The 127,165-nt window shown below is 40.0% G+C and overlaps 1 protein-coding gene across 1 annotated transcript; it reads left to right on the forward strand.

Moving 5' to 3' along the window:
- The first annotated feature begins 18,909 nt into the window (after positions 1-18,909).
- Positions 18,910-109,325, forward strand: GABRB1 (gamma-aminobutyric acid type A receptor subunit beta1). The gene is made up of 9 exons (XM_087724647.1): positions 18,910-19,004; positions 19,223-19,314; positions 20,012-20,079; positions 59,210-59,430; positions 64,001-64,083; positions 86,825-86,962; positions 87,055-87,207; positions 93,913-94,154; positions 108,174-109,325. The coding sequence occupies exons 1-9, from the start codon at positions 18,925-18,927 to the stop codon at positions 108,519-108,521; spliced, it is 1,425 nt and encodes a 474-aa protein (XP_087580773.1). The 5' UTR covers positions 18,910-18,924; the 3' UTR covers positions 108,522-109,325.
- The last annotated feature ends 17,840 nt before the right edge of the window (positions 109,326-127,165 follow it).

The following is a 127,165-nucleotide window of genomic DNA, read 5'->3' on the forward strand; positions in this document are numbered from 1 at the left end:
GCTGGACAAGAAGCAATGGATGGAAACTAATCAAGGAGAGAAGCAACCTAGAACTAAGGATAAATTTCCTGACAGTGAGAACAATTAACCAATGGACCAACTTGCCTCCAGAAGTTGGGAATGCTCCAACACTGGAAGTTTTAAAGAAGATTTTGGATAACCGTTTGTCTTAAGTAGTGTAGGGTTTCCTGCCTAGGCAGGGGGTTGGACTAGAAGACCTCCAAGGTCCCTTCCAATTCTATTTCTATTGTATTCTCTATATTCTATTCTTTCTCTGTTCTATTCTAATCTCTTCTGAACTAAATGTTTATCTAGAACTCAAATAAATAGCTGCTTTTTGGTTTTATTTTTTTTAATATTTATCAGTCTCTCTTTTATTCCATACTTCTGGTTGAAAGACTATTCTATGTCATGCTAAACAAATGCATATTCTAGTGGCGGCGGGAGCTCGTTGGCATCTTCAGCAGCAGCCCTGCCTCCTGTGAAAAAACCGAAGATGGAGCAGATCCACGCAGATGACGTTGCTGCAACATGACTGGAGGAGGAATTCTGGGAGTTGAAGTCCACAAGGCTTAAAGCTGTCAGGTTTGAAGACCCCTGGGGTTTTTTTCCTAAAGGGTTAGGGGTGCGAGGGTCTTGTAACTTGACAGCTTTAAGACTTGCACGCTTCAATGCCAGAGTTTCTGAGCCAACATTTTGGTTGCTAAGCAGGACCGTTGTTAAGTGATACTGATATTATATAACACTTTTAATTAAGCGGGTACCTTGAATAAACATAACTTTGAGTTTCAAATAATACTGATTTCGTTGTTGTCTTAGGTGACATCTGTGAAAAAAATTCAGGTGCTCAGGCATGAAAATGTGCCGCTCAAACACTATACTTTTCCGCTCACACTGAAAAAAAATTAGAGGGAACATTGGTGGGGAAGTGAAGTGGCAGAGGGGGAAATGAACCGCATGTCTGACGGTAACTTTTATTGTTTAAACAGCCATAGGTAAAATACTGTATATCCCTGATGGAATCAAGACAGAAGCGTTCAGCATATACAGCTGCTTTCAAGTTAAAAGTTGTAGAATATGCCAAGCAACATGGGAATAGGGCTGCAGCAAGGCATTTTGGAGAGCCACCAACAGAATGCACAATACGAGAGTGGCGAAAAAATGTCGAAAAAATCAAGATGTTACCAAAATCAAAATGTGCTTTGCGCAGTGGCATAACGAAATGGCCACAACTAGAAAGTAAAGTGAAGGAATTCGTCCTGAACCAAAGAAAAGCAGGCATTGCTTTATCAACAAAAATGCTGACTTTTGAAGCTGTGAAAATCAGCAAAGAGCTGCAAATCCAGGATTTTAAAGGGACAACGTCATGGTGCCAAAGATTTATGAAGAGGCATGACCTTCGGATGCGAACAAGAACAAGGATTGCCCAGCGTATGCCAGATGATTATGAGGAAAAGATAATACATTTTCATAGATTTATTATTTCATAAAATATTTTATTCAATTTTCACATTCCATTTGCAATCATTTATATACAGGGTATTTACTATATAAAAAAAAAGAAAAAAAAAAGAAAAACAGAGAAAAAGGGAATAAAACGAACAAGTAAAGAGAAAACACAACTCATCATTCACAACCCCACCCTTGCATCCTCCATACACCCCATCTACCCCCTCCAACTTTCCTTTCTCCCTCTAACACTCCCCTCCTACTTCCCTTTCCCCTCAATCCTTCCTTCTCCCCTTACTCCCCGGACACCCTCCTTACCTTCCCCTTACTCCTTCCTTACTCCTCCCTCTTCTTTCCCTCTACCTCCCTCCTTGGTGTATGCCTTTATTCGAGTGTTGTTTGATCTGATAAAAGTAAAATGAACCAAGGAAAAAATAATAATAATAATGATTAAAAAAAAAGAACCACCGTATATAAATACATTCTTGTTCTTATTAAAACTATGTTAACACCCCCCCACCCCACCCCCCACAATCCCCATCCCTAATCCTCCCGACTTCCCAGGGCCCACACCTGGCACTACCTTCTGTCTAAAATATCTTGTATACATATGAATTAAAAAATAAAAGTATATATCAAAAGAAAAGAAAAGCAGAGAAAAAAAAAAAAAAGGAAAAAAAGAAAAGAGAAAAGAAAAAAAAGAAAAAAAAAGAAACCACTCTTGTATTGATCTCAGCCCCCCATCTTTATCTATGCTTAAATAGTATAAATCATTCTATCTATATTTTATTCTCGTCTCTTACTTCTTTGCTATTTACCCCAACCTTCTGTAGACTCTCCCGTTCCCTTCCTAAACCTCATGATCCCTTCCAATAAAATTTAAGCAGCGTGGTTCATGCCATATATTCAAATATAACTTTACAGACAAGTAATCAAACTTTCCCTTCTAGTAAAATTTAAACAACGTAAATAATCTTTCTTTACCCCTTTTTCAAACAGTAATTCAAAATAATAAATAACTTAGTTCATTCCACATTCATTTTACCTTCATCCCTCACTTGTCTGATATTTACCACTATCAAATTTATACTAGCATTTGTTTAAAATATAACTCAGAGTGAATTGTAGCATGAATCATTCCACATATTCCAATAATACTTTCAGCAAGAGTCAGTTAACCTTCTATTTTAAGGTAGTCCCTTCTAACAGAGTTTAAACAACATAAGTCATTCTGCATTCTTTTTACAGTTATCTTCCCAGGCGGCTTCCTGTTCTAATAAGCTTTAAACAACGTAGATTTTGCCCTCTTCCCTTGCTTGTCTGATATTTACCACAAATAACGTAGTTCATTCCACATGCATTTTACCCTCATCTCTTGCTTGTCTGATACATAGATTTATTATCAATGCAAGAAAAAGACAAAATTTTGAAATGGGTCAAATCGGCAACATGGACGAAGTTCCCCTCACTTTCGATGTTCCTTCAAATAAAACTGTGGATTCAAAAGGTACTAAAACAGTAACAATTAAAACTTCAGGGCATGAAAAAAAAATCGTTACACTCTTGTTCTTGCCTGCACTGCAGATGGAAATAAGCTGCCTCCATTGGTAATTTTTAAAAGAAAAACGTTACCAAAGGAGAGAATTCCTAGTGGCGTACAAGTGCATGTTCATCCAAACGGATGGATAGATGAAGAAGGCATGAAGCTTTGGATTAAAAATGTGTGGGGGAAGCGCCCAGGTGCTTTGTTAAAGAAGCCATGCTTAATGGTATTGGACGCATTTAGATCTCATCTTACAGAAAGAACAAAGGCGGAGTTTCAAAAGTTCAAAACTCATATAGCAGTTATTCCAGGCGGACTGACCTCACAATTACAGCCATTAGATGTTTGCATTAACAAGCCCTTCAAAGCTTTTATGCGTGAAGAGTGGAATAAATACATGTGTGATGAAACTCAACATGAATTTACAAATTCTGGGCGAATGAAAAGACCTAGCATTTCAAAAGTGTGTCAGTGGGTGAAAACATCATGGGACGCAGTCAAAGAAGATATTGTTATCAACTCTTTTAAGAAATGTGGCATAAGCAATGCTTTGGATGGGGAAGAAGACGAACTGATCTATGAAGACAGTGAAAGCAGTGAAAGCAGTGCTCAGTTTGATTTTGAGGATACAAGTGAAGATGAGGAAGAGTTTTTTGGTTTTCCAAAAAGCAGTGATTCTGATTAAGTTTTTTTGCTCAAAGAGGTTCATATTTGCCTTTTAAGAGGAGTTAATGTTATAATTCATGTTCTAATGTTATAAATTTTAATCCAACATTAAGTTCCGAGCTTCCAAGTCATTTATTTTTAATGAAAAAAATTTTTACTCAAATTTTTGTGTTAAAATGGGGGATGCGTGTTATACGCCGGTGCGTGTTATACGCCGATAAATACGGTAGTTAAAATGTAATGGTAACTATCAGCAGTCAATTCTTGCTCATAAAGTGAAACCCTTTAGCAGAGAGGTCATTTCAGCTCTCCAGAAATTGGGAGGGCATATCTGGGGTACAAAATGCCAAACTAAAGAGACAAATTAACTAAGTATATAGGGGACTGAGGTTCAAGTTTCTGCCCTCCCAAGCCCCTAATACCAGCAAAAAAGAAAAAAAAACTCAGGAGAAGCAACAGAAAGTCTGGGCTACTGCCAAGAACTATTAGCGGTTACAATGTAATAAGGCAGTTTCTGTAAGCAGGGCAATAAAGAGAAGGATTATGCTAGAAACAACACCAGAATGTTTCCTTCCTGCCTTCCTGACAATAGTCCTGTAAAGTGGAAAAAAATAAAAGACTATTGAAAGATTTCTTCCAACAACAGGTTCTGCTCAGAAAGTTAACAAATGGTTCTCCCAAATAGGTGCGAACCAGCTAAATCCCACCACTTCCCCCCAGCGGGCAGGGCTGCCACTGGGCTACATGCTACTTTGGGATGATTGGAAGCCCCTACCTCTAAAAGCTGGGTTTGACAGGTGGCCAGAGAAACTAGCTTACTTCCTGAATCAGGAATGGAATTATCTGGAGCGGTATGGGGCAATGTACCCAGACAAAGCTGCCCATGTGAAAACCATCACTTCAAATCTAGAGGACAAGGCAGCAGAGTGGATGATGTACCTCCATGATGAATGAGCCCCTGAGCTGGGGATACGAATGTCCTTCTTGAGGAACATTTTTTTAATTGAAATCCTGCATATCAGGATAGGGAGCAGAGGTGGCGCAGTGGTTAAATGAAGCACTGCAGGCTACTTCAGCTGACTGCAGTTCTGCAGTTCAGCTGTTCAAATCTCACCAGCTCAGGGTTGACTCAGCCTTCCATCCTTCCAAGGTGGGTAAAATGAGGACCTGGATTGTTGTTGGGGGCAATATGCTGACTCTGTAAACCACTTAGAGAGGGCTGAAAGCCCTATGAAGCGGTATATAAGTGTAACTGCTATTGCTATAGGATAACAATTACAAATAAAGCAAAGCCAAAGAAAAAAATCAATAGTAAATCTTAACATACAAGCTAATAACTATAACAGTACTATATTAACAGTAATTACAGTAATACAACCAAAAGAAAAAGACAAGAACTAAAAGACTAAATTTCTACTTACTTTAATTTATTTACAATTTTCCATATTATATCCATAGTTTTATAAATCTTTGTTTTCAAAACTAACAAGTATTGACATTCGTAAACTTCCCTCACATTTCTACCTCTTGTCTCTATCCATTCAAAAAATTTACTTCATGTCCTATAATATTTCAAGTCTTTTTCATCCTTAATTTTTAAGATTAATCTATCCATTTCAGCACAATCCCAAATTTTCCTAATTACATTGTCATATGATGGGGTGTTCACATTTTTCCAATATTTAGCATATGTAATTCTTGCTGCCATCAATATATGTAACACTAAGTATATGGTTGCTTTGTCATAACTTTACGACAGTATACATAAAAGGCATGTTTCTGGTTTGAACTCAATATGTTGCTCAGTTTCTGACCAATTATGAATTTTCTTCCAGTAATTCCTTGCTTTCTTACATGTCCACCACATGAGGTAGTATATTCCTGGAATCTGGTTACATTTTCAGCATTTGGCGGAAGAGTTCTTATACATTTTGGCCAATCTTGTAGGTGGCACATGCCACCTATAAAACATTTTGTAGAGGTTTTCTTTATAGACCACAGCCAACATCAGTTTGTAGTTTCTCTCCCAAATTTTTAACTATTTTTCTAATTCTACTGTATATTGTATCCGAAATTCTTTGCCCATGCAATCATTGTTTCTTAAGCTATCTCTTCCTCTATAGTTCAATAAATAATTATATATATATTTAATCAATTTTTCATCTGTCCCCATTAAAATTTTATCCAATGCTGTTTGTTCTTTATTTACATCCCACAATTTAATATCTTTTTCATTCCTTGATTGGATCTGAAAATACGGCTACCAAAATAAGTCCATCACCTAACTCTGCAATTATTGTCTGGATTTAAGATCACCTCTTTCATCTAAAATAGCCTTGTAACATACAATTTTCCCCAATTTATAAGGAGGGTGGAAGGGAGAGAAAGAGAAGGAGAGTGGGTAGGAAGGGGAAGAGAGAGAGCAGGAGTAGGGAAGAGGTAAGGGAAGAAGGAAGGAGAAGGAGAGGAGGAAGGAAGTAGAGAAGGGAGGGAAGAAGGAAGGGAAAGGAGAGGAGGGTGGAAGGGAGACAAAGAGAAGGAGAGATAGTAGGAAGGGAAGAGGGAGGGTGGAGGAGAGGCAAGGGAAAAAGAAAGAGGTAAGGAGAGGTGGGTGGAAGGGAGAGAAAGAGGAGAGGAGGGTGGAAGGGAGAGAAAGAGAAGGAGAGAGGGCAGGAAGGGAAAGAGAGAGGGTAGGAGTAGGGGAGAGATAAGGGAAGAAGGAAGGAGAAGGAGAGCAGGAAGGAAGGAAGTAGAGAAGGAAGGGAGGGAGAAAAGAAAGGGAAAATAAGGTGGTGTTACAACAGGCACTAGGGATGGTAAACAAAGCAACCCAAACTTTATATTATAACCCTTTAAATGGAATAACAAAAGTATAAGAATGGCAAAGAAAAAGAATAACTATGTGAATGTATACCTATAATTGTATGTAAGAGAATAAATGATAGTAAGAATATAAAGCATAATATAGGTAAACAATATTTTGTTATAAATAGCTAAGTATAAATAAATATAGAATAGTACATAAAAATGGATAACGAATAAGGGGACCATGAATGCAAGATAGAAATGTATAGAAGGGAAAACACTAACTGTAAAGAAACCGATACGGAACTGCTGTATGATATATGATGGAACTTCTTGTTCCTATGTTGTTTTAAGTCATGTGTTTGTTTTTGTTGTGTTTATGTGTTTAAAATAAAAATAAAAAAATAAAAAATAAGATTTGAATATATTATTGCTTCCATTGGAGAGAGCCAGAATGGAACTTACCTATAATATTGTAATTTATTTTTTTCCCAAATGTTAAGCAACACACTCCTCACATAATGCCTCTGGAAATATTTGTGCGCCATATTTCTGCCATACCAAAGGAAGGCATGCCAGCCTAATTGTAAGTCATGTCCTTCTAGTAATAATAGTCTTCTGTTATTCAAATTTACCCACTCTTTTAACCAAGTGAGAGCTGTGGCCTGATAATATAGTTCCCAGTCTGGGAGCCCAAAACCACAATTTTCCTAGCGTCCTGTAATAATTTCAATTTTATTCTCGAATTTTTTCCTTGCCAAAAAATACTTCAGTGTCATTTTATTTAGTTCATCAAAAAAAATTCTTTTCTAATTTTACTGGTATGGTTTGGAATAAAAAAAGTAGTTTTGGTAATACGTTCATTTTCACCATCGCAATTCTCCCTATCATCAATATCTGTACATTCTTCCACCTTTCCAGACCTATTTTAATTTGTTATATCAGCTTTGTATAATTGTCCTCTTTGATTGTCCCACACCTTGCTGTTAAAAAAATACCAATGTATTTAACTTTTTTTCTATCTGTAGAACAATGTTCTCTGTCAATTCCTTTTTCTGTTGGTGAGATTTTTGACTAATACCTTCTAATACCAGTTTCTATGGGTTCTTCTAATATAAATACTAAATCATCAGCGAATGCTTGGAGCTTATACTTTTCATTTCTAATTTCCATTCCTTTTATCTCCGTGTCTTGTCTTATATTCCTGGTCAATGCTTCTAATGTTAAAATAAATAGTAATGGAGAGAGGGGACAATCTTGCCTTGTTCCTTTTTGTATACTAAAGCTTTCTGTCACATCTCCATTAACCAATACTTTTGTATTTTGTTGAGTGTAAATTGCTTCAATTGTATTCCTAAATTTCCCACCAAATTCCATAAAATTTAATTGTTGCAACATAAATGACCAATTTATATTATCAAATGCTTTTTGCATGTCCAGAAATATTAATGCTAGTTATTTTTCATTATGTATTTCATAATATTCTAGTACATCCATAATTATTCTGACTTTATTTCTAATTTGTCTTTTAGGTAAAAACCCATTTTGATCTGTATGGAAGAATTCATTTTAAAAACTTTTTAATCTTTCAGCAATTATTGATGTGAAAATGTTATAGTCTGCGTTTAGTAACAAAATCGGTCTATAATTTTTTACATGGGTTATATCCAAATCTTTTGGGATCAGAGTGTTCAGAATTTTAGCTTCTGTTAACACTTCATTGTACATATCTAGCATTGACAGACTGAAGGTATCTTCTAATTATTTATATATTTCTACTGGTAGACCATCTGGTCTAGGAGTTTTATTATTTTTTTGCTTTTTAATTGCATTTGTTAGCTCTGCCATTGATATTCTTTCCTCCAGCCTATTCTTTACCATTTCTGGGATTTTAGGTAAATTGGCTTCCTCCAAATATTGTATTAATTTTCCCTCTTTTATTTTGTTAGATTCATATAATCTCTCATAAAAATCATTAACACTTTTCTCTTCAAGTTGGCTATGTAGTGTGCCTTCCTCATCCTGTAGTTTTATTATCCAATTCTTCTTTTCTTTCTTCAATCTATAAGCTAACCACCTTCCTCGTTGGTTAGCGTTTTCAAAGAAATTTTGCTTTGTTCTTTTTATTTATTGTGCCAATTCATCCTCTCCTATAAGATTTAATTTGTGTTTCTCTTTCTTTTTTCTTTTTTAAAAACTCATTTCTCTTTCCATCACCTGTATGAATTCGTTATCGATTGGTTTAAAGTCCATCTTGCTTTCTTCCTTTGTCCCTTCCAACTAATTTTTATTAGGTTGTGGTCTGCCCATAAATTTGGTTCAATTTCAATGTCTTGTATAATTCCACTTAATTCCAAATTCATCCAAATCATATCTATTCTGGACCAGGATTTATGCATATTAGAATAGAATGTATTTTTCTCCAGGATTCATTTCTCTCCATGTATCCAGAATAGATAATTCTTCTATCATTTTAATAAGGGTTCCTGGTAGAGTCCTTCTACTTTTATTATTAAATTTACTACTTCTATAGTCCAGTTCATAATTAACAATTGTATTAAAGTCTCCCAAGATACAGATATTTTCTTATTTTATTTCTAGAATCTTTTAATGAAATTTATTATAAAACTTCTCTTGTTCAGTATTTGGTGCATAAATAACAACTATAAGAGTCCATTTCTGATTCAAAGTCATCTCCAACATCAAAATTCTCTCTTCTTCATCATTAAAAACTTGCTTGGCATTTATTGTTTCTTTCACATAAAGTGCCACCACTTTTTTTTTTTTGCTGTGGAATAGCAAAAAAAGTAGAATAGTTTCCCCAATTTAGAAAATTCCAATAATTTATATTGTTATATCTTAATGTGCATTTATTGAAGTGCTATTACATCCAATTTTAGTTTCAATAGTTTAGAAAAAGTCTTCTTCCTTTTTATTGGTGAATTCAGCCCATTAATATTGACTGATAACAAGGGAGTGCCCCATCAAGAATGGCTGGGGAAATAGCGAGCTCTGCCAAGCTATGTGAAAACCCAGCTGGCAAGCTGTCATCGAGAGATCCTTTGTGGATTGGAACCATCCTGAAGGGAAGGGGCACAAGGAGAGGCATTTTGGATGCCTGCAAGGGGTGAGGCAAGCTCCCCAGCAGGTCTGATTCAAAGCTCTCTAGAGATTGGTGGCAGGGGTGGCAGCCATTTTTGTATGACTGCTCTGGAGATGGGGCATCTGGAACAAGATTTGGGCAGGTGTGGATAAGCGGATGGAGTGTTTAATCCGAAGTAAGCTTGTCTGATGTAAGAATAAGAGAAACAAATTTTGGAGCTTAAAATTTTTCTGGAGCTAAGCTAGCGGCTAAACATCACTCAGAATACAGAGGACGGAAAGAAAAGAGGCGAAAGCTATCGGTGAGAGAGTGCTGAGACCAAGAAGAACTTTGTTAATAAATTTGGAATTGGAAAGACCTAAAGCTAAAGGGGGGGGGAGCAGAGATCAGGAAAATTGGAATATGGACTTTGAACTTTTGGTTCGACTACTGACAAGATTGGACAAATGAGTGATCTGATTACATAAAGGAACAATAAAAACCACCTACTGGCGAGAGGAGACATAATATCATCTTGAAACAAAGGAATAGAAGAAGGGTGTGGTCCATCTTTTTGCTTGACTTTATTTTGTTTACACTGGAAGAAAATATAGAACTTTTGAACTTTGGAAAAGGATTGAATTATCTTGGGATCTGATAGCAAAGAAAAGAACTAAGAAGAAGGATTAGAGCCAAGGTGGCGCAGTGGTTAAATGCAGCACTGCAGGCTACTTCAGCTGTTCAAATCTCACCGGCTCAGGGTTGACTCAGCCTTCCATCCTTCCGAGGTGGGTAAAATGAGGACCCGGATTGTTGTTGGGGGCAATATGCTGACTCTGTAAACTGCTTAGAGAGGCTGAAAGCCCTATGAAGTGGTATATAAGTCTAACTGCTATTGCTATTGTTATTGCTATTAAATTAATTGTGGTAAATTAATTGGATTATGGAGGGTGGGATGTTAGAGGAGTTGTTGGAAATGTTAAAAAGTGCACGAGCAACATTAAAAGGTAACAGAGATAGAAAACAAACCAGAAAAATTGTTGAAAGTAGAAACAGGAAGGGAACAGACAATCAATGTAAATGAACAAGGAAATAACAAGGTAGAAATGGAAAATAAAACTCAATGGGGTAAAGCACAAAGAGAGCAGAGAAGAAAAAAGGTCATGCAAAAAAGAAATTAGTCAAAAATAGAGAGAGAAATAAAGGGAGATGGGAAAGAGAAACTTGGGGGAGAGATATTCAAAAAATCTATCGAAAAGTGAGAGGGAAGATACAGAAGAAAAGATATAAGGCACATAGAAAGAAGAAAAAGACGAAAGAAAATTTAGAAATAGTAGAATGATATGATCCAGTAGAAAGAGAGATTGTTAACAACGTAAAAGTTTTCATTAGAATATGTGGGAATTATATTAAGAACCTTAAAGCTGATAAATAATTATGTTATGTTGATTATATAAAACTTGAAATTTGAAACTTGAAGATTCATATTGTTAATGGAAAACAGATGGAAAAGAAATGATAAATTGTTTATATATAAAGAGAAAGAAAAGCTATATTGTTTGTACATGTTAAAAACAAGAAATTGCAAAATAGGAGAAGAAATGTAATACGGCTAAAATTGTAAATAATGCAAATATAATGTAAAACGGATTATGTCTTTTGGTGAGAATGTTAAAGGGGGAATTTGGACAACACTCTGTTCACAAAAGAATGTTTATTATGTAACAAAAATAAATAAAAAATTAATTAAAATTATTGACTGATACCTTTATTTCTTCTTGCATTAAAATATTTATATCTAGGCTTTATAATCCTAGTTGCTCTTACTTCTTTTTTTAAAAACTTTTTATTTTGTTTATACAAACATAACATCCTTGCAACACATTTCACTTCTTTTACATAACTTGTGTTTCTTTTATCTGTACATGTAATTCTTATATAACTATAACTAAACTATAACTATAACTCTCTCTCTCTCTCTCTCATATATATATATACATATATACATACATACATACATACATACATACATACATACATACATACACACACACACACAGACAGACAGACAGACAGACAGACAGACAGAAATACCAGGGGTGGGTTTCGACCGGTTCGCACTGGTCCCTGCGATCCGGTTGGTCGCCGAACCCGGAAGTAAGTAACTTCCGGGAACGGCGAAGCCCCCCCCCCCGCGCCCGCGCGCGCCCGCACACCCGCGCCCGCTCCTTACCCGGTTTTTACGAATTCTGCGCTTTTACACATGCGCAGAACGCATACAGCGCCTGCGCGATCCTCCAGGAGCAGCTAGAGCATCGCGCAGACGCTAGTACGCATGCGCACGCCACGTGCGTGCACGAGGACGCCGCATGCGTGCGCGAGGACGCCGCCGGCCTCGTTCCAACCGAACCGGTTGGAACGGGGCGAGAAACTCACCCCTGATACATACATACATACATACATACATACATACATACATACATACATACATATATATATATATATATATATATATATATATATATATATATGTTGTATTTGTGCTGATAAATAAATAAAGGGAGACTAGATGTCTTAACCATTAAGCCACAGGTCCTCCTCCTAATCAGCTGAAGCCAGGGAGGTAGGTATATATTTAGTGTCAGTGTTACATATGCTTCTTCCAGTGGTGGGTTGCAGATGCTACACCCCGGTATGGGCGTACCGGAGCCAGCCTGGAGCACCGGATACCATTCTGGTACGGTGCTACAGAGGGCCCACCCGCCCGCTCAAGCTCCTTACCTGTCTTTTAAGGCTTCTGCGCAAGCGCATGGCGCATACAGTGCCTGTGCGACACTCTGCAGAGCAGCTGGAGCATCACAGAGGCTTGGAGAGGTGCTAAGATGCATGCGCGCATGCTGCACGGTTCCATGTGGACACCTCAGGGCCCGTTCCAACTGTACCGATTGGAACGGGATCCGGAACCCACCACTGGCTTCCTCCATGATTTTGGTATTTTCGCTTCTGTAAGCGCTTCATTAAATAAATCTAAGATCACTGTTTCTATTGCCTCTGTTTTTATAAAATTCTACAGATATACTGTCTGGGCCCGGCGTTTTATTGGCTTTTTGTCTCTTCACTGCTTCTGTTAATTCCATCATTGTGATTTTCCTGTTTAGTATTTCTCTTCTCTCTTCCTCAATTTCCTGCAGATTTTTTTTTAAAATATTGTTCAATATTGTCCTGTAGTATGTTTTCTTTATTATATAGTTTTTCAAAGAAATTCTGTACTTTATATATTTTTATCCTCTTTCCAATATTGCATATTTTCTTTTTCATTTTGTAGCTGGTGTATTATTATTTTTCTTTTTCTTTTTTCAGCTTATATGCTAACCATCTCCTTGGTTTATTCAAGTTTTCAAAGAAATTTTGTTTTGCAAATTTAATTTTTTGAGCCATCTCTTCTTGTGCCATCAAATTTAACTTATGTTTTATCAGTTCTTTCTTTTCCTTTCTTTTTATTTCTTGTGGGTCTTCTTGCAGATCTATTTCCAATTTTTTAAGCCATTTCTCTAGTATTTCTTATTTTTGCCTCTTTTCCTTATTTTTCCTTGCCAAGTATACTATTGTGAGTCCCTAATAAAAGCTTTTGTAGTGTCCCATAGATTTTGTAGCAATGTCTCTTCTTTCTTATTTACTTTGTAAAAAAAGTTTCAATTCTTTTTCTATCATTTTGTGTATTTTTATTTTTCAATATTTTTTGGTTCATTGTCCATCTTTTTTTCTTTCTTTTTTGTCCTTTAGGTCTTTCCTAAAAATGTCCCTATCATTTTTATTGGATTGTGGTCTTCCCAGATGTTTGTCATTATTTTGATCTCTTCTATATCTCTTCTCAAACCCTGGATCATCCAAGCCATATCGATCCTTGACCATGATCTATGTGGATTGAATAGAATGTGTATTGTGTCAGGCCTGCAGTCATATTCCTTTCTGGATATTTGGCCTGTCACATTCTCTCTTATTTTACTATGCTGTTTCATTAGTGGGGAATTGGGAGGGGAAATAGTAAGGAGTAGAATGTGTTGTTGTCAAAATAAAAAAATCCTTTCTAGAAAGCCAAGGTCATTCTTTGTCTCTGCACCTGACCGGAATTGGATGGGTGGAACTGCCAGCGTGGCAGTAAAAGATTGGACCATGTGATGGACTTGTGGGTATGGGGGAAAGATCAGGAACTTTCAACTGGGTGGGAACACTGGGAAGCTTTCAGATTTGGGTTTCCACAGATGTGCCAACATATGTCTCTTAATAAATTGGAACTTAGAGCAATGCTTTGCCTTGGACTCTCATTTACTTTTGGATAATATTTGGAATGCTGACATATTGTTTGTTTCCTATATTTCTTTCTCGCCACACGTCTTGTAAACTCAGTTCCTACACCATTTCAAAAAAGGTAGTTGTCAGATCCCTAAAAGTGATACTGCCATTCATTTGGGAGGAGGGGAGCCTCAGAGTTAAATCATTAGCTACATCTGAAACAACTGAGTTTTACAACTTTACAACTGGTTTCCTGTCACTGGGAGACTGAAGGTCCCAACATCTCTGGAGGGATGTTTATGATAGCCATGTGGGATATATAACTTTGACGTCTAACTAGATATAGCCACGGGAACGTGTGCTTTATTGACTCCCAGGGCAGAAGAGTTAAGGAAGCATCTTCACACTTGTGTATTGATCAGAATCTGCATTCGGACAAAGGGGAGGGGTCATTATCATCTTAATCCCATTTGCATGGCCTAAAGGTTTTCAGATGCTGCTTTGCTTCTAATGGTTTCCATCCTGCTTGATTAAAGGTTCCTTTCGAAATAATCCGTTTCAAGAGTCTTTACTTTCTCAAGTTATGAGAGGAGCCATTACATAAAGCAGCATCTCTCTACAAAGTGGTCAACCAGGAGAGAAACATTTTTACTGTACCGAGGGGACCCAGCAAACCATGTCTGAGCATAACAGTGAACAAGGGGAAACTGACTGCTGGAGGGAGATGGAAACCCCTCCACAACCAGAGACCTGGTCCTTGTATCCTGGCGGAGAGAACGGAGTGAGCTTGGAAGGCCCCAAAAAGCCCCGTTGGTCAATCGGAATCGGGACAAAAGATGGCTGGGAAGGGAAGACCAGGGAGTCACTCTTACCCGAGGTAGCTGAAAACCAGTGTGGAAATTGGAATTAGAAGCCCCCTCTGACCAGGAGGAGCTAAATGAAGCCATGCTAAGAGGATCCTCTGAAGAGGGATGTAACCCAGTTGGTGATGGAAATTTTGGAAAATCTCAACATCCGGGGGGGGGGGGCAGACTGGCAATCGAGAAGCATTGGAAGGGCGGCAAACGGGGGTGATGCCAGGGGAACTAACCCCCCCTCTGGTCCCTGCTGATCAAGCTGACGGCACAGTAGCAACAGCTAGGAACCCAGAAAACACTCCCCCCCAGTTGGCACATGGGTTGGGGGCCACTCTGAACCAACCCCGAAACCTGCAGTTAGAAAGGAAAACTCCTTCGCTGGGGGTAAAATTTGATGGGAACCCGAAAAAATTGGGATTCTTTGTGGCACACATGCTCACCTACATGCAAGAATATGGTTGTCATTTTCGGACCCAAGGAGCCCAAGTGCAAGTGGTCACCATAGCCTTGGAAGGAGCCGCTGCAAGATGGATGGTGACTTTACATGATGCTGATGCACCAGAACTGCGGAACTTTGATCGGTTCAGCCAGCCCAGATTTGAGAGCCGAGGTGGCGCAGTGGTTAGGGTGCAGTATTGCCACTTCAGCTGACTGTTATCTGCAGTTCAGCGGTTCTAATCTCACCGGCTCAAGGTTGACTCAGCCTTCCATCCTTCCGAGGTGGGTGAAATGAGGACCCGGATTGTTGTTGGGGGCGATATGCTGACTCTGTAAACTGCTTAGAGAGGGCTGAAAGCCCTATGAAGCGGTATATAAGTCTAACTGTTATTGCTATTGCTATTTCTGAAAAGTTGCTAAGAAGAAAGAAAAGGAGTAGCAAAGAGACCCAAGGAGAGCTCACCAGATTGGCCCAGCCTCGGCTTTCCGAGAGAGAGAATAGACACAGAGATAGAGGAGAGAGAGAGAGAGAGAGAGATGTGTGTGAGAGAGATAAAGAAATGAGAGAGAGAGAAATGTGAGAGAGTGAGAAGGGGAGAAAGAGAGAGAGAGAAAGAGAGAGAAATGAGAAAATGATGGAGGGAGAGAATGAGAGAGACGAAAAAGAGAAAAACAAATGAGAGAGAGGGGAGAGAAATAAAGGGAGGGAGGAAGGGGAAAGAGAGAAAAACAGAAATGAGAGGGAGAGAAATGTGTGAAAGAAAAGGGGAGCAAAATAGAGAAAGAGTGAGGAAGGAATGAGAAAATGATGGAGGGAAAGAATGGGAGAGGAAAAAGAAACAAATGAGAGAGACAAGGGGGAGATAGAAATGATAGAGAGCTGGAGGGAGAGAATGAGAGAGGGGGAAACAAATTAGAGAGAGAAGGGGGAGAGAAAGAAAGAAAGAGGGGGAGGGAGGGAGCGGAAAAAGGAGAGAAAAACAAAAATGAGAAAGAGAGTGTATGAGTGACCCATTTTCCACAGAAAGCACCAGGAGCCACAAAAACTGGGTAGGCGTGGCTGGGGGGGGCATGTGACTGGGTGAGAATGATGTTGAGTTGACCACACCAGTGGTGGGATTCAGCCAGTTCGCACCTATTCGGGAGAACTGGTTGGTAACTTTTTAAGCAGTTCGGAGAACCGGTTGTTGGAAGAAATCTCATTTTGTTTTTTTCCACTTTACAGGGCTAATCCTATAAGGAAGGCAGGAAGGGAACATTCTGGTGTTGTTTCTAACCTCATCTTTATTGCCCTGCTTACAGAAATTGCCTCTCTGGTTAACCCTTATTATATTGTAACAGCTAAGGTGAAGCGCCCATCAACGTGAGTGATGTTGAGTTGGCCACGCCCACCCAGTCACATGACCACCAAGCCCCACCTACCCTGCTGGTCATTAGGGCAGAGAACCAGTTGTTAAATTATTTGAATCCCACCACTGGACCACACCCACCCAGGTTTTGGGGCTCCCAGTGTTTTCTTTTCTGTGGGAAATGGTTCCAAATGGCTCTTAAAGACCCCTGCTCTAGTGCAACAGACAAGGCAGATTGTGAAGGAAGTTCGCATGTGCTTTTCTGAATTCTGTCTTTAAACTATATAATAGTGGGGTAACTGCCCCAGGAAGCAAATCAGCTGGGCCCTTCCAGGATTGTTGAAGGAGTTGAGGATTGAAAAAGTCAAGATGTAAAATAGATGACCTCAATGATGTAGTGCATAAATATCAGTTTAACCTTTTTGATTCCTCCCTGCAGTACCCCCACCCCCGTGTCCCTTCTGTTTTCTTCTCTTCCTAACAGCATGGATTAGCCAACGATGTTAGGGGTCTACCTACCCTGTTCCTTTGCATTTTCTACTCCTTCATATCTTTCAAGAGATGTTGCAAGACAGACTGAGTAATAGAAGACTGTGGATACCAGGAGCCTATGCTTGGAGTCCTTCTGCATTGAATGATGCAAAGCAGTGGGAGGGAACAAGTCATATGGTGCTTCCTAGATTTTTCTAGGTGGTGAGCTGAATACTTGTCCTGATTTCACCACCCTATTGTTCAGAAGAGAAGTGCAGGGGAAGACCTTTTTCACACTAATGATTCGTACCAACTTATGGCACCTTCCAACTTTTGCAGTGGTAAAATAAAGTCCATCTTTCTTAGCAACATATGCCACAGTGGTGGCTTGGTGATGCTGGAAGATGCTATAAAATCACCAGAGGGGAAAGGACCAGAATCCTTAAGTACTACTGTATTACCTACACCAACGAGTGAACATACTGATGAAAGAAATGTCCTTCTGGGTTCGGCTCCAAGTGGGGAAAAGGACACATGGAGGCTGCTTGGAAAGATGGTTTATTGGTGGACAGGACCACATGGCTTGAGTCTTGAACAGAAAAGGTGACCACATGCTTCAATGTTGGTGGAGAAGAAGACAAGGGCTGAAGGAGGGGCTTTCTAGGCTTTTTATAACCTGTTCAGTCCCACCTCTCTGTTTCCTGTTCCTGTGTAAGAAATGTATTCTGATTGGTTGTCAGACTCCCATGGGGCCATGCAGGGGCAACTCTCTAGGCCAGTGGTTCCCAAACTTGGCAACTTTAAGACTTGTGGACTTCAACTCCCAGAGTTCTCCAGCCAGAAGAGCTAGCTGGAGAATTCTGGGAGTTGAAGTCCACAAGTCTTAAAGTTGCCAAGTTTGGGAACCACTGCTTTAGGCTGTGTTTTGAATCCAGGTTTGGTTGAGTTCCCAGATGCCACGTGGTGAGTTGGGTAAAATTCCTTAATCCCATCTCCCTGCAGTTGAAGTGGAGAAGTCTTTATTATGTAAAGTGGACTGGCTTGGCCTTCTTGACAAAGTGGGGATGGGCAGGAAGCTACAGGCAGCTATTCTGTCTTTTAAAACATGTTTCTTCCTTTTTCACATCCAGAGAAATATTCTGCCTTTTCAATATTTCCTAGGATATTTCATTTTTCTGGGAGAGGGCTGGGTGATAACTTCCTACAGTACAAGGTATCATGTCTTGTAGGTGCAAACTTTCCTGTTGCTTAGGGGATTCCAATCTGGTGGAAGGCAAATTGCTTTATGTCTCCTCATCCTTTTTTTAAGAAGGAAACTTAGGAAGAAAGAGAGGTTGTTATTTAACACTGCTTTGCCCCCTGCCTTAGCCCTTTCTCATCTATAGTTTCCAAACTTGAGCAGTGGATTTGATACATAGATGGATAGGAGACAAGCGACACCAGGGCCATCCCCTAGATACGGCAGGATAAAAGTAGCTTGAAAGAAGCTAATGGTAGACTCTGGTCCTATCTAAGGGTATATACACCAGCGGCGAGGAAATGGGGGCTGTGTCACCTAGCTATAACTGTGGCCATATAACGCGGCCGGCTGCGCTCTAAACTGGCTCCCTTTTTACCAACCGGCGACGGAGAGGCACCAACGGAGGGAGGGAGGTGTCGCAGCTGCGATGATGTCTGGCCTTCCCCTCCTGCCGGTCCGAATACCTTTCTGCTTTCCGCGGGCCGCCGTCCGGAGAGCGAGCAGGGCCCTTTGGCGCGTCTCATTGACAGGCCTGGTGGCCAACGCTGACCGGGCTCTTCAGATATTGAAGCAGTGCCACGCATGCGTGGCGCTCTTCTCGGCGGTGGTGGCGGCACCCTGCCTGTGGCTTGAAAGTTGCATTCCTTGAATCTTCGCGGGTGGGGCGGAGAGTGAGAAGGGGGGAGGGGGATAAAAAAAAAGAGGCATCCGCTGTTCACCAGGAGGAAGGAATGTGGGCAGTTCAGCTCCGAGAGGGCGCGGGGATTCTTGTCTTCCCGGTGATGGTAGCTGTGGTCTCCTATGCGAAGAGGTGAGGATGGGCGCTTGGGCGCAAGGAGGCGCATATGTGGGGTGGGTATCCGTGTGTATGCGTGCGTGTCTGTCTGTCTTTCTCTCCCCCGTCCCCCGTGTGTCCTCGCCCCCCCCACCCTCCCCCCCCCGGGGGAGGCAAGGATAAATAGATTGTGGCCGGGAATGGGAGGGTGTCTCCCTCCTCGTCCTGAATCACTTTCTTTCCGCCTTGTTTAGCGTGACCGAGCCTAGCAACATGTCCTACGTGAAAGAGACGGTGGACCGATTGCTCAAAGGATACGACATTCGCTTAAGGCCAGATTTTGGAGGTAATTCTCCCCTGATTTGTTTACAACAGGAGACAACGCGGTGCCTTGCCTTCCATTCGGAGGCAGAAGGCTGGTAAGAATGTTAATCAGCCTGCCTGTGAAGTAGCACGTCCAGTCTCGGGAAAGACTCCTCCGAGTCGGACTCATCTATATGTGTGCCTGTCGTCTATGTCTCTTTATGCGACACTGTTGTTTTGCAATCATTTGGAAGAGTGGTTTGCCATTGTCTTTTTCCGGGATTTTAAAAATTACTTAATCTAGTTTACAAGCTTGTCCAAACAGGATTCTGCTTAGCTTTGTTAAACCAGCTAAGACTGGTGAGGGGGTGTTGCATACTATCCCAAATATATCTTTTTTGATTCCCCCTCTCTTTCTTACACACACACACACACACACACACACACACACACACACACACACACATGCAAGTTTACAACCACACATGTTGGACAGAGATTGGCTGTTGCCAGTGTTCATACCAGCAGTCAGATGAGTTAGCTTTTGGCTTTCCCAAAAGTCTTAAACAAATCAATCACTGAGTGCAACATATAGGCAGAAGAATGCCATTTCTTTCTCTTTATCTCTCTCAAAAAAAAAAAAAAAAAAAAAGCCAAACATGTGGAAATGAAGATTTCAATTCATTTCCTTAGCCGGTCATTAAAAATACACACAACAAATCACCCATCTCGGTTTCCAGGTTCTCCGGTTGATGTTGGGATGAGAATAGAGATCGCCAGTATAGACATGGTCTCTGAAGTCAACATGGTGAGTACTTCTTTGAAAAAGGGAAGGATGAGCTACAGGGGCAAGGAAGGCCCATGGCAGAAAGCGTTCTACCAAAGCGCAAAAAATTTCCGGAGTCCAACACTGAAAGATCCTGTTTGTTTGAGTGCTGAAGAAATCCATTCTGTGTACGTGAGGGCGGGGTGGGGGGGAGGTAGCTTGGATGCTGTCAACCCGCAGGAGAGCGCCCTCTGCTGACTCAGTAGTGGAGTTTCAGAACGATGGACAGCGACCAGATCGCACTCGTGCTTTCTGGAATCGGCCGGGTCTATTCGGGAAATGCTAGAAATTATGGTACAACCACAAGATGAAAATCCAAGTAATACATAGGGAAATGGAAAAAAGAGGAGGGGCACGACTGTCATATGGTTAGGTATGTATGTAATAGCTCTCTGTACATTATTCCTGCTACTAGAGCCTTTGCAGCAATCTAGTTATTAATATCCAGATAAGATTTAGGGTGAGACGGGGATGTTTAAGAATTCATATGAATTTTATTTCAGTTGTAAGACTGGGTTCATACGTTTTAGATAATTAATTCCTGTCATCATTCACTGAGAGGCTAAGTAGTGAAGTGTTTACTTGGTATTATATATCTACTTGCCTAGCAGCTGCATTGCTGCCTCTTACTGAACTCTGTTGATCCCTCCCATCTCCAACTTCTGCCTGTCTGTGTTTTGACTGCCTCTTATGCAGATGCAGTAATTGAAGACTGCTTATGTTGAATATCTGTGCTAACAAAAGGAAGGAATTTAAAATAACATCAGGGATTAAACATGACATCTTGCAGATTCTTCAAGATACCTGACTTCGGATTTCTCCTTAGTTCTAGGTTTGTTCTCTCCTTGATTAGTTTCCATCCATTGCCTCTTGTCTCACATTCTGGTGCTTTGGAAAATAGGTGGACCTTCTCTGTGGCTTCCCCTCAAATATTGGAACACTGCTATAATGGTCCTTCTTTTCACTAGACTGGACATACCTAGTTCCTGCAACTGTACTGTATATGTTTTAGCCTCTAGCCGCCTAATGATCTTTATTGCTGTTCTCTGCACTCTTTCCAAACTTTATGGTGACTAACATTTCATGTGATTGTGATTTCAACCCTCTGTTAATGCAACCTAGTATTGCATTTGCTTTTTTGGCAGCTGCAGCACACTAATGGGTCATATTTAAGTGATTGTTCCTTAGGTCTCCAAAATCTTTCTCATAGTTACTGCTATTGAGCCAAGTTTCACCTAATATATACCTGTACATTTGGTTTTTGTTGCCTAAGTGTAAAAAATTACTTTTCTTTACATTGAATTTCATTTTGTTAGATAGGGCCCAGTGTTCAAGTCTTATCAAGATCCATCTGGATCTTGAATCTATCTTTTGGGGTAGTTCTACTAACCTATTCCTGCCATCTGGGTGTCATTGGCATATTTGATGAGTTCCCCTTCTATTCCTTAATCTAAATTATTTATGGCAATATTGAAGAGTACTGGGCCTAAGATGGAACCTTGTTGAGCACCCCACTGCTTACTTCTCTCCATGTGGATGTGGTACCATTAAGGACCACTTGTTGAGTATGGTTTGTCAACAAGATACAAATCCATCTGGTGGTGATGTTGTCTGTTCCCCATTTTTCTAGCATACCAAGAAGTAGGTTATGGTCTACTTTATCAAATGAAATAAGATTGGTTTGCATTTATCTGTTTTTTAACAAACCTGTGCTGGCTACTAGTTATAATTTTATTTGCTTCTAGGCTTCAGGGTTGACTCAGCCTTCCATCCTTCCATCCTTCCGAGGTGGGTAAAATGAGGACCCAGATTGTTGGGGGCAATATGTTGACTCTCTGTAAACCGCTTAGAGAGGGCTGAAAGCCCTATGAAGCGGTATATAAGTCTACTGCTATTATTATAATTTTATTTGCTTCTAGTTGTTTGCAGGTCTGTTTTTTATTGTCTTTTCCAGGATCTTTCCATGTTAGATTCATTGGTCTGTAATTTCCTGGGTCTGGTTTCTCCCCCCCCCCCCTTTCCTGAAGTTGGGAACCACATCAGTTCTTTTTCAATCCTCAGGTACTTCTCTGATGCTCCAGGATTTTTTTTAAAAAAAAAAACAGAAATAAACATAAAATAAATAAATACAACAAAACAATAGCAATAGCAATAGCAGTTCGACTTATATACCGCTTCATAGGGCTTTCAGCCCTCTCTAAGCGGTTTACAGAGTCAGCATATTGCCCCCACAGTCTGGGTCCTCATTTTATCCACCTCGGAAGGATGGAAGGCTGAGTCAAATAAATGACATCATAAAGTATCAGTAAGAAATAATAACTAAGGAACTAAGGCTGCTGAGGACAAAAGCATCCCAGCATATCCCCAGAAAGGTTCAGAAAGAGAAATTTCTCAGCCATTACCCCCACCCTTTGCAACATCCTCCCTCCAGAGATGAGGTGGACTCCTCACTCTCTTGGCTTTTCAGAAATGTCTGAAAACCTGATTCTGCCATCTTGCTTGGGGCTCACAGAAGAGCACACAGACATGGGCTTGGTTAATGCCCTTGAAAACCCTCCCCTTGCCTCCTTAACTTCGCATTTAACTATCTTTTCCTCCTCATACATTTATCTATAGTTTTTATAGTTTACTTGTACACTACTCAGAATCCCTTTTTGGGGGGGAGCTGGGCAGTTTCTAAATTTGATAAATAAATAAAAAGATGATCAAAATTATCTATAGTGCTCATGGTTGCGAATGCAAAGATACACATACTCTTCCCTTTCATTTTTCTTTTATCCATTCAGACTTTCCATCCTTTCTTTGCTCTGGGTTTCCATATTCCACATGCAGAAAGATACTGGAACAGGAATCTTTTACTATAAGCTTGCTACATTTTTGAAAGTCATTGCTATAGCAAATTTTTGCTTTAGCCTCTTCTTTATGTTCACAAACATGGAGGATGTATGCTGTTTCCTGCATAATTCCACAGGACCAAATTCTTAAATCACAAGCAAGTCAGAAACGACAAACTGGACAATCTGTTCTTTAGACTAGATCAATAGTGTTTGGCTTAGTCTAACATGATTTTGTTTTATTTTCCTTGCCTGAACATGTGATTGCAATGTAAATTATCGTAGGTCCTAGCAGAGTTAAAGGCCTTGTTACAAATGAGGTCTATGAATATCTGGAAGCTTTGAAGTTTTTATTAATCTGACTAGGAATTGATGTATACCCAGGATTTTATTATGTGATTATGTGATTCTTAAGAGCTTTATGGATTTATTTCCATTGTTGTCCCAGCAATATTTTATCTAGATCTTGAGAATATCATAAGTTGTGTAACATGTACCATGCTTTCACATTTCTCCAGCCTTGGTAAGGTGAAACCAATATACGTACATAATGAGTTCCTATTCTATGGTAGTTGAATTGGTCTAAATTGCCCATAATCCTGCAACTATCAGCATACTGGATTTATTGCAGATATGTAAAGAGTGCCACTTCTGCTAAAGTTAGATTCAGTGTAATGTGAGTGAGACAAAATCATCATTTTTCTTACTTTCAACCAATTTTTTCTTTCTTTGCTGTTATATATTGCAGAAGCATTCTGATATTACTTTAAATATACATGACTTGGTTACAAGATGGATCCAAAGTACATTTACCATATTTTTCGGAATATAAGACAAACCTTGCCCCCCAAAAGTGGGTGAAAATTTAGGTGCATCTTATAGACCGAATAAAGGTGTTTTGGTCTCCCAAACCTTCTGTGCGTTTTTGCCCTCCCCTGCCCCCAGAAGCACTCTGCACTGCTCTTCATGGCCTGTTTTTGCCAAAACCGGGCCAATTTTCACCAAAAAAACAGGCTTGTTTTGGGTTCCCAAGCCCTCCATCCGTTGCGTTTTTGCCCTGGCCAGCCCCCAGAAGCACTCTGCAGACCAAAAAATTGGTGCTTATTTGGTGAAAACGAGCCCATTTTTTGTGAAAATGGGCTGTGCAGAGCACTGCAGTGTGCTTCTGGGGGGCTGGGAGGGCGAAGCCACAACACACGGAGGCCCAAAACTATTTTTTTCTTGTTTTCCTCCTGTAAATTTAGGTACGTCTTATAGTCCAAAGAACATGGTACCTCTCTTTAATATTTTATATTCCTGGCCTCAAAGATAGAGCTAAAAGATTGTAGATAATACTGAAAAGATGTACAGATCTTCAAGAAAGGAAGATAGCCTTTTGAGATCAGCTAGCAATAGAAATAGACATAATGATTTTAGGAAGTCTACTGTATTGTTGTGGGATATAATAACAGCATTTTCAAAGTTTGATAGAGATTTCTTCTGCCCCCTCTTATACCAAGGTATTTTTTGAGTTTCTTTATCAAGCTTTCTAAGATTGCAAGATCACTTTTCCTCCCTTAATTGCCCATCCATACCTTAATCAAAGTTATCTCCACATTGCTTTATACCATAAGAAAGACACAAAAATGCTTTTAATAGTTCTGACACATTCCTATAAAATATCCAGTTGTCAAGTATGCATGTATGAGAATTGTAGCCCATCATATCTAAAGGATACCTAGTTGGATAGGTTGATTCAAATATTGCTGAGTGTGTTCCTTTCCCCCCTAAAATTGCCCCACTGTGATGAAAAGGATTTGTATCTTGCCTGTATTTCTGTAGCATGTTCTGGATATGTATAACACAAAACTAGTGAAACAAGAAAGCCACACTGAGCTTTTATTGATAAGTCAATCAGCAATAACCAGCCAAATTGCAGTAAAATTGGCATCACTTCCATCTAAGAGTGGTGACATCTAAAATCATGTTTAGATGTTTAATGTTGCCATATTGTAGTGTTGTGGCCCAGCAGGAGCCATTGGAGCTGCCACCAGAGTCCAACAGTGAGGGGCCCTATGAGTCGGCTCTGGAGGATTGGAGGACCCTGGACAGGGTTCCGACTCCAAGCAGGGCGCAGAGAGGCTGGTTGGCCACCAGGAGGCGCCTGAGCCTTGGACCAGTGGGGAGGAGACAAGGGAGAGTGAGCTGGACGCCAGCAGTGAGTTGTTCCTGGATGCTCGGCACCAAAGGGCTAATAGGCATAAGGAACAATTACTCAATTACAGGAGGTAATTGCACTCAGCTGGTGGTCATTAGGCTCCTCTCCAGACTATAAAAAGACTGCTTGTGCACATGCCCTCTTGCAGAAGTCAACGCAGGAATTAATGTCAGAGAACATTATTGTGAGCTTGGTAGGCTGGATTGCTGCTAAGCCTTATCTATGCTGGATTGCTGCCCAAGCTTGTCTGTGTCGGTTTGCTGCCAAGGACCTGTCTGTCTGTTAATTAAATGCAGTAACTTATCTTTGGCTCGGAGTGTGTGTTGGTGTGGGATGAGGGGGATCAGAACACTGTAGTAGGGTTTCAGTGAAAAGGAATCCATTTTGGAAAAGTCTTTCTAGATTTCTGATCAGAGGAATGGAAAATGTAGGGATCTGATCCAAAAGGCAAGGGTGAAAGAATTTGTGGAATGACAATCTCTTTGCCACAAGATGATTAAAGAATCTCTCTCAGATATGTTTTATTTAATTACTTATTTACAACATGGTAGATAACTCTTTTAACCTTGCTATGACCCATAGGGTGAACCATAAATTCAACCATTTTGCTGTAATGTATGATGTATCAACCTGGTAATTGCAAATAATCCACATGGTACTGGCACATGGTACTGGCATATTCCTTTCTTCTGCTTCTATGAAAATGCATTTCTTTAAAAGGGTATTGACACATTTAAGTATCATTTGTATAAGGTGCTTGTCTGCTAACTAACTTTCTCGACACCTAATCCATTCTTCAACTATATTTCTTCACCATATTCCTCATAAATTCCAAATCTTTTTTTTTATTTGAGTTGCTCATTCTTTTTACTCTGGTTAAAATCTTCCTAACCCTTAAGTAGCATGCTGGCTATGCCATGCTTATTTTTAACAGGATGGGGGTTTTTTTTTGAAGCTCCATCTTTAATTAGCCATTTTTTGTTAATCTCTCATCAGTTCTACTCTTTATGGATTGTATTTTCTCCTCATCATTATCTTGTTGTCCACCCTATTTAACTTAATCCCATTGACATGTGTAGCATTTAGAGCAATCTAAGCACTAGGCTAGGTAATAAATTTCATCAAGCTTAACCTAAAAAGAAAAAAAATGTGGCAGAATGGGAAGGAACAAGAAGAGAAGAACTTACTGAAATATAATTACACAGAGATGTGAAAACATGTAATGTTTGCCTGAAATACATGATGATCATCACAGCCATTTTGTTGCAGAAAATGACAGGTTTTAGACTTGTCAGGATACAGAAAGAGTTTATTTGGCAGCCAGGTTCAGAAAGCGAGCCCATGGCTAGCATTACAAGTTCTAAACAACCTTCATTATCGAAGCACGCATTCTTATACATTCTCAAAAGCATTGCAACACGGAAATACTTAACACATTTCTTAGTGGTTACCTTGAGGAGAAAGCCTTATAAGGAGATGGGGTCTTACTTCTCCTTTTGTTTATGGAGTACGTGTCATTTACGAACTTTAATTGAACCTTGGACTTTTAGGCTTTTGACATAGGGACATCTTGTGGTTAGGCACTGGCTTCCTGTTTCTTTTGCAAGCTCCAACTCTGTCTATGTGGCTTTTAATATAGAAGTAAAGGGGCTCTAAGAGGCTGTCCAGCCTGACCCAGTAGGTTTCACACTTAATGTCCAAATCTCACTTTATGTCTGCTTTAATTTAATCTTTCTCCAGCCTAAGATGTGAAGAACTTCACTGCTTTTATCTTCCATTTCCCTTTATATCAATGATCTCTTAATCCTTTTCCTCTATCTCACTTTCCAGGTGTCTTGGTAGTTGTCTAGCTGTAGCAGCATATGAAGGATAACTGTGTTTTCCTTCTCCTGTCCAGAACCTCGCCTTAGGAAAACAATATTAGCCAAGCCTACCTACATCTATCACAATTATGCAGTGTTGTACGGTTGCTGGAGAAGGAAAGGAAGATGACTGCTTTCTCTCTCTTTTTTCATTTCCCTCAACTGCATTTCCCCCAATTCAGCAGGAATTTTAGATGTGCATGAAAGGAATTATATCTCCTAGGACAGATGTAATACTGTACACAGTTTATTGTTGTTTCAGAAACAATGTGGTATAGATGGAGAAGGCCCAGAAAGGGCAACAAAAATTGTCTAGGAACTGAAACAATTCCACAAAATATGAGGCTCTTTAGCTTAGAAAAACACTAGAGAAACAAAATAGAGATGCAAAAAATATAATTGCAAGAAGTATGTTTTTTTTTTCCTTCCATGCTTGGAACTAGGATCATTCTATAAATCTGAATGATGGTTGTGCAAAGGTTAACAGGAAATATTTCTTTGTACAACTAAGTTTTAATAATTAGAATTTAATATTAGAATTTAATATATTCTATGTGGGTATGGCCATCAATTTGAAGTTTTCAGATACATGGAGGATAAGTTCATTAAGAATATTTATATACATTTTACTTACAGTGCTGACAAATATGCACTGGCAGAGTGCATAGTACAAAAGATCTGTCTTGTGGATCTACACATGCTTATGGTTGATAATTGGAAGTGAAAAATAAAACGAATGTTTTATTTGGTCATAATAACTGTTATATTTTTGTCCTCAACATGAGTAAATAGGAAGGTGGAGATTTAGAACCTGCCTTAAATATAAAGGGAGATGTGAGGAATGAAATCCATTACTCAGTTGGATTTGTTGCAAAATGATGTAAATATTTGCCCTGTTTAGTGGGATGTAGCTTAATATATTCTGATCCATTCCAGTTTACATCTCACTTGGATTTAATTTTGAATTTTTATCACCCATTCCATATATCATCTGCAGCCTCTGTGCATCTTGATTCTCATCTCCACGTCTACTTTTAGACATGGAGATGAGAATCCATAAAAAACCTCTCTTCCAGGGAGGGACATGTCGTAATGTCAAGGCATTTTGGATAAAAATATGGTGGATCCTGCAAAACATCTTCAAAAGAAGGATAAAATTCACCCCCCAGTTGTTTTTACTGGGTATATGTATTGACTTTACAGCACTAGAGACTAATTTGGTTCTGTACTTAATAACGGCAGCAAGACTCTTGGTGGTGCAGTATTGGAAGAAGAAAGATTTACCTACAATTCAAGAATGGACTTTGAAAGTTATGAACTTAGCCGAAATGGCCAAAATTTCAGCATATCTCAAAGAACATTCAAACGAGAGATATAAACGAGACTGGAAAAAATGGATAGATTACATAAAAAGTAAATATGGGACTAAGAAACTCCAGATAGCTTATGCTTAGTATCAGTAACAATTTAAATTGTTTAAAATTTGGGTAACAGTAAGAAGCTGAGCTCAATGTAGAGATATTTTAGACTGTGATTGTCCAAAAGTTATACCACGTATGGTCTTTGGGAAGTCGGGGGGAGGGAAGGGAGGTGGGGATTTAGGGCGAGGGGGGAGGGGGGAAATACAATATGTGTTAAATTCCATGATTGTATTTGTATACTGTGGCTTTTTAATGTTAGTGCAAAAACAGAACAAACCGAATATACTGGAAGGTAATAGAAATATACCGAAGGAAAGAGTCGAGTGAAAGAAGAAGGAGGGTGGAGAGGGTGAGAGAGAGGAGGAGGAGAAGGGAGGGAGGGAATGGATTAGAGGGAGTGATAGGGTTAGGGTTAGAAAGAAGGGGAGGGGAAGTAGGTAGTAGAGGGGTATGTGAGAAGGAAGAATGAAAGTTGGAGGGGGTTGAAAGAGGGTGTATGGTGGTATATTGGGTTTGTATTGTAGGGGGCATTTTCTATATAAGTGAGGGCCGTGTTTATTAATCAATGTTATATGCCCTGATTAAGCACAGTAAATATGTGATTGTATAGAATGAAAAACATAATAAAATATATATTTTTAAAAAAAGAGAATCCATAAAAAACCATCTCTATGCAAGGAAATTCCCTTTTTATCCTAGACTTAACATGGCATAACAGTGGTGGTGATGCTATGGTGTTAACATTCAAAGCATAGTTTTTTCCATGCCCCCCTCCACCCCCCAATCTTGGTTTTGCTATGTTTTTCCACTAGTACTTGAAAGATTTCCTTGCAACTCCTTTTCAAAATATAAAGAACATTGCCATTGTAAGAACTGTTTTTTTAAAGGGCATAATGTTTCCCACAAGACCTTTAAAAACCTCCAGGAGTTTTATTCAAGCGACAATGTATTTGCTGACTTGTAAATGAAATTGGCATGGTAGAAACAGATGCCAAGGAAACTAATGAGAGGAACAGTGAATTGTGTATAATGTGAAATACATTTTCTTGAATGCATCTGACTGAGTTTAAAAGGATATTGAAATATGCATTAAATTCTTAAGAATATATTTAAGGTTAAAATGGAGGTGATGTTCAAAATGTTCAAAATATTGTGACTTTGTTTCTCCTTAAACAGAAGCTACATTTTAAAAGCCACTAACTCTTACTTTGCACTGAATTTGTGGAGCAAGCTGATGCTACAGGATAAACTATGAACAACAGAAAAAAAATGTTTAAGAACCAATGGATGCCCTTGCCTAATTTTCTTGCCATGGTTAGCAGATTTAGTTAAGGGACAGTTTATATCAGAAATTCAGACAGTTTACTTGGAAAAAGATTAATAATTATTTTTCTCAATCTAAAAGTCTTCTCTAAGGTCTGACCCCAGAAATGGAGAAAGCAAACTTGATAGATATTCTATCTGGGCTTTGAGTGCTTAGCTCATCTATGTCTGATTTAGATCTTTAAGGAATCAAGCTCCTTATGCTTGTGAATTAGAAATGACCCCTTTTTTTCTGAAGGCCCATAATGTTTAATAGCAATATGACAGGCAGTAATCATGTGTTGCTGAAGGCCACTGAACCCCATAACAGTTGTGTTACATACTGACAAGCAGTATGGTAGTTTCCACCAAGGTCCTCTGTTCCGGTGGGAACAATATTCAAATCTGATTGGTTGAATGGTCTGACAGCTCCCTATAAAAGGGCTGCTGCCAGACAGAGTCTTTGTTGGATTGTACATAGTTGTCACTTAATAAAGAGCTGTGTAATGGCTCCTCTCCTAACATGAGAAAGTAAAGACTCTTGAAATGGATTATTTCAAAAGAAACCTTTAATTAAGCAGAATGGAAAACCTTTAGAGGCAAAGCAGCATCTGAAGCCCTTTAAGTGGGATTAAATTGATAATGACCCCTCCCCTTTGTCCGAATGCAGATTCTGGCCAATACACAAGTGTGAAGATGTTTCCTTAACTCTTCTGCCCTGAGAGTCGAATAAAACACACGTCCTCATGGCTATCTCTAGTTTGACATTAAAGTAAGATATCCCACATGGCCATCATAAACATTCCTCCAGAGGTGTTGGGACCTCCAGCTTTCCGGCGACAGGAAACCAGTTGTAAATCTCAGTTGCTACAGGTACTGCTAGTAATTTAACTCCAAGGCCACCCTCCTCCGAATTGAATGGCAGTATCACATAAGGGATCTGACAAACTGTTTGTTGCTGAAGCCTGAGTCTGCCTCATCCATTCACCCTATCTAACACTGGTGACGAGGATGGGATTGGAAGGCAGTTAGGCACCAAAAAGAGCAAATAAAATCCAGTGAGTCCATCCAGCCTGGAGCGAAGCGTGGCATTGAGCAGCCATCTTAAAGTGGCAAATTCAAATCCGCTTGCCAAGAAAAGATGACTATGCACGCCCCACCAGCTCCGTACAACCCAGCCACCGAGCACTGGGACTCATATATGATGAGGTTCAAATGCTTCCTCGAAGCCAACAACCTCTTAGGCCTGTCCGAAAGCCAAAAGAAAGCAATGTTCCTGAGCTACTGTGGACCAGACATGTTTGAGACTGCTAAAGACTTGTCCAAACCAACGCCGATCCAGTTGGTCGCTTGGTCGGTCCTACAACAGATGCTGCGGACACACTATGCTCCCAGGCTGTCTAAATATGTGCAGAGCTACGAATTCAACCTCTGCAACCAGAAGGAAGGTAAAACGATCAACCAATAAGTTGTCGCACTTCGAAAGGCTGCGGCCTACTGCGAGTTCAGGGACTTAGATGAACGCTTGCTGGACAGAATAATTTGCGGTGTTCAGGACATTAGTTTACAGAGGAGGTTGCTCGCCAAGACAAACCTCACTCTACAAATCGCCCTGGATGAAGCCAGGGTTACTGAGTCTTCAACCAAATTGATGGAAACGCTGCAGAGGCAGAGCAGCTCAAAGAGTGTGTGGAAAACTGCAGAGGTACATTGCGAGACTACAGAGCCAGAACCCTCAGACAGTGAAGACAAAATCTACTGCATGCTCATTGACTGCAAAGAATCGGTGTGGAAATTTGAAATGTGTTTCCCATCTTGCAACCACCAGCGATCTGCCTGCCATTTCCGGGACGGCATCTGCCAGCACTACGAACAAAAGGGGCACATCGCCAGAGTCTGCAGAAGCAAATTCCCTGCAACACCAAAGCAACTGAAGGGACAACCTGCACACCCAAAACCACCAAGACGAGGCTCATGGCAACCATGACCAAAGCAGCCCGGGCAGAAACCAATGTGACCTTCCAGACCACCGTTGGGCAAGCAAGCACCTCGCAGAACAAAAAGCTGAGTGTCACAATCCTCCTTGACGGTTCTCCATGCTCAATGGAAATTGACACTGGGTCATCACTGACTATTATGTCCTGGGCTACACTAAAGAAAGCTGTCCCCAGTCTATGAAGGCACAAGCTGAAGGCTCCAGACCTGCGCCTGAGTGACTACCAGGGGAACAGCATCCTGGTTCTGGGCCGAGGCACATTCTGAGTGCAATTCAAGTATTTTGACAGCTTGCTTCCTGTGACAGTGGTCGGAGGATCCCTGCAGAGCTTCCTAGGTTTGGACTGGTTTGAATCCCTGGGCCTGGGGGTGACCAGAATCAATGCCGTGTGTGACGGCAGCACCAAGGAGCTCCTTGAGGAGTTTGAGGATGTCTTCAGCACCAGTCTAGGTAAGTATGTAGGGACTCCAATCTCTTTTAATTTGGACTCCAACATAACCCCTATTAGGCTAAATCCCAGAAGAGTCCCTTTCACTCTCCGCCCTAAAATTGATTTCAAATTGGACAAATTAATTGGCCAGGGAATCCTAGAGCTGGTTGATCACGCATGCTGGGAGACCCCTATAGTGACCATGGTCAAGCCTGATGGGTCTGTCCACATCTGCGCAGATTACAAGTGCACAATAAATAAAGCTTTAAAACAAAGCACTTATCCATTGTACAGCACCTATTACATTCCCTTGGCCCGGGAATGGTGTTCACTAAATTAGATATGGCACAGGCATACCAGTAGTTGCCTGTAGATGGCGCCACGGTGGAGGCCCAAACCATTTTGACTCATAGGGGTGCCTTTAAATGCACCCGGGTACAATTCGGCGTTTGTACTGCCCCTGGACTATTCCAAAGTGTCATGGAACAGCTTTTGCAGGGGATACCAGGAGTCATCCCCTATTTTGACAACATTTTGTTATTGGCTGCAAACAAGCCTCAACTTTTCAAAAGACTCAGGACTGTTTTGACCAGAATTAGGGAAAAGGGTCTCTGCCTCAAAAAATAAAAATGCCAAATCAATATTCCTAGGGTTGAATTTCTAGGGTACCTGATTGATAGCTCTGGAATTCACCCCACAAACAAAAAAATAAAGCAATCCAGGATGCCCCCTACACCTCACAATCAGACCGAGTTACAGGCGTTCCTCAGACTCCTTAACTTCTACAGCATCTTTCTCAAACAGAAAGCCACTATTGCTGAGCCCTTGCATTGGCCCCTCAGCAAGAAGGCGAAATGGACCTGGGGCAGAGCTGAAGCTGCCGCATTTGCCATGGTAAAAAGATTGCTGTCAGCAGACACATTCCTGGTTCAGTACAACCATACTCTGCCACTTGTGCTGACTTGTGATGCCTCCCAGTTTGGCGTTGGGGCCGTCCTCAGCCACCACATGCCCAATGGAACCAAGGCACCTATCGCCTACTACTCAAGGACCCTGTCAGCTGCTGAGCGGAACTACAGCCAACTGGACCGTGAGGCTCTGGCTGCAGTAGCTGGCATAAAACGATTCCATGAGTACTTGTATTGCCGTGAGTTTGAAATCATCATGGACCATAAACCACTTTTGGGCCTGTTGGCTGGGGACCAGCCTACCCCAGCATCTCTGTCACCATGAATGACTCGTTGGACTATTTTCCTTGTGGCCTACAGCTATCACCTTGTTCATCGACCAGATACCACGTTAGGGCATGTTGATGGCCTCAGCTGGTGCGCTACCAGAACTGCTTGCCGATCTGACCCCTGAGACTCCAGTCCTACTAATAGACTGCCTTGAGGTTGGCCCTTTCTCCTCCAGCGAAGTCACCCAACGAAAGACCGAACTCTTGCACAGGGTTTGAACTGGGTGTGGAGGGAGTGGTCCAAGGGGCCAGTTGGGTCTAAATTTAAAATATGTCTTTTCTGTCTTTATCTTCTCTAATGTTTCTATTTAAAACTTCTAATGTTAACACGAACAGCAAGGATGATAGTGGGCAACCTCGTCTTGTCCTTTTCCCTATATCAATGGAATCTGTCAATTCTCCATTTATCATTATCTTTGTTGTTTGTTTGTGATATATGGTTTGTATAGTTTGAATAAATTTCTTGCTAAAGCCCATCGGTTCCAACTGCAGCAACATAAAACACCAATTCACATTATCAAAGGCCTTCTGTGCATCTAAGAATATCAACGCCATTTGTTTTTCAGAATGTGCTTCATAATATTCCAAAGTGTCCTGAATTATTCTCATATTGTCTTTAATTTGTCTCTTTGGCAGAAATCCATTTTGATCAGGATGAATAAAGTTATTTAAGTATCTTTTGAGTCTTTCTGCCAGTATTGAAGCAAATATTTTATAATCTGAGTTTAGTAAGCAAATTGGTCTATAATTCTTAATTTAATGTGGGTCTGTGTCAGGGGTGGGTTCCTGCCAGTTCTAACCTCTTCTATAGAAGAGGTTCCACAAATCTACAATGCCGTTTGGAACTGGTTCCAGCTCCCCCCCCCCTGCCCATCCGCACATCATCAAGATGAAGAGTGAGAGGAGGAATTCTGGGAGTTGAAGTCCACAAGTCTTAAAACTGTCAAGTTTGAACACCCCTGGGGTTTTTTTTCTAAAGAGTTAGGGATGCAAGGGTCTTGTAACTTGACAGCTTTAAGATTTGCGTGCTTCAAATGCCAGAGTTTCTGAGCCAACATTTTGGTTGCTAAGCAAGAGCATTGTTAAGTGAGTTTCACCACATTTTATAAGTTGGCCACGCCCACCCAGTCACATGGCTGGCAAGCCACTCCCACCTGTCACATGGCTGGCAAGCCACTCTCACAAAGCAGGCCACACCTACAGAAGAGGTTATAAAAAAATTTGAAACCCACCATTGTTCTGCGTCCTCCTTTGGCACAAGTGTTATATATGCTTTTGACCAAGATTTGGGTATCTTCATCTTTGACATGGCTTCATTCATAACTTCTAACAATGGGAGATACAACGATTCCTGTAAAGTCTTATAAAATTCCACTGGTAGTCCATCTGGGCCTGGAGCTTTTCCATTATTTTGTTTTTTAAGAGCTTCAACTAATTCCATCATCATTATGTTACCTTCTAACATCATTTCAGTTTCTTTAGTTATCTGGGGTAAATTCGCTTTTTGCAAATATTGTTTAACTCTTTCCTCCTCTATCTTCTCTTGTTCATACAATTTTCCATAGTATTCTTGTATAATTTTTTTCTTCTCTCTATTTCCATGACAAATTTGCCCTTGCTCATCTATTAATTGCATTATTTTTCTTGATTCTCTCTCTTTTTCAGTTTGCATGCTAGCCATCTAATTTATTTGCATTTTCAAAGTAATTCTGTTTAGCACTTCTATTTTTTTGTGCTTTCCTCTTTTTCCATTAGTCCCATTTTATGTTTAATTATGTCCATTTTTATTTTAATATCCTTTTTTTGTGAGGCCATCTGTAGCTCTTTTTCAAAACTCTTGTAGTCATCATCCAGTATTTTAAAAAGCTTGTCTTGTCTTAATGTTTTTTTTCCTTGTATAGCCTATTATCAAGCCTCTGGCATAGGCCTTCATTGTGTCCCAGAGATTCTGCATTGATGTGTCTTTTTTTATTTTCTTTGAAGAAGAATGCCAGTTCTTTCTCCATTTTCTGTACAAAGTCCTTTTCTTTTAATATAATATTATTTAAAGTCCATCTAGATCTTCTCTTTTGTCCTTTCCACTTAATTGTCATTGGATTGTGGTCTGCCCAAGAACTTGTTTCTATGTTGATTTCCTGTATATCACCGATCAATTCCGTTGAAACCCATATCATATCAATTCTGGACCAAGATAAGTGTCTATTTGAATAAAAAAGTATAATGTCTATTTTTAATATTTCTTTCTCTCCGTGCATCTTTTAGATCTATTTCATCTATTATTTTGAAAGAAGATTTTGGAAGAGTCTTTCTGTTTTGTTTTGTTGCTTTTTGTGATTTATAATCCAAATTATAAATCATTAAAGTCCATTAAAGACTTCCATTAAAGTCTCCCATCATGCAAATATTAGCATAGTCCAATTCAATTATTTTCATATGTATTTTTTTTATAAAATTCATCTTGGCTGTCATTTGGAGCATAGATTTCTATTAGAAGTATTTTCTTATTATTGTCCATAATTTCCACCATTAAAATTCTTCCATCCTCATCTGTGTGGATTTGCTCCGCTAGAATTGTGTCTTTAATATACAGAACCACTCTTCTTTTCTTGCATCGTGACAATGTAGTAAATATTTTCCCTAGTTTTGGTTGTATCAATAATTGTTCCTGTTGTTTTTTAATATGTACTTCTTGTAAGCAGGTTATATCCACTTTTAATTTCTCTAATTTATGAAATGTTTTCCTTCTTTTAATAGCTGAGTTAAGTCCATTTATATTAATTGAAATTAATTTTTTCTCCTCCATGTTTATACTTTATAGGTAGGATTTATTGCTCTAGTAGATCTTGGTTCTCGTTGTTCTTTAGTATCCATAGTGTCACTACTGGGCCTTCTTCTTTTTCAGTCACAGCCTGGCCATTATCTTGTAGTTCAATTAATGATTCTTCTTTTCCTGTCTCCCCATCTTTCCCTCTAAGGTATTCTGCATAGAATAGTTCTGCCTTGTCAATGGAATCTATTCTATGTCTTTGTCCTTGCCATACAAACATCAGGCCATAATGTAGCCAAATTTTGTGTCACATTCGAAATGGAGGACTCAGTGTATGTCCAGAATTACAATGGCCACCCTCTGGCTACCAGGTAAATAATAGATATCATAGGATCCTGTTTATACAGGGTAATGTTGGAAGATGGCAGAATGTGGCGCCACCACATAGACCAGCTTAGAAGCCAGTGGGTCTCAAGGTTTCCCCCACACTTCCTCGAGTCTGGGTCTGATAGGATGCAAGCCACAGATGAAAACCACAATGCGCTAGCCAACAGCAATAACCCTGACAATGTGCAAAATGGGATGGACTTACCAGCAGAAACAGGTTATGTTCTAGAGCTGATGATTCCTGAGGGCATGGAAATGCAGTCTCTGGCCATTCCAGGAGTTACTGTTGAAGCACCTCACATTCCTCCAAACAGAATTGAACTGCAATTGAACCTCACGGCGCCCGGCCTATCTCCAGGATGACGACTGCATGAACTAGGTGGGAAGGAGTGCTGAGTCCCAGTCTCCTCTCTGGTCCACTCCCCTAGTGGGAGCCAAACAACTGAACACAAGTTCTGATTGGCTGGCCTTCTGACAGTTCAGTATAAAAGAGCTGTCAGATGGGAACCTCTCAGCTGTTGTTGTTAGCTTAGCAGCCACCTGTTAGCATTCTCTGTTAGCTTGAATAAACCTGTTAGCCTTCGCTCAAGCCTCGCCTCAGTCTGTTCCCCTTTGTTCTTGATACAGAACAGTCCCTTTGAGTTTCAGGATGAAATAAGGTAGGATATAAAGCTATTGATTCAGAAACTAACAATATCTGGGAAGTACAGGTAATCCTTGACTTACCACCACAATTTAGCCCAAAATTTATGTTGCTAAGTGAGACATTTGTTAAGTGAATTTTGACTCATTTTACAATCTTTCCTGACACAGTTGTTAAATGAATCACTCCAGTTTAGTTAATGACACAGTTGGTAAGTGAATAAGAGCTGAGGTGGCGCAGTGGTTAGGGTGGAGTACTGCAGGCCACTTCAGCTGACTGTTATCTGCAGTTCAGCGGTTCAAATCTCACCGGCTCAAGGTTGACTCAGCCTTCCATCCTTCCGAGGTGGGTGAAATGAGGACCCAGACTGTGGGGGCAATTTGCTGACTCAATTTGCTAAAAATCTGTAAACCACTTAGAGAGGGCTGAAAGCCCTATGAAGCGGTATATAAGTGTAATAAATAAATAAATAAATAAATAAATAAATAAATAAATAAATAAATAAATAAATCTGGCTTCCCCATTGACTTTGTTTGTCAGGTCATAAAAGGTGATCACATGACCTCAGGACATTGAAACTGTTATAAATATGTTTCAGTTGCCAAGCATCTGAATTTTGATCATGTGAGCATAGAACAACCGCCATACATGGGAAAACAGTCATAACTCACTTTTTTCACTGCTATTGTAACTTTAAAGGTCACTAAATGAACTGTTATAAGTTGAGAACCACCTGTTTATTGTATCAGAAGAAAAGAGAGAGCTGATTGGAAAGGCTGGAGCAAGAAAGAAATGTGGTGCAAACCAGATATTTTAAATTACAACTTCCTTGCTAGTAGCCATGTTGACTGATGCATGGAAGCTGGAGTCCTTCCATCCAAGAAAGCTGGACTTGGGATTTTCAAAAATGTAATCTTTCTCTTTCTTCAAAAAACATAAACCAGGCTTGTTACTTCTTCATAATTACATTGAATTTATAGATCTTTTTTGCATTTCTGAATACAAATTCATCCACTTCTTAGATCCCTTCACTTATTTAAAGTGCATTTACTACATTTGCTAATATTAATTTGATTCAGAACTGTCCTTATGCACAAATAAATACTTTATTCCCCATATACATGGTCTGTCTTTTTCAGCGCTATCTCTTCACCTTATCTTTGTTCCTATTTTTTATTATCTATTTTTAGATAATCTTTATAAAGCAAAAATACATGTTGTACTCAGCAACTCATTTCTACATAGGTAAAGGTAAAGATTCCCCTCGCGCATGCACGCTAGTCCTTCCTGACTCTAGAGGGTGATGCTTATCTCTGTTTCAAAACTAAAGAGCCAGCGCTGTCCGAAGACATCTCCGTGGTCATGTGGCCGGCATGACTAAACATCAAAGGCACACGGAACACTGTCATCTTTCTACCAAAGGTGATTCCTATTTTTTCTACTTGCATTTTTACATGCTTTCAAACTGCTAGGTTGGCAGAAGCTGGGACAAGTAACGGGAGCTCACTCCGTTATATGGCCCTAGGGATTCAAACTGCCGAACTGCCGACCTTTCTGATTGACAAGCTCAGCATTTCAGCCACCACATCCCTTTCTTTTCTACATAGAAACATGCTATTTTTCTGAAAAGAAGATTATAATATTCATTTGTGTTCTAAGTGATTCGGGTTCACTTATATTGAACCTCCAGCTCTTGAGAATTAAAAAAAAAAGAAATTTAAAATGTATGTAGGCAGCATATAAACAACCAAGATGAACCACTTACTGGGTTTCTACATAACTATTATGAGTCACCAACTGTTGCCATGGGAACAGCTATTTTGCATGACGCAATCTGTCTCAGTAATACAAAAATAACTGCATAGAACATATTCATTTATACCCATTGCATTTCCCAGCATTCTCTCTATTTTAGAATCCAACTTCCCATGTAAAATAATTGTATAGACATAATTTACTAAGCGGTCTTTTTAATAAGGAGCAAGCTTTAAACAAGATGAAAAAGAAGAAGAATAGGTTTAAATAAAGACATAAAGTGAAAAAGCATAGCAATGTGAGTGCTGTGCAACAGGGAGATATTTGGTGAAAACTATTTTTGAAACGTAAGGGTTTTTAAAAAAAAACAGAATGATATGTGTCAGGAAACCAATCCAGATTGTGATTTTTTTTCATAATATTTTTATGCAGAAATACAACCTCCCAAATAAGAAATGTTGCAAAAACAAAACAAAATTAGACAAAACATTTATAATTTTTTTAAATATGTTTTTAATAAACATTTATAAAAGACACAAACACATATTCCTATATTCCTAGTTGAATACTGATAAATATATTGCAGCCATAATAATTTCCCCCCTTGCAAAGCAGATCTATATATAGATATACCGGTATATAATTCTATACAATTCTATATATCTATTTGCAACCAATTTAATGTATGTATAAATTAGACTATATATGTATGTATGTATGTATGTATGTATGTATGTATGTATGTTTTTTTATTTGTGCTGATAAATAAATAAAGGGAGACTAGTATAGATCTATTTCAAGCTATTTAGCTCTCATCAGCTAGCCATACCCTTACTGGGAATCGAGCCTGTGCTGTATTGCCTTTAAGGCAGATGTGTAACCATTGAGCCACAGAGCTCGACTCCTTATCAGCCAGCCAGGGAAGAAGGTATATATTTAGAGTCACAACCCCTGGTAAGCCCCAATTATGGCAGGAAGCTAACTGCTTCCATCATCTGTCATTCGGCTCGTCACAAGAGTCCATCACGACAGAAACCCAATATTTTTACTGTTGCCTTTGTTATATATGTGTTTTTTTATTTGTGCTGATAAATAAATAAAGGGAGACTAGTATAGATCTATTTCAAGCTATTTAGCTCTCATCAGCGAGCCATACCCTTAAGGTTGTGACAATAAATAAATAAATAAATAAATAAATAAATAAATAAATAAATAACTCTAGAAAGAGTGCAGAAAAGAGCAATAAAGATGACTTTATTGACTGGCGGGGGAGGCTAAAACATATGAAGAACAGTTTCAGGAATTGGGTTTGTCTAATTTAGTGAAAAAAGGACTAGGGGTGACATGATATCAGTGTTTCAATATTTGAGGACTGCCACAAAGAAAAGGGGGTCAACCTATTTTCCAAAGCACCAGAAAACAAGACAAGAAATTTTGCAACAATGGGAATAATAAACCGGTGAAATGGCTTGCCTTCAGAAGCTGTGGGATCACTGGAGGCTTTCAAGAGAGACTAGGCAGCCATTTGTCTGGAATGCTATAGGGTCTCCTGCTTGTGCAGGGTGAACTAGAAGATCTCCAAGGTCTCTTCTAATTATGTTATTCTGCTCTGTTATTTGGGACTCTGAAAAGGACATGGGGCTATAAACTTCAACTTGTTGCAGTTTGAAGAGGGTGAGGACCAACATCACAGCTAAAGCTTTTATTGGCTCCAGTGAAAAACAGTTGTTCTTCAGATAAAAGTAATTTTCAAAGAGCATTATGGAATAATTTGTTCCTGATATCTACTCTCAGGGTTCAGCAGAAACATGGGAAGGCTGCCAATTGCTAGAAGAATTCTATAGAACAGTAGTCTTCAACCTCAGCAACTTTAAGTATGCTGGCTGTTGTGATTCAGCAGTTCTGCTGAGAGCTTTTTCGGGATACAAAATTCAGTGTTGTGATTCAGCAGTTCTGCTGATAGTTTTTTCAGGATACAAAATTCAGTATGCAGCTGGGGCTTGTGGGACGAAGTTTGGAAATAAAAGGAGGGATACTGCCACGCCCCAGTCGCTGGAGTCAATGTTCCTTCATGTGTTCCGTGTTTGGTTTGTACAACATTGTTTGATCATCAGTCGTGGTTTATGTAAGATTCACTTGGATAAGTGCTCTGTATGTCTGTAACCCTGATTGAGAGAGACTTTGGAAGAAATGTTTTGCTTTCGTTCTGTTCAAATTGAGTTGCCGTAAGAAAGATTTGTTTTCATTACGTTATCTGATCAAATAAGTGCAATAAGTGCATATAAGTGCAATAAATTCCAATTCCAAAGACTGTATTTCTGTTATTTTCTGGGCTCGAAGCCAGTTTGAACTGAAAACTGATAAAGAAAAGTCCTTTTAAGTTTAATTGTCTGCGTTTGTTAACGAGCCGTCAAGGGGGGGTCAGAACAGCTGGCTGAGAAATTCTGGGAGTTGAAGACCATAAATCTTAAAGTTGCTGAGGTTGAGGAACATTGTTGTGAAATAAGAAATATGATACCTGTTGTGGCCCAGCAGGAGCCATTGGAGCTGCCACCAGACTCCGACAGCGAGGGGCCCTCTGAGTTGGCTCTGGAGGATGTGGAGGACCCTGGACAGGGTTCTGACTCCGAACAGGGCGCAGAGAGGCAGGTTGGCCACCAGGAGGCACCTGAGCCTTGGACCAGTTGGGAGGAGACAAGGGAGAGTGAGCCGGATGCCAGTAGTGAGTTGTTCCCGGATGCACGCCATCGAAGAGCTACTAGGCGTCAGGAACAATTATGTAATTACAGGAGGTAATTGCACTCAGCTGATGGTCATTAGGCTCCTCTTCAGACTATAAAAAGGCTACTTGTGCACATGCCCTCTTTGCAGAAGTCAACACAGAATTGAATGTCGGAGAACTGTGTATGAGCTTGGCAGGCTGGATTGCTGCCAAGCCTTATCTGTGTTTATTGCTGCCCAAGCTTGTCTGTGTTGGGTTGCTGCCAAAGACCTGTTTGTCTGTTCATTAAATGCTGTAATTTATCTCTGGCTCGGAGTGTGCTTTGGTGTGGAACGAGGGGGGTCAGAACAGATACCTATATGTACTGTATATCTTGACCATATCACATTGAATATAAATGACATATCAATGTCATTCATTTTGCATATTGATATAACTCATTCTGGCCAAAATTGTACTTTAACCACATATACATAAATGTTTAATAGTATATTTTATTATTGTTCCCAGTCATAACAACTTTGGATTAATTGTTACAAAATTTATTTATGCATTACCTTCCAAATTCCCTATATTCTTTAAAGCTTACCATGAAAGCTTGTACACATTGTAATTGTTAAAAGTGAAATTATTCTAAGTATTCTTGAATTAACTTTCAGACAAGTTAATAAGAGTTTGTTCCATTGAACTTCTTTTACTGAACTTGAAACTGGCATCTGGATAAATCCATTTATGAGCCAGTTGAAATAACTGAAGTAGAAATCAATATTTCCCAGACAACTGTTCTTTACATGCAAAGAAGTCTATTTTCACTTCTCCAAATGGTCACTGAAAAGAAAATAAAAATATTAAATCTCCAAGAAGGTAGATGTAAGGTCCTTCCTTGCCAACTTTGTCAAGAAAGCAGAACTCTTGAAATGAATGGCATTTCAAAAGGAACTTTTATTGGAAGACAGTGATAGCAGAGAAAGTATAGGCAGAATCTGAATTGTGCACATTGGAGCATTATAGGTTAAACCACTCTTTTTGAGGCCCCTCCCAATGTCCAGTTCATCTTTGAGCCAATTCAAAAGGTGCGAAGATGTGACAACTTCAGGCTGAGAAGCTGATAACAGGCAGTTCCCATGTGCTACAATCTTGCTCCTCTGGTGGTGAGACAAAACAAATGGCCCAAGTCACATTCTTCTCCACCCCCAACAGCCCAAAGTTACATCAAAGCAGAAAAAAAATAACAAAGGAAAACCTCATGCAAGCGTATCCTGAATCCTCTCCCTCCTTCCAGAATGGCAGAATGGATACAAATCAATGGGACCTGACATGCTTCCCCCCTGAGAAAGACCACCTGGGCAAGGGCAATAAAGGGAAAGACACTAATAAGAATAATTAGTTAGGTTTGTTGGGATAAAGTTGTTGGAAGCACTTTATTAATCTAGGGGCTCTAATGTGTTTTTTGTTAACTCACTCATTTTGAGTTGCGGGAAGGTCTTCTTAGGCCACTAAATACTGGGTGGACCCATAGTGTCTTCTTGAATCAAGGATCTATTTAATCTCAAAGTGTTGTTCGCCCTCCGCCATAATGGGTTGTGGTAAGGCAGGGGCGCGGATCGAAAGACCAAAGTCACTTTGGGTTTTAATAGGCTGCAATAGATGATTGCCACAATGACTTGAGTAATTGCAACTCCACTTTGACCAGGTTAATAATGTGGGTAATAGAGAATGGTCCTACAAATTTTGGTATAAGATTTTTAGATGGTTGCATGGACTATAAGAACCAAGTGGAAAGGTAGACCTGATCCCCAGCTTTAAATAGTTTAGGTTCCACTCTCTTTTTCTCTGCTTGAACCTTGTAGGCTGCTTTCATTTCATCTAGGGCTTTGTGGACCATGGCCCAGGTGGTCATTAGCTTGTGGATCCCCTCAATCTGCTCAATCCTTTAGGGAGGCGATTGTTGGTTCAAGTAGTGGGTAGTTCAGGCATAGAGTTAAATTCTTGGCCTTTGACTACTTGGAATGGTGGTGTGCACTGAATTGTTGTGTGCTACCTCTGCAAATGGCAACAGTTGTCCAGTTGTCCTGTTGGTAGTTAATAAAACATCAGAGCTACTGTTCCAGAACTGAGTTAACACGTTCCATCATTTGAGGATGGTGACTAGAACTGAGGCCCTGGTCAGTTCCCAAAAGGTTCAGAAAAGGTCCAGAATTTGGAGATGAACTGGACCCCCCCAATCTGATATAATATGGTGTGGAGCACCATGTAAGCAGTATATTTGAAATAAGAACAGTTTTGCTAGTGCTTTGGCCATTGGGATTTTCTGGCATGGGATCTTTTTTGAAAAAAGGACAACACTACTCAAATTAATTTCCTGAGCTGTCTGGGAGTTATATGATAAAATCCATAAAAATCTCTCTCCAGGGTGCTGAAGGATCAGCTACCAGCTGCAGAAGACCAGAAATTTTTCCTTGCAAGAGACCAAGAATTTTTCTCTGCCTGCATTTTGCCACTACACTGGTGGGGCAGCTGGCAACATAACTTTCAATGTCCTTTTTAATGGATGGCCACCAAAATTGTCCTTTCAGGAAGTGCAGAGTTTTTAAAAACCCAAAAGCCCTGTCAATTTGGAGTCCTGGATGGTTTTTAGTCTTTTGCTAGCTGAGACATAGAGTTTGCCTCCCACCCATGGTAGTCTGTCTTGCATGTAGCAAGGGTTTTTTGTGTTTGAAGAACCACTCATCCTTCTTTAGGGCCTGTTTAAAAGCTACAGTGATGGTGTTGTCCACAGGAGAGTCCCCTTTCGCTTGCGATCTTGTGGTGACCCGTGCTACTATTTGTGATGTGGGGAACGTGGGTTTAACTACTTCTGTCTTCGCACTGTTATATTGGGGCAGTCTGGACAAAGAATCTTCCAAGAAGCCCCACCCCCGGCAAATAGGAGCCAAGGTGGTGCAGTGGTTAAATGCAGCACTGCAGGCTGACTGCTAGATCAGCAGTTCAGCGGTTCAAATCTCACCGGCTCAGGGTTGACTCAGCCTTCCATCCTTCCGAGGTGGGTAAAATGAGGACCCGGATTGTTGTTGGGGGCAATATGCTGACTCTGTAAACCGCTTAGAGAGGCCTGAAAGGCCTATGAAGCGGTATATAAGTCTACTGTTATTGCTATTATTATTATTATTGCTATTGCTATTAAATAGCAGAGGATGAAGTTAAATTGCTGAAAGTACTGGGCCCAGAGGGCTTGCTTTGGAGATATTTTCCTTGGGGTCTTTAGGGCTTCCAGATTCTTGTGATCAGTCCATACCTGGAAAGGGACTTTATTCCCTTTCAGGAAGTGCATGCACACATGGTTGGAAAAAAATATTAAAGCAACACATAGAACTAAAGCCAGAAATATTTTTGTTGGGTATTCTACCAGAAAAATATAACAAAGGGAATACAGATTTAATTTTACATGTGTTAACTGTAGCTAGAATTGTATTTGCACAACAATGGAAAAATGAAGAGAGCCCTACAGATGAAAATATTAGAATGTGCAGAAATGGATAGATTAACATTCAAAATTAAGGAGAAGGAAGAAACTGAATACTTTTTAACATGAGATTTGTTTTATCGATGGCTAACCAGCAGAAACAGAAGTTAGAAACCTAAAGGCATATGGAAATGATTAACTACTCCGTTTCTTACTAAAATAGATAAGTAAATATTATTAATGGGAATTAGAACTTGATGACAATGACTGCTGTTTTCCCAATAACAACTTACAACTTCTAGAGACATCTAACCATTGTGCTAACACAATAGCAGTAAAACAGTGATGGCAAGGTGATGCTGTGATTATATGTCACTGGGGAGGAAATGGACAAATATGATTGCAGAACTGGCATGATAAGGTGAATGTTATCAATATGCTTGGTCCTCATTCAAAACACAGTTTTCTATAAATAATAAACCAATGCTAGCAAAAAAGAGAGATTATATTATGTGATCGTCAATCTTGATCTTTAAATGTTAAAGATGAGCAACAACAAACTCCACATTTTCTTTGCTAAGTATTATCCCATTCCATTCAGATTTTGGGGTTAAGAAAGCTGATGTTAGTGCAATAAAATATTATATTTTGGGTTAATGTTTGTAAAGCCGGAACATGATCTGTTAGACTTTTCATTTATAATTAACAAGCTCATTCTGAGAATCTCTTAAAAGAACAAACGATGGCAAATGAGAACATACATATTGTGATGTTGTGCTGTAAACCCCATTTCACACCCAATATTGAAGGAACACAGCTTGCATCAAGATGTCATGTTTTGTCATTTTGGGAAAATCTGAAGTCACTGCAGACACCCTGAGGTATAGCATATTTGTAGGTCTGACTCATGCTCTGCAAGGGGAATGAATGAATTACTTCCATGTGGCTGAATCAAAACTATTCCAGACTTACTTGCCAAAACCTTTAATGTCCAGGTGGTATCCTAAAGAGCTTGATCGAATTTGTATCTTTGTTATAATAAAGGATTGTTGGCTTTCCGTGAGACAGAAAAAATTATGAGAAAATGTAGCCTTGTTCAACACTAATAGAAAAAATGAAGGTGGAGCATAAGTTTCTTGCTAATTTTTGGAAACAACAGTAATTTAGGGATTATTATACAGCATACAGATAATCCTCGAGATATGACAGGCCATTTAATGAACATTTGAAATTATGGCAGATCCCCCCCAAAAAGGTACTTATGATCCCATTTCAAAATTACGATGGCTGAAGCAGCTCTGTGGTTCTTCACACATGATCCACCATGGAATCTCTGCAGTGTCTTCCCACTTCTCTTCCACACCCCACCCCCACCCCACCAGAAGCCTGCAGAGCTTGGGCTTCCTTCCCATATGACTATCATGCCCCACATCTAACTTCTGAAGCTCTCCAGATCTCATGTTGTGGAAGGAATGCAGGCTATTATCTCTGGGCCACGCTGTAGCAATCTAAATGCAGTCATTTTGTCATCGTCCCCCCCATCCCCAATAGATGGAGATAAAATGGCAGGTGCCAGATTTCATTCTGCGGCTTTACAGAAGTCATCAGAAGCTTCTGAATGCTGCAGAAAGCTTCTGCAGAGCTTGTTAAAATGAAAGCAGTTTGTCCCTGGGCCATGTGGCGGTGACCCAAATGCAGCTGCCATTTTGTCCCCATCCACAAACAGGCGGGAACAAAACGATGGCTGCCAGACAAACTGCTTCATTTTGCTGCCTTAGAGAGATCACCCCCAAAAAGCTTCTTTTTTTGAAAAAAGTTTTTTATTTTATTTTAATTTCATATATATAACCACAAGTATACCATTACATCTGATTATTATTATATCATTCCCTCAACCCAGAACAGCTGTCATTTGCTCTTCTGCTTTCAATACACCGTATTATATCCCATTTCAATGCCATCCTATCTCCTCTCCCTACCTCCTTTCTTCTCTCTACCATCCTTATCTTCTCTATTTCCTCATCTTCTCTCCTTCTCCTCTCTCTTTCCACTCCTTCTTTCTCTCCCACTTCTCCATTCCCTTCTATTTCCCCCTCTCCTGTCTCCTCTCTTTCTCCTTACCTCTACCTTTCTTTTCCACTGTCTCCAATTAATTTTCATGGTGTATTTCAGCACACTTCATTTAATATTTGCTGGTATTGATAATTACATTTCCAATAAACATCTTTCATGTTTATGATTTTACATACATCCTCTTTTTAGTGGAATACGTATTTCAAAATTCCATTGTTTGGTTCCCCCCTCCCCCAAGCCTATTTTTTGGACAAAGTGTGAGCCGGATTCAGGTTTCCCACTAAATTCATACTAATTTTACATAGTTATATATCGTTAAGCACCCAGATTTTTAACTCTGTCATTAACGTTTCAGTTAATTATTCTCATTTCAGTTCCCATTTTAATAATCCCCACGTATCGGATATCTTCTCCACTTAAGAGGGAGAAAAAAGAAAACTATCTGTTCAGTTAACCACACTTGTTTCCTGTAAATATCATTACTAATATTATCTATGTATATAATCCCCTTCTTCCTCTCTCCTATCAACTCTCTTTCTTTCCTTATCCTTTCCACATATTTCTAGTGAGTCTTTTATCTCAGTCTCTAAGCTTTTTCTTTTTCTTATAGAAATCCTCCCTTCCAAATCTTTTTTATCCCTTTTTGCTGTGCCATTCGGTGTGCCCTCATCAATGTTTTCTTTTGTCTCTTCACCCTATTTCCCCTTCTTTTATTATTATGTTTTTCCCCTGTGGTGTGCTTCCTTTCTTCTTTCTTCTCTATATCTTTCTTTCTTTCTTTCTTTCTTTCTTTCTTTCTTTCTTTCTTTCTCCCCTTTCCCTTTTTTGGTGGGACATACTCCTCCTTTTTCTTTTTTCCTATAACTCTACCAAACCCTGTGATGTTATTTATCTGTTTTTTGTTTTTCTTCCCTTCTAATACTTTTTCTATCTTATCATCTCTTTTCAGCTTTAATGATTCCTGCAAGTTTCTCATAATCTCACATATTTCTTCAAATTCCCACCCTTCCATAGTTCCCAGTTAACAATTTGCAGCTTTCTCCCTTTAAATTTGTATCTCAGTTCATTACAATTTTAAATCCACAATTTCTTCTTGTATATCGGTTCTAGTCCAATTTGGATGTTCCAGTTCCATTCGAACAAAAAAGAAAGTTCCCTCTTTCTTCCACAGTTACAGAGGGACAAAACCAAACAGCCTATACAAACAGCCTCTCCCTAGAAGCTCTCACCGTGCCATGTTGCCTCAAAGACAGGTTTAAGTTTCGCTTTCTCTATTTCTCTGTTGCTACAAAATTACACTTTCTTCTTATAGCAAAAGAGTTTCCAAACATCATAATATGGCACTGCTTAAACCATCACCTCCAACTTGTTTTTACACTATTTTTCATCAGTCCAATAAGAATCAAGCTGAACTTTTCAAAATATTTGAACCATTTGGGATTGAAATTATAAAGATTGATAAGAGTTTTGGGACCAAGATGGGCTGCCTGTAATTTAAGGTCAGCCCTGTCTGCATGGCACACTCATCCAGTGCTACATCACTATTTTCATTCAAATGAAAAGTACCTAGTTATGGCTCCTCATCCTGAAAATATATATTTTATGACTGATTTGGCATTGATGATTGACATTCTAAATGAAATTTATCTTCTTTCAAATGCACTGCAAGCAAGAAATGTAGACATCAAATGGGCTGAAAAACTAGTGATAAGATCAATTATAGCATTTGAAATGCTTAGAAAGGAAAAGGGTGCATACAAAAGAAATTGATGGATTAATTCCTTCAGAAACCTTCAAAAATATAAAATTTGTACAAAATCATTGATTTGTTAGTCTTCCTCAGGAAAGACTTTTAGAAAGCATTGTAACGAATTTTTAAAAAAATACTAATGGACTGTGAACATTTAAAAACAGGTAGCCATTTGGAAGACAGGGCTAATTTATAATTCCTCAATTTTTTTGATCCAGATTACTGGAATATTGAAGAAGTGGTGGTTCCATGGAAAGCAACTGAAGAACAACTGCTTGCATTTTGTGATATCTTTAATTACAAAATTAATATTCATGATTATTGAGATTTTGTGGGAAATGTTTTAAAAGATTCCCAGAAATATACAATTCCTGCCAATATTCAAAAAGCTAAAAAATATTGTCAGAACAATTGCTGTAAATTTAGCAGAAGTGGAAAGGGGTTTTTCTAAAATGAATATCATATGTTCAGAGAGCAGAAGTCATCCAACTTTCCAACATAACAAACCTAATGGCCATTAGTGTAATTGGCCTACCTCTAAAAGAATGGGACCGTATTCCTACAGTAAAAAAATGGTTGCAGGCACATCACACAGCCGATGATGCTCGGAGGTTAAGACTGAAGAAAAGTGAAAGTGAGGAGGCCAATGACACAGCGATTTGGAAATACCTTAAAGCTGAATAATACTTTTATTCTCACGTAAGTATTTGTGTACCTCTTTTATTGTTCTTATTTAAGTATTGAATGCACGAAATAGTAAACTATCTTTTGGTATATATTTTTCCAAGCAAAGAAGTGATGTCGAGGTGGCTATGCCCAACCAGTCACATGATCACTCAGTCACATGATCACCCAGCCACACCCACCCAGCCAGTCATTAGGGCAGGGAATTAGTTTTTAAAAAATTTGAAGCCCACCACTGGGTGCCTCCTATAGCGACCTGGAAGTATTGGTTTTTTAACATGTTCTTCAGAAGCCTTGTTACTTTAAGACACGGAATAGTTTTCTTTAGCTTGAGTATCACATCATCAATCCACACTGAGTCATAAGCTGCAGTCAAATCAATAAAAGCCATGGAAGTCCTTTCTGGAAACCAGCTTCAATAAATGAAGTAAGAACTAGAATTTGCTCAAAGCAGCTTCTCTTGGTGTGGAACCCAGCCTACAAGTGAAGAGGCAACCCTATCAACATATTCTGATATATTCTAATATATTCTGTAATAAAGAAATCATTCCAGAAGTTTAAAGCAAATGCTCAACAGAACTATATAGCAGTAGCTTGCTGGATCATTGTGTGGTTTCCCAGGTTTTAGGATGGCAAGGGTTTAGAACAGGGGTAATATTCAGCTGGTTCGCACCGGTTTACATGAATCGGTGGCGGAAATTTGGTTAATGTCGGTGAACTGGTAGTGATGGCTGGCCAGCCAGGCCCCTGAACTGGTCGCCTGCTTGCCCTGCCCACCCACTCACTGCTTGCCCTGCCCACCCGCTTGCCACTCACTCATCCCACCCACCCAGTCACTGCTTGCTCATCCTGCCCAGTCACCACTCACTCACCCTGCTCAACACATGATGTTCACTCACCCCACCCACCCAACTTTCACTCAACATTCACTTGCTTGCTCAATGCTCACCATGCCATCCGAGCCCTATATATGCCCTTGCTTCACCACGCAGCCCAGCTATGCACCTCACCTGCTCTGCTCAGCTCCCCAAGGGTAGGTAAGCATGCTGCCTGCTCACCCTGGGTTGGGGGCCCAAGGGATGACCTGCCTCGGCCAGGTGAGGGAATGTGCCATTTCCTGACTCTGGCCTTGCCCCAGAGCTGCCATCCACTCACTGCCCCACCATCCCTTCACCAGTCACCCCCATTTCCCTTCCTTTAGCAGCTCCAGCCGTAGCCCTGCTCCCTCCACCACCACCACCTCTTTGTTTGGGCTGCTTACCTTCCACAGCAGCTGATCCAGACTCCAGAAGGCAAGCTGACCTGAGTTTTTGATGCCCCTCAGCTAGCAAGCCGGACTTGCAAGGCAATGGGATGTGCACACGTGAAGAACATGGTGGTGGGAAGGAGGAACCACGTCGCAACATTACAATGTGTGGTCTCGATACTCTGAGACTGCCGTTGACACGTTTGCCACTGGGGGGGGTCCATTGAGACAGTGATCAGGAAGACAAAGCCTTGCTGGTCTCAGGGATATTGCAAAATCCCTGATAGACCCAAGGGAAGTGCTTCAAGCCTGCAGTGAATAGGCAGCCCCTAGGCTGATGAAGTTGGGACGCTCCCTAAGGAAGGAAGTGAAAAGAGAAAGTGAGTCCATCTGGTGAGGTATTTTTTCTATTTTGCTAAAGACTGCACAAAGAAATGTTTCCTTAAAGCCAAATTGATCCTTAAACAAAAGAACTGAGCGGCAAAAATAATCCTAATGGGATCACTGTGGAAAGATTTTTTCCCCTTTGTCATTGTAACTATTTTTTGTGGATTGATCACGTTCTCCATTTCTCCTCTAAAAATGAATGAATTGTGTTTTTTTTCTTCTGCTTCTTGTTGCTTTATATTTTGACTTCTGGATTAAAACCTTCCTTTTTATTTTAACAATTCTTCCTACTACTTGTTATTAAATCACACTAAAAGCAATCTAAAGAACTTTGTTTCCTACAAAAGGTGAAAATTAACTGCCAGTCGGAGTTTTTTTTAAAACAACGTATCTCTATCTTTATTTGACTTCACCAACTTTGCAGCTGAAGGGTTTGCAACTTGTTTACAGAAACTGATAAAAAAACCAAGGGCACAGACTGTTTTCACAGGTGCCTCTGAGAACTATTTTGGCAGAGAAAGAAAGAAAGAAAAGGGGGAACAGAACCATTCCCCTTTGAAGAGCATAAAAGAACTTGTGTTTAAGTCAACTTAAAATAAAAGCTAAGAGAGGCCTGGAAGACTAGACTAGCAGTCATTATTGGGTTTTTTTCCCCTTCTCTCTTCTGTTTTGGAAAGATGGGTCAATACTTAGATGAGGAAACCTTAAAATTCCAAAATATCTTGGCTGGAATTCAAAATCTATTGGAAGGATATGGGAGAAATGAGAAGAAGCTGGAAATACTAGTCTTCCTCACAGCAAAAGGTGATGGGGTTGAAGCCCCCAAAATTAAAAGGGGAGAATGAAGATATAGAAGATAAAGATAAGGCAGTAGATGAATTTAATAATGGAGCAAATGTGGGTGAAAATGGAAAGGGAATGTGGAAAAGGGAATTTGATGAATTGGAGCTCTACCCCAGATTCCAGGACACAGAAGAGAAAAAAATACTAATGATGATAGACATAAGAAGATAATTTTTTTCAGAAGCAAGATTGACAAACAAAGACAAGTTAACTTTAGTAGCAACTGGTGGTCAAGGAGATCATCTGAGAGACCCTTCAAGCAACAAAGTGTGGAGAGAAGCCTATAAAAACCTTATAAAGGAGACCAAAAGAAGACTGACTCCACAATTGGCAAGAGAGATAAGACTGTTTTGTTACTGGAAAGATACAGGTTGACAATGAAAGTTGGTAATAAAAAATAGTTTTTTATTATTGGTGATTAATAAGTAGGAACTTTGTAACTCTTAGATTGTTTTAGATTGTTATTAAATGTTTACTTGCTAACAATTAATTAACCATAAATAATAATAATGAAATAATGATGGATACAGCGTAATGATATATACATGTATTGACAATTTAGTAAAAGAAATTTGGATATAAATTGTAAATTGTGACTTGGGAAAAAGACCTATAAATTTTATTAACAAATTTTCATTTAGATCTTGTTATAAAAGTGTAAGGGTTTTTTGGGGGGGTGTTGATGAGAGGAGATGGGGCATAAATAGTAAATGATTTTTAGCCAATTATAATAACAACAAGGAAATGTTAACGTCCATTGTTTAACAATATATACATGCTATGGTATTGGCTAAAGTAACTTAGATATAAATGTTAGTCAGTGAGTTGGAAAAAAAGGGGGGAAAGGCTTAAAAATGTTATCTGTTGACTTTTACTTAAAAGATGCTATAAAGGTGTAATGTTATTGGAAGATTTTTTGAAATAGCTAATGAATGTCATTATGTGGTTGTGTCTTTAAGTATGAATGATTTGAGGTAAAAGCATGTTCAAATAATTGTAGTCAAATGAGAATTGTGGTACATTGATAGTAAGCTATACAAAGATTTTTGACTTAAAGTGTTTAATCTAATATGAACTATACGTAATGACTGTGGAAGAAATGCACGAAAGTTATCTGTAAGCAGCGCAAACAAAGAGGCAGTGATGCGGGAGGAAGCAAGGTTAGGGCCAGGGTTGCTAAAGGAGGGTGATCAGCAAAGGGAGGGTGGGGGTAGATAGATAAAAATTTCAAAAATTTTCCTACCTTTTCCTGTGGGCGTGGCTTGGGGGATCATGTGACTGAGTGGGCGTGGGCATGAGTGATATCAAGTTGGCCTCCCACCTAGCCACGCCCACCAAACCAGTAGCAAAACATTTTGAAACCCACCACTTGTTTGGAATATCTTGAACTGACTGAGGACCTTTCCTGTGTTCAAAGCATCTGTATTAAATTGTTGTAGCCATTGTTCTAGTATGAGATCCTAAATGTTTAATAAACTCTGGGAACATCCTATCAGGCGCAGCAGCTTTCTTTACGTTGAGGCTTTTTATAGCTCTTTCCAACTCTTATCCTGAGAATGTCAAATAAAAAGGTGAGTTTTCTATAATTTGTTCATTTAATTTATTTGTTTGTTGTTATACAGTTTTTACAAAGTGTGGATCTAAAGGAATGTTTTCTGCATGATTCTTTATATGTAAAGCTATCTGAGATTATGATATTTGAGTTTTCTGAATAAGAATTGAGTTGCTGCTCCTAGTTTCCATAGTAGGAACCATGCTTTCCGGCTACTATGGAGGAAGTCTAAGCTTTCACTTATTTCTGTTCATCTTTCTATATGCTCGTTGTTAATGGAGAATTGTATTTCTTCTCCCAGAGTGAGGTTACCTCTTATTTGGTATTCTTCATATACGTTTTTTGTGGTGCAGTTCTAGCAAGAAATCTATTCTAACGTATAATTATACATACAAGGTATATTATATTTTGCTACTACAATTCCATTGTTTTTTTACTGAAGAAGGAATCCACCGTATGTTTGAATCCACTTCTTTGGTGTATTGCTTTCCTGAAATTTCACCTTGGTATCTGGGTTGATTTTATGAGAGGTAATTGTAGTCCTAGAGTAAGTATGACTAGCCTGTGTTGGGTATTTGTGAATTCTGGTAGGACGTTCCTTGTATAGTGGAGGCGGATTTTTAATTTGTCTGTGGTTGCTTGGCAAAGATCTGGGTTTGTTTCATTCTACCATCTTGCAGAATGGAAGCTTTTCAAATCTTTGGCATCTTAAGCTAGGTGAAGCTCATTCTACTCTGTCCAGTTTGCTAATATGTCCCCATTCTTATTGTTGTTATAGCTGCAGTTAGCATGGTGACTATTAAAACCGCCTATATATACTACTTGATGGTTGGCAGCAGTGGGTTAGGCAACTTAATGCTGGGAGATTTGTAAATCACCATGACTGTTATTCTGGATATTTCAATAATAATATCTAATTGTTGCCTCTGTAGTCTTTGACCATGAAAGATGCAACATCCAGTTTGGTCACCATGTGTATAGATTTTTAGCCACTCTACGGCTAGAACATTGCCCGGGATATACCATCATGGAGGAAGTCTATATTTCATTCCTAAGACTGTGAATGTAAAACTCCCTGCCTTTAAAATATATCCTCTTAAGGATGGAAGGGAGAGAAAAGGAAGAAGAAAGGGTAGGAAGGGAAAGAGGAAGAGCAGGAGCAAAGGAGAGGGAAGAAGGAAGGGGAAGGTGAGGAGGAAGGAAGAAAGTAGAGAAGGGAGAGAGGGTGAAAAGAAAGAGGTAAGGAGAGGAGGATGGAAAGGAGGAGGAGAGAGGGTAGAAAGGGGAAGAGGAAGAGTGGGAGTAGGAGAAAGGTACAGGAAGAAGGAAGGGAAAGGAGAGGAGGAAGGAAGAATGTAGAGAAGGGAGGGAGGGAGAAAACAAAGGGAAAATAAGGTGGTGTTACAATAGGAGGAAGGGATGGTAAATAAAGCAACCCAAACAGTATATTATAACCTATTAAATGAAATAATAAATGTATAAGAATGATAAATGTTAAAACACCTGTAACCAAACGACATGCTCTATGTGATGATGGGGTTTTTTTTGTCTGTTTGTGTGGTTTTTTTATTTTATTATAGTGTGTATGTGTGGTTTATGTAATAAAAAATTAAAAATTAAAAAAATATCCTCTTAGTTCTTATAGTCTTAATAGATATAGGTGTAACTTTCTCTCCTAAGTCTATGTTTTAAACTTGACATACTCACTTGGAGACAAAAGAACAATTACTTTAAAAGCAAAAAGAAAAAAATCTATTATTTTCCATAATAAAGCGGATGAAAATTATGCAAGAAAAAAATGAACAGGACCAATTCTGTATCATATAAATATTTTTCTGAGTGTAGAAAACTAATAAATCAGAAGAGGCTAAATAGATTCTTGCCCATTGGTAGCTTTTCTTGGTTTAGCTTTTTCCAGCCTTGTTCTTGTATATACTAGACCCAAATTCCTAATTAGAAAGCCCATGCTGAGGACTGTCATGATATTCTGAAATGTAGAGGTTTTCAAATATAACTGAGAGGTACAATGCCTAGAGTGAGAATTTTAGTAATTCACAAAAAGAAAGGAAAAATGGTTTATCTGAGTTTTATAAGATTGCAAATGAGCTTGAATAAGATTCTTCTGAAATGAATTAATAGTTCACTGTCTTCCAGATATTAATTGGCTGTCTCATAAGTGTTTATAATTTTTTTGAATCTTTGACACATGATATATTTTGCTTCTGGCAACAAGAAGTGTTAAAGTATCCAGTTTTTAATACCAACTTTATGCATTTATTGCCTTTGGTATATTCCATTATTTCTCAAAGCAGATCTTTTGGCTCATACTTACAAGCTTTCATGCAACTTGATGCTTCTTTGTCACTTCTTCATCTTTGCTTGTGCTCAGTTATTGGGAAAGGAGACATGCTCAGACTTAAGGTTGGGAGCATTGGTTCAGGTGAATGCTGATGTCCAGGCTAAGCCTACTATATCCTAAAATATTCAATAATTGTGTCAAGCATTATAGAATTAGCTTTCAAGTGTTTGATATGAAACAGTCATGGCATGAAAGCATAAAAGATGGATGGTAATGTATCTGATATCAAATTAGGAATGAGAGGCAAGCTCAGAATGGCATCTTTATTTAAGCTCGAATAGTGCTACTGATTTTGAACCACATCAAATAAATAATTGGATTCCAGGCTGTGAAAAAACAAGTCAAAGGATTTGTTCATTCCTGAACAATTTTAAAGGAAATCAATCCATTTTTTGGTCTTTTTCTTAAAGGCAATCAAAGTGCATTGCTTTTCTGAATACCTCCTCCAAAACTCACCAAAGATCTTTTGTTTCATCATCATGCCCTCACTAAAGTCAATAAAGTATTGCCAGCAGCATCAGTTAGATCGGATAACAATAGCTTACTGACAGTGCCAGATAAAAGCTCCTGAATAGCTTTTTGACAATTATTTCTTACATTTTTGAGAAACATGGATGATGTGATGGACTTGTGGGTGTGGAGGCAAGATCTTGAACTTTCAACTGGGTGGGGAAAACCAGGAAACTTTCAGATTTGGGTTTTCCCAGATGTGCCAACATGGCTCTCTTAATAAATTGGAACTTTGAGCAATAGTTTGCCTTAGACTCTGATTTACATTTGGATGCTATTTGAAACCCTGACAGTAGGGCTTCATAGAACCAGTCAACCTCATCCTCTTCAGCACCAGTGGTTGGGGCATAGACTTGGACTACTGTGATGTTGAATTGTTTGCCGTGGATTCAAACTGAGTTCATTCTGTCATTTTGGAGATTGTATCCTAGTATTGCTTTTCCTACTCTTTTATTGCTCTAGTATTGCTCTTCCTACTCTTTAAGAGCCGAGGTGGCACAGTGGTTAGGGTGCAGTACTGCAGGCCACTTCAGCTGACTGTGATATGCAGTTCTGCGGTTCTAATCTCACCGGCTCAAGGTTGACTCAGCCTTCCATCCTTCCGAGGTGGGTGAAATGAGGACCCAGACTGTGGGGGCGATATGCTGACTCTGTAAACCACTTAGAGAGGGCTAAAAGCCCTATGAAGCGGCATATAAGTCTAACTGCTATTGCTATTGCTATTGCTATTGCTATTATTGACAATGAAGGCTACTCCATTTCTTCTGAGGGATTTTTGCCCACAGTGGTATACCTGATGGTCATCTGAATTAAATTCATCCCTTCCTGTCCATTTTAGTTCACTGATTCCTAAGATGTTGATGTTCAGTCTTGTCATCTCTTGTTTGACCATGTCCAGTTTGACTTAATTAATGTATCTTACATTCTAGGCTTCTATGGAGAATATAGATCTTTAGGGTATTGGACTTTCCTTTCACCACCAGATACATCCAAAGCTGAGTGTCCTTTTGGCTTTGACCCAGTCACTTCATTCTTTCTGGCGCCACTATTACTAGCCCTCTACTCTTCCCCAATAGCATATTGAACACCTTCTGACCTGACAGGCTCAAGGTGCACAATTTGCAGACAGAATGTTCTAGAGCAGGGGTGTCAAACTCGCATCGTCATGGCAGCATCATGTGGTGTATCGGGACTATTTCCCCCTTCGCTAAACTGAGCATGGGCATGGGCATTGTGTGACACATCCGGTCCGCAGGCCACGAGTTTGACAGCCCTGTTCTAGAGCATCTATCTACTATGTGATATCTAAAAATCAATGCCAACTTGGTAGCACATAATCAAAACTAACTACTGCTGAGATTCAGAGGGATACAAATTAATATTGTGAAAACCTTTGAAAAGAGGGACTTCAGAGTGAAGTTGGGAGTGAAATTGCCCTCTTCAAAACATTGAAATACACACTGATGAACAGGTGTGACTGAAGAGTAATGAAATAGCCTTTATCTTTAAAAAAGCACTCCCATGTGAGATCACATCATATGATATGCTAATTTTTTGAAAAGAATTCCAACTTGATGTGAAGAGCTGCCATGTAAACGATATATTTTAGTGCATTTCAAAATACAAAGTGTTGCCACAAGGAAACATTTTGTACATGTATGTTTTCTGTATGACATCCACAATACAACCCAAACACATAAGAAATTTATGTGCTTGGTATCTTTAACTACTTTATCCTTTAGGATTCAACGGGACTTGAACAAAATCAGTTTTCTATGGGCTGAGTTATAATATTTAGGTTTTCTCTTAAGATGAAGCATGAGATCAAGCCAATTTTCAAATCAGTGTGCACCACAGCCTTTAAAGTTCACAAAATAAGTACAATAGGAAAATGGCTAAATATTAGTTGACAACAAATCAAAGCAAATGATACATTTCCCCCTTGAATTAAGATTAATAATAAGTTATGAACATGTCTGGATCAATAGCTTTATCAAAATGGAAATGTTTAAGGGATTGCAATTTAAGGGATTGCCATTAACCGTTACCCGACAAAAGCGTGAACATCATAAGCGCGCCGACAACACCGCAGTGCTAAAACCGCGATGTCAAAAGCGCGCCGACAACAGCGCGCTGACAGAAGCGCGATTTAATTTAAGGTAAGATTTACGGTTAGGTTTAGGGTTAGGTTTAGGGTTAGGGTTAGGTTTAGGGTTAGGGTTAGGTTTAGGGTTAGGTTTAGGGTTACGTTACAGCGCGCTTCTGTCGGCGCGCTTTTGTCGGTGCGCTTTAGGGCTAATTCGTCGCTCATTCGTCGCACGGTTTTGTCACCGCGCTTTAGACACCGCGGTTTAATCAGGCGCGCTTTTGTTGTGCACGCATTTGTGGTGGAACCGCCATTAACTTGGTCTTCACTTCCTAATTTTGAAAGGTCAGTACAGTGTAGTGTGGGGACATTGAGGACAGCTGTGTTTAAGTCAGCTCTCAATATAGAAACTCACTGGGTGAATTGAATCCGTTATTTTGTCTCAATCCAACCTCCATCGAAAGGAAAAGAGTACAGTGAATATTATTTTCAGCTCAGCTGCTGGAAGAAAAACAGGATAAAAATTTTGATGTTATATAGCCATTATAAAATCAAATCTTAATAATAGCTATAATACTAATTGCTATTTTTTTTCTTTTTTCCTAGGACTATACACTAACTATGTATTTCCAGCAATCTTGGAGGGATAAAAGATTGTCCTACTCTGGCATACCTTTGAATCTAACTTTAGATAACAGAGTGGCTGATTATCTCTGGGTTCCAGATACATACTTTCTGAATGACAAGAAATCCTTTGTTCATGGAGTTACTGTGAAAAATCGAATGATTCGGCTACATCCAGATGGAACAGTTCTTTATGGTTTGCGGTATGTTACATTTCATTGTATTTTGAAACTGCTTTTAGAATTGATTTTTTTAATAAGGCCTGACATTTTCAGGCACACACACACACACACACACACACACACACACACACACACAAAATACCCTACCTGTTTTCTTTCATCCTGTTCAAGATTTTATCCAGACATGCTATCTTGCCTAATTTATAGGTAGTCCTCAATTTACAACCATGATTGGGACCAGAGTTTGTGTTGAGCAAGTCATTCCATGACTGAACACAATGTTATTACCATTTTTACCACATTTGTTAAGCAAACCACATGAATGTTCAGTGAATCATATGGTTGTTACCAGAAACCGTCTTCCCCAATTGATTTTGCTTGTCAGAAGATGGCTGGAGGGGTTACAAATTACAATTATATGACTACAAAACACTGTAGCTATCATAAATGGAAACCGGTTGCCAATTGCCTGAATTGCACTCACATAACCATGGGGTTTATGCAGTGATGGGATTCAAGTAATTTAACAACCAGTTCTCTGTTCTAATGACCAGCTGGGTAGGCATGGCTGGGTGGTTATGTAGACTGGGTGACCATGGCCAACTCAATATCACTCACATCAAGGGGTGCCTCATCTCGCCCAGCCTTTCCTTGTCACGCCTGGCCATGCCTCGCCCCTCCCCTCCCTGCCATTCCTTGTCACACCCAGCTGTTCACCTCACCAGAGCAAGTAGTTTTCAAATAAAAAGAATGCTCACCTTGTGCAAATAAATAACATCTTGACTTCAGTTTTCATGCATCTTGCAAAGTATCACTGCTCATTCTAGTCTCTTTTCCTACTAAGAGGTCCATTTCAGATTGTAATTTGCTACAACCTCTCTTTTCGTTTGCATCATTCTATGGGAAATTATTCTGAAATGTTATCTGTGATGTTTGCAATTTCCTCAAACCTTGTTTATGCATGCAATTCTTACAAGTTATTTTGACATTCATTCTTTCTTTTAAAACAAAGTAGTGGTTAAGGAATTAAGGAAATAATAGAAGGTGTTGAAGGAACAGGAACCCTGGGGGCAAGTGACCATGCAATATTGGAATTCAACATTATGCAAACACAAGTAGTAGAACAAAGTCAAACTAGAGTCTTGGATTTTAGAGAGCTAATTTCAATAAACTTAGAGAGAGTTTGGGAAAAATTCTACAGATGAGAATCTTCAAGGGGAAAACAACTCAAGAAGCTTGGAAAATTTTGAAAAATGAGATTACAAAAGCCCAGTCTAGCACAATACCAATGAAGAAGAAAAATAACAGCTCCCAAAAGAAACCAGCATGGCTGCATAAAGAACTCTCTGACAAATTGAAAGACAAAAGAGATAAGTATAAAAAGTGGAAAGTGGGGGACATAACTAAGGCAGCATATCAGCAAATAGCCCGAGCCTGCAAAGATGAAGTGAGGAAAGCTAAGTCTCACAATGAAGAAAGGCTTGCCACAAAAGTAAAAATTAACAAAAAAAAGCTTCTTCCAACATGTTAAAAACAAGAAAAAAATTAAGGAAACAATTGGTCCATTGCTAGGAGAAAGTAGCAAGAAGGTGACAAGCAACAGGGAGAAAGCAGAACTATTTTTTTAATTAACAAACATGTAAAATACACACACACAAAACTTAGACGTACACCACATTTACACAATACAATACGAGCAGGAGCTTCCTGTTCTTTATAATAGCAATTATCAATCGATACCACTCACCTTATATTATTTCCCCTTCTATTGTATTTCATTTGGATTTCACCATTCTTAACCCTCTTATTTTACTCATAACTATTATTTTTTTAGTTTTGTTATATTCCTTCATTGATTCTTGTTTCTTTCCTTCATCCACCAATACCATTTATCCCATATCTGGTAGAATTCTGATTCTTCTTTTCCTGGATTTCTTTAGTTAGTTTGTCCATTTCAGCACAATCCATAATTTTTCTTATTATTTCATCCTCGCTTGGAATTAATTTGTTTTTCCATTTCTGGGCAAAGGCAATCCTTGCCGCCGTAATTATATGTAGTATTAAATACTGGATTTCTTTTTTGTATTTCACAGACATTATTCCTAATAAAAAAAACTTCAGGTTTCCATTCTATTTTAATCCCTGTTATTGCCTCCAGCCAATTTTTGATCCTTTTCCAAAAACTTTTGGCCTCCTCACAGGTCCACCATAAATGGTAATATGTTCTGTGTATTGATTCGCATTTCCAACATTTTGGGGAGGTATTTGTTAATATTTTAGCTAACTTTGTTGGTGCCAGGTGCCATCTGTAAAACGTTTTGTACTGGTTTTCCTTGTATGCAACTGATAGTGTCATTTTAAGTTTGTTCCCCAAAATTTTTCCCATTTGTCTAATTCAATATTAGAACCAAAGTTCTGCGCCCATTTTATCATGTGTTCTTTCACAATTTCCTCTTCCATTTTATACTTCAGGAGGAATTTATATATTCTCCCTTACATTTTCAATGTAAATTCTGAGCTGTTCAGGGAAAGTGATAGAAAAATAAATTTATTATTAATATTGGTATTATTCAGTGTCACAAAATGCATCACAAGTACCCTGTTTTTTCAGATTCTTTCTTTATTGGTTCACTTGGTAAACTTCCATAAATGGCTACTGTGCTAATTTGGACTTAATAAAGCACAAATCAAAATGTTACAGAGGAAAATGGGTAAATGTGTTTAGCTCCCACCTATTACTGAATGTAGTACATACATAAAATAAAAATAGCATTCATACTATATTATTAAGAGCCGAGGTGGCACAGCGGTTAGGGTGCAGTACTGCAAGCCACTTCAGCTGACTGTTATCTGCAGTTCAGCGGTTCTAATCTCACCGGCTCAAGGTTGACTCAGCCTTCCATCCTTCCGAGGTAGGTGAAATGAGGACCCAGACTGTGGGGGCGATATGCTGACTCTGTAAACCGCTTAGAGAGGGCTGAAAGCCCTATGAAGCGGTATATAAGTCTAACTGCTATTGCTATTATATTCAGCTAACAAATTATAATGTAAAATATGGGGCCTCTACATTCGTAAGTTCATAATATAATAGTGATCAATATGTATGCATTTAAATTAATTGGGCATGTGTGAGTCTGTAAATTTCTGTGTCTGTGTATATATATATATGGATGCTTAATTAACTTTATAATGATCCAAAGGGGAAAGAAAGGATATGTAGCATTTCTTTAGGAGATTTGACTCCAAGTGTAATTGGAGGGTCAATTCCAGAGAACCAGAGGCAAGGGAGAAAAAAAAACTCTCAATGACGATTATTCTAGTATGTTGGAGAATTGGTTAACACGAGCCCAGTAATTGGATCTACTGCACAAACTTATGAGCCAGTAGCAAGACTTTCAAAAACTGGGGATGCCCTTGGGCAAAGCATGATGTGATATAACATCAGAGATTCACATGATATCTTCCATAAATGCCTGGTTATAATACGAACAGCAACATTTTGGTCATAGATTGGAGGGTAAAATGGGGTCTTGGATAACCTGTTACAATAATCTAAACATAACACAACACAGTATGAACTAACTGGTTGGCCATCTTGGTTATAAGAAACCAAAAGATCCTGTGTAGATTAATAGAAATTCCAACTGAGACCAAAATTTCTGTTGTTAAGCAAATCACTGTAATTGTTAAGTGAAATATGAGGTCATTAAGTGAAGCCGGCTTTCCGCATTGACTGCTTATTGGAAGCTGGCTGGGAAGGTTGCAAATGGTGATCACATGAATCTGGGACGTTGCAACCATTATAAATACATGCCATTTGCTAAACTCCCAAATTTGATCACGTGACCTTAGAGATGCTGCAACAGTTGTAAGTGAAGGGATCATTTGTAAGTCATTTTTTTCAGTGCTGTTGTAACTTTGAATGGTTTCTAAATGGATGATTACCTGTTTATGACCAAGACTACCTGCTTAAAACCAATATTTAATATAAAAGAAAGGATTTCAAGACAGTTTACTGTTCTGACCCCCACCTTGTTCGTTCAGAAACGAAAGCCAAATGAAACTTGCAAAGGAATGTCTTTATCAGTCCCGGCTCAAGCTGGCTGCGAGCCCAAAATAAACACAGATAAAAGGCTCCGGCAAAAAGTCTTCACTCAAACTAATACCAAACAGAATTACATAAATCAAAACACTTATCCAAATGCTTTTCTCAATGGTTACACACGAACGGAGAACGAACGTTGACTTCTGCAACTAGGGCGTGGCACCATCAGTCTTTTATCCTAAGGAGGAGATCCTTAACGAGCCACAGCTGCTTGTTATCCTCTCCTGTGAACATCCTGAAACCACTCACAGGAGGTTTCTGTGTCAGATAGCAGCTCCAAAGGCTCCTACCAAGCCACAACAGTTTACCATTGATTTGAGTATTGGGACTCCTCATAAACAAGAAGATCCACAAATGTCACTTTCAATTCGGAACAAAAATATGGAATTTAAATGCAAAATATCTGGCCAATTTTTCACCTAATGTTTGACATAAAGATCCTTCTGAACTATACTTTCTCTTTCTTCCTTATCCTTGCTTTTTTAGGATTACTACCACAGCTGCCTGTATGATGGATTTACGCAGATATCCCTTGGATGAACAAAACTGCACACTGGAAATTGAAAGCTGTAAGTCTTACTGTTCCCCACTGATATATAAAATTGCAATTTTTCTTGGAAACATATCACACCGTGAAGAATCATAGCATAGACTATGTTTCCAGCATTTTAAAAAATCCTGTCAACATTTCTGGAATTTTTTCATCTTTGATGAAGTGATTTACAGACTCCCTTGCATCATTTGAGACCTTGTTTAAATGTTATGGTCAGGTTCTTAGTTGATGATTTTGCCAACTATTTATTTCTTTAAATCTTGGAAATACCGTGTTTGTAAGGAATGCCTCTCCTTCCAGCTTAAGAAAGTGAAGACTCTTGAAACGAAGTATTTCAAAAGGAAGCTTTTATTAAGCCAAAGTGAAAACATTCAGTTCAAAGCAATGTCTGAATCCCCTTAGGCAAGGCAAGTAGAATTAAAGCAGTAGAGACCCCTCCCATTAGTCAGAATGCAGATTTTAGCCTATACAAGAGTGTGAAGGTGGTTACTTTCCCAGCTGCCCTGAGAACCAGATACAACCATGCATTCCCATGGTTATCTTCCATTAAACATTAAAGTGAACTGTCCAACATGGCCATCATAAACATTCCCCAAAAGGTGAGGAGATCTCAAGGCACTTTGGTGCCAGGAAACCAGTTGTAAAATATCAGTTGTCACAGGCACTGCTAATAAATTGACTCCAAGGCCCCCCTCCTCCCAATTGAATGGCAGTATCACTTTTAGGGATCTGACATGCTGCCTTCCTTAGAAAAAGGAGAGATCCACCTATGAAAAGATAGAAACAAAAATTTCATCATAGTATTTTAACAAGGTTTGTCAGGGTATTGGGAGTGAAATTTTTTCAGTAAGGTAGGGCCCCTAACACGGTGTTTAGCAACCCATTCATTTTGGGATGAGGGTAGATGCTTCCAAGCAATTAAGTAATGGGTTTTCCTCCTGTGTATCCTAGAGTCAAGGATTTCCTTGATTTCAAAGTGTTGTTCACCTTCTATCATGATGGGAATAGGTGGTATAGGTGCGGGTGGACTGAGTGATGAGATTATCTCTCATTTGAGTAAACTAATGTGAAATACTGGGTGGACTTGCCTGAGTGTCTTTGGAAGGAGTAGTTCTACTGTTACTGGGTTGATGACTCTAGTGATAGGGAAAGGTCCAATGAAATTTGGCCCTCATTTCTCTGATGACTGTAAAGATTTCAGGAATTTTGTACATAAGTATACTGTATCTCCAACATGGAGAGGTTTGGGTTCCATTCTTTTCTTCTCAGCTTGAATTTTAAAAGCCTCTCTAGGTTCCTTTAAAGATAATCTAACTACTGCCAATGTGTTTTGTAAAATGTCCACCCACTCCTTAAGTCAGGGGATAGTGGGTTCTTCTGTGGATAGTTCAGGCGTGGGGCTGAAATCTTGGCTTGTTGCTACTCTAAAAGGGGTGAAACCAATGCTTGAGTGCACAGAGTTATTGAAGGCCACTTCCGCAAAAGGTAGAAGATCTGTCCAGTTATCCTGTTGAAAATTCATAAAACATCTTAGATATTGTTCTAGAATCGAGTTCAATTTTTCAGTTTGACCGTTAGTGGGGTGGTGGTGACTGGACCTCAATCCTTGGGTGGTGCCAAGTAAGGTCAGAAATGCCCTCCAAAATTTTGAGGTGAATTGGACCCCTCTGTCGGAGATGATTCTCTGCGGGGCTCCATGAAGGCGATTAATGTGTATCAGGAATAACTTGGCTAGACTTTTGGCAGTAGGGATCATTTGGCAAGGTATAAAATGTGCCTGTTTTTACATTGTAAATGTGTTTTATTTTCCATTTTCATTTCGTACAGTCACATATATACTGTATATGTACTAGAAGAAAGAGGAGTAGAGAGTACATTGACATATAGTAGAAATACACCAAGGGGAGGAGGAGTGGGATAGAAGAAAGATGGGTAGAGAGGGCGGGAGAGAGGATGGGAGGGAGGGCGAGAAGGAAGGGAGGGAGTGTACTGGGAGAGAGGAGTGGTAGAGGGGGAGGGGAAGTAAGGTAGAGGGGAATGTTGGAGGGAAGATGGAAAGTTGGAGGGGGGTGAAAGAAAGGGTGTATGGAGGGTCGAAGAGGTACATTGGGTTTCTATTTTGGGGGGTATTGTTGACAAGAGGAATGGCTGTGTTTATTGTTTATTGTTATATGGCCCCGGTTATACACAGTAAAATGTGCCTGTTTTGAAAACAAGTCTGTTATGACCCAAATGACAGTGTTCCATGCGCTTTCTGGCAGTTCTACAATAAAGTCTTACAATAAAGGTGCTGAAGGTTTGGCTACCTTCTGTAAGAGTCCTGGGGTTTTCCCTTGACATCTTTTTACTGCCGCATGAATAGGACAGCTAACTACATAGCTCTCTATGTCCTTTTTTAGTGATGGACACCAAAATTGTCTTTTAATTAGGTGTAAAGTTTTCACAAAACCAAAGTGTCCAGCTAATTTGGAGTCATGGCACCTTGCCATTAAGCACAATCTTTGGCTAGCTGGAACATACAACTTCCCATCCACCCCCACCCAAGCTAAGTTATCTTTCATCAGACAGCTGGATTTGTGGCTCAAACCCCATTCATCAGTGGCCAAAGCTTGTTTAAAAGTTTGGGTGGTGTCATTGTCCGTCAACATTTCTTGTTTTGCCTGGGATTTGGTGATTACTTTAGCAGCTAGTTGATTGTTTTGTACTATGTGTTTGATTACGTCTGGCTTTGTACTATTGTATTGCAGTTTTCTGGATAGTGCATCTGCCAGAAAGATTTTTCCCCTGGGGAGATACCTGAGCATAAACTCAAACTGTTTAAAGTACTGCATCCATCATACTTGTTTTGGGGTGAGTTTCCTTGGGGTTATGAGGGCTTCTAATTTTTTATGATCCGTCCAGACTTCAAAAGGGATCTTACTCCCCTCTGGGAAATGCCTCCAGGTTAAAAGTGCCCACTGAACTGCCTAAGTTTCTTTCTCTCAAATGGCCCATCTCTGCTCAGTCTCATTCAAATTTTTGGATGTGTAAGCGCATGGTTGTAATTGGTCTTGCTCATTTTTCTGAAGCCAGACCTCTCCTATTGCCACATCACTGACATCTGCTTTTATGATGAACGATTTGTCTGTGTCCGGGTGCTTTAGAATTGGCTCTGCTGAAAACAGCCGTTTAAGTTTTTCAAACGCAGCTTGGGATTCCATTGTCCAGTTGAAAGGCTGCTTCGGTTTTGGGTTACCCTCCTTCTTAGTTTTTAAAGCTTAGCGATGGGGAGGCAATCTGGGCAAAGCAGGGATGAACTGATGGTAAAAGTTGGCGAATCCCATGAAGCTTTGTAACTTTATGCATGTGGGGTGGTTCCCAATCAAGTACCACCTGCACTTTTAAAGGGTCCATTTCTATGTCCTAGTGTAAAATGCAGTACCCTACATAATCTATTTTTTTCTTGGTGGAATTCACATTTAGAGAGTTTAGCATAAAGTTTGGCAGAGCAGAGTTTGTTTAGAACAGCCTGGACTAGGTTTACATATTCTGCTTTGTAGAATATACAAATGCTCATGTAGCACTTGGCTTATTAATTACATAAACACTGCAGGGGCCCCTTGTAGCCCACTTTGAATTGGTACCACCTAATGGGGGTGTTAAATGCCATCTTCCATTCATTCCCCTCCTTTATTCTGCTGTGGTACTAAACATTCCTTAAGTCCAGCTTTGAATTTTTTATTCCCTGTAGTGAGGTGTGCTAGCATGTCTTTCATAAGGGGGAATATACAGGTTCTCCACCCTGATAATAAATTTTTAAAAACCACGCAGAGACGTTTAGAGCCATCTTTTTTTCTCTAAACAACACTGGGACTGTGATTTTTGGTCAGGTTGGCTCGATGAAACCCCTTGCTAGGTTTTTCTCAATGAATGCCCCCAGTTCTTCAAGCTCCCTCGGGGACATGCTATACATCTTGGGTTTAGGGAGTTTGGCACCGGGTAAGATTTCTATTGCACAGTCAGTGGAGTGGGGGGGGGGGGGAGAAACTTCCTTAGGACAATTAACTTTGAACCTCCAGAAATCGTGGGTGCGTTGTCACTGGATGTTTTTAAGAGTCTAGAACCGTGGTGGCAAACCTATGGCACGTGTGCCACAGGTGGCAAGCGTAGCCATTTCTGCAGGCATGCGAGCAGTTGCCCTAGCTCACTACAGCCCACATGCGCGCACTAGCCAGCTGATTTTTGGCTGGCCCACCCACACTGCCCTTTCCTTCCCAGGAGTCTCCACGCGATGTCAGGTAAGTACAGGGATTGCGTGGAGGCTCTGGGAGGGTGTTTTCGGCCTCAAGAGGGCCTCCAAGGGGGCAGGGGAGGCCATTTTCACCCTCCCCAGACTCTTAGAAACCCTCCGGAGCCTGGGGAGGGTGAAAAATGAGCCTACCGGAAGTCGGAAAATGAGCTGTTTCCAGCCTACGGAGGTTTCAATGAGGCCTGCTAGGCCCAAAATCAGGCGTGGGGTCATGCATGCATGGGGGGGGGTTTGCACACACATGGGCAGGGTGCGGGGGGGATTATGGGTGTGGGCACGGGCACACCTTTGGCACCCAAGGGAAAAAATGGTTTGCCATCACTGGTCTAGAGATTCAATTATCTGAAATAGTATAAGGTCCCTTCCAGCTCATTCATTCTATTTTCAAAAAGTCATTTATTTTGAAGAAAATGTATTTAACTATAATTATTTGATTAATTTGATAGCAGAAAGATGGCTAATTAACAAAAATTGATTTAGCTGATAGTTGATCAATTAAAACAATTAAGGCTGTCAGTAAGTGTACAGATAATTATATCATTAGTATTCAGTAGGAAAAAGCCTCTTGGCAGCTTATTTAGGTAGACAAGTCAAGGAAGAAGAAATGCTTTTCATGGTTATAGGGTAGAATATCAAAATCGTGCAAGTCAATAGAGACTATCTCTGCCTTCTCATATGAAACAAAATCAAGTTAGAAATAAATTATGTTCTCACCATTCTTCTTTTCTTGGTTCCTTCTCCCTTAATAGTTCAATTACCTCTTCCTCGTTTCAAGGGCCCAAATTTACTTTCCTTCACACTGCCAGATTTGATGGCAAAGAGGGATTTTGGTTCCTTCTAAGTTACTGTTCCCACTTCTTTATCCATAATAATTTGCCATGGTATCAAATGTGGTGGGAAGCAGAGGGCACCCAACACATGTCATATCATCAGTCATTTAAATCAGGAATATGCATGCATATCTACTATGTATAATCCTATGCAAAATGCTGTGTTATCCAGCAGATCAAACAGATCCTTTTCTGTGCATGTTGCTCTACAAACTCAGAAGAAAGCAGTAAATGCTGAGAAAATACTACATTGTTTTCATAACGTTTGATATTTGTTATGATAGTGACATATTTAATACAATCTAAGTTCAATAGTTTATAAATTCAAAACAGGTATGAGAGAATTTGCAAAATTCAAAGGATTAATTACTTTAGGACACTGATATTTTATGAAACTAATGTGTTGTATATATTATATTGAACAAATACATATTGCTTCCTGCACTTCCTTACTTACATATTACTTCCTGCACTTCCTGCACTAATTACTCCCGGCAAGACGCAATGCTTCCCAATAGCAGTAGCAAGGGAATAATGGCCAAAATTTGTATCAAGTTGTTACATCCCACATTATTGTTGTAAGGCACATAATATGGACAAGTCCAGTGGTGAGTTTCAAATTTTTTTAGAACCTCTTCTATAGGTGTGGCCTGCTTTGTGGGAGTGGCTTGCTAGCCATGTGACTGGATGGGCGTGACCAACTTGTAAAATGTGGTGAAACTCACTTAACAATGCTCTTGTTTAGCAACCAAAATATTGGCTCAGAAACTCTGGCATTTGAAGCACGCAAGTCTTAAAGCTTTCAAGTTACAAGACCCTTGCACCCATAGCCCTTTAGGAAAAAAAACCCCAGGGATGTTCAAACCTGACAGCTTTAAGACTTGAGGACTTCAACTCCCAGAATTCCTCCTCTCGCTCTTCATCTTGATGATGTGCAGATGGGTGGGGGGTGGGAGCTGGAGCCGGTTCTAAACGGCACTGTAGATTTGTGGAACCTCTTCTATAGAAGAGGCTAGAACCTGCAGGAACCCACCCCTGGACAAGTCTATCCCAAAATGGTTTGTCATTATCTCTGAGATGCTTTCTTACCTTCTCTGCCTAACCATTTCCAGATATTTGCCAAGATATATTCTATATTACACAGCCTACACAGGGTTTAGGATGTTTAGACACGGACCCTTGCCATGTGTCCATTGCTCCCAGCCACCCACCTCAGCCCATTTACAGCCAGCTTTCCACCTCTGCTGGCCCTCCCCCGGCCAGTCTCCATGGCCCCCTGGCTTTTCTCCCCTTGCCTTTATCCCTGCCCATTCACCCAAACACTGTTTGACCTGGGTCTTTGGCTGCATGGGAAAAATATCCCCCAGCCAATCAGGTCACAGGCAGAAGAAATATTTTTTTTAAAGTATTGTGGCTGCTCCACAAGTTTTGGGACCTGCATAATCCCACCCCCCAGCCCCGCTACAATTGCAGAAGTTGTGCTGACCTTGCCTTTTCCCTGTGCAATCCTCTCAGCCCCCCCCCCCCCAGTGCACCAGCCTTACTCCTCTTCCCCTTTTTCATTGGCGCTGACTGAGTTGTGAGCCAAGCTGTCTTTGTGAAGCCCCCTTGTGGCATTCCTCCCTCCCTTCTTGCTTGTCTCCCCCCCCCAACCACCCAGTGGCCCCGGCGGCTGCTACTCCCCCTCCATCTGGTCCTGGTGACAGATCTGTAAGGCCCCAAAATTTGCAGAGTAGCCACAATACTGTTTTTTAAAAAATCTTGCATCACATGCTGCACCCACAGCACCATTGCTTCTGCCTTCCACCCGATTGGCTGGAGGCTATTTGTCCCCATGTAGCCAAAGGCCCAGGTGAAACAGAGTTTGGACAAATGGGCAGGAATGAAGGATGAGGGGCAGAAGGGCAAGGGCCCAATGGCCATGGAGAATGGCCCAGGGAGGGCCAGCAAAAAAAAGCTAGCTGTAAATGGACAAGGCAAGTGGTTATGGGTGAAGTAGGCACGGCCAAGGGTCTGTGCCTAAACATCCCATTCCAGCCTACTTATTTATTTATTTATTTATTTATTTATTTATTTATTTATTTTGTTTGTTTGTTTGTTTGTCAAACATGTACAAGGTAACAGGTATAAGTATAAACATGGACATGAAAACAGGAAATGGGTACGAATAAATGGAGACAATAGGACAGGGACAGTAAGGACATTGGTGCACATGCACACCCCCTACAGACCACTTAGGAAAGGGGTAAGGTCCACGCTAGATGGTTTAAGGTTAAAATTATGGGGGTTTGAGGATGTAACAACAGAGTCGGGTATAGTGCATTCCAGGCATTGACCACTCTCTTGCTAAAGTCATATTTTCTGCAATCGAATTTGAAGCGGTTTACCTTGTACCGTTTTCTCATGTATTATTGCGGTTGAAGCTGAAGTAGTCATTGACAGGTAGGACGTTGTAGCAGACAATTTTGTGCACTATGCTTAGGTCAGACCTTAGTTGGTATTAATTCTATGTTGTCCAAGCCCAAACTTTCAAGCCCGGTGGCATAAGGTATTCTATTGTGAGCAGAGGAGTGGAGTACTCTTCTTGTGAAATACCTCTGGATTCACTCTATTGTATTAACATCTGATATACAGTGTGGATTCCAGGCAGATGAGAATTGGTCTGGCAAAAGTTTTGTATGCCCTAGTTTGCAGTACAATGTTACCAGAGAAGAAGCTTTGTAAAATTAGTTAATAACTCTTAATGCCTTTTTTGCAATGCTGTTACAGTGAGCTCTGGTGTTTAGATCATTTGAGATGAGTACTCCTAGGTATTTGACTGAGTGCGGGTCATCTATGAGGTCATATCCACCCAGCTTGTATTTGGTTTTCTGATTTTTGTTGCCAATGTGTAAGACAGAGCGTTTGTTTTGGTTGAGATTTGGAGTTACCAATTGTTTGACCATTCTGACACATAGGCAATGTCGCTTTGTAGTATAGAAGTATTATCGGTGGTGTTAAATAGTTTTACGTCATCAGCGAAGAGGACACAGCTGCTTATAATATGAGTGCAAGGGTCATTTATGTAAAGCATAAAGAGTGTGGGTCCTAAAACACTGCCTTGGGGAACACCACTGTTAACTGGTGCAGGGTTTGATAGGCCACTCCCTATTTTGACTACTTATTGCCTGTTTGACAGGAACGCAGCTATCCACTTATGCAGGGATCCAGAAATGCCATAAGAGCTTAGTTTTAACAGTAGTTTGTGTGTACCACTAAATCAAAGGCTTTGCAGAAGTCTATGTAAATTGCATCTATTGCTTTATCCTGGTCGAGTTGTGTAGTCCAAATGTTTTTGCAGTATAGGAGTTGTAGATTACAGCACAATTTTTTTCTAAAACCAAACTGCTTGTTAGAGATTAGGTTGCTTGTCTCTAAGTGGATGGTGATTGATTGGTTTATAATTGATTCCATGACTTTGCAGATGATGCAACATAGTGAGATTGGTTTGTAATTCTAGGATAATTATAACATAATTATGACATAATTATGACATAACTATAACATAATTATAACATAACTATAACATAACTATAACTATAACATAATTATAACATAACACCAGGAGAGTTTTGATTACACATACTGTCTGCCATATTGAATTTTTTTTTACCATCCTTGCAGACATACCTTGAATTGGACAACCTGGGAAGATATATCCAAACAATGACAAGAGAGGAGAAATGACAAACAGAAGCCATGCTCTGTGTCAAGAAATCTCTTCCAGACCAGTTATATTAAGGTCATCAGGGATTCCCTGTAGAGAGCATGAAAAACGTATTGTCTTGGTTGCTACTGTGAGAACAGAATACTAGATAACATAAGCATTTGATATGCTCCAGTGACATTTTCATATGCCCCTAAATAAAATCTCTTTGCTTCTTACTGAGCTTCAGAAATCCTCTAGAACAGGGGTCTCTAACCTTGGCAATTTTAAGATTTGTGAGCATTGTCCTAGAATTTTTCAGCCAGCTATGCTGACTGGGGAATTTGGGGAGTTGAAATCCACAAGTCTTACAGTTGCCAAGCTTGGAGACCCTTGCTTTAGAAAAAGGTACAGGCTTGGTACTGAAGTCAGTGCTGTAACTGGATAGTGTTAATACAGCATTGTCACTATAGACTATTAATCACATTTATATGGCTGCCCATCTCAGAAAATAAACTTTATTGGGGGCTCAATATTGCCTTTTTTGCTTTAATGGTTTTTAATCAGGTGTTTTCATGGGAAAATCTACCAATATGATTGATAGAAGTTGAAAATAATGACACATAAGCAAGCAATCAAGTTTTTATTTTTGTTCATTACCCAGACTTCCTTTTTGAAGATGGGTGGCCATATACATATGTTTAACAAACATAACTGAATCTTGAATACCTACCAGAATAATTCTCCTGCACAACTTTTACCGAACTTTGAATAACTCTGAATCTCTTTCTTACATTTTATCTCTTCTGGACTCAGTAATCTTTTCTGTAAATGCCATGTTTCACCCAGAGGTGGGTTGCTAATCTTTTTACTACTGATTCGGGCACGCTCACACACACGCACAATTCTTCTGCACATGCGCAGAAGCATCCGGGCGGCTGGGCAGAGTCTCCCCCCACTGCTATTACCGGTTCGGCCAATCCAGGCCGAACCAGCAGCAACCCACCTCTGGTTTCACCCCTTAATTCTCTTGTTGTCTTCTCTATGTTCCCAAGATCTCCTACACATTTCATTACGTGTGTAAGAACACCTTTTTCTGGTAGTCTAATAATATTCCAATTAATTAGCTGTGGTTCCAAATCTCCAACCTATTACAGCCAAATGCAGGCATGTGGAAGTAACAAGCCAGGATGTGAAACTAATTAAATTAAATTAAATTCCATTTTATAAAATTAGATACAAGGACTTCCCCTGAAAATCAGTTTAAAACATACCAAGGTTGATTAGGCAATAAGTAGTCAACTTACCTGACAACTTTGTCATCCAAAAGGTAGAGGATTAACAGAAGCGATCAAGTGGCAAAAGAATAACAAAACACCAGGACCAGTTGGGTTACTAGCAGAACTTTATAAGTATTTACAAGATACTTTAGGTCCATCAATGTTGGAAGTCTATAATAAAGTATAGTTAGAAGCGAAGGTAACATATTCGTGCATAGAAGCAAATATTACCCTTCTACCAAAAAACTACAGGCCAATATCTTTATTGAATGCTGATTATAAAGTATACACTTCAATAATAGCAGAGAGACAAAAAAGGGTTTTGAATGAATTTATATATTCAGACCAGAATGGATTTCTGCCTAAGAGACAGATTAAAAACAATATGAGAATGGTTGATACGGGTTACTGCCAGCGTCCTAGGTATCAACCATGTATCTTCTTAAAATATATGATATTCCTAGTAGTGCAGGTTTTTGGAGTTCCGCTGGTGTTATTTCAGGAAGCTGCAATTTCTTGATATGTTTTGTAAATTTCTTGGACATGGTACCAAGTGCCCCGATGACAATGGGTATCACTGTTACATGTTTCATCCATATGAAATGTTTTTAGCAATAGCAATAGCAGTTAGACTTAGATACCGCTTCATAGGGCTTTCAGCCCTCTCTAAGCGGTTTACAGAGTCAGCATATAGCCCCCACAGTCTGGGTCCTCATTTCACCCACCTCGGAAGGATGGAAGGCTGAGTCAACCTTGAGCCAGTGAGATTAGAGATTGAACTGCAGATAACAGTCAGCTGAAGTGGCCTGCAGTACTGCACCCTAACCACTGTGCCACCTCGGCTCTTTTCATGACTGTCTTTTAGATTTTCTAAAAATGCCCTAATTGATTCATGAGTATCGAGTCAAGTTTCAATACAAAACTAGTCATTTATTAGAAACATCATAGACAAGACCTTTTCACAGTCAGATCTAAGCTTTGTTTGAGTTACAGCTGACCTTTACCTCTGTTCCTTCTTTCCCCTCAGTCTGCTCCTCTGAGGTCTACTTTGGTGAAGACTTTTCCCTTGGCCAGGTGAGATAGCATGTCCTTCATGAGGGGGAGGGAGTATAGATTGTGTACGCACACAGCATTGATTCCTCTAAAGTCCACATACAGTCTCATAGTTCCATCTTTTTTTTTCTTTGAAGAGGAGTGGCACTGTGACCCATGGCTTGGTTGGCTTGATGAACCCTTGTGATAGGTTTTTGTCTATGTATTTGCGCATTTCTTGCATTTCCTGGAGCATCATGGAGTATAATTTGGGTTTGGGTAGTTTTGCCCCAGGGATGATTTCGATGGCACAATCTGCCTCACGGTAGGAGGGCAGAATGTTGCACTTGGTCTCACTGTGAGGTCCTGATTTTCCCCTTGGATCTGTTCAGTCTCTGGAAATTCGCCAGATGTGGCTGCCAGTTGTTCTGGTGGGGGTTCTTTTCGGGGGAGGGTTCCCTGCTTGGGTGGTGTTTCTGCTTGCTGCCATGGAAGGGGTTGGAGCCTCTTTTCTATCCTAAGTCTGCAGGTACCACCTTGCCATCAGATGGTCAGTCCCCACTTGTCTAGCCAGGAGAATCCCAATATGACTGCATCTGTCATTTGGAGGTTATTATGAATCAAATTACTTCCCAGTGATCCCCTAGCTCTAGTCTCACTGGTTTGGTCAGGTGGGTGGCATAGACTCCCCCCATTAGGGACCCATTGACCTGTTCAATCCAGATTGGCTGTTTTTTGGAGTTGTGAGGCACATTGGAAAAAGGAAAGGGTAAACTGGTCCTCTCACCATTGGGCCATTTTTACCATCATTGTCACTGTCATACGATTCTGGCAACTGGTTGTTGTTACTTGGGGTCCCCCCCCCCTTTGTCTGGGTGGGGACCTCTGCAGCCTGGAGGGCCTTCCGGCATGCATTGGTGGCCCGTTTGTGGTCCCGTTCCAGTCATGCCCTGAGTGGTGGCTATGGCCTTGGCATCGGGGTTGGGGTCATACATGCAGATGCCATGTGGCCCACCCCCTGCATCTGTAGCATTTCAGTGGACTTCAAGGGGGGCTGTTTTCGGAGCCCACTGTGTTGCTGTGGGTCCCCATAGGCCGGGTGGTTTCAGGTCAGGTTGACCTCTCTCTTTCACATCCGGTGGCTTTCTCGTGTCGTTAGTGCACAATCCGCCATCAACTTTTATTTCTACTTGGAACCACAAAGAGAGTCAGTTTGGGATGTCGTGAAAAACGTTCGGAGACTACAACTGGTGCGGAATGCAGCCGCACGAGCGATACTGGGTGTATCAAGATACACCCATATTACACCTATCCTCCGTGAGCTGCACTGGCTCCCAATCGGTCTCCGAACATGCTTCAAGGTGCTGGTCATCACCTTTAAAGCCCTGCATGGCTTAGGACCTGGATATCTATGGGACTGTCTTCTGCCACATACCTCCCAGCGTCCGATAAGATCCCACAAGGTGGGCCTTCTCCGGGTGCCTTCAACTAGACAATGTCATTTGGCGGCTCCTCGAGGGAAGGCCTTCTCTGTGGCTGCCCCGCCCCTATGGAACGATCTACCCCCAGAGATCCGGACCCTCCCCACTCTTGCGGCCTTCCACAAAGCCATTAAGACCTGGCTTTTCCGGCAGGCCTGGGGCTGTTGACCTCTTGAATGAGGTCCAGCCCCATTAAGGCTGAGTGCAGGTTGTATCTCTTTTAACTTGTCTTGTCTTCTACTTTTTAAACCTTTTAGTATTCTTTTTTTTTATTTTTATGTAAGCCGCCCAGAGTCCTTCGGGATTGGGCGGCATATAAATTTATTAAAACTCAAACTCACCAGAAGGTAGCAACAAGAAACAATGGATGAAAAATAATCAAGGAGAAAAATAACCTGGAATTAAGGAGAAACTTTCTAACAGTGAGAACAATTAACCATTGGAACAAATTGCCTTTGGCGATTGTGGGTGCTTCATCACGAGACGTTTTTAAGAAAAAACTGGAGTAGGGGATTGGACATGAAGACCTCCAAGGTCCCTTCCAGCTTTATTTTGATTGATTGATAGAAGAGTTTTTTTTTAAAAAAGGGTATGAATAGTCCTTAGGAGGCTTGTAGAATGCTCCAAGAGGGGGCAAAAATGAGCAAAAAAACGGCCATTTTTTTGTGAAAACTGCCCATTTTTTGCTCATGTCTACCCTCCCCAACTCTCAGGAGCTCTCTGAAAGCCTCCTAAAAGCTATGCATGACCATTTTGGTGAAGGGGAAAGGGTTTTGGTAGGCAAAAAAATGCTGTATTCAGTGTATAAGACGCACCCAGATTTTCAGCCTCTTTTTTTAGGAAAAAGGTGCGTCTTATACTCCAAAAAATACGGTAATTCTAACTTTGATATAAAATCCCAGTGGAAAATAAACCAGAGTATTCAACGTCCAAATTTTGGAAAATATATATTTGACCCAACACAAAAATTAGCAAATTTTGCAAGGTTTCTTAAATTATACTGAATTAAATTATATTGAATTAAATTATATATTTGTTGTAGTTACATTTTAAAATATATTAATTTATAAGAATAAATAAATATTCTATATATTAATATCTAGGCCATATATCCAATTAAGAGTATCCTTGTTAGTTGGAGAAAGACTGTTTTTTCCTCCTGTGTAAGTTCTCAAATGGCAGCTAGTCACTATGTGATCCAGTATCTCATGAAGAGCATCACAGTCACATTCAAGGGAAGATACCCTGCCCCATTTAAACAGATTTTCGGCAAATGTCATGAATCCTATTCAGAGTTTCCCAATACTGGCAGGTGGCATTGAAAAATCCACTTTTTTTTTGTCAGATATACTTTTTCCAGAATCTGAACGTTCAAAAATCCACCTTACTTTCCACTGGAATTTTACTTCAAAGTTAGCATTATGCAGCTGTTGTGTCAGTAACCCATAGGGGTAAGAAAGATATTTTTTTTAGCACAAGAACAGTTGGGTGACTTTGAGCCAATCATTTTCTCTCAGTCTTAGGAAGGAGGTAATGGCAAATCATTTCTGAAAAACTTTACCAAGAAAACTTCAGGGACTTGTCCAAACAATCTCAGAGAATCAGACAAAATTGAATGGAAGAATAAGTATATAACAGTAACAGAATTGGAAGGAACCTTGGACGTCATTTTCCAACCCCCTGCTATCATAAGAGATCTATATTATTTCTGATATCCAATCTCTTCTTAAAAGCCTCCAGTGATGGGGGACCCACAATTTCCAAAGGCAATTTGTCCCACTGGTTAATTGTTCTCACTGTTAGGAATTTTCTCCTTAGTTCTAGGTTGCTTCTCTCCTTGGCTAGTTTCCATCTATTGTTTCTTGTCCTGCCTACAGATGCTTTGGTAAATAAGTTGGCTCATTCTTCCTTATGCTAGCCCTTCAAGTATTGGGAAATTGCTATCATGTCACCCCTGATAATTTCCTGTCTGATGTCGATGAATATAAATCACCAAGATCTGATGAATTATATCCCAAAGTTCTGAAAGAGATGGAGGATGTCATCTGAGTACCATTGTACTATATCTTTTTAAAAATCCTGGAGCATCAGAGAACTGCTAGAGGATTGGAAAAGAGCTGATGTGATTTCCATCTTCCCAAAAAAGCGGGGACAGATTCAGGAACAACTCTACATTGGCCCCTTCTTCCTTATGGTAGCCATTCAAGTATTGGAAAATGGCAATCATGTCACCCCTGATAATTTTCTCTCTCTCTCTCTCTCTCTCTCTCTCTCTCTCTCTCTCTCTCTCTCTCTCTCTCTCTCTCTCTCTCTCTCTCTCTCTCTCTCCCTCCCTCCCTCCCTCCCTCCCTCCCTCCCTCCCTCCCTCCCTCCCTCCCTCCCTCTCCCTCCCCCTCTCCCTCCCTCCCTCTCCCTCCCCCTCTCCCTCCCTCCCTCCCTTCCTTCCTTTCTTCTCCAGAGCACTCTGGACTAATGCCTGGTCAGGTTTAGCTTGGGTAATGGAGCTCCCATGGCTCTATGAGATAAGCTCTTCTAATGCCTATGGAACATTCATTGATGAATACTAATTGCAAATGTAAAACATCAAATATCACATTATGAGCATTTAATGGGTGACACTATAAAATTGACTAACAGAAATAGAGACTAATTTCAAGGGCATTATTATAACTCAATGCAAAATATTCCAGCAGACTCCTTGTCTACATTCAGATGAGATGCCTAGTTAAATTAGTGAATGAATTCATTTTCTAGATTAATTCAACACATTGAACATAATCTGGCCAACAGGGTTCAATTCATATAACACACTTTAACAAAATTAGCACTAATCTAATAGCACTATTATATGAATACAGCTACTCAATCTTTAATTGGCAAATTATACATTTTGGGCAGCCATAGCCTCATATGTATACATTATTTTATTGCACACAAACCCGCAATTCTACTACTCTACAAAATGACCTAGATTATGTATCTGAATGGTCAAACATTTGGCAACTCCAAATATCTACTAACAAATGCTCAGTGCTACACATTGGCAATAAAAATCAGAATATCCGATACAAGAGGGGCGGAAATGATCTAAAATATGAGCCACACTCTGTCAAAGACCTAGGAATACTGATTTTGAAAGACCTAAACCCCAGAGCTCACTGTAACAACATTGCCAAAAAGGCATTCAGAGTTGTCAACCTTATTTTACGTAGTTTTCTCTCTGGTAACACTATGCTGCTAACTATAAAACCTTGGCCAGATGTATACTTGAATATTGCTCACCTGCCTGGAACCCACACCGCATTGTGGACATTAAAACATTAGAGAGGGTCCAGATGTATTTTACAAGAAGAATACTAAATTTCTCTGCTCGTAATAAAATTCCGTATACCACCAGGCTTGAAACCTTGAAATACGCTGTCCACCTTCCAAGCTGAGCTTAGTGCACAAGATAATCTGCCAAAAGTCCTACCTGTTAATGACTACTTTTACTTCAACTGCAATAACACAAGTGTTATCAATAGATGCAAACTAAATGTAATCCATACTAATCTTGATTGCAGAAAAAACAATTTCAGCAATAGAAATTAAATAGTAAATGTGTGGAACATCCTACCTGATCCTGTTGTTAATTCCTCTAACCCCCATATCTTAAATTGTCTACCATGGACCTTATACATTTCTTAAGAGGTCCCTAAGGGAGCATGCATAAGCGCACCAGCATGCCTATCGTCCCTATCCTACTGTCCCATTTATATGTACTCTTTTTATGTGTTTATGGCTATGTTTTGTTTATTTTTATCCATTTATTTGTGCCATTTTTTAATTTATTTTTGTTGTGGGACATCATAGGATAGGCCTGACTGGGGGAAGTACTTACTTCTTAATAAGTTAGAAAAATATCGGATAGACATCACCACCAGATGGATTCATAACTGGCTGACAAACTACAAAATGCATAGTGCTTAATGGAACTGCATCTATATGGACAGAAATAAGCAGTAGCCCAAGGTTCTGTCTTAGGTCCAGTACTCTTCAATCTCTTCATAAATTATTTAGATGAGGGAATAGAAGGAGAACTCATCAAATTTGCCAATGCTGGCCGGAATAACCAACACCCCAGCTTCTTTTAAGACTTTTATTCTAACAAACCTCTATGCTATAGCTATTTTACAAGAAATTAAAGATGATGACATTGGCTGTTTTCCAAAGGGGAAAAAGCATTTTGCTCTTCATAGTTTACTTTCTACCAGGTGATGCTTTATTCAGAAGAATTATAGAATTTGCTACAATCAATAATGGCCACAATCTTGTTCATTTTTAATATAGAATATATATATATATATATATATATATATATATATATATATATATATATATATATATATATATATATATATATATATATATATATATATATATATATATATATATATATATATATATATATATATATATATATATATATATATATATATATATATGATATATTTTTTATTTTTAAACAAACATAAACAAACAAGACATGTAACATAAAAACATCTTCAATTACGTACAGTGTGTCGATTGGTTACAAGATTTTTGTGTGTCCTTTCCATAGTCATTACTTAAACTTTATCTAAAGTCACATATTGTCAATCAAATATATTTGTATACATTATTGTTATACTTCATTTGTTTGATTATCACTATTGTTTCTTCATTTTAAACAAGGTATTCTAAATAGGAATTCATTTATATTATAATAATTCATTATATCATCTTCAATATATCCAATAATAAAGTATTTTTATATCCTATTCTAAATCATTCTATTATTTTAGCATTGGTAACATTCTCTAATAATTTCCAATTCCATGTTTTTTCCATTATTAGTATCATCAATCTAATATATATATATATGTGTGTGTGTGTGTGTGTGTGTGTGTGTGTGTGTGTGTGTATGTATGTATGTATGTATGTATACAATTATTATAATTGTTAAACATTCATTGAGTATAGCTATTATTACATCCTTTTTATATGAAGCATACTAAATTTAAAGTAAATTTATATTATGGTGTTTCATTATATCCTCCTGAAATCATCCAATGATATTACATCTTTATATTCTATTCTATATAAAAGTGTTTATCTTTTATAAAAAGGTTTTTCAACATCATCTCCATAGTCCCACTTGCAATTTTATATAAAATTTCATAGTATCAATCTAGTATATATAAATGCAAAATAATTATAGTCAAATAAATGATTGTTAATCATTTATTTGACTATAACCATTATTACTTTCTCTTATACATAATACTCAAAGTTTAACTAAGTTTAACTTAATTTCATTGTGACATTTCATTTCATCATCTTGTATCCTTCCAGTAGTAGTGCAGTCCAATATCTCTTGCCATTTGTAGAATCTGTATTCTAAGTGTTTTCTTGATAAGTCTTATGTGGACTTCTCTTAGCAACTTGTTGTTCATTCCATATCTTATAGAGAGTCAAACCCCTCCATCTTTCCTTCCATCCATCACTGGTGCTTCTGCCAAAATTACTCTCATTGTTTCTGCCAAATTTTCTCCCCTTTCTTCATCTATATTTTGAAGTCTGAGATAGAGTTCCAGTTTGTCAATCTCTCCTTTCAGTATTTCACACGTATAATTTCCCTCCAGTCTCGGTTTGCTGTCCGTGTCACCAATTTTCTTATCACTTTGTTCATATTTCTCTGCAGTTTTCTGAACTCTGTCCTCAGGTTTCATCATTATTTTGTAAATATTCTCAACTCTTCCCTCCATTCTTTCTGTATTTTGTTCTATAATCTCAAGTCTCTTATCAATTCTCTCTCTGATTATTAGAACTTTTTGAATTTCTAGCATAATTATTTGTAATGTTAATTCCTTTTCTTCTTCATGTTGCACCATTTTTCCAGGTTGTAAACACTGCCACTAAGACATCCAAGGCTTTTTCCTAGATTTCAAACAAATTCAGTGTAATCTTTCAAGTCAAGGCTTTTTCTTTACCCCAAAAGAGCACTTGTAAAACAAAATGTGCTTAATAGCTTTGTAATATCAGATGTTACCAAGCCTCCAGCCTCTAGGTGGCAGTGTTACTTCTTTTTTCTCTGCTTTTACCTCTCTCTTTAATCTCCGAACTCAAGAAGAGAGAGAGGGAGAGAAAAAAGCTTAAAAGTTACAATCCAGCCAAGCCTTGAGAGGAAAGAGAATTTTAATCAACAAACACAAAAATGGAGAAAAATAGAAGAAGAAGAAGAAGAAGAAGAAGAAGAAGAAGAAGAAGAAGAAGAAGAAGAAGAGGAGGAGGAGGAGGAGGAGGAGGAGGAGGAGGAGGAGGAGGAGGAGGAGGAGGAGGAGGAGAAGAAGAAGAAGAAGAAGAAGAAGAAGAAGAAGAAGAAGAAGAAGAAGAAGAAGAAGGGGGAAAGTCCAATTTAAAAGTAAGAGGCATTTGTAAAAATTCCATCCATAGAAAGAAACAAAATGAAAGTGAAAGAGATAACACAATCATTTTAATCCAGGCTTAATTTGCCGCTTACTTTCTTCTGTCTTCAATTTTAATTTAACTCTAAGTCTTTTTCGGTATTCTCTAATAGTAAAAATTTTCTCACCATTTCCAACACTCTCTCCTGTTCTGCTTCCATTTCAGGGGTCTGTCCCAACCTTCTGCAGCCTCAGTGGCTGCTTTTCTTGTAGCAAGAAAAAATAGCTTCTCCTGTATCCATCAGGGGCTTTGCGATGCCCCGAGATCAGCAGGACATGCTCTTCTCTATCACTGTCTCTACAGGATGGTTTAGGTCCAAAAAGGACCGTCCAGCAACAGAGATATTGACAGCAATCCTGGAGCTCCAAGGTTGCATGTCGTATCATAGCAACGTCAGCCCCGCTCTCCAGAATTAGTCATATTGATGAACAATATTACTATTAATTACTACTTGGTCCTGCATGCCTATATATTAGTTCAATTTTATTATTAGTGCCAGATCCAGGAAAGTTGAGGAAAGGATGCTGTTAAAGTTGGCTTTGGACAACTTGGCTGGCCATTGTGGAAAATAGGAAGCTAGACTAGAAAGCCATTTCATCTGAACCATCTTATCTCTTCTTAGGTTTTAAATCACTTAATTTCATCCATATTATTTTAAAATGGCAGTAGTTACAAGGCTTGAGAAATCATAAGAATGCCTCCTTCCTTCCTTCCTTCCTTCCTTCCTTCCTTCCTTCCTTCCTTCGTTCATTCATTCATTCCCTTCCTTCCTTCCTTCCCTCCCTCCCTCCTTCCTTCCTTCCTTCCTTCCTTCCTTCCTTCCTTCCTGTTCAAAAAATATCCATGTAAAAGATATTAAAGTTCAAGGCAGTGGTGGGTTTCAAATCCCGTTCCAACCGGTACAGTTGGAATGGGGCCGGCGGCCTCTTCATGGACGCGTGCACTCCAGCTGCTCTGTGGAGCGTCACGCAGGCCCTGCATGTGCACCATTGCATGTGCGTGGCAGGACAGAAGCTTTAAAACACAGGTAAGGAGCTCGGGTGGGCAGGTGGGCCCTCTGGAGCATCGTACCGAAATGGTATCCGGTGCCCCAGGCTGGCTCTGATACGCCTGTACTGGGGTATACTGCCTGCAACCCACCACTGGTTCAAGGTCACATTCTAGAGTAAGTTTAAGTATTTCATTTTTAAGATATGAATTCACAGATTTGCTGCAATCTTTAATGGGAACAATGAACTACTTAATCATTCTCATGTAGCCATAGTAACCAATGTTCATTTATTCAGCTTATCACATTTCCTCCTTATCCTAACTCAGTAATAACTAACAAAATAGCAGACAAAAGCTTTTTGAGGTCAACAAGGCTTTGCAAAAGCCAAAATGCAATTTTCTTGCTATGTAAACTATTAAGGCAGAACATCATAACATCTATTTATCACTATAGTGAGATATTTTTCTATTGGGTGCTTTGCCTCTCAAACATTACCCTCAAAGTAATAAAAGAAGATGTTCTTTTCCCAAAGAAAGGAAACTCCAAATAAGGTGCTGTGATTTTTAAAATGTGTGATTAGGCTTCTAATGCTATTTGTATGTAGCACAATTCTATATATTTGTTTATGTCCCATACAGGTAGTCCTTATTTTTTAAGACTGGTCACTTAGCAACTATTTGAAGTTACAATGGACCCCCCAAAAGCCATTTATTATCTGGATTCAAAGGTCCAATGCTTATTATACAGAGCCGAGGTGGCACAGTGGTTAAATGCAGCACTGCAGGCTACTTCAGCTGACTGCAGTTCTGTAGTTCGGCTGTTCAAATCTCACCGGCTCAGGGTTGATTCAGCCTTCCATCCTTCCGAGGTGGGTAAAATGAGGACCTGGATTTTTGGGGGCAATATGTTGACTCTGTAAACCGCTTAGAGAGGACTGAAAGCCCAATGAAGCGGTATATAAGTCTAGCTGCTATTGCTATCCCCATAGTTACATGATCACATTTTGGGTACTTGGCAACCAGCCTACTTTTATTGCCATTTGCAGCAACCTACAGTCACACCACTACAATAGTTATGTCAGAACTGCCATCCTGTGCCTTGCTTTGCTACCTGTCAGCCTGCCATAAACTAAGCGGGGGAGGGAGCTGTTGGGAGGGGAAAACAGAAACCATTCATCATGCCTTCCCAAGACATCAGCTCATCATCCCAAGGCCAGAAGCCTGGGAATGGAAAGTAACAGCTGACCATCTAGCCCACCTTGCTGGATCTGTTGCCAAAATAACTTATGCAAATGTGACTGGATAATGGGGAGATAAAAGGGGGGAGGAACAGAAAATGAAAAGTTAACTGGGGAACCTTTGGACACAAACTTTCAGATCTAGTTTTGCTGTACTGTAACCATTTGGCTCTTAGTAAAAGTATATCTATTGCAGTGTTGGGATTCAAATAATTTAACAACCAGTTCTCTGCCCTAATGACCATCTGGGTAGGTGGGGCTCAGTGGTCATGTGACTGGGTGGGCTTGGCCAACTCAAGGTCACTCAGGTCGATGGACGCTTCGCCTTAGCTGTTACAATGTAATAAGGGTTAACTGGAGAAGCAGTTTCTGTAAGCAGGTCAATAAAGATTAGGCTAGGAACAACACTAGAATGTTTCCTTCCTCCCTTCCTTACAGGATTAGCCCTGTAAAGTGGAAAAAACAAAAGGAGATTTCTTCCAACAATCAGTTCTCTGAACTACTTAGAAAGTTACCAACCAGTTCTCCCGAATAGGTGCGAACCAGCTGAATCCCACCACTGATCTATTGCACAAATGGAGCAAATGGTCTTTCTTTCCTAAGAACCCACGTTGGGGCAGGTGTGACAGGTTGTTTTGCTGGCATCTCGTGTTTACTTCTGATTCCTACAAAAAACGCCCATTGCAGACAATGAATTCTCTTAATAACTACATGTTCACTTTATGACCACAGCATTCACTTAATGGCTGACTCAGAAAAGGTTTAAAATTGGGTGTGGTCACATGTTGACCTGCTTAATGACTGGGACAAGTCACAACTGTAATTTTGGGTTCAATTACAGTCATACGTTGAGGACTATCTGTACATGCTAAACTATACAGAAGTCCTATAGAACTCAGTAGAATTTACTACTTGTTTAGACAGAAACATGCAATCATGGGGCTGGAGGTCCCCAATCCAAGGGACCTTGAAGGTCTTCTAGTCCCTGCTCAAGGCAGGAGACCTTATATCATCCCAGACAAATTGTTATCCAATATTTTTTTTTGAAAACCTCCAGTGATGGAGCACCCACAACTCTGGGAAGCAAGCTTTCATTATATTTTATAATATTCAGCAGCTCTGTGTTGTATTTGGAAAAAAAACTGGAGAAAAAAATCTAAAATCTTTTAACTTTGAATCTCTGCTTTTTAAAACAAGAATTTATCAAGTACTATAAAAGGGGACATTAATTTACTATGCAGTATTAAATGGAACAAAAGTGGCTTGTTCAAATGTATGATGTAAGCTGGGTTTATTGATACACAGCTGTGAAATAATTACAGTGCTATAATTTAGATTATGTCTCCTAATGTTATGTCTTCTTTGCAATTTTCTTTACAAATAAATTTAAACTATAAAACATTTAGCTGACAAACTAACATACTTGCTTATATGTCTCCAACTGCAGATGGATACACAACTGATGATATTGAATTCTACTGGAATGGAGGTGAATCTGCTGTTAGCGGAGTTAGTAAAATTGAGCTCCCTCAGTTCTCAATTATTGATTACAAAATGATCTCAAAAAAAGTAGTGTTTGCAACAGGTAAGCACCAAGCAGCTGCAAACATATACTGGAAACTTTACCAGAAAACAAATACATTTTTGACATGACTTCATTTCATTTGTTCTAAATAGGGGATTACCCCCGTCTGTCCTTGAGTTTTCGACTGAAAAGAAATATTGGCTATTTCATTCTGCAAACCTACATGCCTTCTACTCTAATTACAATTCTGTCTTGGGTATCCTTCTGGATCAACTATGATGCATCTGCTGCAAGAGTTGCACTAGGTAAATTATTTCTTGGATGATGCTACTGTTGGAAAAAAATATTTTGGGGGGTGGGTAATTTCCTGTTTAGAATTTAGAATTTAGAATTTTATTAATATTTATAGGCTGCCCTTTTCCCTGAGGGGACTCAGGGCGGCTTACAAAGTTTAGTTTGCACCCAGCAGCCTTCCAGTCAATTCATGTATTCAATAAGTGGAGTGATTGGTTGTATGGTTGTATCATGATTGGTAGCTTGGTGCTGATTGGTGCTGGCTGTGTGTACATTGTTGTTTCATGTTGTAACGGCCTGGGTGGTGGGTGGAGCTCGTTTGCTGTCTAGGGCTGATTTCCAGATGTCTGGTAGGCAGGAGGTATCATCACATTTATTCATGTTGTGCGGGTGTTTCTCTATTTTGATGGCTTCCATAATTATTCTCTTGTTGAAGTATTCAGTTTTGGAGATTAACCTGGTTCCTTCAAAATTAATTTCATGTCCTGTAGCTTTAAGGTTCTGGAAAAGGGAGGAAGTTTTTTTCTTTTTTTCTTACTACGTTCTTGTGTTCTGTGATATGTGCATTTATTCTCCTGTTCGTTTGTCCCATGTATGTTGCAGGGCAGATTTTGCATGGTATTTCATAGACTCCTTGGTTTTCTAGCTGGATTTTGTCTTTGGGGTTTCTTAAGATGTTGGCTATTTTTTGGTCAGTGTTGAACGCTGTCTTGATATTTTGTTTGTGGAGAATTTTGCTGATTTTTCTGTGGTGCCTTTGATGTAAGGGAGGAGGGTGATGCCATTGTCCTGTTCTGTGTCTTAGTTTTTGCGGGGAGTCTCCCTTTGGAATAGGTTGGTAATTGTTTTTCTTTGGAATCCATTGGAGATTAATACATTTGTGAGAGTGTGTAATTCAGTTTTCAGGTGGTCTTTGTCAGCTAGGCATTTGGTTCTGGGAATGAGGGTCTTGGCTACAGAGTTGATCTGTGCAGGGTGGTGATGGGATTGTGTGTTTAAGTAGCAGTTTATGTGTGTGTTTTTCAGTAGATGGTGTGTCCTAGGGAGCCATTGGGTTTTTTGGGTGTTGCTCATTTGTTGACTAGGGCTGGTTTCCAGATGTCTGATTTCTGGACGTCCTAATCTACAAAAAAATCCAAATTAAACAATATGAAATACCATGCAGAATCTGCCCTGCACCATACATAGGACAAACGAACAGGAGAATAAGTGCACGCATCGCAGAACACAAGAACGCAGTAAGAAAAAAAGAAAAAACTTCCTTCTTTTTCCAGCACCTTAAAACCACAGGACATGAAATTAATTTTGAAGGAACCAGATTAATCTCCAAAACTGAACACTTCAACAAGAGAATAATTATGGAATCCATCAAAATAGAGAAACACCCCCATAACATGAATAAAGGTGATGATACCTCCCACCTACCAGACATCTGGAAACCAGCCCTAGTTAACAAATGAGCCCCACCCACCACCCAGGCCGTTACAACACAAAACAACAATGTACACACAGCCAGCACCAATCAGCACCAATCTACCAATCATGATACAACCACACAACCAATCACTCCACTTATTGAAACAAAGCCAGCACTGCATACCCCCCCCCAAAAAAAAATTATAGAAAGACATTTAAGCCCAAAACCTAGCCTGAGGATGGCGAGTGAGACTCACTGAAACGTTGCCAAGACAATCTCAATCTTACACAGGAAAACACCTGAGTACAATAAGACCAGCATACCTACACCCATGAAAATATATATATATATATATATATATATATATATATATATATATATATATATATATGTGTGTGTGTGTGTGTGTGTGTGTGTGTGTGTGTGTGTGTGTGTGTGTGTGTGTGTGTGTGTGTGTTTTGTATTTGTGCTGATAAATAAATAAAGGGAGACTAGTATAGATCTATTTCAAGCTATTTAGCTCTCATCAGCTAGCCATACCCTTACTGGGATTTGAACCTGGGCTATATTACATACTAGGCAGATATCTTAGCCATTAGGCCACAGGCTCTTATCCATTATCAGCGAACCCAGGGTGAAAGGTATCTATTAGATTTTTTTACAACCCCCGGTATGCCCAAATATGGGATGAAGATCACTACTTCCATTCTCTGTCCTTCGGCTCGTCACAAAAGACCATCCAGGCAGATACCTAGTAATGGGAGATTTTAACTATCCAGATATCAACTGGGAGATAGACTCTGCAGCAAGTGGGAGATCAGATAGATTCCTAACCAACCCAACCAACAACATTGCCATCCAAAAGGTAGAGCAGGGAACTAAAAGTAAAGCTATACTGGACCTAATTCTTACAAATAGAGAAGTGATAGAGGGAATTGAAGTTGCCAGAACCTTGGGTGAATGTAACCACATCATACTGGAATTCAATATAATGCAAACACAAGCAAAATAAAATAATCCAACCAGTGTCTTAAACTTTAAAAATGCTGATTTTGATGAGCCGAGGTGGCGCAGTGGTTAGGGTGCAGTACTGCAGGCCACTTCAGCTGACTGTTATCTGCAGTTCAGCGGTTCAAATCTCACCGGCTCAAGGTTGACTCAGCCTTCCATCCTTCCGAGGTGGGTAAATTGAGGACCCAGATTGTGGGGGCGATATGTTGACTCTGTAAACCGCTTAGAGAGGGCTGAAAGCCCTATGAAGCGGTATATAAGTCTAATTGCTATTGCTATTGCTATTAATAAACTCAGAGAGAGCCTGGGAAAGATTCCATGGATGAAAATCTTACAGGGGAAAACAACTCAAAAAACATGGCAAAGATAGGCCCAAACTGCAAAGGTAAAGTCAGGAAAGCAAAGGCTCAGAATGAACAAAGACTTGCAACAAAATTCAAAGATAATAAAAAAAAAAATTTTCAACATATCAAGAAAAAAAAATCAAGGAAACAATCCACTAAAGAAAGAAGATAGCAAGGAGACAGGCAGTAGGGAGAAAACAGAGCTGATTAACTCATTCTGTGCATCAGACTTCGCGGAAAAAGAACTTCTAGCTCAACATACCAAAAAATCTACTGTAAAAGACAAACTAGAAATAAAAATTAAAATAAGCAAGAAAATTATAAGAGAACATTTCTCTGACCTTGATGAATATAAATCAACATGACCTGATGGATTACATCCCTGAGTTCTGAAGGAAGTGGCAGATGTTATTTCAGAACCATTGTATTATATCTTTTAAAAATCTTGGAGCACCAGGGAACTACCAGAGGATTGGAAAAGAGCTGATGTGGTTCCCATTTTCAAAAAAAAGGGAGTGGGGAACAGACCCAGGAAACTACAGACCAATGAGCCTAACATCAATACCTGGAAAGACACCGGAAAAAATAATTAAAAAACAGATCTGTGAATATTTAAAAACAAATGAAGTTATAACTAGTAGCCAACACAGGTTTGTTAAAAACAGATCATGCCAAATCAATCTTATTTCATTCTTTGATAAAGAGACTAAATTAATAGATCAGCGAAATGCTGTGGACATAGTATACTTAGCCTCCACCATGCATTCAACAAAGTAGACCGCAATCTACTTCTTGGTAATCTAGAAAAAATGTTTGATAGACAGCATCACCACCAGATGGATTTGTAACTGGCTGACAAACCGTACTCAACAAATAGTCTTAGTGGTATTACATTTACCTGGAGGGAAGTAAGCAGTGGAGTACTACAAGGTTCCGTCTTAGGCCCATTACTCTTCAATATCCGTAAATGACTTAGATGAGGGAATAGAAGGGCAACTCATCAAATTTGCAGATGACACTAAGCTGGCATGACACTAACACACTGTGTCACCATGACATCATCCCCACCACTGTTTCTCCAGGATTTTTGAAAGATATCGTACAATGATTCTGAGAAAACATCTGCCAGCTCCTTCAGAACTCTGGGATGTAATCCATGAGGTCACATTGATTTATATTCATCAAGGTCAGAGAGGTGTTCTCTTACCATTTTCTTGCTTAGTTAAATTTTTATTTCTACTCTGTCTTTTAGTTGTTTTTGGTAGGTTGGGCTAGAATTTCTTTTTGCATGGACTGATGCAAAGAATGAGTTCTCTCTACTGCCTGTTACTTTCTTGCCATCTTCTCAGGGGACCAAGTGGAATGGAATTTTATTATTTATATGCCGCCCTTCTCCGGGAGGACTCAGTGCGACGAACAATTCAAAAGGGGAAAAAAGGGGAACATAAAAAACGAAATACGAATAATAAAAATAGGCAACAGTCGCACAACCATACATGTCGAGAGGGGAGGGAACTCATCACCCCCAGGCCTGCCGGCAAAGCCAGGTTTTGACAGATTTTCGGAAGGCCTGGAGAGAGGTGAGGGTCCGAATCCCTGCGGGGAGTTCATTCCAAAGGGCCAGAGCTGCCACAGAGAAGGCCCTCCCCCAGGTAATAGCCAGATGGCATTGGCTAGTAGATGGAACCCGGAGGAGGCTAACCCTGTGAGATCTAATGGGTCTGTGGGAGGTAATTGGCAGTGTTTCCTTGACTTTTTTCTTGTTATTTATATGTTAAAAGAAACTTTTTTATTATTATGTTTGATTTTTGTTCTAAGTATTTGTTCATTCTGAGCCTTTGATTTCCTGACTTCATCTTTGCAGATTCGGTCTATCTGCTGATATTCTTAGTTATGTGTGTTTCTTTCTTAGTTATGTGTCCCTTTTTCCATTTTTGTACTTATCCTTTTTGTCTTTCAGTTTATCATAGGGATCTTTGTGCAACCATGCTAGTTTGTTCTTGAATTTCTTGTTTTTCTTTTTCAGTGGAATTGTGTTGGACTGGACTTTTATGATCATATTTTTCAGTGTTTCCCACACTTCTTGAGTTGTTTTTCCCTTTCGAATTTTTATCCATGAAATTTTGCTTAGACTTTCTCTGAGTTTGTTAAAATCAGCTTGGTTGATGTTAAAGTCAGTTTGGTAAATTTATTGTTTTTTAATAAAATCAGTTTGCCCATATCATGTGAGTGACTCACCTGAAATGTCAATCATGCTGGCAGTAATCAGTGGAAAAAGAAGAAGGGACTACTCTAGTACCCATTGGCTGAACACTGTAAAGGATGACACCAGGATGACCATAGCAGATCTGAAGGAGGTGATGCAAGACAGAGGGGCATGGAAAGTATTGATCCATAGACTGGCCAAGAGTCAGATATGACTGAATTGCTGATGACAAGAATGAATGTGGTTGGAATTGATTCTTTTATCTATAGTCTAATAGTAGTTTGTATAGCCAAGCTAATTCAAAGAAGCTCAAACAAAGATGAAATTCTGTACAGAAAAGTGTCACTTCCAATATACCATAAAATAAATTTTCTATATACAGGTACCAGGCAATGCAGTCAGTGGTTTTCCTTATGACACTCTATGGAAGCAAAAAATTGAAGAATCAGGATAGAAAGAATAGTGATGCTTTTGAACTTTAGTTTGGTGTTGAAGAAAACATTTGAGAATACTACAGATAGCCAAGAAAGCAAAGAAATGGATCATAAAATCAATCCAAAATTCTCATTCAAGGCACAAACACCCAGGCTCAAATTATCATATTTTTCAAATAGTATATGAAGAACAAGGAAGGAAAGAAAAGATGAGCATGACCAATAGCCCAGTGATTATATGGCAAATAGTATGCCATTAGAAGACCCAAAGGGCCTGGTTGGGGACAGATCATCCTGAAGAAAATGTGTCAGTGTAGTCATAATCAAGCAATCAAATCCGGCATATGGGAAGACACTAGAAGGCTGCCATGCAGAGGAAGGCAGAGATAGTCTTTGACTTATGACTACAATTGAGGCCAAAATTTTGGTTGCTAAACAAAAGCGTTGTTAAGTGAGCTCCACCATATTTTACCCAATCCATGATATCTCCTGGTGAGTGACATCAAGTTGGCCACGCCTATCCAGTTACATGGCCGCCAGGCCACGGCCACAGAATAAGCAGTAAAAAATTTTGAAACCCACCCCTGATGGTGATGCAAATTTATCTTAAAATGCCAGAGATAATGCATATCTGTCAGAATTATATACATTTAACTCACAAACTTCTATACAAAATCTTTGACCTGCATATAAGACTTTCGTAGGAAGATGTGCTCCTAGATCAAATATCCAGGTCAAATATTCTAACTTGGTGAAAGGTAGTTGTAGAGAAGTTCCTGTAACTTAAGAATTAGCACATATTCTGCAATTTATGAGGCAATAAAATATAAAACATTTTATATCAGCCAATGTTGTATATGTAATATTATTGAAATCATAGTAGTTAAACTTCTTCTGCCTTAGAAAGAAACAAACTCATATTCTTTCCTTTTGTCTCAAAGTCTCTAAGGCAGTGTTTCTCAACCTTGGCAACTTGAAGATGTCTGGACTTCAACTCCCAGAATTCCCCAGCCAGCATTCTCTGGCTGGGGAATTCTGGGAGTTGAAGTCCAGACATCTTCAAGTTGCCAAGGTTGAGAAACACTGCTCTAAGGTCTGAGCTACTCATTGTGGCAAGTCTTGAGAGTTGTAATTCCCAAATCTGATTGATACAATGGAAAAGATGCTAAAAGGCTTAGAAAACTAGAGCGTTGTAGAAATGGCTCAGATATCAAGGTGGATGCCTGTACTAGGAATTCTTTATGATGTGGTATCTTCAGAAATGAAGTACGTCTTTAGAAAGGTAACTCTTTCCTTCTCTGCAGGAATCACCACTGTGCTGACAATGACCACCATTAACACTCACCTCAGGGAAACACTTCCCAAAATCCCATATGTGAAGGCAATTGACATCTACCTTATGGGCTGCTTTGTTTTTGTATTCCTTGCTTTATTGGAATATGCATTTGTCAACTACACATTCTTTGGCAAAGGCCCTCAATATCAGAAGAAAACAGCAGAAAAAGCCACCAATGAGAGGAAGAAAGTGGAGATGAATAAAGTTCAGGTAACCAATTCTCTGAAAGTTGATATAATTTCCTATTTATCTGTGCAAGTATTGTTGAAGTAGAAGATTATAGCACTCCAAACAAGACAATTTGTTAGTGAATCCATATTACAAATGGAAATATGCTTTATCAAGTGGTCTAATCCTCTTCATTTTTGGAAAAAACAATTTTTAAATTAGAAAATATGAAAGGAATAAGCATCATAATTTATTTAGCATATTCAATAGTTCATCATGTCAGTAATTACTATGATATTCAGTAGTCAGTGATTTTAATATCAGTATTTATTGTTTAAATATATTTCTCTCAAAATTAGCCTCGAAATATATTTGTGCACCCCATACATCCATAAATGTATGTATAAAGCAAAAAAAACTTTTAAATTAATGTGGAAAATTTGTTGATCAACTTATACTGATTATCTATTTTTATTGCATTATGGACTTGGGTGTGAGAATTTACATTTTTGACAGATGCAAGAAATATCAGAATAAAGTAAGTAAAGAATCCAACAAGATGCATGCACTTCAGAAGTGAAAAAAGTAAAATACTACCCGTAAACAGGAAAAAATCAAATCAAATGCACAGGGATAAAATAGACAGAAACTGGCTCAACAGTAGTAACTGTGAGAGCAATGTAGGGGCCTAGTAGTCAACAGCTTATGAACCAGCACTTTGCTCTAGCTACCAAACCAACCCAACTCGGTCTTGGACTGCATCAACAAGCAAAACATCCAGATCACAAGAAGTACTAATACTGCTCTATACTGCCTTAGTGAGGCCACATTTGAAATACTGCATCCAGTTCTGGTCACCATGATACAAAAAGATGCTTAAAAATCTAGAAGAAGACTCTAAAAGAAGTGTAGAGAAAAGCAACATAGATGATAAGAGATCTGGAAACTAAATAGTTACGGTAGATGAATGGTTATGGGAACTAGGTATGTCTAATGAAGAGAAAGACTAGGAGTGGCATACTAGCAACCTTACGGTACTTGAAGGGATTTCACAGAGAAGTGGTCAGCCGATTCTCCAAAGCACCTGAGGGCAAGACAGGAAATAATGGGTAAAAAATCATTAAGAGATCCAAGTTAGAACTAAAGAGAACAACTAATCAGTGGAACAGCTTGTCTCCAGAAGTTGTGAATGCTTCTTTACTGGGTGATTTCAAGAAGAGGTCAGACAACCATTTGTCGCAAATGGTATAGTGTCTCCTTCTTAGCAGAGGGTTGGATTGGAAGATCTTCAATATCACTTCCAAACCTGTTTTTTGTGTTCTGTGTTGTATGTACAAATAAACACAGGTAGTCCTTGGCTTACAACAGTTCACTTGGCGACTGTTCGAAGTTACAACAGCACTGAAAAAAGTGACATATGAAAAATGTTCACACTTAAAAGTGACTTATGACCATTGCAGCATGCCCATGGTCATGTGATTTACTTTCAGATGCATGACTAGTGACTCACATTTATGACTGTTGTTGTATCCCGGGGTCAAGTGATAACCTTTTACAACCTTCTGACAAAGTCAGTGGCTTCACTTAACAACTGTGTTACTAATTCAACAACTGCAGTGATTCACCTAACAAATGTGGCAAGTAAAATGGGGCAAAACTCACTTAACAAATTTCTCACTTAGCAATATAAATTTTGGGCTCAATTGAAGTTGTAACTTAAGAACTACCTGTACTAATACAAATGAAAATTATAGGTCAGGTGTTGGCAACCTGTGGCTCCAGAGCTGCTTGCGGCTCTTTCATCCCTCTGCTGTAGCTCCCTGTTGGGTGATGCCACCACTGGCTGTATGTGTCCCTCGGACTCCCCTCCCAGTCACTCCTTGCCTGGCCTGAGAAGCTAAGGGCGACAGCAGGGGATAGACACCCCTCCATATTCCAGAGCAGGAACAAAGGTACGGATTTCCTCTGACTTCTTCATTCCCGCCCCACTCTGAAGCAAACCAAATGGGCCAAGGTCTCCTTCCCTTGCTCTCACTGGCCATAGGTGGGGCTCTGTGCTTCCGCCTCCCAGCTGGAGCACCACATTTGTTTGCTTGCTGTACTCCTCCGAGGAAGGAGCTGCCCTCAGGACACCTGGGCCCCTGCTGCAGGGGAAGAGAGGAAAGGAGGGGGTGTCTCCCCAACAGGATCCGGGTTGGAGTTGCCTCGTTTTGCGTGGATTTCCAACACTTGGCTTTGCCTGTCAATCTCCACTCCCTCTCCACAGCCCAAGTATTTTGTGGTGCGGCATACCTTTCCCCCAGCTGGAATGGCCATTGCGGGGCTTGATGTTTGTCTGCATGTTTCTTATAGGTCTGTGCTGCTTTAGCTAGCACTTACTTGACATTTTCCCATGCTGCTTTCAGCAATAGCAGCCGGTCAGTCAAGCTGACTGGGGGATCCCTTGGATATTTGGGCATTGGGACAAAGTCCATGCCACTCATTACTTTGAATGGAGTGAGTTCCATGCTACTGTGAACAGCATTATTGTATGCGACCTCAGCGAAAGACAGGAGGTCCACTCAATTGGACTGTTGATAGTTCACGTAACACTTCGGGTACTGTTCTACCATGGTGTTCAATCTCTCCCCCCCTCCCACTGGTGCTCAGATGAAAGGCTGAGCTAAGGCCCTGGGATGACCCAATAGACCACAGGAACTCCCTCCAGAACTTAGCCGTGAACTGGACCCCTCTTTCTGAGATAATTCTTTGTGGCACTCCATGCAAGTGGTAGATGTACATTAGGAACAGTTTGGCTAGATGGTGGGCTGAGGGTAGTCTGCTGCAGGGTTTGAAGTGTGCCTGCTTGGAGAATAAGTCTATCAGAGTTCAGATCACCATGTTCCCCACACTCTTTGACAACTCCACTATAAATTCCATTGTGATCAGTGGTGGGCTCTGGATCCCATTGCAACCAGTATGGGGTAATGGGGTCGGGCATCCACCATATTAGCGCGCACAGTGCTTATCACCCACGATGCTTTGTGAAGCCTCTGCAATGTTCCAGCTGCTCAGCGGAGCATCACGTAGGCACCATACGCTCCGTGCACATGTGCGGAAGCCCCGAAAACCTCAAATACCGGTAAGGAGCGTGGCGGGCAGGTGGGCCTTCTGGAGCACCATACCGGAACGGTACCTGGTGCTCCTGGCAGGTACCAGTATGCCCTTACCGGGGCATACCGGTCATAATCCACCACTGATTGCTATTTCCTCCCATGGCCTCATTGGCTCTGCTACCAGTTGCAGCAGTCCAGGGATATTTCCTGGTTGTTTTTTCATTGTGGCACAGATGGTGCAACTTTTCACATAACTGCCACATCTTTCTTTATGCTGGGCCACCAGAATTGCCTCCGTGCTAAGTGTAAAGTGTTTTGGAACCCAAAGTGGTCCGCCAATTCAACATCACGGCTCCTCTGGAGGATTAAGGTGCATAGGGACCTTGGGACATAGAGTTTCATCCCCTTCCATGCTAGGTCCTCCCTTTTTGTCAAGATGTGTTGGTTATCATGGAACCAGGGGTCTGCTAGCAATTTGCTTTTGAGTTTCATGGTTAGATCGCTTGCACGTCAGTCTTGCTGTGGCATTGTCATCTGATGGTCATTTGGGTGGCTGTTTGTACTGGGGCATATGGGAGAGGGCTTAGCTAGGAAATTCCTCCCCCCCCCCCAGGGATGTGTTTTAGCACAAAATTGAATTGGTTCAAGTATTGAGCCCAGCGGACTTGTTTGGGTGGTAGTTTCCATGGGGTCCTAAGGGACTCCGGATTTTTGTGGTCAGACTTCAAATGGTTTCCCTGCCCCCCCCTTTCCAGCAGGTGGCACCAATTTAGCAGTGCCCATCTTACCGCAAAAGCCTTTTTCCCATGTGGCCCAACACCTCTCTGTGTCCATGAGTTTGCGGGAGCTGTAGGCACAGGGCTGTAGTTTTCCTTGGCTATTTCTTTGGAGTAGCACTACTCCCACTGCCACATCGCTTGGAAAGGTTGTTCGGGGTCAGGATGCTTCAGCACCGGTTCCTTTGCAAAAAGTTCTTTTAGTGTTTCAAATGCCTTTTGGCAAGTTAGGTCCCACTGCAGGGGTTGTCCCAGGTGGGGTTTCGTCCCTGACCCCTCTGTATTTAGGAGGTCTGTCATGGGCTTGGCAATCTTCGCAAAGGAGGGGATGAATTGCCTGTAAACATTTGCAAATCCTAGGAAGCTTTGTAGCTGTCTGTGGGTGCGAGGGAGCTGCCAGCCTAGGACGGCTTGTACTTCGGTTGGGTACATATCTATGACCTCATTTGACACTCAGTAGCCCAGGTGCATGGTGAAATTTGCATTTTGACAGCTTGATGTACAGGTTTGTTGCTAGACATTTTCCTGGCAGACTAGGAGTATATGGTCTTCCATGGTCTCAGTGTAGATGAGGATGTCTTTCAAGTAGACAAGGACCCTCTTATAGAGGTGTTCATGCAGCACCTCATTTATGAAGTGCATAAACACCACCGGGTGTGTGTGTGTGTGCCATCCAAAAGGTATTTCTTTGAATTGGAAGCTTTTTAGGAGCAGTTGAATGCTGTTTTCCATTCATCTCCCTCCCTGACACAGACTTGGTAGTATGCTTCTCTGATGTCTAATTTAGTAAAGATTTTTCCCTTAGCTAGGCGAGACAGCATGTCCTTCATGAGAGGAAGGGGGTATAGATTGTGTACACACATGCAGTTTATATCCCTAAAATTTACGTATAATGGTTCCATCTTTTTTTTCTTTGAATAGGACTGGGGCTGCAACCCATGGCTTGGCTGGCTCAATGAACCCCTTACTCCTCACGTTGGCCCCCGTGTAACTGCACTTGGTGTGTTTGGTGGTCTCCCTCAGCTCTAGTTCATAGAGAGGGGAGGAGCTGCCTGCTTTGGGTAGCTTGCTTGTTGCGGGGTGGCACCGGCTGCATCCTCAGGCTCATTCTCTTTCTGGTGGGTGGACAAGGGGGGGCTGCATTCCCATCTGCGTCTCACTTCAAAAGGCTCAGTTGTAACCTCCCTATCTTTTATGTAGCATGACGGACCCTCATACTCATCCATTTTTATTTCAGTTGCTGGTACGGGCATGTTGGCTATCTCAGCTTTGATGGTCAGGGGGGACTGCACTCCAGGGGCTGCTGGGTCTTGGAAGTCCCTGGATGGAGGAAAGTTCTGCCTCTTTCTGGATTGCCTGGAGCAGGTTCTCTTTGGATAGTTTGCCCACTGCCATGATAGCCAGGTGTCAGGGAGCAACTGGAGAGCCCAGGCTCAGGAGTCCTGGTCAATTTGATTAGTTTTGAGAGAGTTGCTGTCAAGTTTCCGACTGATGCCCTAATTAAAACATGAGCCTCAAGTCAAGCTTCAAAGGAAATCCAATTATTTATTAGGAGCTTCATGTTGGCAAAGACCAAGTGAAGCCAACTCTGACCTCACTTAATTCATGTCCTGGCTCTGACCCTGTTTCCCCCTCCCCCGCAAGGTATGTCATCAGTCATATTCTCCAATGAAGCAATTTTGCAGGTTGTAGAGATCCCTCCCTCCGGCCACTGTGGGTCTGTGTGGATATGATCTTTACGTGGCTGGCTGGAATGTGCTTTGTTTTGACTGAAGTGCAAGTTCCTCAATGCATCTGCAATGTTTGATGCGCGCATGCATCATACCACCTCTGCGAGCCTCTGTGACGCCCCAGCTGCTCAGTGGAGCATTGCACAGGTGCTGTATGCACTGTGTGCATGCGTGGAAGTGCTGAAGACTTAAAAGACCAGTAAGGAGCTCAGGCGGGCAGGTGGGGCCTCTGGAGCACCATACCGGAACGGTACCTGGTGCTCCGGGCAGGCTCTGGTACGCCTGTACCGGGGCGTACCGCCTGCAACCCACCACTGATATGGAAATTTCATTTCATTCTCATGAGTAGCCTAACATCTAAGCCACCTAATCATTTTTAAAAGATTGAGGTTATCTGTCTCTGTTTCGTGACTGTGGACTTCAGTCTATTTCTCAATTCCTGCTTAACTGAAAAACATTAAATGAAACATTTCAGAACGCAAAGCCTGGTCTTATGGTTTACTGTCAGAGGCAGTTGCAGGACCATTGCATTTGTCAAACTGAGACAGCTTAGCAGAGCACAAGCTTTGTCTCAATGGTCTGCCACAAGGAATGAAAAAAAAAAAGAAGGGAAGCTTGCATGGTATCAGGATGGCGCTCTTTTTTAATATAGTTTTTTCATTTTTTTCATTTTTATATAAATAGCCACATGTATACCATTACCAACACTATTTTGTATTATTAAATATTATGTCAGTTCGTCTTACCATCAACCCCCCAAAACTTTGGCTCTTCTGCTCTCTATACACCACATTTATACCTATTCATCCCTTTCTTCTCCCTCTCCCCTTCTCCCTACCTCCTTTCTTCCCTCTGTCATCCATCTCTTCTCTACTTCCCCTTCCTCTCTCCTTCTCCTCTCTCCTCTTTCCACTCCATCTTTCTCTCCTCCTCTACCCCCCACCCGCTCTTCTAACCCTCTCTTCTTCCTCTTGCCTCTCTCCATTCTTCCACACTCTTCATCTCATTTACATGATGTATTTCAGCATCTGAGCGGGCTCAATTTTAAATTGATGGTGTTAGTAATTTCATTTCAATAAACATCTTTCATAATAATTTTAAAATATATCCTTTTTTTAAAAAAAAGTATGCATATATAGCAATTATATTTACCCACCCACCCCCAAAAAACCTTACTTTTTGGGCAAAATGTGGACCTGGTTACAATTTCCAGCTATTCTCATCATAATATTGTATAGTTATACATCATTACATACCCCAAATTTTTAGCTCTCTCTTTATAATCTCAGTAATTTTCCATTATAAGTATGTTTCAAGTTCCCCCTCCATTTTTCCATATCTTTACTTAACTTACATTCAATTATCTTTTAATTACAATCCTTGCTATTTAATGCTTATTACAATTCCGTTGATCTGCTATATAAAATAACAAGCAATACGCACCTCACTTAAATTCATCTTCTTAAAAGTTCTATATGTATCCATATTTCATATAGTTTAACCTATATTTCATTATCTTTTCATTATCATATTTAATCAATTAGCAACTCAATTTAATTATCATGTAAAAGAGTAAATCATATACCTCTACTTTATATTCTCCACATAGTAATTTCTAAATATCCAATTTCTTCCTAGTGAGCCTTTTATCCCAAACTCTAAGCTGCTTTTTCTTTCTATTGGGTATATATTCTTCCTTCTCAAACTTTTCCATCACCCACCACTGGGTCTTTCAACATATCCTCTGTCTCACTGTCTTCTCTTCCTCTTTTCTCTTATCACTCCTTTCTTTCTTCTCTTTCTTCTCTATTCCTGTCTGGCCGTTTCCTTTCCTTTCGTCTATAATTACTTCCCTTTTCTTTGTTGGGGCATATTCCCCCCTTTTCAATTTTCCCTGTGCTACTGACAAACCCAGTGAAATCTTTTGTCTGCTTTTTATTTTCTATTTTTACTGTAATTTCACTACCTTCCCCCTCTTCTTCCCTCATTTCTTGTTTCTCCTTAATTTCTAACTTCAAAATTCTATTTAAGTTTAATATTAATGACTCATGCATATTTTTTTATCATTTCATGAATGTCTTCAAATTTCTAACTTTCCATAATGTCCAGTTCAAAAATTACAGTGAATTATAATTTAACTTCCACAGTTTCTTCTTATTTCCCAATTCTGATCTGGTTCCTGTATTCCAATTCAGCTGAAATGGAGAAAAAGAGAAAGGGGACACATCTTAATTGCTTCGCTTTCTTTGTTCTTCCCTCTGGCAAATGGCTCCATATTCTTTCAACTCGATGATTTTCAGCAATACAACTTGATATTTTTAAATCCAGTTTTAAATCCAGGAAAGATAGAGTTATGAACGGAAAAAATAATGCTTTTTCTTGATTTTTCCTCTTGTTAACTTTCCTCCTGTTAACTTTCATTAGGGTTGCTTAAGATACATAAATTAAAACAAGCTCGAACAAAGCAAGCAGTTCTCTTTGGGCTTAATGATTTAAACCACATTTTTTTCCCTTCTTTCTTTTCTTTCCGCCAAAATCCCAATCTATCTGTTAATGTTATTTTCTACTTACAAGATTCTTTGCCTTTTCCAAATTCTGATTTATGTCAGTTGGTTATTCAAATATTCAGGTCTCATCACACCTTCCAAGACACTGCTCCTGCTCAAATGCTTAGTCCAGAAGCTTCAGCTTTATAGCAACCATCTTTTACAATGTCGTCTCCCCCAACGTTGATTCAGAGAGCTAATCTCTGACCTGAAAGGAACCTGTTGCATTCCTCTGAGTCTAATGAGACACAGCTCCTTCTTCACTTTCCCTCCAGGAAAGTTCTGATCCGGAGATCAATTCAATTCAATTCAATTTATTAAATTTATAGGCTGCCCAATCCCGGAGGACTCCGGGCGGCAATGTCAATCAGCATCAGTTTGTCAGACAGAATTTATGTGAGGCTCTTCAGAGCCCACGGGCTTTTTTTGTCTGTCTTGCTGAGGTACTTCCGGTCTCCTCCAGGGTGGCACTCCCTTTGTCATATGCTAGCCCACACCCCCATCCAGTGGTGGGATTCAAATAATTTAACAACCAGTTCTCTGCCCTAATGACCAGGTAGGTAGGCGTGGCTGGGTGGGCATGTGATTGGGTGGGCATGGCCAACTCAATGTCACTCATGTAGAGGGTACCTTGCCATGCCACACCTCTCCTCATCACACCCATTCTTGCCTCACCCCTCCACTCCCAGCCACTCCTTGTCACACCTGGCCTCACCTCTCCTGGCCTCTCCTTGACTTACGACCATAATTGAGCCCAAATTTATGTTGCTGAGTGAGAATTTTGCCCCATTTCACAACTTTTCTTGCCACATTTTTTAAGTGAATCGCTGCAGTTGTAAAGTTAGTAGCATGGCTGTTAAGCGAATCTGGTCTCCCAATTGACTTTGCTTGTCAGAAGGTTGCAAAAGGGGATCACATGACCCTGGGTGACTACAACCATCATAAATGTGAGACAATGGTCAACCATCTGAATTTTGATCACATGACCACGGGGATGCCGCAAAGGTCATAAGTGTGAAAAACTGTCATAAATAACTTTTTTCAGTGCCATTGTAACTTTGAATGGTCACTAAATGGAAAGGTGTAAGTCAGGGATTTCCTGTACGAAAATACAAAAAGCTTCTTTGCTTGCAAAAAGCTGCCTTAAATACCAATCATTAGATTAGAAAGGGGAGAATACACACTGAAGATCAATGACAGTCACAGCCATCATGGAAACCTAAACCATTCTGTCCAAATACCTTCCTTTTCATCAGGAATACCTGCAACCTGGAGTTACAAATCAGGCAGGGGTGCCAGAGCGCCTTGATAAATTAAAATAGTTAAAATGCAATGATAACTATCAGCAACCAACTCTTGCTCATAAAATAAAATCCTTTAGCAGAGAGGTCACTTAAGGTCTCCAGAAAGTGGGTGGGCATACTTGGGCTACAAAATTCCAAGCTAAAGAGACAAATTAACAAAATGTATAGTGGACCCAGGTTCAAATCTCTGCCCTCCCAAGCTTGTCAAAATCACAATAAAAGTAGTACGTGCCAGGGATATCTAAATAAACTTCAAGCCTGGTGCCATGTTACTAAGCCTTGTTATCACGAGAGAAAACTAAAACAAATTGGTGGGAGGATCCACACCCCTATCTCCTTTTTTAAAGTGTGCCTTAGCTACTCTGAAGCAATGCAAGAGACTCTTGTCTCAAAGGTGCTTTTTCAAGAGGCAACTGGACTTTCTGGAAACCAAAAGAGTCCAGTTGCCTCTTGAAAAAAGCACCTTTGGGACAACCATGACCTGGATGACTGAAGAAGGCCCATAGACAAGAGACTCCTGTGCTCAGGTGAACTGGCAAAGCACCCTTTTCCACCCAGGAGAAGCAAACCTTAGATCCATTTGGACCGTTTAAAGATACTGGCTGTTCTTACTCACCTCACAAGCAGTGGTGGGTTCCGGATCCCGTCACAACCGGTACACTGCGACAGGGCCAGGCATCCACCTCAGGCATGCGCTCTGTGCACGCATGCTCACCTACCACCCTGCGACACTCCAGTTGCTCGGTGGAGGTCGCACAGGTGCCATACACTGTTCGTGTGTGTGTGTGCAAATGGACTGGTTGGCTTAAAAACAGGTAAGGACAGGTGGACCCACCAAACACCATTCCAGTATGGTGGCCACTGCTCTTAGCTGCCATCAGTATGCCTGTACCAGGGCGTACTGGCTGGAACCCACCACTGCTCACAAGATATCCTAAGGAAAGCATCCAGATTTAAGGAAAGATTACATGACCCCAGAAAGGCAGTAAAAAAAAAACAGGCAGAGTGCCAAGCTTGCATCCGGCCTCTTAGCCATTGCTTAACTCGATCGGGCAGGCACCAGTGGTCCAAAAAGATTACCTTATTGCTTTCCCATCAGGAAACCTCCTGAAGCCCTTTTTTGTAACAAACAAACAAAGAAGCAAAAGACTAGCCAGATCACTCCATTTAGAGAAGATTACAGATCCAGGGAAGAAAGAGGCCTGTGATCGTCCCCTCCCACCCTTAATTGGGGACAGAGGAGGCCAGGACAGTTTCAGACATGTTGGAAGTATATCCCAAAAGGACAGTGCCAAGAACCACTAAAGCAGTGTAAAAAGCTTAAAACAATCCCTGGAATAAAAGTACCAGCAAAGGGGCAAAAATCTTCAGAGAAGCCGCTCAGGCTATAGAAAATTTGAGTGTACTGCCAAAAACCATTAATGGCTGTTACAATGTAACAAGGCTTAACTGAAGAGGCAGTTTTGGAAAACACTTAAACAGGGCAATAAAGATACACATGATTAGGCTAGAGGCACACCAGAATGCCTACTTCCTGCCTTCCTGACAGAATTAACCCTGTAAGGTGGGAAATACAAAAGCCTGTTGCAAGGAGATTTCTTCCAACAGCCAGTTCACCGAACTGCTCAGAAAATTAGCCACTGGTTCTCGTGAACTGGTGCGAACCTGCTGAATTCCACCACTGCCCCCATCCCAGCTACCCTGTTGGTGCCACTAAGTACATCCCAAGCTTACTGGATGGCATTATTGCCCCATTTCACCAGAGACCACTTATTCCTCAGTGAGAATGTGATGCAGGAAACTATCTGACAAAAATAGTGTAGGGAAGTGATGGAGAACCTTTTAGAGATCAGGTGCTCAAACTGCAACCCCAAACCCACTTTATTGCAAAGTGTCAACACAACAATTTAACCTGAATACTGAGGTTTTAGTTCAGAAAAAAAAATCATACATTAACATCTTTTGTCTTAAAAGAAAAACACAATAGCAGAGCTTTCAATGATACAAACAACTTTTGATATTTACAATTTTGGGCCCACCTCAACCATAATTTTATTTAATGATGAAACATTTCTGAACTGTCCATCTCCCTCAAAGTTGGAATCTTGCTGATGGCAGCTCTGTCCCAAAATACATTTGGGAAACATTAATAGAGGATTTGAACCCCAAAATAAAACACAGCCTCTCCATTCATCTTTTTAGCAAGTGTATGGCCCACTTCATTTATTCTGAGACACAAAATGTTCCTGATTGCAATGCTTTTAGTTCAGAAAAAACAATTCATACATTAACATCGTTTGTCTTAAAAGAAAAAGATAGAGGTAATCGTGGACTGTCAAGTCTGTTGCATAACACAATCAGACAAATATTAACATCCCTATCAATTTAGCCACTTGGTTGAGAATTTATGGACGTAGGATGATTTACAGCAATTAAAAGCTAGTGTGTTTATTAGTCCTTTTGGCAAAAAGAGTCTTAATTGTAAGTGCTAGAACCATTAGAATATATCTTGGGTTTCTTTGAGGAGGGGGAGGGAATTTTTATATCCTCATTTTTAGCTTGTTTTATAATATATTAAAACAACATTCAACAATTGTTTTAAACTCTACAAATTGCAGAGTCATTGATGATAACTGAAGTAATCCATCCATTCTCCTTTTTTTCAAAAAATAAATTATGATTATAATATACTCTGTTGATATTCTGACTTGGCAATGACGAAGATGCTTAGTTTGTACAACATGGCGGGCACATAGAAGACTCTATTAGGCAGGTTGTGTTAACAGCTTCATCAAACCTACCTGAAGAAACAAAACCTACCACAAATCCTATTGTGCCGTAATATGAAGTATGATCCTAATCTAGAACTTGCATCAATGAATATATTTTGATTTGCTCAAAATAGTCAAATTTGTTGACATTGCCAAGCCAAAAAAATCTCTTTATGACTTAGAGAGCTATATGGATGAGGCTTGTAGTTGTATTTATTTACAAATTAAATCAAGATGCAGGGCGTGACTTTACCACAGTAGCCAAATTAAGAGTTAACTCAGGACCCGGCCAAGCGATGGCTGTCTATGGCACTGCCTGATGGGCCCGTGACCTCAGTGCTGCCCATCTGCCACGGAGAAAGGCTCCAGTTCTTTCTAACTGAGCGCTTCATGTTAGTCTTTCCTTGCTTCTTTTCCTGCAGGGGTGGAGGTCTCGAGGCAGGGGTTGGGGCAGCCCCAGTGGGATCAGGCATCTCACAGGGCAACCTAGAGGGTTGGGTACTTTCCCTGGCAGAAAGTGAGGGAAGGAGAGAAGAGCGTGACGGAGCTGGAGCTGCAGAAGTGAAGACCTGATCTCACTGGGGCTGCCCCAATCAGCAAACTCTGTGCTGGGGTGATGGCACGCAGGCCCACAGAGAGGGCTCTGAGTGCCCCCTCTGGCACACATGCCATAGGCTCACCACCACTGGTGTAGGGTCTCCTGCTTGGACAGGGAGGGAGGCTTAGATTAGATCACCTACAAAGTCTCTTCCAACTCTGTTAATCTGTTAATCTAATCCCCGGTGAAACATCACAAATTGATCCTGTTTCTCTCCTTAGTTTTGCTGAAATAATAGCCCCTATTCTAGAAATCCTCAGGGTAAAAAGTACTAGGTTATTTTCTTAGATTTTAAGGTAATTCACGCTTAGTGATTGCCTCATTGAGCATTCATAGTTACAATGGTGATAAAAAGTAACTTTACTTTTTAGTAAATGTTTAGTCCTCACATTTACAATCTTCTTAGATTGCTAAAGCAAAAGAAAGTTAAAATACATTGTAAGCACAACTGCAGTTTCTCTTAATGACTGTTTCGCTTAACTACCAAGATTCTGGTCACAACTGGTCACAAGGAGCCGAGGTGGCGCAGTGGTTAGAGTGCAGTACTGCAGGCCACTTCAGCTGACTGTTATCTGCAGTTCAGCGGTTCTAATCTCACCGGCTCAAGGTTGACTCAGCCTTCCATCCTTCCGAGGTGGGTGAAATGAGGACCCAGACCGTGGGGGCGATATGCTGACTCTGTAAACCACTTAGAGAGGGCTGGAAGCCCTATGAAGCGGTATATAAGTCTAACTGCTATTGCTATTGCTAACTGTGGTCACTAAATAAGGCTTAGCTTCCTGATGTACATCTCTCAATGCTGAAAAATCAGTGCAAAATTGATAATAAAGAATGTTGCCATTACCAGAAATGAAAGAATAAACTGAAACTGAAATAAAATGATAAAATTTTCAGGAAAACAGATCAAGATTCTATTTCAGCAAATTCTCTCAATATTCCCTAAACAAGCTGACATTAGAAAAAAAAACAGATGTGGTACTTCTTACAGTATAGGGCTTGAAATACATTGTGCTGAAGCTAGTTTTGACTAATATAAACTTCACTGAAAGCAACAAGACTATTCAGAAGTAAATAGCATATTTTTTTAAAATGTCCTTAAAAGGAATGGACTTTCTTCTCTTTTTTTTTCCCGGGGAGGCGTGCCATTCAATCTGGAGTGGTCCATTGTTTCAGGTAACTTGCAGGAATGTAAAGAGCACTAGTAATACAGAGACTCTCTCTAAAGTGTACCCCTCCTTTAGATTGACACCTGTGGGAATATCCTTCTTACTACCTTGGAAATGAGAAATGAAGTCAGCAGCTCTGATGTGCTTGCAAGTTTGAATGATCCAAGAGCCACCATGTACTCTTATGACAGTGCCAGCATCCATTACCGGAGACCACCTACTATGAAAGACCTCAACAGCAGAAGCACCTTGGACAGACACACCGCCCACCAAAAGGGACGACTACGAAGAAGAGCATCACAGCTCAAAGTCAAAATACCAGATTTGACTGATGTTAATTCCATAGACAAGTGGTCCAGAATGGTCTTTCCTATCACTTTTATTCTTTTTAATGTTGTCTATTGGCTTTATTATGTGCACTGAGTTATGCTGTAATCCCTGCATCAAGTCATCCTAGACACCATTTTTCCCTCTCTTCACTTTCTGTCAACCTTAAGTAAGATTCACAGCACAGAGTCCATCTATTCAATAGGCTAGAGAATCCTTTTGCTCATATCCCCCAGTTTAAACCCTGCACACTCCAAAAACCAAAAGTATCTTTTTGAATATCATATCATTCTTTTAGATCTGCTTTCAAAGATCAAAGATGTTGAGACATCGCTTTTCTCCTGTTTTGTTTAACACTATTTCTAGTAATCTTTCCTTTCCTTTTTTTTCTTAATGTTTAAAATGTGAAATGAGATTCTGTCTAATCCCACCCACTCCAAAAATCAATGTCTAATGGCATCACAATAGTGTTTGTCAAACAAAGCTAAAACATCTGTTTGCAAAACAAGACTGATGATAGCTTCAATCATATCCACATTTACTGAGAAGGAGACCCAGCTGCACAACTCCTGACAAATCACATATTGGTTTTCAGTGCAGGTCTTTTATTATAAATAAGCTACCAGAACAATATATAATTTTACAGTGTGAAAAAGTACATGGGTAGACAGAGGTCTACCAATATTGATGGGGGGGGAGCGCTAAATTGTAAAATAATTTATCTATTAATTTGTAAATGTCAAACATTTTTGTAAATTAAAATGTGCTCTTGATGAAAAAGGCAGCACATATTTTTCAAATGATTAATGCACATCTTTCAATATTGGTGATGATAAGAAATAGCTTAGAAAGAACATGGTTTTGCTCTCACAAAATAAAAGTTCATCTCTTGAAAAGTAATACTGCTGTGATGAATTAATGGATTTCCGTTAAACAAAAATAATTATTTTCTTCAGAATTATTCCTTTATTCATATAAACATTTATTCAGATTTAATTAATATTTGATTACGATTCATACATTCAGTCAATAAGGATACCTTTATGAAGTGACAGTGCTAGAAGGAATATATGCCAGTAGAAGTCTACAATAGTTGCAAAGTTTTACTGTAGTGTCCTTCTTAATCCCATCACCCTGGATCTGAAGACGTTTTGTTGATGAATAGATTGTCCTGGATTTCTTAATGGGCCCCAAATCTCCATCTCTAAGGACTCAGAAGTTGTGAGAGATTCATCACTGGAGGCTTTCAAGAAGAGACTCTACTGCCATCTGTCAGAAATAGTGTAAGGGTCTCCTGCTTAGGCAGGGGGTTGGACTAGATGACCAACAAGGTCTTTCAAACTCTGTTAATCTGTTAATTTCTGCTGGAAGCTGTTTTACTATGCAGGAAATTGGGGCTTTCTCCATTTCTCCTTTGGGGAAATATAATATTCTGCCTCTTTTAATATTCCGCAACATATTTCATTCTTCTAGGAGGAGGGATGTGATTACTTTTTATATGTGCATTTTGATTACATCATCTTACAGTGCCCCCACCCATTGAGAGTGGCATTATAATAGCACAATATTGCATTGACTATGTCTTAGAGACATGGGTGGGCTTCAAAAATTTCAGCAACAAGTTCTCTGCCAGGTTGCTGGGTGGGTGTGTCCATGCTGGGCGTGGCCTAGTTGGTCTCCTGCACGTTTTCACCTTCCCCAGGCACTGGAGGCTTTCCTGGAGCCTCTGGGAGGGTGAAAACTGCCTCCTCCCCCAGAAACAAATCACTTTAAGTGGAAAGTAAGCTCTTTTGAAGAGTAGAAAGTAGTTTTAAATAAACACACTCAAGTTTCATACTCAAGATAAATCCATGACTGGTAACTTTTTCAAAGGAAGCCAGATTTCTTTTGGCTATTAAAATAATTTGGCTAAAAAGGGGCATGTATTGATAAAATAAAGGTTATAATTTAACTGACAATTACACAAAAACATTTCTCAATGGTCTAAGCTCAAGGCTGATTCAGCAACAGCCAAATAACTTGCCTTTTCTCCTGCTCTTATGTATTGCAACCTTGTGTGTTTAAGCTTTTAAAACTTACTCCTATTTGAGTGTGAGTTTAGTATCACATATTCAATGCTAAATCCATTAATGTTATCCTAGCTGAAATCTGGTGCATTTGAGATTGAATATAAAACCAGCCATTGTTATTGTTCATATAAAATTCATAAGTTGTACCTCAAAGTACACAATGTACCCTCAAATATTTCATTCTTCTAGGAGGAGGGGTGTGTGATTACTTTTTACAGGTGTATTTTGATTACATCATCTTACAGTGCCCCCCCCCACTGAGAGTGGCATTAGAATAGCACAATATTGCATTGGCTATCTTAGAGATGCGGCGGGCTTCAAAAGCCCTCTGGGAGGGCGAAAAGTGCCTCCCCCGGCGTTCCTAAACTTCCAGGAGGCCTGTTTTTCCCCCTCCCCAAGCTTCCACATGGGCTCTGCACTTACCTCGCATCCAAATCAGGCCATGTAGAGACTCCTGGGAGGCGAAGGGAGGGGTGGGATGGGTGGAGCCAACCAGGGGTGAGATTTGGAGGTTCTCCAAACTGGCCATAATGATATCTGTTCTGTCCCCCCCTTCTTCGCTTGTTCAAAGACGACAGGCAGACAGACTTAAAAGGAAATAACTTTATCAGTCCTGGCTTCTGCTGGTTGCGAGCCCGAAATTAAAGTCTCTGGCAAGAAGATAACAGAATGCAAAAACAAAGATCTCTTACGGCCAAACCAGGTGTACAGAAAGAAAACAAATCACTTCTCCAAGTGTCTCTTTGAATCAGGGTTACAGAAAGCAAATCACTTATCCAAGTGCCTCTCACAAACAAACCACGACCGATGAACGATGAACCATGAACGAACGACGAACGTTGACTTCTGCAACCAGGGCGTGGCACCATCAGTCCTTTTATCTCCAGAAGACCACACTAACGAGCCCCAGCTGCATTGTTATTCCTGCATCCCGACTCAACTCACAGCAAACTTCTGCTGAGTCACAACAGATATCTATGGGTTCTCCCGAACCCAGACAAACCCATAGCACCCCACCCTTGCTTAGAGATCATGTTTTTAAATTTTTCCTGAGGATAACAAACCTCCTTTTTAATTTAGTTATATTGATGTGTGGCCACAGGCAAAAAAACTTAAATTATATTCATTTATATACCATCAGATTCTCTCTTTTTCTGTCTTTCTCCCTTGTCAGAGCATCCTTCAAAAACAATTTGGAATATCCTTTGGACTGAATGTAAACATAACCCCCTCCCTTTGCTATTAATGAAAGCAATGTCACTGTTTTAGATTAGCACACAACACTGAAAAAGAGGGACTAAAAAGAGTCCAATCACTGACAAAAGCTGTTTTCAAGACTAGCAGAGCGGTGCTGTGCTCAGTGAGATCCAAAGCATGTATGCATATGTATAGTATGTATTGCATAGGTGTATGTTGTAGCCCAGCAGGAGCCGTTGGAGCTGCCACCAGAGTCCAACAGCGAGGGGCCCTATGAATCAGCTCTGGAGGATGTGGAGGACCCTGGACAGGGTTCCAACTGCGAGCAGGGTGCAGAGAGACTGGTTGGCCACCAGGTGGCACCTGAGCCTTGGACCAGTGGGGAGGAGACAAGGGAGAGTGATTCAGAAGCCAGCAGTGAGTTGTTCCTGGATGCAAGCCATCGAAGAGCTACTCAGCGTCAGGAACATTTATGCAATTACAGGAGATAATTGCGCTCAGCTGATGGTCATTAGGCTGCTCTCCAGACTATAAAAAAGACTGCTTGTGACAAGCCTCTTTTGCAGAAGTCAATGCTTTGACTAAAGAGAACGTAACTAACTTGGCAGGCTGGATTGCTGCCAAGGTTTGTCTGACTTGCTGCCAAGGTCCTTATCTGTTTGTTTGCTTGGCTTTCAGCCACCAAGATTTTGGCTTCTTGCTATTAAAAGTACATTCTAGTTAAGCTTGTCTCGGCTTTCGTTACTGGACGGAGGAGGGGGTCAGAACAGGTGTGTGTGTATACGTACAAAAAATGATATAACATGAAACTATCCTAATGTATATATTATTGGTGAAGTATAGTTGATTTCCTAGAAGCTGTAGAGACAATCTGTTTCTTTGTTAAATAGTTTGGTGGCAAAAATTTTCATAGTTCAAATCCCAACCCTTCTCTTTCAAGGAGGGAGCTAAGATTCATGACTAAAAATACTATAGATTAAGTTTTTCTATGCAATGAGAGATAATCATTAATCAAATGTGAAGAGTGGGTGTAATGGAGGTGTGAAGATTCTCCTCAAGCTTCTGTTCACACTGTTGATAATGTCACCTAGCAATTAGGCCACATCAGTTACATACAGTGAGTTTATTATCCCAAAGTGCCCTTAGTATGAAAGCTTGTATTTATGATATCACTGAAAACTCAGGATACGGAACCAATACAATGCTTTGATTTAATCTGTAAATATATAGTATTTACATACCTGAAATGAAAATATTAGCATATAATTATTTGCTGAAAATTGCCTTTAAAGCATCTGCTGCAAAACTTGATAAGACATATTTGAACACATGGGTTTTCATTTATTTGTTTGTTGTCTTTAAATCATAGTTGATTCCTAATAATTGCCTGGATTAGTCACTGAAGTTTTAGAAATGTTTTTCCATTGCCCGCTTCCTAGGGCAGAGAGAGAGTGACTGGTCTAAGGCCACCCAGTTGGTTTTGTGCCCAAGGCAGATTTAGAATTCATAGTCATTCAGTTTCTAGCCTCAAGAACCATGGTGACACAGTGGTTAGAATGTAGCATTGCAGGCTAATTCACTGCTAATTGCCAGGAGTTTGATTCTGACTGGCTCAAGGCCTTCTATCCTTCCAAGGTTGATAAAATGAGGACCCACCTTATTGGGAGCAATATGCTGACTCTGTAAACTGCTTAAAGAGGACTGTGAAGTACTATGAAGCTAAGTCTAGGTGTTATTGCTATGCCCTAATGACTATATCAAACTGGCTCCCATTATTTCTTATAATGGCTCCCAAAAAACAATTATCAGAAAAAGAGATTGCTGGTTCTCACATAGAAATCCCATTACTAAGTGTGTTAAAGTGAAATTGTTGACTGAAATAACTCAAGAAAGTTCATATGAAATAAAAGTTTCCATCCCAAGCTAATTTAATTGCTGCAGTTCCTTGCCAACAGTTTGCAGTGAACAGTATTCAAACCCTGTTAAATTTGCTACTCAGTAAATTTAAGACATTAGACCAGTGATGGCGAACCTATGACACGCGTGTCAGTGCTGACACGCGTAGCCATTTGGGGTGACACGCACAGGATTTCATGCGATTCATCCTCGGCTCCTGCACGGCCGCCGAGGATGAAAGAATCTGTGCTGGAGGAACGGGGGGGGGGACGTGTGATCTCCCCCGCCCACACTCACTTACTGTATCGCCACCGCCCCTTTCTGAGCGCAGGGGCTGCTGGTAAGGCGTGCGTGCCGTGCGCACACACGTCATCAGCGCGGCGAGGGAGGACCCGCAGGAGAGGAGCGCGGGAACAGTGCGCGCCTCTCTCCAGTCAGGCCGGCACAGAGAGTCTACTCCTGGGACTGTCGGTTACGACCGCACCACAGCAGGGAACAGCGGAGTGCCAACGGGAACTGTGAGCGCCATTAGCAGCAACTATAAATTGCGCAAAATTATGTTTTTGTCGAAGTGACACACAACGCGAGTTATGCTCGATTTTTTGCCAATTTTTGACACACCACGCCAAAAAGGTTGCCCATCACTGCATTAGACTCTGAAATAGAGCAGGGGTCTCAAACTCATGGCATCACGTTGTCGTCAAATCACAACTTTTCCCCCTTCACTAAATGGGTGGGAGGGGCTAGCACATGACACATCCAATACGCGAGCTGCAAGTTTGACACCCCTGAAATAGAGCATATATATTTAAAGATTCTGGTTGGGGAATTCTGGGAATTGAAGACCACATACCTTAGAGTTGCTGAGACTAACATTGCTCTATAAAATATTAATAACAGATACATTGGCAATGTTAAATCAAGCAGGGAAAATATGTAGAGTTAAAAGATAAAGAGGGAAGCAATTACAGTAGACAGCATATTAGTATAGGAGACCTCTTATCTCTTCCATAACATTTATTTAATATATTTTAAGCAGCAGGATGCGATGCTAATCCTAAATATATGGTGTGGATGTTTGTTTGTATAAGGCCTATTTTCTTCTGTTCAGAAAACAAGCAATATGAAAAGGGATATTAAATGTTAGTCCAAAATGTTGTTATCAGTGAAGTCTTGTTTTCATAAATTAATGCAATCCTAAAATCACTTTAAGTGAAAGTAAGCTCTTTTGAAGAGTAGAAAGTAGTTTTAAATAAACACACTCAAGTTTCATACTCAAGATTAATCCATGACTGGTAACTTTTTCAAAGGAAGCCAGATTGCTGTTGGCTATTAAAATAATTTGGCTAAAAAAGGGCATGTATTGATAAAATAAAAGTTATAATTTAACTGACAATTACACAAAAACATTTCTCATTGGTCTAAGCTCAAGACTGATTCAGCAACAGCCAAATAACTTGCCTTTTCTCCTGCTCTTATGTGTTGCAACTTTGTGTGTTTAAGCTTTTAAAACTTACTCCTATTTGAGTGTGAGTTTAGTATCACATATTCAATGCTAAATCCGTTGATGTTATTCTAGCTGAAATCTGATCCATTTGAGATTGAATATAAAACCAGCCATTGTTATTGTTCATATAACATTCATGTTGAGATTCTGTACCTCAAAGTACACAATGATTACAGATGACAGCACGCACACAACAAAACATGTATGCTGCTTTTTCCAATCTAAATATCTCTGGAAATCTGGAGTTTCATTAGCCTTAGTATTTTCCTTCTTTATTATTGAAGCGTTATCCTAATATCCTTTCAGTTCAAGAAGTACCCAAAGTGCAGAGAATTTCTTTGAAGGTGAATTAAGGTTTAATTAAAAGAATTTCCTCACACTGTGCCTATGCCTTCACTCTTAAGAGTGGTATTGAAATCCATGAAATATGAATCCATGTTTGTAACAAAAGTGCCTTGTTCAAATAAGCCTTAACTGAATTCCCTTTTGAGTGAGACAAACTTTTTGAGAGACAAACTTGAGAGACCGCCTCCTGCCAATTACCTCCCTTTGACCAATCAGATCCCACAGATTAGGCTTCCTCCGGATACCATCAGCTAGTCAATATCGACTGTCGACACCACCCCCCCGGGGGAAGGCCTTTTCTGTGGCTGCTCCGGCCCTCTGGAACGATCTCTCCATGGAGATTCGGACCCTCACCACCCTTCAGGCTTTCCGCAAAGCCGTCAAGACCTGGCTGTTCCGGCAGGCCTGGGGCTGATGAGTTCCCAGCCCCATTCAAATTGTTGATTGTTGTGTAGTTTTTAATTTGTCTTTATATCCTGTTTGTCTCATTTGTTTTTGTATTGCCCCCTTCCCATGTGTTTGTTCACCGCCCTGAGTCCCTCCGGGAATAGGGCGGCATACAAGTATAATAAATACAAATACAAATTTTTATAGAGAAGTATATGCCCTCTCATTATTCTATCAAATTGTATGTGTAAATATTTAATATTATGATTAGGTAAAAAAATTAATTCACGCCATGTGCTGCCAGCGTGGGAAGTATACCAGTGGTGGGTTCCTTCCGTTTCCAACCGGTTTCGCCAAACCGATAGTAGGTTGGCGGCATAGGTTGCTGGAACCAGCAGTCACACAGACCTGCTACACCCCTGAACTGATTCAACTGGCAGTGCCACGGGGACCGCCATTTTGTTTTTGGCTTCTGCGCATGCGCAGAGCAATTTTTGTTGTATTGTGCATGCGCACACTGCGCACAACAACCATACACACACAGTGTGTCCCTGAGCAAACCGGCAGTAGCAGCTGCTGGAACCCACCACTGAAGTAGACACAAATAACATAATATATTTGGGCTGGTGTTTAGGAGACAGCTCAGTAAAAAACTGATATATGGTCAATTTTCTTGACATTCATAAAAAATAGATCCAAATTTCATTTTAAGTCTCTGTTTTAAAATCTGATTTCCAAAAGTATTTTAGAATAACCCCAAACACACATTCACATCCATTCTATTAGGTAGTAATTCCTACAGCACTTCACAAATCCCTGTTCCAAATCTTTTCTCTATGTTATACGCATAAATTGCCCTGTATCCAAATGTTCATGTGTTTTCTACTACAATTCCTGAAACTGGTCATTATCAAAAACTGACAGCAACTAGTTGTCTCCCAGCTCATTAAACCTTGTACTTATCAAAGCTTTGCAAATGATTTGGTATGAAACAGAAACTAATGAAATAAACAACTTTCTCTTCATCTTTTATCTTTGGACCTTGGAAATCTGATAAAATATCACCTGTTAAGCTAAGATCAATTGGAACTAATGGCTTGTCTCATAAGAATATTATTGCATGACAATGAGAGGCCTTCCTACCTCTATCCCTGTTCTTTATCATCTCTGAAGAGCTAATGCCACCCTAAGATTAAAATCAAAGTGATGCCAACATTTAATTGAATCTGTATGGATGATGCATATGAAAATGGAGAAGTTTTACTCATTCCTGCAGCCTCACTTAAATTTATTTAACCAAGCAGATGTGTTTTTCAGTCAGAAAGACTCTGAGCAAGTATAACACTATCAGAACACATCTATAATTCTGATCAATTTTGGACGTGGACTTAGTGGGGAACAAAAGTCATCCATGTCCATCCACCACCCTGTTGAGCTCCTTCTCTATGTCTGTGTGCTGTATAATATTGACGTTCCCAAACAATGTGAATTGACCCTTAAGTATAGGCAGTGGAGTGAGCTAAGGGGCAGGTAATGAAACATCTGTTGTGATGTCATGACACACATTTCAGCCTTTTCACATCCCTGTCCTTAAACTGGAAGGGGGTGATCATTAGAAGCTTTTTGGCTGGAGAACTTCTGAATAAAAAGACATTGAGAGTCCTATTGCTTTTTTTTTCAACACAACTTTGTGAAAGTAGACATTCAGCACTTGCTAACCCAGGGGTGTCAAGCTCGTGGCATCAAGTTAACATATTGGGACTTCTTCACTAAACTGGACATGGGCATGGCCAGCATATGACACACCCAGCCCAAGGGCCACAAGTTTGACAGTCCTATACTAACCCAAAACCAAATGTCAAAGTAAATTTAAATGTTAAGATTTTCTTTAGTAAATCTCAGTGTAGCAATTGATGAAATGCACCCTCATTTGCAAACTTATACTTCCTCATCTAATCTACCTAGAATATTTTTTGATTTTCAGATATTGAACCCTAATGGTACAGTCGTTAGAATGCAGTATTGCAGGCTAACTCTTCCTTCGGCCTGGAGTTTGATTCTGTTGGGTTCAAGGTTGATTCATCCTTCCATCCTTCAGAGGCCAGTAAAATGAGGACCCGGATTGTTGGGGGGGAAATGCTGACATTGTAAACTGCCCAGACAGTGCTATAAAACAATATGGAATGGTTTATAAGTCTAGTGCTATTGTTATGCATACTTTATATGATATTTATTGCCCCAATTGAAATGTGCATATGAATTTATTTTAGCATCCAATTTTACATGAAGATAGTTTAGCAATGCTTACAAATGTAGATCTCTTTTATAGACCATTGGATCATTTACCTAATATAAACCCCCAAAATCATCACTACTTAAAGTCTGTACAATATTGCCTAATGGTTGCTGTAAGTTGCAGTAGTTCTATGTTTAAAATTACTTTTTTGTTAAATAAAAAAGAACTTGACATGATGAATATGTGGAAGTGTAGCTCAATAAGATGACTCAATCACTATCTTAAGTTGAGATAGGTTCTACTGGTTGAAAGGAAAACTGGAAGTCGTAACTCTTAACGAATTGTTGTACATGTCTATGGGGACTGTAATCAGCTTCCTCGAAGTCATTATGCAAATTTATTGAAACATATTTATTTATTATTTGTATACCACTGATTCCACATAGTCTCAGATTTTTTTAAAATCAGACCTACAATTCAAAAGCCAATAAAATCATAACCAGAATCTATCAGCCCCTACAGCAACCCAATTAAGACCTCCCAATTTTTAAAAAAAACCTCTGTATTTTTCCATTAAAATTATTCATAAATAAATTCCTCTGCCAGGTACAATCATTTAATTAAGTTGTCAGAACCTCTAAATTTCTGCAAACTTGTTGAAAGCTGTAGTATTTCTGATTTTTTCTAAAAGAGAAGATTGAGGATCCATGCAGGGGGCCTGCAGCTGAATGAGATGTCATCAGAATGATAAAACATACATTGTAATGTCATTCTATGTCCTGCCATGTCATAAGGCAAACTCTTCCCTTGTGTAACACTGTGACACAGGTAGAGAAAAGGCAGAGTTGAAGTAGTAGATCAGGTTTTCTATTTCATCATTTGCTTCCCTCTCTCCAGTTCATAGATGCTTGTGATTTAGAAAGGAACCAGAGGCAAAAATGAGGGTTCAACTAAGTCTTAAGAACTAGCTATTGACCCAATCCTGGACAGAGTGAAGTTGGAGATGGAAGATAGTAGTATTGGTTGCATTAGATTGGTTCTGGTGCTGCATGTTTGTTTCTGCTTTCACTATTTTTTGCTATTATTGTTTTACGATGTTTGGTTTTATATAACTCTTGTGAGTCGTCCAGAGTTGTGGCTTTAAGATGAATGGCCATTCAAGGTTTTTAAATAAATAGTGAATGGCATTATGCTTTCCTTGAAAGTACCATTTCATACAACCCTTTACAAATGTACATACCGTATATCTTATCTCCAGGTAGCATCTGTGGCAAAAGCTACTTCCACATTCCATAAATGTACCTACTTCTATTATTCCTGAGCCAACCGAGTCTAGCAATAATTTAATTTTTAATTTTATTTATTTTGTCAAGCATGTATAAGATAACAGATATAAGTATAAACAGGATTATGAATACAGGAAATAAATACACCTTAAAACAATTTAGCAACTAGTAGTTTATTTTGCTTTGACTTTTTCTAGCTACAATGATCTCTAGGGACAATTGTGTTAAAGATGCTCCTCTACCCCCATAGATACTTTGGAACAGCAGCAACTGAAGGGGAAGCAAAAAAAAAAAGACAAATTGGTGTTGCCAGCAGTGCAAATAAAGCTCCACCCTTTTGTTTCACCCACATGTAAAGGCCCAGAGCGTTTATCCTGCTGTTTCAGCATCTCATTTAGAAGGTAGTTCCCAAACAGAGAAATTTTGCACAACCACACAAAGTTTTGGAAAAGGAATGAACAACAAACATTCTTTTTAGCAGCATACCATAGTGCTTCGATTATGAATTTTGTTATAAGTATGTTTTTTAAATTTTATTTCTGCTTGCTTAATTTGGTAGCTTTTAACTTACTTTATATTTTTATTGTTAACTACATTACTTGTCCTGCTTACAGATGAGGCATAAATGAAATTAATATTTCAGTGGCACTATTAGAACTATCACTGTGTCTTCCCTGAAGCAAATATTTTTCACTTAATTAACAGAAGTTACTAATACAATTCACAGTTGCAACATCTCCCTTATAAATGTAAAGAATTTGCTTTTCTTCTTGGAAATCTTATGTATAAAGTCTTCAAGTCATGTTTAATGAACCATCTATTTTGAAATGCTAAATACATTTTTTTCAGGAGAACTTAAAAACACAATACAGATTTTAATTCTGTTAATTGCTTGTAGATAACATATTTTTGAACCATTCTTTTGACATGGATTGAGATAGCTTTTACAAAACACTAGTTTATGGGAACTGAAAGGATCATCCCCCTTAAATGTTTATTTTCCAAACTGAAAGGAAAGATTTCTAGAAAGTATGAAAATAAACAGAATACCAAGGAGGAGAAATAGACTATTTTTTATGATTAACTTTTTTACTTTGTATAAATCAATGCTGCATTTTCCAGTTCAAATTCCTGATCTGTTAGAGCAATGTGATTTTCTGTATATGCTTTTTACACCTTCAAACTTGAATGTTTGCTTCGTGTAACAGTTTGTGTATTATATTTGTTAAGGTAGTTCTTTTAGTGTTTATAAATGCATGTTTGAGGAGGGTGTTGCACATATGTAAAAAAAAGTCCATTTAACATGGCATTAGCATTGTTTGCTGTCAACACAAATATTTAGATGGTTTTCCAAAATGTTCTCTTGGACTATATTGTATATTTTATATGTTTCAAAATTCTGTAAAGCCCACAATACTGTGATTATTTGCATATGCTAATTCAACTGATCTATTATCAGAGCAAGGACCCAATCAACATGAAGGCATCAGTTGCATGGCTATTGCTCCTGATCATTTCACATCATTGGGCCAATTTCAGCTGGAAATAGGATGCCACTGACCATTTAAAAAAAGTAAGCTGCAAATAAATAAAAGTAAAGGACATTAAGGTCACTTGTTGCCATTTTCTTTAAAATCATAAAAGTTGCAATAGCACTTTAGAAGCTTCCTTCCTTGTGCTTAACCAAGGATGGTAATATTTCTCAGCTTCAAACATTTTTGCCCCTATATGTGCAAATGTTAGTAAGTTCGCTTGTTCTGGAACCATCATTCCCCTTATTTTCCTGATTAGGTGCTTCTTCACACTCAATGCCCTTTATTAAGTTGCACTCAGAGTTGAGCAGCCTTAATTAAGGTAAATCACAAAAAAATGTTCGCTGGAGGACTAATTCAAGAAATTATAGCAAGGACTCTTCTAAGCGACATAAAGGATTATAGCATTAAATAAAATTGTGAAAAATGTTTCATCATAAAGCATCTAAATTGGTTAAATACAAAATATAAACTACATATCTACAAACTGAAGAGACGTTGTCATTCTAGGTATAAATAATCTCAGAGTTCTTAACATAGAGTAAGGATTGCCTCTCCTCCTAACTTAAGAAAGTGAAGACTCATGAAATGAAGTATTTCAAAAGGAAGCTTTTATTAAGCAGAAGTGACAGCAATGGATTCAAAGCAATGTCTGAATCCCTTTAGGCAAGACAAGTAGAATTAAAGCAGTAGAGACCCTTCCTTTAGCCAGATGCAGATTCAGCCAATCCACAGGTGTGAAGGTGGCATCCTACCAGGCACCATGAGAAACAGAATAAACTTCAGTGGTCTCAGAACTCTTCAGTGTATTAAGCAACCAGCCTGCGCCCCGTTTCACAGTTTGATGTGATTGCGAGCTTTGCGATCTGCCAAGGGATTTTCAAATTGGCGGCACAGAGCCATCATGAATTGATCGAAATTCCACAGTGCAGGCTCACCATCCAACAGGCAGCTGCCCCTTCCAGGGCCAGGATGATGACTCGGACCTGAGCAACCTGGGTCTGGAAATCCCTCCTGTACTCCTGCATCAGTGGTGGGTTTCAAAAAATTTTAGAACCTCTTCTGTAGGTGTGGCCTACTTTGTGGGAGTGGCTTGCCAGCCATGTGACCAGGTGGGAGTGGCTTGCCAGCCATGTGACCAGGTGGGAGTGGCTTGCCGGCCATGTGACTGGGTCGGCATAGCCAACTTGTAAAATGTGGTGAAACTCACTTAACAACGCTCTTGCTTAGCAATCAAAATGTTGTCTCAGAAACACTGGCATTTGAAGCACGCAAGTCTTAAAGCTGTCAAGTTACAAGACCCTTGCACCCCTAGCCCTTTAGAAAAAAAAAAACCAGGGGTGTTCAAACTTGACAGCTTTAAGACTCGTGGACTTCAACTCCCAGAATTCCTCCTCTCGCTCTTCATCTTGATGATGTGCAGACGGGCGGGGGGAGGGAGCTGGAACCGGTTCTAAACGGCACTGAAGATTTGTGGAACTTCTTCTATAGAAGAGATTAGAACTGGCAGGACCCACCTCTGTCCTGCATGTACATGAGGACATGTACCAGGAAAAACCCTACGCTGTGGGTCGCCACTATATTTCACTCCCGGGCGGAGTCTTCCCCTCCAATTGTGGTGCTCTCAGCTGGCCAGGGGCGATTGCAGGAACCAGTGCTGCATGGAGTGGGTTCACCTGGATGGCTGCTGTCCCCCAAACCACATCTGTTTGGCCTGCTACTGCTGGATCCGGAGCGGTGGCCCCATCCCCATTGGCTGCTGCCTTCCCTCTCTCTGGTGTTGATCTAATTCCCCATTGGTTCTGAGGTTTTCAAAAGCCTCCATCATGAACCGCATAATGTTTCTCTTGAGACAGTCATCTCCGATGCTGTATTTATTTGTATTTTCCTTTTAAATGCTGCTGCAGCTAGCAGATTAAAAATGCAAAGATAAATTAAAAGAGATTAGAATTATCTACCTTTTATCATTAAGCCATTTTTCATAGCTTATGAAAGTGTAATAAATGTAAATTAACTTGATGTATTCCTGCTAATCAAATAAACATTTTAAAAATAGCTCTCAATTGTAGTGTTTTATTCCAAAGATGATAGTTTGAGGCTGTAGGAACAAAAATACATCTGGTTCAGGTCAAAGCTGGGAGAAAAATGCAATACATACATACATACATACATACATACATGCATACATACATACATACATACATATCTTACAATATTTTGTAATTTTGAGATTTACTTTATGTGTTTTTACTATTTGACTGGTTTTACTTGTTTTGTAAAGCTCGTGATGGGACTTAATTATCAACTTCCTGTCCTAATCCTGTTGGGCATGTATAATTGATTATATTCTGTTATATAGTCCCTCTAGCCTGCTTTTCTTAATGGACAGGTATTGTTTCCATGTTTCTCATTTCTCAATGGTCTTGGGTTATGGTCATGTCCTGTCCTTAATCCCATCACCTGGAAGTGAATAGTTTTGTTTGGGAATAGGTTGGCCCAGTCTTTCTGGAGGCTATTTCACTATGCAGAAAATTGTGGCTGCTTTCTGCCTCTAAAAGTATGTTTCTCCATTTATCCTTTGGGGAATATTCTGCTTCTTTTAATATTCCCCAAAATATTTCATTCTTCTAGGGAGGTAGGCTTCCCACAAGCTTTTACCTTTCAATAAAAAGTTGTTTGAATCATTGAAAGCTCTGTTGTGTTTTTCTTTTAAGACAAAAGATGTTAAATGCATGAGTTATTTTTTCTAAACTAAAACCTCAATATTCAGGTAAATTGCCGTGTTGGCACTTTGCGATAAAAAAGTGGGTTTTGGGTTGCAATTTGGGGACTCGGTCGCCATCACTGGTATAAGGTCTCCTCCTTGAGGAAGGGGTTGGACTAGAGGACCTCCAAGGTTCCTTCCAAAGCTGTTATTTGTGTGGGGACCCAGTGGGACAGGATGGGGGGGTGAATTGTGGGGACCTCAGGGAGCATGAGGATCTTAGTAGATTGGGGGAGGCCTTGGATTGCCTCCTGCAGCACTAGGGCTGTTCTGACCTAGGCTTCCCCAAAAAAGCACAAGGCAGAGTCCTGGTCCCTTTTATTAAATGAATGTGAATTCCTCTCATTCACATTCAGCAAGGTCTGGCAAACGTTCTTTCAAAGGAATATTTATGACTACAGACCTTATCTATCTTGGAAAGCTGCCATGTAAGTATTTTTCAAATGAGGTGCTGTGCAAGGAAAGACTGGACAGAGTCTCTGAGATTCATGGACAGATCTTCACACTCCTGAAACAAATCTAACGACTGAATAAATTGTTTCCTGCAAAAGCCCACTCCCCTTTTATTTCCTACTAGCTGTACCCAGCCACGCGTTGCTCTGGCCCAGTCTGGTTAAATGGAAAAGAAAGAAAAGAGAAAGTGCAAGTTTCTAATATGTTTAATTTCACAATGCTTGTGGGTATACAATAATTTTGTTGTTCCATTGTCTGTGCAGATATAGTGGTTGTCTGGTTTGCCAACTCTAGAACATGCAACATATAATTGTCCATGTAAGAAACAATTTTCAATTGCTGGAAAGATGTTGGACCAGGCACATTTACCAACAGCATGCGAAGAAACATTCCCAGGGTGGTTCCCTCCGGGCAGGGTCATGCCGTTGCCAGCAGCGACAAGTTTCCTGAGGGTCTTGCCCAGCTGGCGGGTCCTGCCACTCGCTGCACCGGCCATGGCTCCTCCGGCAGAGGCGGCACCATGGAAGTGAACCATGGTGGCCCCTGCAAGAGCCGCCATGGAGAACGCTCCCACAGGCCCTGGACTGGTGCCTTCCAAGCGAGAGGAGGCAGCTGGCATCCCCTGAGGAGCAGGAGGAAAGAGGCAGCCCCCACCGGCCATGGCCCCATCCAGAGACGCTGCCACCGCTGCAGCCACTGCAGCCATCACCTCACGGGGCACCCAGCAGCTGCCCCAGCCCTGCTGCACCCCAGGTTCACACCGCCGCCACCGCCCTGTCAGAGCCGCCTTGGCAAGGTTGTAGCTGGCTCGCTGTGAGGGGGTGGAGAACGCGTACGGCAGGCCGGGCTGAGGAGACCCTCCACCTCCACTGGAGCTCTAAGATTTTACACTGTGCTGGGCGGGGGGCGGCCAGCTTAAGGGCAGGGGGAGGCGGACAAGGATGGCGCAGGCGCTGCCCCGCTGCAGACAGCAAAGGCCCAGCAGGAGGGGAGGGGAGAGAGGGGAGGCCGAAGGGCTTCGGCTCCCCTTGGTGGAAATGGCCGGCTTGTCGGAGCGGCGGAAAGGGGAAAGGGTGCGGCCGCAGCCCAGCCACACATATAAAGGGACCATCGGGATGAAGCTGGAGAGAGGCTGGAGAGAGGCCGAACTGTTCCAAATATACTATACTCACGAAATGAATGCTATGGTAAATGACACAGCTCAACTCCAATGCAATGTCACACTAAATAATTAAATCAAAATGAAAATAAAATCTATGAAAATTCGATATAACAATGCAATCAGAAACATTGAAATGGAATTGTGAAATATTTAGTATAGTGTGTGTTGCTTTTATTTCCAACAGATGGCGCTGGTTTTCAAAAAAGCATGTTTTTACCTGTCACAGGTGTGACATCTATATAATATAGGTATATAAAACACGTGCATATTCGAATGCAATGTTGTGTCAAAATTTAAAGCAATTGGTGAAGAACTTTCAGAGATTTAAGATTTTGAACAAATGAACATTTACATTTTTATTTATATAGATAAGATGGGAGGGGCCAATTATATTCCACCTGTGACTTTACTCCCAAGTCTACCCTGATTTCTGAGTTGTTCTTTTCTTCTGGCAACTCTGTGCATGTGCACACTGGGAACAGGCTCTAGTTGTTCCTCTGCCTCACTGCTGTCTAGCTCCTTAGGCACCGGATCACTGTCAGATGACCTCTGCCTCCGAAGCAGAGCCCTTGTCTGAGCTTTCCCCAACCTCCAAGACTGGCCCAAGCTCCTCCCCAAACTCCTCACTGTCTCTCTGACTCTCTCACTGTGACTCTGCTGGCCACTGGCAGGTCACAATAAGGCCCTGCATGGTTTTCCTCACTCTGAGATACCTCATGTGCATTCAACGGCCTGCTAATTTGATTAACAAATGCACTGGGGAAGGCAGGGAGTGATCATGTTCATTTAACGTGATTCAATCAAACAAATCCTTGGGTTACAAATGTAATGGCAGGCTCTATTACTGTAACTGGAGGATTTCCTGCATAATGAGGGAGGGAGGGTCTCAGGGAAGTCCTTTGACACAGGTTCCCCCCAAGTCCCATGCCATGCCACTGTGGCCTCACCCCCGGCCCTCTGAGGTCAAACACAACCCTGATGCGGCCCTCAATGAAATTGAGTTTGACACCCCTGTCCTAGGTGTTTGTCTGAGTTTGGACTACTCTGGGAGTGTTGCAATGTCTGAAATACCCTTAGAAGATTGTGCAACATAATGAGCCGTAGCTTTTGCTAAATGGTAGTGGGGCAGTTTGAATCTCACCAAGATCAAGGTTAACTCAGCCTTCCATTTTTCCAAGGTCAGTAAAATGAGGACCCAGATTGTTGGGGGCAATATGCTGACTCTGTAAACCACTTAAGAGAGTGCTGTAAAGCACTGTGAAGGGGTAGTCTAAGGGCTATTGATATTATGTCCTGAAGGATCTGATGGCCAAATATGGCTTTTTCAGGCTTGTGCCTCGGTGTGCATATCTTCCAATGGGACAAACCAAGACAGGAAGATCATTTTATTACAATTTATCAGAATATTCAGACAAAAGGGATTCCTCATCTTTAGCTTACATTCCCTTTTATAGTTAACATAACAAAGAAATCTGAAAGAGGAAAGTTGATTGGACAGGATAATAGCATACATGTGCATTAAAATGAGGTCTGAAGGGGAATAAATTGTAAGGACAAAGGTTGTTTAGGGTTCACAAGAGATAAGCCAGACTCCAATTTGTACTAACAAACTTTTCTTATCAGGAGCTAGTCTCCAGCTTGTTTATCAGTTTAGGAATGTTAAAAACTAATAAATCTTGAACATCACTGTAAAAGAAAGAATATAAATCAGATTAAAATACAAACTATGTTAGTTAACAAATAACAAAACCCATGTTATTTGTCTCTAAGATCATATCCTATTCTTCTTAATCCCACCATCCTGGACCTGAAGATCTTTTGTTTCGTAGATAGACTGGACCAATCTTTTATTAATGGGCAAATAATATCTGGGGAGGCGGGAGGGGGGGCTATTAAGAAAGAGTGA

The sequence above is a fragment of the Thamnophis sirtalis genome, unplaced genomic scaffold, assembly GCF_051295495.1.
Source record: "Thamnophis sirtalis isolate CommonGarterSnake01/CBP01778 unplaced genomic scaffold, rThaSir2_p1.2 scaffold_10, whole genome shotgun sequence".
Classification (NCBI taxonomy): Eukaryota; Metazoa; Chordata; class Lepidosauria; order Squamata; family Natricidae; genus Thamnophis; species Thamnophis sirtalis.

Excerpts from the sequence above, each read along its gene's own strand:
- GABRB1 (XM_087724647.1), top strand. The coding sequence starts at position 18,925 with ATGTGGGCAGTTCAGCTCCGAGAGGGCGCGGGGATTCTTGTCTTCCCG. Across the intron at positions 86,963-87,054 it reads AAAAGTAGTGTTTGCAACAG|GGGATTACCCCCGTCTGTCC; the intron begins GTAAGCACCAAG and ends TGTTCTAAATAG. Across the intron at positions 87,208-93,912 it reads TGCTGCAAGAGTTGCACTAG|GAATCACCACTGTGCTGACA; the intron begins GTAAATTATTTC and ends CCTTCTCTGCAG.